Source organism: Liolophura sinensis, chromosome 4 (genome assembly GCF_032854445.1).
Source record: "Liolophura sinensis isolate JHLJ2023 chromosome 4, CUHK_Ljap_v2, whole genome shotgun sequence".
Taxonomy (NCBI): Eukaryota; Metazoa; Mollusca; class Polyplacophora; order Chitonida; family Chitonidae; genus Liolophura; species Liolophura sinensis.
The window spans coordinates 21507838-21629733 of NC_088298.1; the positions used below are offsets into that span (position 1 = coordinate 21507838).

A 121896-nucleotide genomic window follows, 5' to 3' on the forward strand; every position below is an offset into this window, starting at 1 on the left:
TTTTGGAAATGGATCTTGCGATTATCGACTTGGAACGCCCTTTACGGACTACGAATGGTATACGCATGTCGGACATGACGCTTTTATTCAATTAATTAAAGAACAACTGTGTTCAACAGAAATCAAGTGATAAATGTTGACGTATAAAGTGCTGAGGTGATGTGATCGCGATACGTGGCTTACAATACGGTGATAACTGTTCAATACTATCACCCTGGAAAAAGGAGGTTGTATTCCACTTTACAATTAATACTCGAGACAAAACATTCTCCCGCCAACGCAATTAAGACAAGCATGTTCTGATCCGTGTTCAACACACACCGCCAACGAACTAAACGAGTATATCCATACATCAAATAAGGAATTTGGAAGGATTCATGAAAAGGAAATGGCTCTTATCAGATAAGCATTCGTTATTCCAGGTCGTGTGACATAAATTATAAAGAGTCATAATAATAGTCAAGTGTTCCACAACAACAAATCTTCAAAGATTTATGACGCTGGAAAGCCTAAGCTATTATTAAAGATTCCAATGGCAGAGTTTAGGCAAGCACGCAGAGCTTTCTGATCCCACACCTAATAAAATTTGTGCCCAGAGCAACCTATTTATAAACTGACTATCGGATTATGTCTGTATATGATATTAATCTCGTGAATTCAGATACAAGAGCGCTTAAACAAGGTCTCGAAAGTTTATCAAGCTAAAAAGTGCAAGAAATGCCGATACATTTAAGGTCAACCTCCTAAATTAATAATACGAATGATAACAATGTAAAGAATTGACAACGAAATAGGTTCAGTAATCCTCAAAGTTCTGAGCCATTCCGATAAAAGCCTAATTTATTCGGAACAACACGTTCGGAACCGATTTTGCAAGCAGTCTTGTTGGTTTTGCTAAAGAGCCTGTCCACTCCGCAATATTATCTCGCCTATGTCGGCTTCATTTAGCTAAGTACATCACATATGTATTATTTACAAACCCGAGGAACAGGCAGCCGCGTGAATCTCATAATTTCTAAATCTCTCTGATCAGTCCACTAACATTTGTGACTGACTTATATTGTGTTCGGTGGGCCATTCGTCATGTTAGTATTATCTATAATCTAGAGCACAGTCAGCGCTGTAGTCTGGTCCAGGAAGGTAAGAAGCCAGGGAAGATTGCCAGTCTATACCCAATATATACTGTAAGCCTATTCTTTCAAGAATGCAAACTTGTTAACATTATCACGAGTTTGCATGGGTTGGTCATGAATGGATGGACAAGTCATCGTTGTCTTGAGGTAACGTGTGACCTTCCCGGAGGACCATCTACTGTTGGTGTTAAAAGAAAAACTGATATTCGCACAATATGTTGAAAAAAACGAATTCACGGAATAAGCTATTGCTTTCAAATGGATTATATCTTTCAGAAATAATGAAGTGAAAACAGAAGCAAGAAAAAGAAAGCAGCAATTGTTAGTCAAAAATTTATAAAAACTTTCTGTGCTAGTTTTTACCTTTCTCTAATATTATCCTTAGACTGGTCTAGCTGGTTTACAACAATGTGAAGGTCATTTTTATCTGTCTTGTTCATTGACTTGGGGGTTTGTTTTACACCATACTCAACACGCATACAGCTTATACAACAAGGATCTGGCTCAACAGTGTCATAAAAATAGCAGAGAGTGGCTGGTAGTGGTTTCTGTTTTGTCTCCTCCGTCACTTGGTAACAGCACCTGTCTTACAACGCTGCTGATCCTGAGGGAGCGGCACACGTTACCTCAAGACAACGATGACTTGTCCATCTGTATCTGACCAACGAATGCGAAATTCTTTTCATTCGTAAACGTCATTTTAGCATCCTGTTTAGAACAAGAGTAAATCTACAACAAGCTGTCTTTGTGCCTGAATCTGCGCCAATCCAGTGAAGGATCTTAGCTGACAATAAGTTGACAATGTCCAGGGCTGGTCTCGTCGTCCAAAAGACGCCAATATGTGGTCAGTCCTAATTTAGGATACTGGTACACAAATGTCTGTTGAGGCAGTAGTATTTATTTACTATTTTATTGTCGCTCGAGGTATTCTCAAGAATCATTCACTGATATACGACGGTAGTTAATTACAAGGGTAAAGGAAACCGGGATGGCCGGCGTAAACCAAGAACCTTTGGCAAGATACTGATAAACTTGTTCACAGGTGACGTTGAGATATAAACTCCATATTGGAGGAAGGCAAGTGGTCTTCAACGGAAGTTAGTCTGTGCAAATGGTCACACGACGGCTTATTGTTCTAAAGGCCACACACGCAGGTATTAAGGGGGAATCTACGAATCTGCCTTGCCAAGGCAAGATTTGAACAAGCACCTCGTGTAACCTTGAGAATGAACCAAGATTAATAATAAGTTAGTTAATTACACTTCTCACCTTTGTACACCTGACCGAATGCCCCTTCCCCCACGGCGTCTAAGAGCCTGACTTTCTCCAGAGGTATCTCGATGGCACAGTAGCGATCTGAACTCACGCCGTCTCCGATAGGACTGAAATACGTGGGGTTCTTGTTCACCATATTCATCCTGTCCAACAACTGAACATTGTCTCCGTTCTTGATGACAGATTCGGAATTTGTACGTCTCTTCAGTTTGGATTGTTTGTACTTCTTGTAGCTGAGATAAAGCAACATGGTGATCACGGCAATGACAGCGGCGACTGGTATTAAAATCTGAACCGAGAAAAGGACGGTCCCTCCAATGGCCGTCGTGTCTCCTTCTGGGACTGTTGTAACGTCTGGAGGAACAAAGGAGTTAGTTTTATAGGCAGGCGCCGTCATCTACGGCCGTTTTGAAAAAGCGGTATTCGACTTCCACAAAAATCTTTGTGAAAGCTTGCACGGCATCTTACGACCAGAAATAACTGATTTTGGTAGACCTGTCACTTCACCATGAATTTGCATCATCGGCAGTTCAACTATATAATTATTATTTGGTTTGGTACATTTCAACATATTAAAGCAGTGGGTAGTTTGTAGACTCAGGAATTAGGAGCCCAGATGATTTATCGTCAGATGTCAGTACATAACTGACAAATGCTCAAAAACCGCGAAATCCAGTGTAAAGTGACATGTCTTCCAGCATTCTGTTAAAACTGTTTTGAAAAATCCCGTGGCTCTCGCGAGATTTCTACGGAAGTCGAATACTGCCTTTAGTTTTTAGTAAAGCGAGGATTGAATAGTAGATGCGATCTTACAGAGAGAAAGGTGTCACCACTCTCGTTACTCATCAAGTCTTTTCTTTTTGAGAATCAAAATCTTCCTAAATTTATAGCCAATTCAAGTCTTTCTACAAAGTCAGTCCCAATGCTGACAAATTGACTGTGCTGCCTCACTGAAATCCTATGCTCCTACCCAGTCACAGTATAAATGACCTCACACGAGCAGTGCTTGAACTGCGCCCGTGTGACCAGGGCAGTTGACAATTACACATACTGTAGTTTCGATAACACTTAAAATCCAAGTTTGGGACAAAGTCCCCCGATGATAGGGCATGGTAAACCTCTGCAGTTCCACACAATTCAGCAACATTTGTGCATTTTATGTGAAAGTTTGTGTTATCTGAAACTTTATATGGTCTCGATCATAGCATAAAGTCCAAATCATCAAATGAGCTGCACTTTGAGATGCATCCTGAGACGGAGTCAAATCTTATAACAATGTTGCGGCATAAGAATAAATCACCATGTACCCGTTTTGCGCATGTCTAATGTGACCCACTCGAAGTTTTTTATATGAAACGACACGGGTTCGAACCGAGGAACTCTGCGGCCACCTTAAGGCAATTCAAATCGAAGAAAGATCGGCTGTATAACGCCTAGGTTTCCTTTGGCAGGTTGACACATTATTGAAATAATTGTTCTTGCAAGATTATTCCGTATAGATTAAATGGTAGGTACCTTGATACACAGATGAATTGGTTGTATTTGCGCATGCGTGTACATGTGTGTGTTTACACCATACACAAGCTTAATTTCACCGCCCTCTAGGCCAAGATGACCGCGCTAACATGATATCTGACACTGTCCCCATTACATCGAACATCCAGACGATCGTTATCCCGTCGTCATCAGGCCACTCTAATCGCTAAACCAACCATCAGCATCCGACGACTGAAATAATATCCGTTTTCTCAATTGATTAATGACCCAGCAGTCTAATTCATCACGATTCAGGTTATAAATCACGACTTGGCATTGAAATGTTTCGCTTAATCTGTGTTTACTCAACGCCATTACAGAAAGACATTTATAACAGAGACAAACCGTCACGTCATCAGAAAATGAAAACATGTCGGGTGACAATTAGAATCGATCTGCTTTTTTTTCTCTTCTTAGAATTCGGTGTTTCAGAACAGTGCGTTTGGGATTTGACATACAGAAGTGGTGCTTACATAATAAGCATGTTTAGGGTCAAAATAAACACGTTTTCGACATTATAATTCATTCTGTTCAAAATTATCTGTTGTATACGCATATGCCATGAAATGTCGTTAGAAAACCCATGACTCGCTTAAGAATGAAAACAAAGAAAAGGCCAAGCGTCTGCCTTCGATGCTTTAGTTTGTAATTCATTGCTTAAGACTTTTTTCTGTATTTCGTAAGTATAAAAGTAAGTATAAAAGAAAACAATCAGGCAAAAGTCTGTATCATGAAAAGTGTTAGATTTAAATGATGCAAAGTAGGCACGAGCTCTACGTATCGTAGATGATGAGTGCAGTCAAACTCTACACAGTCTCAGATCTTATAGAGATGTTTTCCTGGACCGTGCTTTTTTAAAAAGAATACCCTCTTTAACTTCAAAGAAATCGCGAAGAAAGATTGATACAGAATGCACTGCATGAGTAATTGGAGACGTATTTCGTCCATTCAGTTTTCTTTTCATTTGTAAATAAGGGAAGTTTCAACAGACTTCAAACGAAAGTAATAACGTGTCGGTATCCGGTCGGTTAAATGAATAAATGGTTCGTCCGACTGGTGCCTGGCCCCTCGTCGTGTTCAATAAGTCAGATAGACACGGTGCTCTCATTCAGGTCCGCGCTATATATTTTTTTTCGCGCCGTTATCGATCCGGCGCCTTTCACAAGGACGGCGGGGGATATTAGTAGGAATTAGGCATTTCTATGCGGCGCGAGTCATTCTGGGCAGGTTTATGAACAGGGAGCAATATTCCGTGAAAGGCGAGAGCAAGAAAGAAGAACATCACCGAGAAAAACGGCGGGCTTTATTAGACAAGTTGCTGACATGTGCAGAGCTAGCGAGTAAATATCCCCCGTATTGATAAAGCGAATAATGGAGCGAGTGTTTGTAAGGGACAGATCACATGACCCGTATGATTGATCACGTGACCCGGCGAACTGTGTGGCGGGACGGAATCTGGTGAAGGATGATTTACGCGCGACCTTGACACTGGCGGTATTAGTCAGCGTCAGAACGAGACCGGACGCTGTGGAATAGAAGTTTGACTGAATCAGTACCGCGAGATAAGTCGCTCCAGCCACCGCTCCGCAGACTCGCAAAATAGCGCAGGGAAATCAAATACAATTGCAGGATTTTATTTTAAGACTTAAGTCTTTAAGGCAAAGACCACTCTAAAATGTATTGAGAATCTGTTAGAGAATCAAAATCTTCATAAACGTATATACCAGATAAAAGACCATTAAAAACTGTCCAGGAAAATAGTGGATTTATTGTTTTAAGGATTGTTCGAATCCGAGTAAAACTGTGTTAAAATATCCGATTCTACGCAGGGCTGTTGTTTCCCAGAAGGCATCAATTACATGACATGTACACTTTTGGGCTTGAAATAATTTTCGAATGCATTTATAGATCTATATGCATTTTGAATGAGGTAATGTAGCTGTCTGGTGTGTGTTAAGTAACAAAAACCTTATGTGATGTCACTGGTAGCATTGTGGTCAGAAAAGGTCACCATAGAATAAAATATTCACATGCATTTTACTATTTTAAACTGTAAAAATATAAATCCAGCTATTTTCGTGGACAGTTTTTTAATGATTGATCTGATATATACTTCATCTTAGTGTTTTCTTTGCCTGTAAGTAGATGTTTCTCTCCATCTTTTTAGTCCATAGACGAAGTGTAATAAAGCTCCTGTATTATACACTTTCCACATTAGTGCCGCATGAGATTCGTATTGCACGCCGCTATTAGCAACGTGACATTACCGTGACGTTATTCAATAACACCACCCTCCGGATTACAAAGCGATCTTAGACTTAAGTCAAAATTTCATATCACTTTTAAATTGTTATTCCTTACGTAGCAAGATCACAATATTGCTTGATAACTTAAATTCTGGGAAAATTATTATAAAACAAATCTGGTGTTGTTGGGACAGATAATAATGGGTATTCAAACAAAAAATTACATAAGTAAAAAAAAATTTGAAAACTATAACTGGTGTAGAAACAATACGAGGGAAAAAAACTCTGTCATGAAAAGAGTTCGACAATTTATTTTTACGGTTTCAATATCATCTCCTCCGTCCATATTTCAGACTGTTATTGATTACGTAACGCATTTGAAGCTGCGAATATTACTTGCAGTCTGTGTTTGTGGACTGTATCAGCTTTCGGGTGATGGACTTTTGTTCAAAAGTCACTAAAGTTTGGAAAATTGCTACACTAAAAAAATAATCTGTTAAATTCAACAGAAATGTTATCTGAGTGGTGCAAGAATGTATTCTGTCAGTAAAGCAGATTATTTTGTTAAATATAACACACATATTCTATTCATTCATCATAACCAATCGATTAGATTAACAGGATAATGTGTTGAACATGACACAATATTGTGTTATAATAACAGAATACATTCTAGCATCACTCAGACAACAGACTTTCTGCTAAAATTAACAGATTAAGTTTTTGAGTGTACACTTGTTGGATGGTACACAAAATGTTTTCCAATGCTACATCATCATGGGTAGAGATTGGCCATCTTTCACAATCTCACACAATGTCACGTGATAGATCAGATCCGAAGCGCCATCTAAATGGGGATAAAGTATCAAAGTTGCATTTTGATTGAGCTCCTCTGCCGCTAAAGGTAAAAAAAAATGCTATACTGTACCATGTGAAAAATTTTAGATACTTTTATTGAAATTAATTTACCGATCATCTTGTCTGACCGTGTTCCACAGATACAATCACCTTATATTTCCTTCATAAATTTCACGAACTGTCATGTATCAGCTCCTCAATTGTCTCCATCGTTTGACTATTGCAAATAACTTTTCTTGAAACATTTTACGGACGCACCTGTTATAGTAAATGTAATCAAAAACAGGTCACATGATAAAGTAGGGCTTTTTTTTTCCCTTAAACGATAAAAGGAATCGAGCTCGAAACTACTGTATTAGATCAGGTAGTTACCGTATTAGTCGTATTCGTTCCAAAGATGTGGGACGGGGGATGAATGGCGTTGCCGCTTGTATGTAGCTCTTCGCCTGAAATAAGACAGAAAACGTTAAATGAATGCTCCGGTAAACATATCACTTGGTAGTGATACAGTTAATATTCTGAATACCACTGGACACAACAAGGCTTGCAAAAATATATCCATTTTATTAGAGTGGTGCATCGGCGGCCATTGAAGTAAATGCCTTTGGCTTCGTAACTGCAGCTTTGCTATGATTTTTGTTGTTGTTTATCAGTCTTTGCTTCGTTTCGGTTGGTGTTTTTGTCCAATAAATGAAAGGACAACTTTTCGGTAACACACTGCGTGAAACTAACAAAACAAGTTCAGTAATTGTAACAGTAGATCACTAATACAGATAGGTAAGCTGAAGCGTAAGAAAACCATTTTTCCATATTTTAGTAAAACTTCAAAAAGGACATTTTCACTGCAGGGGTAGCTGACTAAATATTGATTTTATTTTACTTGATTGGTATTTTACTCAGCACTGAAGAATGATTCACTTATACAACGGCGGCCAGCATTATGGTGGATGGTGGAAGGAGCCCAGTGGACACCCACGACCATCCGCAGGCTGCTGAAAGACCGTCCAACATACGGCTGGAAAGGAAGCAGAGCAATCAAATAAATAAAAAAATAAATGAATAGATAAGTAAATGTTGTGATTTGGTGGGAAAACGTTTACCCTGCTTACCTCCGCACGAGCCGTTCTCATTGGGGGGTTGTAGCGTGTGCACACAGACACACGTGTGCTTGGTGGTTTGATTGTGCCAGGTGGCACATTGGCCTTCTGGGCACAGCTTTTCGTTGCAAGAACTTGGATGGAATTCTTGGTCTGAAATGAGAAACAAATCACGTATTTGTAAATTTTGTGTTTGTCATTCAACGAAGAAACAGATATTCCAGAGTCAATAATCGCAAGACTAATTTACAAACATTCAGTGTTCAACACAAACCACCGAGAAACTAAAAAAATACACACATATATATAAAGTAATAAATACAACGGATTCATGCAAAAAAGGCAAAAAGTCAACAGTTTTTTTTAGGATGGCTGTATATATCCAATATATCCAATGTGGCGATCTTATTCAACACAATGAATATAAATTCTATAACCTCGTGAAATAAAACACAAATAAGAAGCGTATTGTCTAATTATGACGCGTATGTACATATATTGACGATTTCATCAAATTCCAATATTGATTTTCAGAACCGGCTTCTGTTTACTCCATACTTTACTAGGTTCTAAGGATATAGTGTTAAACGTTGTTTTGGAAATGGATCTTGCGATTATCGACTTGGAACGCCCTTTAAGGACTACGAATGGTATACGAATGTTGGACGTGACGCTTATATTTAATGCTGCCGTGAAGATGAAATTTTAGTCATTCTACACCAGTGACGTCAAATAAATTGAAATTAACACCGCTTTATTTTTATTATTATTATTATTATTATTATTTTGTCCAATTCTGCTTAAGACATGCTACTAGGGAACGTGTAATTTGTCAGTATTTATGCATTTACGTGAACAGTTAGAATAAAACCCTAGGGTACCTAAAAGGTAAATTGACAAGAGGCCGTATTTCATCGGCTTTGTGTGACCATTTGACAGCTATCACACTCCCGTCGGTGCTTTTTTCTCTCTATACTGAACGTCTTAATTATATTGTCAAGTAAAATCTGTTTATTCGCGCAGTCACATAAGCATTCAACCACGCTATGATCACGCTTGTTGGACTGCGTCTTTAAGTCAGGTGAGCTCTGGTTTCCCCTGGCCACTCTAGTTTCCTTCACTCATGTGTCTGACATTGCCTTACTGGTGAATATTTCTGACCACGGTTTTGTATACCAATCAGTGCAAAACATGAACCAACACAGGTCAAGAGTCCAGGGCCCGGGATCACGAAGCGATGTTAGACTTAAGTCAAAATTTCACTCATTAAACTCGGTATTTTTCTTTCCGTTATTTTAGCTGAAATTTGTTTTACAATAACCTACCCAGAATTTACGATGTGAAGAAATATTTTGACTTTGTAACATAAGAAATAACAATTTTAAAGTGATTTGAAGTTTTGACTTAAGTCCAAGATCGCTTCGACCCATTTTTATTAAGCAACTTAAGACTTGAGTCATAAATTGGAAGTTTAAACAAATTCAGAACATGACAGAACTCAAATCATTGTTAGTGCATTGTTCTGCATTAAAGAATGTGTGTAGAACTTTAAACTTTCCAGAGTAAAAGATTTTAAATGTAGATGTATTTGAATTTTGACTGAAGTCTTAAGACGTTTGATAAATACAGCCCCAGGTCCAACTGGAGGCCGTATTACCGACATGGTACATATACTATCATGGTACATAAATTCTGATACCGATTTAAATCATTCCGTTAAGCCTTATCTGGCATCTTTCCAACAGCACTAAAAATTGTTGACTGCTTCTTTTTGTGTGATTCCGGTCTTATTTTGTATATTATTCTTATACTAATTCTTTGATGTTTTTAGTTAGAAGTCGTCTTGGGAATTGGCATTGTGCTTATTGATCCAAAGCGCCCATTTTGGTTGACAGCTGGAATGTACGAATGTCTTTTTCCAAGGTCTTCTGTAGTAGAATTTTATACAGATAAATTTGACACTTGTTTTAATAGCAGAATTTTTTCTCTCTACAAGAACACAATGTGTGAGAACAGGCGATTTGTTAACAAGACCAGGAAAGGATTTCTTCGGCTCTATAAAGAAACGCACCTTGCTCTCTTATCTAAAACGCTATCACCAGTTTATTACCGTCATTAGTGTACTTGGTGGGTGTAACAGAGAGATAAATCTAGAAATTTAATGGTTTTGTTCACCTTTTTGGCTACAGTATGTTGAGTCAATACCCCAATCATTAAAACGCTGGAATTGTAGGCTTTTGGTTATGCTGATGGACACTAAACACGCTTAAACCATACCTTATCGTAAAAACACGGGTTCAAGCGTGATTAGAATTGCTTAAGGGTAGCTACAGTTTAATGACTGTGGCATACGGTTACATTTTTTTAAGGATTATATTGAACTTTTGGAACTTTAATTGCTCTTAATTTTTTTCCTTGCTTTGGTACATCTTCGCTCATCGGTCGAAATTCCCGCTGCATCACTTCGTCAGGTAAATTAAGCCTTATTTCTTTCATTATTTGTGGACTTTCTCATCCTATTTATATATCTACCAATTTATTTCGTTTATACACTTGGAAACAAAGAACATTTGGGTTATATAACTACTACTAAAGAAAAGTGTACAGTGAGGAGAGAAAAAAACCGGAGCAGCGGCGATAGTGTGATAGCTGGCAAATGGTCAAGGTAACCCGTGAAATACGACATCTTGTCAGTTTACATTGGATAGGAATTTACTCTAACCGTCTATTTAAATGATTAAATGATTAGCATCACTATAACCTCTCCCTAGAACCATTTCTTAAACAGAACAAGGCAAAAGAAGCAGTGATGTTAATTGCAATTTTTATTAGACGTTATTGGTCTAGAATTATTCAATATCCTGTGTGCCCAATTTCACTGGCTACGTGTGTCAATTTGCCAGCTATCACACCGTCGTCGCTGCTCAGGTTTTACTCTCTGTGCTCTAAAATCGTATTTTACCGGTTACATGTGTCTATTTGCTAACTATCAAACTAACGTCGCTGCTCTGGTTTTACTCTCTATGCTCTAGCCGTATTTCACCGGTTACATGTGTCTGTTTGCTAAGTATCACAATAACGTCGCTGCTCTGGTTTTACTCTCTATGCTCTTGCCGTGTTTCACCGGTTACAAGTGTCTGTTTGCTCACTATCAAACTAACGTCGCTGCTCTGGTTTTACTCATTATGTACTGCTAGTCATCTAGTATACCAGTATCCCGTGACCACATCAGGCGTATGCCAGACCTCTTCCAGTGAGGGAGAAGAATACACATATTGGTGTTTTGAAAAGTATGGAAGAGTAACATCGACGTAAAAAGGTTGAAATCTATGCGTCGAATCAGAAATTCGTATACCAGCCGTCAACAACCGCAAGGCCAATACTCAAAACGACGTTTAACACAAACTACTAAAGAACTACCAGATTAATTTTTTGAGTGTAGATACATTACCGGTATTTTGCACATGAGAAAGGTTAAGGCGTTGATGTGCGTTACTGGGACCCATTCTTTAAAGCAAGTCATAATCAGAAATGTGACTTAAACGTTTGGCCCCGTGAGTAAAAGTTGGTAACACGTAGAACGTTTCATGTTAAGACATATACAGTAAAATATGCACTGTATGGAACCAAACATCGTGTAATATACCGAGATTATAACTTTTGACTTAAGTCGAAATTGACTTGGTGGAATATGAACAAGTTCAGTTCTGATTTAATATTATAAATACAATTTTAATGGACAGGAAGGGGGAAGGGCCTAGGAATTCAAATCTTGACCATCTCATTGATATTAAGAAATTAGAAAAATGTGCAAAAATGTTATTTTCAATATGAAAAAAAGAGCTTTGTGACGCGGTTTGAAATTCTAACGGGCTGTAATTTTTTCCATTTTAGGAATATCTCGTCTGCTCGTCTAGCTATTTCAGACATAATTGTGACAGGGATAGACTGCTCCTCTTTACTCACAAGGTCTGTATCATGAACAACAAAAAAAGCTGAGAGAGAAGTATTATGCTTTCTGTGCTACAAATATCTGTCCTAAAAATTAGAAGAATTACGGTAACTCCAGAAATGGTTATGTGAAAATTGCTGTAAGTCACGTTCTCATGGGTTTACCTTGACCTTTTGCGAAATCTCTTGAGAAGTTAACGCAGAAAACGATTAGCTTTACTACAGCTCCTGAAGTTTGTCGTAGTCCAGGATATACATACACCTGATAATGAACTGGTATCTCTGTTGGTCATCGGAAGCGTAATGGCACACCGTTCCTAGTCCCTCAACATACTAATAATAATGGCGGTCGCCATGACCTATAGCGCAAGCAGTTCTCTGCCACTAGGGCCTAATTACATCGTCCCCTTGCTATACCCCCTAGAGACAGGCAGCTCCTCACTGACCGTCTGCTAAGGACTGGCTGATGGTGTGTGAAAAGCGAAGTGACTATTTGTCCTGCTAGCACCTAATTACTGGCTTACCTTCCAGGAGTGGCCAGAACTCGTTAGGCAGATTATGAATAAGGGATGTTGAGTAATTTAAGGTAAATTTGTCCTGCATGATTAGAATGGATGTTTATGGCTCTAGCACCACCAAGAGAATTAGAAAGCTGGTAACAGACTAGCACATTATTTATATCCATGGAAAAAATATAAGTTTTTTTTTCACTAGACAAAGCTAGTTATTATTAATAAACGATTTCCTATACGCCCAATTTATATTAATTTGCAATAGGCGATGATTTATTTCAGACTGATGCCTCTATATCAAAATGGTACTTCCTCTTGGGAAGTACTTTACTTCATATTCGATTCAAAAATACATATATTTAACAGTATCTTATTATATGAGTTTAATTCACGCATTTGGTTGAAGGCAGTCTCTGTATTAGTATCTACCAATGGTTGGTTTCAATTATTGAGCAATTATGCTGACAAGCCAAAAAATCTATATATGTAAAATTCGATTATACTTTACCATTTAAATATAATTTTTCCGAATAGTCATACAAAAGATTTTAGAAATGGTTGCTGTCTAGCTTGGTGCTCAACACCAAGATGTTAGAGCAAGAGAAACACGACTGTGTCAGTATAATATGACTGGATGGGGTGTCATGGCGGGCTTTGTTTTCTTCATGATACTTCAGTGGCACTCACCCTGCCACAAGAAGACACAATATATGTACACATACCTAATGACTCCTCATCGTCATATGACTGACAAACTGTTATGTACCACGTACAACACCAAGAATACATATATTTATTTATCCCATAAGTCCTCAATTAGCAAGCAAATAAAATCCATATCGCCGTAAACGTTAAATTAAACCGATATATAAATATAAACATATATAAATATTCCTATAAAAATGCTTGTCTGATTAGACAAACATTATCATGTTATTCAGAGCCCAGTATATTTCAAACCCAGGGAAATATAACTCAACTTGACACACACATATATATATATATATGAAAAGAAAGTATATATATATATATATATATATATATAGTTTCTTTTCCAACTCAGTTTATATTTTGTATTTTTTCACCGATATTACCTCTTAAAGCGAAGGAAAATAAAATAATTAATGATAAATTTACCCAAAGCTTTATTAGAAACTACATTTTACTTATTATTATAAGATTTTTTGAAGTTAGTTAAATCCAATCAATTCTATGGTTGACACCATTGAACATATTACCAATATTCGGTGCTAGTTTTCACCTTTGACAAATATTCTTGTTACGGTTACTAACTGAAAGTCTACTCATTCACATCAACGCCAAAAGGATGCATGAAAGATAAGGAATGAACTTCTTAACACGACGTTTAGGGTGTGTCTTAACAAACAAAAGTATCAAAAAATTCCCTTTGTTTTTGTTTGTAAAATTAGCGTTAAACCACAGCCTTTCTAAGCCTCATTAGTCAGTCCAGATTTCCGAATGAAAACATAACCCTCACTTTAAACTTTATATTTTCTGTGAATCCTTTAAATATGGTCAGCACGTTTCAATGACCCAGGAGCTTCTCACCAATGCGGCTGTAGTGAGTTCAAGTCCAGCTCATGCTATCTTCCTCTCCAGCCGTACGTGGGAAGGTCTGTCAGCAACCTGCTGATGGTTGTGGGTTTCCCCAAGACTCTGTCCCGTTTCCACCCACCATTATGCTAGCCACCGTCGTATAAGTGAAATATTCTTGAGTTACGCGTAAAACACCAATATAATAAATAATTAATGAATAAATTTAATAACAGTTATTCGGCATGTTTGTGACTTCAATAACCCGGTTAGGTTGACCATAAACACTTCCTTATTCCTTATTTTGCATTTTATTCGGGTAATACTCTACTATGAATGGCCAATGATTGCGTCTTGACCGAGAAACAAACACTCTTTATATAAATGACGGACATGAAACGGAGTTACGACAAGGTTACTGTTGGCAAATGGTAGCACAATATTGCGGTGAAGTCGGGTCTCTTGCCAAGTTACTTCAGTGTTATTTATGTTCAGGTGTATGTTTAAAGACTAGCTATAAACACGCTCTTTAGTACTAAGGCTTAAGTACAATGAGGTAAAAAATGTGCAGCGATGTTAGTAGCATTTAATTACAGGTCACTGATCTAGAACTACTCAAATTGTTGTGTTGTCATCACATGTAACATATAAAACACATCAAAACAATGCAAAGGGACAAGCCATGGGGTCGCTTAGTCCACCAGGGTAAAACGAGTTTAGTTTACAATGTACAATACAACGGTGAAATGTTCCTGAAAATGGGGTAAAAAGAAATGAAATATACATCTATACTGTTTTGAAGATTTAAAACAAACCCAAGGAGGAAGCGCATGGGATTTATTAATAAAGAATCGTCTAAGTATCGACAGAAATCAACCTAAATCAAACAATTAACTGTGCTACTCAGACATCAAAAGCAAACTCAGACTAGACGTTTTGACCGGGTAGACTTAGCATTCCGAACTGTCAATAGTTTCAGTCGATCAATTAAGTCTGCCTCAGATACTCAGAGATCAAATTGAATTCCACTTCCGGTTTTGGGTGATTACTGCGGTTTAGTCGGAAGTACATCTGCACGAGAAGGCAAGACTAATAGATAAGGAAAATCGGCCCCTCGCAAGTAATCCATATCAACCAAAATGCTCGGTGACCCTGACTGGCATTTACATGCCGTCATTGAGAATCAATCACCCTTGTCTGCACACACACCTTCGGCGGCTGGCGGCTTGCTGTAATTCTTCATGTGTTTTAATTACAATGTTCCGCATCTTCCTAGAATCATCCCTACCGAACACTAATACATAATCACTGGAAAGGCGGATATAATGTTCTGAGCTGTCGCAGCGGGAAAAGCGTTGATTAGGCGTGAAATAAGCATCAGTATTAGCCACACCTGCGGCAATCTGTGTTTAAAGCTAAGCCCGCGGGGATCAGAGAGGAGTGTGTTAATCCAACATGGAGTACAGATCTTTCGGTATATATACACTGGAATGCCGCGCTAATGGTAAGAGTCTAGACAATTGTATACAATGTTAACATTATACTACAGTGCCCCATCCTCAGTGTGTATTCCGTTTCACGGAATTATTGGCGAGTTTGCTGACTGGCTGACTGTGTGACTGGTTGGTTTACTGACTATTTTGACGGACTCATAGTCTGACTGATTGTTGTGTGATTGATGAATCAATTGTTGGTAAACTGATTCACTAACCGATTGACCTAATGGCTGACTCACAGACTCACTCACAAATTGACCTACTGGTTGACTGACCGGGTGACTGACCAATTGACTTACTGGTTGACTGACCGCGTGACTGGCCAATTCACTTACTGGATGACTGACCGGGTGACTGACTAATTGACTTACTGGTTGACTGACCGGGTGACTGACCAACTGACTTACCGGTTTACTGACCAGGTGACTGGTTGATGGACTGTTTGACTGACCGGTTGACTAATTAGTTGACTAACCGGCGGACTGAATGGTTTGACTGATTGGTTGTCTGACAAGACTGACAGACAAAACTGAAGACAGCTTTTAAAACTCTGCTGTTGGGCGTGTAATTTGCCAATATATAAGGCATTAAATGAACAATTAGAATAAAACCCTAGCTGAGGTAAATTGACAAAAGACCGTACTTCATCGGTCATAGGTAAACATCTGTCAATTAATTTGTTTAAAGGCTAGCGATCCAAACGTGAATATCAAGTGTAACTTTATTGAAAAAATGTCATATATTATATCAGCTATCAGTAAAACATATCTATCCTACCAGTTACATGCAACACGTGAGGTGAATGTGATCCCAGGTTGGCCACGTAAAATATTGGAGTCTCAACGCAGGCCGTTGGGTAGGTCTTTTATATAGGAAAACGTCCGCTGTATATTTTATTTATTTATTTGATTGGTGTTTGCGCCGTATTCAAGAATATTTCACTTATACGACGGTGGGCAGCATAATGGTGGGAGGAAACCGGGCAGAGCCCAGGGGAAACCCACGACCATCAGCAGGTTGCTGTCAAATCTTCCCACGTACGGCCGGAAAGGAAGCCAGCATGAGCTCCTCAGTCATTACAGTGCAGGAGCGCGCTAACCAAGTGAGCCACTGGCGGATTCGGCTCATCGTGTCTGGTCTTAAAATGCTACAGGTTATATCAAACATGTCTGGAAAATGCTCTTCATACCTGTCAACCTTACCGTTTTTGACGTAAGTCTTACGTTTTTAAATTAAAGCATCATGCTATCACTGTCGGTGTATTAAATCTAACCTTTTTCCAGCGTAAAAATGTTTCATAATATTTCTGTCAGATGTTGATGTTCTGTCAGATGCTTCATCCAGTGAAGCGACGAAATATGTGTAAATTTGCCAGCAAAAGCTTTCAAAATTCAGTTTAAAATAAACAAACCATTTTTCTTTCACTAGAACCCTCAGTCAAGAATTTGCCCTGGACCAGAACCGGGGCCAGGAGCTCCTGGACACCCCGCTGTTTGGGTTTCTTACTTCTTTGGTCCTTTCTCAACTGGCAACTCTTGTTCTTACATTTTAACCGGTGGTTTCCACATAATAATACCACTGGCCTGGTTTATATACGACATCTTCTTATTCAATTACTACCAAAGCCTAACTCAAGATGGCTTCCTCTTCGACCGTACGTGGGAAGGTCGCCCAGGAACCAGCGGATGGTCGTGGGTTTCCGCCGGGCTCTGCCCGGCGTCCTCCCACCATATTGCTGACCGCCGTCGTATAAGTGAAATATTCTTGAGTACGGCGGAAAACACCAATCAGATAAATAAATAAATCATTTAATTACTCGACCGTTAATCCAGTTCATCATTCAATTATTTGACCAGGCAGCACTGTGGATTGAAAAGCAGATTATTTAAGCTTTTTAAGTCAAAATTCGGCTTTGCTATATAGACCGTATATCGTGCTTTGAAAAAACAAAATAAAAAACAATACAATGATAACGGAGTGAATAAGTACATTAGCGCAAAACGAACAAGGATGAAGAAAATCTATCAAGGCGTCTAAAAAGTGAACTTATCTTTTTATGGTAATATGTCATCAATTTAGCAGATTGACAGGCAATATCAATATGCTAGAAGGACTGGGGGAGAGAAAAGGGTAGAGTGGGAAGGGGCCTAATACTTCATAAATCTGTCGTACCGAGGCTATAAACTTCACTGATCAAGGTACTTTGCGAAAATGTCATTTGAAATTCGGAACACGGCTCTGGCTAGAGAAAGCTTTATAACAAAATCTTGACTAACCAGACCCTTTTATTCGTGCGCCGAGAAAAAATGGCACTGCGCATGCGCGCTATCATGCGTATTGATCCCAGTGATGGCCAGTTGGGATGTGTCATTTAGAGAACATAAAAGACCGAGCCTTGAAAAAACACAACGCTTCTGCTCAGTCGGGCAGACGTTCCGAGCTCCTCTAGGACTAAGGGGAATCAGGGAACATTAGCCCGAGAAAACCCTTGCTAACATGTTTAGTGACCAGTAGAGCTAGATGTCTTCTTTATTTTCGATGTTGTCGAGAATTTAACCACCATGACAAAAATGGCGGCCCAAATTGCTAACAAGCCTCGCTAAATTGCTTTCGTGGCCTGTCAAAGATTCTTGCCAACACAATGGCCAATTTGGATTCGGTTTATACAACTCGTGTAAAAATCTGTGTATAAAAGGGTGCTGTTTTGAAATACTTTGACGCACGTTTACACTGGTTGATTCGGGTACATTTACAAGATTTCCAAAAACATTCAAAATTGTGATATACTTTAACTACAATTGTAAAAATAACATTACAAACGTATATAGTGTATCAACAACCTAAAATGTGTATGACAGTATTGTCCAAACAGTGTAGCATATGCGCTATTAGTTTTAGTACAATGTGCATCGTAACTGATTTGGTATCACGTTTATGGGCCTAGGAAGCAGGTGTACTTGGGTGAAGTAAAGCGCCTCCCTTCGCTAGATACCTGACAATTACCCTGACTTAGAGCATCCGTCCCAATAGCGAGGATTGGAATCGAACCTGCGATCGTACTTTTACACTGTACTCAGGAATATTATACGACGGCGGTCAGCATTCTAATTGTTCAAGTGCTTGATAGTCGCAGTGAGGTGCCGATTTTTGCATCATTTGCTAAAACCCCCCCACCCTCCCCGCTCCTCTTCCAACCCCACCCCATCCCGCACCGCCCTACAGTTAGAAGCCAGATTTCACCGATGGCCATTAGACCAACTACCAGCTGCCGTCATTACTCTGGTTTGACCCGACTTGATACTCTGTACACCGGCTTACCAACACGACTATACCCGATATATTAGCCTGTATTTTAATGCGGTATTTCTCAAAAGACATACACAGATATGATCAAAGCACCTGGTACCTAATTTATAGCATGATATATTAAACCCGTATACCTGCTACCCCATAGTGAAACTTGAAGATGATAAATGTTGATTCACGTATAAACAATACATTCTGTATCGCCGTTGTCATATCATCGGTAAGTCCCCTTCCAACAAGAGGACGTCACATTTTATATAGCGCTACTTCACTACAACATCATGCTCATGACACCAGATATGACACCAGACATGACACCTCAAGTTCACAACGCTAGATATGTTGGCTCTTGTATATATGTTGCTCTTTAAATGCGTATATTCTTGAGTACGGCGTAAAACACCAATAAAATAAATAACAAATAAATAACTTTACATGCGTAGTCTCGGTCATATCACCTTATAGCAAAATGGAACCATATTGACAGTGCTGCCTCAATGAAATATCATGTCCGTGACAACAAACATGACACAAGACAAGACACCAGGCACGTTCAAGTTGATTGTTGCGTAACGTCTTGATATTAGTATATATATATACTCGCTCTTTCCTGCCAATGTTGCAGCGTGCCAAGCCCAATTTCCTGTCATAACCCGGTCAAAAGCAAAAGGCGTTCATGGACTTAATTTTGTGTGATGTCCTAGCCTCATGGAAACATCATGGAAGACGATATCACGTTTTAGAGCTAGATTTACATGTTATCTGACAAAGTTCATGCTGAAAAGCCGGATTTCGCATTACAGAACCGCTTCCCAAGCATAACTTGTCTATGTCTTCTTGTGCGCGTAAACAAAGCAACGTTGGACAATTAACGTCCAAGTGGGTTAATAAATCTTTATTAAAAGCTTCTTTAATCCAACGATCTCACTTTATTTTCGGCATGCTTTTCATTATTTAGACATCACTTCTTGAACTAGCACGTTGTCGATTAATAAATCAAAAAGCATACTGCTCAATTTTAATCGTTCCAGAATATTTTTGAGCAGACTAAGCATTTTAACAGGCATAAATCTCTCATAACCGCAAACCTGGAGCAGGCATAACGGGGAAACGTCGATCGAATGGAGTCATTATGGATTGTTTAGCACCCATCGATTACTTTGTGGGAGCTAAAAAAAGAGTTAATGGAAAACCAACCCGCTAGGTTCGGCAGGAGTGAACTGAGTCTGTTTATGAATGACGTCACAAATTTTATGTTTTACAAATGCGCATGCGTAATGAATCACTGCTCCTGCGTCAAGGTGTAGTCATTTACTCGAATGGAATACACACTAGAACAGCCGAAACCAAAATTTCCTTTGTGAGACTGCTCTTGAGATTGAAAGACAAGAATCTTATTTGACTGCGCAATGAAAACCCTTTTTACAAACGAATACGGCTTATGGGAATGACATATTGCTCAGTATAAACGCCTCCATAGTAGCCGTGTGATCTGCTGGATATCTTCTATAGCGCAGGTGCTGTCAGATTACTTAATATTGCACATGCTCAGTTTTATGAGTATAATTTATCAAGTTTTATGTCTGGAGTGAGGCAGGTTTCTCACCGTATATACTGTATATTCATTAACATCTACTGTTATTTTCTCTGATACACCTGAGAGACCCGACAGATGAGCGAAAGGAATATTGATCAAGCTCGTTTTCAGCTGGATCTTATTTTCGAACAGTGATTTTAGACTGCATCAAGTTATCTGAGTTAACGTCTAGCTGACAAGGGATTGATACCTGGTCAGGAAACTTTGCCAGTAAATTACCTTGATATTTAAAGTGGACATCTTTACAAAAGCGTTATGTGTGGGGTTAAATAATTATAATAAACTGTACGCAGTGTGCGCCCAAGGTCAAAGGAGAGAAACGATTCTACAGATGGCCAGGAATGGGGAATTAGGTATCGGTTGCACAGCAAGGAAAGCTCTTTCCATTTTATATCAGCTAAGAAGTGTTTTCATTAAATAAGTATAGTAGTAGGGTGAAACTACACAGCCCTACAGTCTACATTTAAAACAATTTGAACCGAAGAAAAAGCTAATGATTCTTATGGTGAGTATGCAGTTATGTAGAACAGGTATTGAATCATCCCAAAATTTTACGAAATCGGTATTTATCTATCTGGCTTTCTGACTCACTATCAGCCAATGACAAATGGGCTTGCTTCCAGTCAACAGTGTTAAACAGGAAGATGCACGCAAACTCTCCACTGGTGGAACTATTTGATTTATGTATTTATTTATTTGATTGGTGTTTTACGCCGTACTCAAGAATATTTCACTTATACGACGGCGGTCAGCATTATGGTGGGAGGAAACCGGGCAGAGCCCGTGGAAAACCCACGACCATCCGCAGGTTGCTGACAGACCTTCCCACTTACGGCCGGAGAGGAAGCCAGCATGTGATGGACTTGAACTCACAGCGCCCGCTTTGGTGAGAGACTCCTGGGTCATGACGCTGCGCTAGGGCGCTAACCAACTGAATCACGGAGGCCCCTGGAACTATTTGACATCCCGTCATATAACTACTTAGCCCACCGACATAATCAGCCAACCAGTGGTTGAGTTGGATTCATCTCATCTCTCCAGCCATATTTAACTAAACACGTTTCACCAGTATTTTTTTTTTTTAGAAATCCATTTACAAAAATTCCCAGTTCCTGACATGTGGTTGAAGCAGGTTTGTAATGAGATACCAGTTTGTATTAAAAGATTGACAAAACCACGTAACTTACAAAAAACCTTTGTCGGAAAAAATGCATAAAACAGGGGATAATTTCGAGACATAAAATATGCACCAAAAACTTTTTAAAAATGTAACAAAAAAAGGGTAAATAAAAAAAATGTAAAAACATTTCACACAACAAACAAACAATTTACAAATAGTTTATATGAAATGTTTAAGATGAGCTCATGTATGTATATATGTATGTATGTATGTATGTATGTATGTATGTATGTATGTATGTATGTATGTATGTATGTATGTATGTATGTATGTATGTATGTATGCTTGTGGTTTAGCGGTATAATTTTTCAGCTATATGAATCATATGAGTTATTAGATGTGTGTGTATATATTGTGTGTTCTTGTGGCAGGACGTGCTGCCGCCACGGAAAAATCATGCCGATCGGTTTCTGTAGCATACTATATAACACGCTGAAGTACCGGAGAAAAAATATAAAAGCAAACTCACTTGCTACGTCCTCATGATCCGAACTCGACTCGTTGTTATTGGGTATAAGAAGAGCGTCCCAAAATATGCACTTAGCATTAGGACCCTCACCGTGGCAGGATCCCTCACAGGTCAAAGGGTCACATCCGGTATTGAGGTTCTCCATTACCTGGCTGTTTTCGGTAGACTTTGTGACACTCTCCTTAGTCAAATCCACCCATTCCAGGGTATATGCTTCTGTAAGAAACAAGATCAAAATAATTGTGTTGTTAAACAGGTGAATGATTTTTTCTGGCAAAAGTATGCCGGCAATGAAATAATATTGTACAAATATCAGAAGTGTGAATTTTTCGCTCAAGGACGTATCAAGGTTGCTATGACGGGATATACTCATCATACGGAACCCTGTGTGTTGGCCGTCATTGGTTCATTGTATGGTCAAGCTGTCTGGATAAAGGAGATTTCTCATCCGTAAAACAAAGTAAAATGATAATCCAACTCACTCTGAAACATGATTTTTTTGAACGTTTTTCGTGTTAATGTTAAATCTCCCTCTGTGTACAATCAAGAGCTTTTAATGCACGACTACAGCATGAAAGTCCATCTTGTGCATTCTTTGATGCCGGTCATTCTTTTGTCAAGTTTTTGAACTGCTGTTCGAAGTCTCCTGCCATCTGCACTAAGTTGAGCAAGTTGGATAGCAACTTCGCTTGTTTTCGTGTTACATCTACATGATAATCCTTGAAACATCTTTGTCTGCTTTACTGCTGGGAGAGAGTACGCGCAAAATTGAATCTCTAAAGAGGTAATATCTTGATATCTATCAAACAACGTTCTGGGTCGAACGTGGAAGTAGTTGGTGTATTCCTAGAAAATCTACAAGTGATAGTTTTACACGTTAATCGCAAGCACCTTTGGATAGTACAGTCAGGTCAGCTTACATTTATGAAATTTGTGCGTGTTCAAGTCCCATTGCCTGATGCCCACCGTTCGTTGTAGAATGCTCCATTTGTAAAGTAGTGCCTTCATCAAAGGAGGATATATCCATTAGGAAATAATTTGCTTTAGGGCCTATTCAGTTAATGGATTTATGGCTCTATACAAGTATGTCTGTTCATTTTAATGTAGTAGTTTAGTAGACTGCATTTTATCACGTGACAAAAAAAAAATGAAAAAAAAAGCATTTTATGACATACACTCCATAATAGGGGTTTTTTCTCTCTTTTTTGTAACATCAAAGTGGACATTTACACTCTGCCACTCTTTTTTTAGTTCTTTTTTTAGTGTTTGGTGGAACTTTCCATTACCAGTATTCTTAATGGAACGTCAATAAACTTGATCAAAGGTTTGCTCTGACACTGTAGTTTCAATCACAGGTAAGGAAATAACACGAACTTTCACTTACCTGAGCTGAACTACCTTAGATAACCGTAATAATGAGTAAATAAAATATCAACCCAGCTAAAAACCTTGTAAAAGATCTTACGAAACTTACATGTAAATGTACAGTGCAAGTGAATATTCAGCTAATAACGTACATGAAATAGACAAAATGTGGACTGCTAAATTTTCTTTGCTTCATAAAAAATACAAACCACTCTTTTAAATTGGTCTTTTTATAATATTAACCGAAAGTCTTCAATATGATGACGTTTCTCTTGCTTTTTGTAATTTCCCCATAATCTTATAATGTGAGTTTTCATTTTATCAAAATGTGTGATAAGGCTACCATTGCAGAAAGGCTCATCATGTCTTAATTTGCTTCCACTAAGCTTATAAACATGTTAGTACCAATTAGGTTTGGTCACCACAGGCGTTAACAATATTATTTCTGGCCCATGGACTATATGACCACAAGGTTAGTTCTGACAAAAAGTGCTCTGTTTGGTGAAAAAAGGGAACAGCCGATCTCATTGCTATTACAGGATAAATATATAAGGGATTACCCGAAAGACCACACGAACGCTTCCGGACAGTTGATACCACCAAGGCCTTGACAGCGTTGACTGTAATGGAATCCCTGAAAATACTTGTCCAAGGATGGGACTGATCTCATAGGCCTACCTCGTTTTTATATGCGCGATTGAAAAACGTGTGTTCTAACTATCTGTTGTTGTTCGAAAGCAAACTCAATAATGTTTCTTGCAGTGGCGTGCATCACCCCTTAGGGTGGAAAACGCCAATACAAATAATGTCATGTACATCAAGCCGTTAGAAAGGGATGCACCGTAATGGGAGTCAGTGTCTCTGTGTACCAAGGAAAGTTTTATGCTACATCAGGCTCATAAAAAATATCAAAGTACAACGCAGCTTATTTCAGATCAATCGTAAATGTAGTATCGTAATAATGACTAACGGTGTCAATTAAGAGATTAAAAGAATCAATTAAATTTGTATCACTGTTATCGGCTTGTATGCATGAAAGATGAAAACAGTACATTGACCTGCACTGTTGACTAATGAGATACAAGCAGGCGAAATCAAAAGATGAAACCAGATGACGATATGAAAGTATTATAACAGATAGCTAGTTAAAAATATGGTAAGAGAGGACAATACCAAAAGATGAAACCAGATGACGATACCAAAGTATGGAAGCAAAAATGGCTATTTGAGATATGGTAACAGACAGTGACATGAAAATGTGGTAAGATAATAAAAAAACACTACAAGATGATAATACCCACCACCACGATGAGAAATCCACCAACCGTGGGTATTATTCAGCTAACAACATTCCCATGCAGGGGCCTGTTTTACGAGTAGTCGCACATTACGCCTGGCGTAATGACAACATACAATGTAGAGATACGTCACCACGGTAGAATAAATGCGTTTTACGTTGTGTTGCGACAGCTTCGAGGAACGGCGCTTGAAGACTAAAATTACCTGCGGAATATGCTATCCACGATGCAGATACGTGTCGAGTTCACAGTGTAAAAGATATGTTACTTCTAGAGGGTAAAACCATCTGTGCGGAATAAGCCAGATGGAGGCTGTGAGTGCGCATGACACATGGTGTTCACCCGGGTCTTCGGCGGGATAAGCAACAGCACGTGCCCCAGCGTTGAATCATTGTAACCCTCACTGGATGTAGTTACAGACACAACTCAGCAAATTTCGTGCAATTATTATGACTCTTTGTGACTCTTGAAAACTTCACATGGACTTTAGCATAGTTCTAAGCCTGGACTAAAGAGAAATGACCTTTCCGAACTGTCAATCAAGAACACGCACTTGACCAATCATGAGCAGTATTGTTGCAAAACACTCAACGGGATGTCCACACATCTTCCTGCTACACCGTTTCGTCACAATCACCTTCAACGAGAATGGAATGAAAAGTCACGTTGTCACGAGAAGAGGCGGAAGGATATCTAATGTGTTAGATTGATCTATTCTGTGCAGAAAGCAGAATTCACCACGGCGTTTTGAATTTTCCCTCGAATGATCGGTTCAGTAAAATTAACAGTTTTTCCTAAACATCGTAAGACTACTAAACAGCTGTATAGCATATAACACGATTTTACCCCTAAGCTGATTTGTATCATTTGTAGCTACCGTCGCCACCTGTCACCCAATCATTAGGTGTTAACATACGCAACACGCTCCCTCTGCAGCCGGCTCTCGTGAGTTCGGGAGAAATCAAGAAAACCAAAGAAAAAAGGGAAATTATGACTTACCATTTATTTATTTATATGTTTGTTTACATATTAATTTAGATAGTTATTTATTTCATTGTTATTTAGCGCTGTTTTGTTGGCATGTTATTTAGCTTCAAATGAATAAGCATAAAATAGCTCAAAGGAATGGGTTGCTGAGACTGCCTTGACTTATAATCAGATCTGCAATCAGAATTACAGTCATATGTACACAAAGGAGCCCCTTGCACAAGGAAATCGTAGACTAAGTTGACACCATGGCTACACATGTTTGTAACATGTGTTGTCAAGGTAGTTACCTTCAATTTAGAAAATGATAGCTTTGTGAAAGCGGCCCCTGCCGAACTAGACCTACAAATATATAACCAGATCTAAAGTCAAGTCTACAACCAGAAGCACTGTGAGAACTACAGCCAAATCTACAGTCAAATCTACAATCAAATCTAAAGTCAAGTCTACAACAAGAGCCACAGTCAGAACTGCAACCAAAACTACACTAGATCTACAATCAAAGTTAATGTAAAATGTACAATCAGGTGTACGGTGAGATCTTACACATCCAAAATAAGAACTGCAGTCATGTCTAAAATCAGAACTTCAGTTTGATCTACAGGCAAAACCACAGTCTGATCTCCAGGCAAAGCTACAGTCTGATCTACAGGCAAAGCTACAGCCTGATCTACAGGCAAAACTACAGTCTGATCTCCAGGCAAAGCTACAGTCTGATCTACAGGCAAAACTAGTCTGATCTACAGGCAAAACCACAGTCTGATCTCCAGGCAAAGCTACAGTCTGATCTACAGGCAAAACTAGTCTGATCTACAGGCAAAACCACAGTCTGATCTCCAGGCAAAGCTACAGCCTGATCTACAGGCAAAGCTACAGTCTGATCTACAGGCAAAACCACAGTCTGATCTACAGGCAAAGCCACAGCCTGATCTTCAGGCAAAGCTACAGTCTGATCTACAGGCAAAACTACAGTCTGATCTACAGGCAAAGCCACAGTGTGATCTACAGGCAAAACTACAGTCACAACAGTGGTCAGGGGCTGCTTTAAAAGAAAAACTCTAAATATACTCGTTTTCTCCATTTTTTCTTCGAAAACGACGTCTTTTATGTTAAAATGGCACAAAACGGCTTAAATAACGAGAAAAGTTACGCGCAAGTGTACGTACTTACGAAATTCTTTGTACGAAGATTTTGTACGAAGTTCCCAAGAACTGCAGTCAAACATTTTAGTGGGAAATCGCTTCCCAAACTTCTGTCACAGCTGCACTAGTTGCCATGCATCCAGCTCTCCCAGGTGTGTTACCATCTATCAATTCTCTGTCTTCTCCAAAGGATTTAGTCTCTCGTGTTGCAGCGGGGAACTATGTCAATACATTCAGCTCTAGATTTCTCGCCCGGCGAACATATTACATTAGCTTTACCAGCAAGATATACGTTATAGCGGCGATAAGAGAAAATGGCGACGGGAATCCATTACGCAGTCTCTGCGGGCGTCTCGGCTTAATAGCCCTTTAGATGTACTCGTGCTATAGACACTCACAAAACTTATGCCTGGCGGAAAGAAAATTCAGCCATGTGTACAGGGAAACTGAATCGTCCATGTTGATTTAGGATGAAATATTTGTAAAACTGTTAGTCAAGGTAGCATAGGATCTTTCCGGTTTAAACTGACACTCTAAAAGTAATGTGTTAAATTTAGCCTAATGTTATGGTTACTGAGTGATGTTACGGCAAAATATTAGTATACATGTATTATGTGCGATACAATAGATCGTTACACTAACAAATGTACTCTGCTGCTGTAATACTGTAAGTCTATCAAATTGCATTTAACATCACCGCAGTTTTGTACCAAATTCTGCTGAAGTCAGTGTGCTAGGGGTTGTGTGAGTTGTTACGATGTAAGCAGTTAGAGTTGTAGACGAAACGTTTTTGTTAAATTATGTCTAATTTTGTAAGTGTATCAAATTACATTACATTTCACATCACCGCATTTTTGTATCAAATTCTACTTAAACCATGATGCTAAAGGCTGTGTAAGTCGCCACGATTTAAGCAGTTACGTGAACAGTTAGAATAAAAGCCTATCGGAGGTAAATTGACACAAGATCTTATTTCACCCCATTTACGTGTGACCATTTGCCAACTCTCACGCTCTCGTCTCTGCTCTGGTTCCATACTCTCTATGCTGTAGCCGTATTTCACCGGTTACGCGTGACCATTTGCCAGCTATCACACTGTCGTCGCCGCTGTAGTTTTATTCTCTATGCTGTAGCCGTATTTCACCGTTTACCTGTGACTTTTTGCAAGGTATCACGCTATCGTTGCTGGTCTGGCTATACTCTCTATGCTCACGCCATGTGTTTTGTCATATATAACATAATGGTATATAGGAATGACATAATCTGTTCTGCCCTGACGCAGAAAACATGTTATTCAATTTGTGAGAATAGCTTTAGAGCGAATCTATACCAATATATTTTCTGTTTTAGATATACTTACTATATGCACTTAACAAGTTGGACATTTACACGATACAAGTTTTTTTGCTTGTGTAACCGTATATTCTGCAACGAATAAGGGTTTAGTCTTCAAGGCAGGTTACAGTCAATAAAGCTACCCGCCAGTCATTTTGTAAGTTATTCAGTCAAAAGAATAAAGCAGGGAATGATACAAGACACGTTCATTTGTTTGACTACTAGGGAAAGACACGCTAACCTTGACAGAGGCTTAAGAAAAAGGAAAAAAGGTAAAAATGTCATACGGGAAGAATCACAATGTACACTATATATAATTTAAATATAACGACTGCAAGCATTCAAAAGGCGTGTTAGTTGTAGACGAGACTTTTGTGGTAAAGTTTAATCTAGAAAACAGCTTTAACAATTCAAATGATTTTTGGTTTACGTGTCCGTAGTTTTGAGCATTTTTTCTGTTCTTCACGATGGCTTAGTCCATTTTACAGAAATACCAGACAACTTTGACTAATATTAATTTATTTGATTGGTGTTTTATGCCGTTCTCAAGAATATTTCACTCATACGACAGCGGCCAGCATTATGGTATATGGAAACCAGCCATACCCAGGAGGAAACCCACGATCATCCGCAGGCTGCTGGGAGACCTTCCCATTTACAGTCGGAGAGGAAGTCAGCATGAATTGGACTTGAACTCACAGCGACAGCATTGCTGAGAGACCCCTGCGTCATTGTGCCACGCTGGATCGCAATCCACTTCAGCCACGGAGGCCGCGATTGATGGATAAAAAATCATTCATTATATAATGGAATTCAACAGAACCCGATTATTTCCGTTGAATTTTCTTATTTAGTTTATTTAGTTTACGATATTTAGTTTTACATGTGCATGATAGTGATATTCTAAAACGTGGTGTCAGCAATATGGACGTCATGTATCCACAATTTTGAATTCAGAGCGTTTCCTCTATATATTTAGAATAACTGCATGGAGCACTAAGTAAATAAAATGATTGTGGGTTCAACTTTCATATACAGGCTTTGGAACTTATGGTCCAACCAAGGAGCTTTGCTAATATCCGTTTCACTATGTTTTCTTTATTTTTAATCATTCTTTACTTGCTCTAGCTCTAACACATGTAAGCGCAAATGCAGCAGTAAAACCTTGTAATGCAAACTGTAGGCTACATCATAGAATGTTAATGTAATGACGACAGTGTGGTAGCTGGCCAGTGGTTACACGTAACCGGTGAAATACGGCTATAGCATTAAGAGAAAGTCCAGCGACCACAGTGTCATAGTCGACTTATATGCCCACACATTATTGGTGAAATTTTCATTCTAGCTTTTAAGACACTCAGGGTTTTGAAATTTCCAGTATGCTGGTTAATTTCAGAAATAGACTGAATGAATGATTGCTTGGCGTACTTGATCGTTTTTCAATCATTTGCTGACGAGGAGGTGCATGTGCATATACTGTGCTTGCAGCAGAGCGAATCCATGCCGCTAAAGTGCCGCCGCCACTGAAGTATCATTCCAAAGACACCAGACATGACACCCCACTCAGTCACATTATACTGACACCGTCCTTTTTCCTTGCTCTAAACTCTCAGCGCTGACCACCAAGCCAGGCAGCAACAAGTACCATTTTTAAAGTCTTTGGTATGACCCGACCTGGATTTGATCCCGAGGTCTCCCGAGCGATGACGGTCTGATGCTTGGCACAGATAACCTTTGAAATATGGGCTCTGGTCTGCTTGCATCAGTTATTGTTTTATTCTAACTAAATGTCTAAATGTCCTGTGGCCTGTTATTACATGATTAGCTGTTCATTTAATGCCAATTATCCACTGCGACCTGGAAGACCATCCGCAATTATCAACAGATATTCCATTATATCTTATGTTTGTGTTAATATACGTTAGTGTTCACCGCCCGAGAACATTTTACTTCCAACCGACGTTAAACCCAAGTACTCACTCCTGATGTGAACGATTTTGTTAGCTCTGAACAGCGATATTATAGGTAATACAGCATAACAACAATTAAAACATACGTTTAATAAACCTTGAGTGCAATACTTTATCGTTACGTCTATTAATCTTGCATTCTTTTAAACGTGAACAGTTGGACAGTCAGAGGTAAAAACCCTGAATGCGGCCAAAAAGTCCCCGCATATTATCGGATATACGAGACAGCAGATGAACAGTCAAAATAAAACCCCTAAATGCGGTCAATGTCAGTGTTGGGGAAATTTATCAGATCAACTTGTTACACTCAAAAATTAATCTGTTAAGTTTAACAGAAAACCTGATGTTTTAGTGACGATAGAATGCATTCTGTTATTATAACAAAATAATGTGTCAAATTCAGCCTAATACCCTGTCTAATAAAATACTTATGTTGAACAAATAGAATATGTATGTTATATTTAATGGAATAATCTTTTGCAGTCGCATAATACATTTTAGTATTACTCATACTGTCTGTTAAAATTAACAGATTAATTTTTGAGTGTACTAGACATTATTTACAACAAAGTGAGGGAAAGTATTGCTTGAGAAATGGGGGACTATGACCGATAGATATGGTCTGAGCTGTCACTTGATTCAAACTAATGATGAGTTATTACCTCATTAGGCAAACAATTATTTTTAAATACTGTAGGCCTATTTCATTATCACGTATTTTCATGTTGCTAACTTTACGAAATACCCCGTAGACGGTTCACTTCCACAACGGCTGTGTGGTTGCTGAGTGAAGGGAAGCAGGTGATTCCCAAAGAAAAAAAATCAGGTGAGAAAGCGCCAACAGTTTCATTCCGACATTATCAAGAATCGTTGGGTTAGAGTGTCTGCCTTACATTCGAGAGACCTGTGATCAAACCCGGGTCGGGTCATAACTAAGACTTTAACAATGGCACTTGTTTCTGCCTCGCTTGGCCTTCAGCACTGAGAAGTTAGAGCAAGGAAAGGGGAGTAGTTGGTGTCAGTATAATGTCACAGGGTGAGATCATATGATGTATTCGGCATGATACTTCAGTGGCGCACCACAACAAGACACTTTATATGTTCCGTACACACACCTAATGAATCATCGTCGTCATATGACTGAAAAAAATGATCAGTTCGACGTAAAAACCCAAGTCTGCATACATATATAAAATACATATTGTAATTACACCAGGACAAATGTTGATTAGAAGTTTTCAAAAATCATGTTTAAATAGGAAGGTTGTCTTTCCACTGCATGACGGAGGGACAGGTGAACTACTCGATTTATATATTTGAAAATACATGTTTCCATCGTTCAGTGTCGAGCATCATTTTAACTTTTCATTCAATATTGCGAGTCGAAAAAGGAACGCGCTATACTACTACGAGCCCGCAGTTACTTGTGTAGGTATGTCCAGCCTATTTCAACAACGGCTGATATCAGTCTTGTTGATCAGAGGCGGTGGATATGTTCTATGACTTCGCACACATACGTACACATTTACACAGAGAAATCCCTAATATCTAGTGTCAATTTCTGATCGATAAGACAGTTCTTCAAAGATGTGATAAAGAGCGAAATTGGCAGGTTTACAGAGAACTGAGGTTTTTGTTCGTTTGCGTTTATTACTATGAACGTATTCCAGCACTTTGTGGCTCACTCATACACACTCAGCCTTTCTCTTTCTCTCTCTCTCTCTCATCTTCCCATCGGCTGTCGCCAATATAAATGGCACCGAGCCAATATCGCTCGCCGCTCTTCTGAGTGGAGGGGGGAAAAAGCGATCGCCCTATTTCGACTCCCGTTCAGAAGACCTACAATAGCTATCCTTATCAGCTGACAGAAATCTGATCGTAATTTTAACGTCTAAAGGCCCTTATTAGCTCCAAGTCATTTGTCTTCGCACACCCTCTCCAAAACACTTGAAATGGCGTCTTCAATGCTATATTAGACAATTCACGGCAATTTTCCCAGAAATGATAGCTGTAAAGGTTACATGTATTAAGCCGAACAGCGTCATCACTTATCTATACACAGAGTTTAGTGTGGCAGCAGGTGAGCGTCGGTTACTGTTCACTGTCACTGAAATGAACTGAAAAGGAACTCACAGTTTAATGAGTGTTGCTGTACCGATCTTAGCCCTTCCAGAAGATATGTTAAACAATATATCGCCTGCATTCAAAAAACTAATCTTTTAATGGAATGTCTGTTCTCTGAATGATGCTAGAATGTATTCCGTTATTATAACACAGTATCGTGTCATATGTTACATAATACCCAGTTAGTCTAATACAATGGTAATTCTGATGCTTAGTCTGATGTCGCCGAACATAAGAGGAATAGACCCGGTGTCAGTATAATGTGTCTGGTCGGGTGAGGTGTCTTCGGATTTTGCAGCATTTATTTTATTTATCCGCTACTGATTCACCAAAGACTACGAAACACACAGTGTCCATGGGTAGTTAATTCTCACCAGGGTCCAGGTATATATGTCAAGTATACAAGTCTTCTCTATTTTCACTTATTTCTGTGGTACAAAATCTTATCAATGCCATTAGTGTGGTAAATAGCTTAATATTAGCGTCCATTCTCACGAGGCTACACGATACGTTCATAAGGCCCCATGCTAGTCCCGCGCCTGGGCCCGTGTTACCTCTCGTCTTCTGGCAACATATGATTCAGGGCCTAGTTTCATAAAGATTCCGGACATGTAGGATAATAGCACATATAATACAATGGTACGGTAATAGTGATGTACAAAATATCGTAGGCCACTTTGTGAAACTGGGCCCTAACTGGTTTTCTTCATTGCTCAACTTGCTGCTGTTTCATTGGATGAGATATTCCCAGGGCAGTGGCGCTGAATTTAAAAGTTTAACCTGCTAGGGAGGGCGCAATCACTTGAGAATTTTCTTATCAGAAACATAATTGTGCTCTGTTAGAATCTATGCTCGGAGAGTGCGTCTCGTTTACCCAGCGAGGGAATCTCTTCTAGATTTGACACAAGAATGTGAACAAAATGCACCTAGGTAAACATGACGGGCAACACAATCATGACAGCCTTGAGGAGTGTAATTGACGCAGATTTTCCTTCTTCGGGAGGGGAATAATTTCGAAAATAAGAGATTTTCCGTATCCCGTTGACCGATACAGCAATGTTATCCTGACACATGAACCTTCAAACAACCCAGCTGTTTGGGAATTGTTGGGATTAAATTCTACGTTTCTTACTTCGTTAATGCACGACAGACTTGTTTTCGTTTTCGTTTTTGGTTTCAAGAGTGGATGAATCTGATAACAATGATACCAACAACTGTACACGGTCCGCCCATGTGGGGGGATTCGCCCTAAAGCCTTGATCCATAAATTGGTTACCTGTTACGTAAACGAGGCTTTCATGATTTGAGGAGAGATTTGCCAATAGCTATGGCGAAAACTACCTCGGAAGGAATGGCGGTGATGTGTACTTGACCCTACATGTCAAGCGGGTCAAGCCTCAAACCCCATACAAGTTGTCTTGTGGAAATACATGATCTTTCGACATGCGCATGCGCAAGAACTGTTATCATATGGAAAGTCTACTTACTTATGTCCAGCTTGGTCAGAGGCTTCGCGGTGCTTGGTTCCTCGAGTTTCACGTCAGAAGAGGGTCTACACGAACCCGTATCGTCTGGTGGCTGGCGAGACAGGAAACATTTACAGACACTGGTACCATCCTTTAAGGCCTCACAGTAACCTTCCAGTTTAGCACATTCGGTTTCGTCGCATTTGTTCTTTGGCAGTGTATTTCCTGTAACAAAAAAAAACGAAACCTTACAAAAAACTTATTTATTCAAAATTATACTAACTACTCGAATTTGTAAGTTAGTATTGAAATCTATCGTGTCTTTTTCCAACACTAGTCAGAGTGTCACTCTGTGTGTCCAGTATTGCTATAACATCGATAGGAGAGGAATCTCGCGAGTTCACGAAGGTTTAGGCGAGATAAGTACATTCATTCTAGTAACTACCGTAAAATCATCCTATTCAGCTGAATTAGTTTGGATCTCGCCCAAACCTGCGTGAACGCGCGAGATTCCTGTTATGCCGATTGCAGTTGTTTAAACAGATTCTATATTCGGTTCAAACCTCATTTATGGGCCTTTGAGTAATGGAGTCCAACAGCCCTCTACAAAGGGAAGCAAATCTTATAATTCATAAAACAGCAGTACCCTCTACCTATTTGAATAAAAATGTCAGCTATGATTATTCATGATTACTGGCGTTGGTATTGAAATCAGTGGTATTGTTATTTACGTAAGTAGAGGGCATTGCTGTTTTATGAGTGACAAGATTTGCTTCCCTTTGTAGAGGGCTGGAAGGTCGTTTCTGTCTATTCGCAATAGGCCGTAACTGATACATTTTGTTATAAAGCTATTATGACAGCGCCTAGAAGCACAGCGATTTCCTGTTCCTGTCTTTGGCATTCACAAAGATGTTTTTTTTTTTCGAAAAGTTCATCTTGCAGACAGAATGTCTCTGTTACAGGTAAACCTGTATGTCCCTGCAGTTCTCAGAAACAATAACGTCAAATTTCTGCTATTTTATGTTAATCGGTCGACACTCTGCAGCCCTCTTAGTTATAAATAATAATGGCGGTATGCCTCCACTTCAACAAATGGAAATCTGTATTCTTTCGCCAAGGCCTTCGGGGCCGATTCCACAAAGGTATTTCTAACGTAAGTAAAAATTTGGAATACAATTTAAGATATTATTTTGGTGCCGTAGAAATTTAAATTTGAACCACATCATAAAGGCTGTCTTAAGACAAACGTTGTCTCAATACAAAACAGTAAAAAATCTCTTCATTTTACGTGCCTGTACCAAAAATGAAGCATTGTAGCAAGGTTTTCAATTTTCAAATTAGAAATGGCTATGGAATTGACCTTTGTTTCATACTAAACTGTTACGGCCTAACACTGATTATGTCAATGTTTGTGTACGGTATCAGAAAGCATAGATAGAACAGGTATGCAGGTTTAAAATGGTCTGTAATAAAGACGGAATAATAATGCTAGAGTCAACCCAATGTGCTCGTTGTGTTTATTACCAGCTGTCAGAGATAAGGGACAAGGCCTATTCGTGATTTAGTATCTATCGTTGTATATGACATACTGATACAGAAATGAATCATGTAAATCATCTTCCGTATCCTGTAACTCGGTATAATTTTATGACCTGTCGACTCTTGCACCTGTGTAACTTTATGGTGACATGGTAATACAGTCCGCGTTATATCAGGCCAGTTGGAATCCTTGACAATATCCTTCACCCTTTACGTCTGACAATTTGGCAAATATCACACCGTCCTCGAGCCCTCTAACCCTCTGGGTTTACTGCCTTTGCCGTAGGTCTTTTACGTTACTGACAATATATAGGGCTCTGCGGCCGCTTGTCCAAACGGATCGTAGGCCTACGTTGATTGTAAATCACTAAAATCTCGATCGCAACTATACTGAAAAACTAAATGTTAATCATTTAAACATATCTCTAGTCATAATCTATTTTGAACTGTAACACGCGCACACACTATAATGAATGCTTACTTTTAACATGTACAAGGTGTGTTTATTTTTCAAATACACGTGTATGTTTTATACATATGTTGATATATTTTAAAAATACATGCAGTATTTTATAAATACTGCCATTTATAGTATAAATGCAATAATTAATGTAGTAAATTGAATGGGTTTATTGCTTAAACGGAGTGATTTAAAGCTTTCAGTGTACATGATCAACATTATAAAGCGGTCTTATTTTCAGTTGTTGGATAAACATGTTTACGTGTTTAAGTATTAAACCTGCAACAATTAACATTAAACACGTTTATTATCTGTTCCAAAGAGATGTTTAAATGTTAAACATTTGTTTTTTCAGTGATATCGCTTACAACCGACACCCTCTTGCGCGATGATTGGGACTGTAAGCTACTATAGATGTAACGTACAATCAGAAAGCACAATTGGTTCAACGCTGTTGTAAGTATTCACAATCGCCCCTAAACGTAACGTTAAGTACAAATACTTGCCCTTAGATAGATTGTTAGTTAGTACTTTTCGACTCGGTTTACAAAAATATGAAATGTAATTGTCTTAAAAAGATGTTACGAACATTTGTTCACATGTTGTTGTTGTTAACCGCTGAATAATTATGATCTACAGCCCGTTTGAAAATGAAGACAAGAAAAGTTATTGACCGCTACATTGTCCATTTATCAAGGCCACCTTTATGTTGGAGTCAAATTTGGCCACCGATCGCGAAAAATTCAAAAAATTACAATCGCTTTACAATTCCTTTGTGTAAGCGGCGTAAATTATTTTGACAATTCTGTAAACTCAACTGTAGAATGTACAATAGATTGTAGCTACAATCTCTTTTTGCCAACGGGCCAAGGACTTATTTGCTTTTATTTGATTGTTGTTTATTGCAATATAATCAAGAACTTGTCACTTCATGAAACAAGATATTCTGAAATAAACCACCGACCTGTGGCAAGTTAATCTTAGTAACCGTTGACACATGTAAATACAGATATACACCCGATATCGGTGGAATAAGCCCAATCGGCGTTTTAGGAGTCTCGCGAGATCACGCAGACATCGGCGAGACAGGTGGGTGTTCTCGCAAAGTAGCGCAGCTAAAAGACGTTATTTTACATTAGGTGTAAACGGTGCCGTTGAGTAGACTGACAGATGTGTATTCAGTGTAAGAACTACTGTACCACTTCGTCACCATGGTTCCACAAATAACCCAAACAGGAGAATCTACAAACTCCGTGCCCAGTTCCGGATTTGAACCAGTTTCCTGTCGGTGTATTAGACAAAAAATCAATTAACTGGCTATCAACAGTCTAGAAAAGTGATGCTTTAACAATTCGTCAAAGGAGTGCAAAGCAGCAGCCTGTAAAGAACACAATGATTGGGCAGATGATATTTCACCATAATTATTAATTAATTTATTTATTTTATTGGCGTTTTACGTCTTTCTCAGGAATGTATTTACTAATACGACTCTAGCAAGCATGATGGTGAGTGGAAACCGGACAGAGACCGGAGCAAACCCACGACCATTTGCAGATTGCTGAGAGACCTTCCCACTTACGATAGCATGTTATGTTGTTACTTGTTTACATCACGTGAAAGAAGTCCACAAGCTCGGAGAATGTGTTACAGGCGCCTAGAAGGCTATATTAAACTGGACTTTCAGTATTTTCTGCAGTGAGATCTAAATATATATTTTTTTCTCGAACCCTTTCACCGTCCCGTTACAGGACAGTGCGCTGAAGTCTATTTCAACGGGGACCGTCGGTGATTCTGTGAGACTACTGACGAAATATAGGACGCGGCGAACAGATTGTGCGTCAACCACACATCTCTTTATTTTACAGTTAGGTAATCCAAACATTTGGATCCGTTTACCTTATTTCTTTGTATACATTTTATAAGACATCGAATAATGGAGGCATATGGACTTGTCGTCTTTTAATTTAGGACTTAGACCTAAATACCTTCCAGTATATCTTTTTGTTCCCCAGCCACAAATCAAGCTAAAGACAACTGAATTCGATCACATATCAAAACTTTTATTTGTTGATGTAGCTTCCATACGATTGTTTGCGATTACTTCGGTGGCCTAATTGTTAGAGCGTCTTTTTCGAAGTCGAGACACCCGGGATCAAACCCGGATCAGGTCATATCGATGATTTTTTACAAAAGTATTTTTTTACTGCCTCAAGCCTCAAACCTCAAGCATACATACATGCATACAACACACAAAAATCAACACATTGCATGCTGTACCGATTAAACCCCTTGTATATGACTCCACGAATGCATTAAGGGGGTGTTCTTATGCGTATTATATTTTGTAAGTAAGGAAATATCGACATAAATTAATTCACTACCTTTTTACCCGATTCCTGGTTCTTTTTGTTGTGGATGGCTGTATTTGCTTTTTCAGTGAAGTTTCATGTCACGTTTATGTACAGGGAAGGTGAAACAAGTAATTGCAACTCTATTAAAGTTTGCACAATATAAGAGATATCGATTCCACAGAAACACATTACCAGAGATAAAGATAATCTAACTGATGTGCCATGAAGCTTCGTTTCTGACAAATACAATCATCAATAACAACAAGAAGAAGGAATAAGATAAAAAGGCAGATTTATTTATTTATTTGATTGGTGTTTTACGCCGTGCTCAAGAATATTTCACTTATACGACGGCGACCAGCATTATGGTGGTAGGAAACCGGGCAGAGCGTGGGGGAAACCCACGCCCATCCGCCCAGACCCTCCCACGTACGGCTGGAGAGGAAACCAACATGACTCGCAGCGACAGCTGTGGTGAGAGGCTCCCGGGCCATTGTACCGTGGTGTCGTGTTTACCCCCTCGGCCACGGAGGCCCTCCCTCCCCCTAAAATGGTAAGGAAATACTTTACATCAATATTTCTTTACTAGCAAACTATTATCATAGCAGCATCTTCTCAATAACAGCATCCTATATCGGCTCTAGCGTTTGCGTGCAGATAGACAATTTCTCATTCTGATGGATTTAAATGGCGCCCAATTTCCTCTGCGCCATTTTTACGGAGACATACGAAGACGGTCCACAGAACGATAAGTACACATGACAAATGGCTTCGGAAATGTGCAAGGTAAAGCCTTAGAGTTATAGCGTCGAGTATTTGATATATTCCAGTGTAATTTTGGAACAGAAAAAAGCTTTATTGACTACGATACCTTAGTAACATGTCGTAAGTCTTCCTAATGCCAGTTATTTTGTGGTGAAAAAAGAAACATTAGAGACGAGTCAAATCTGTAAATTTTCTCTGAGATTGACAGTCCTACAAATGGTCGTGACTTAACAGAAAATAACGGGGAATTAAAAGACACGATCAGTAAACAAGTCACGCGAGTATCTCGTTTATAGACTGGGAGCAACGGAAAGTTTCTTATATTCAAGAGCGTTCTATTTTTGGTTATCACTCTTTTCTCTCTGTCTCTCTTTCATATATTTTTTTCTGTTGGAGTTCTTTTAATTCTTTCAGACAGTGCTAATTTTCCGTTCATTTTACAACTTCTTTGGCAAAGTTTTGTCGAAATCCATTGCTTTAAGAAATAAAAACGCTTATGGAAAGTATCTATTTTCCACCGCTTTGTTTATATACCGTACTGTACAATAAAGTCTCATTAAATATTTATTTATTTATATAATTGGTGTTTTATGCCTTACTCAAGAATATTAAGTAGCCTGCAGTCGTGACATCAGTGGTGATTGCTTCCAAAATGAACATGTCGGGAGAAGAGGTCCACATTTGGATGTTAGGCTTGCCAGCTAGGCCGTTTATTTCATCAGTGACGTCTTTTCCAAAAGATGCTGACATTTGGCGGGAAAATATGTATAAAATAGAGGGGTAACGAAGAGATATAACATATGCCTGCTAGGCCGTTTATTTCATCTGTGACGACTTTTCCAAAAGATATGTGTAAAAAAAATTTCCTAAAAATATGTATAAACTAGAGTTGTAATAAAGAGATATGACATATATCTCAAAAGTGAAAAATTGAAAAAAAATGTTGTCATAACTTTCTACATTTCCCATCAAAACAATAATCTTTGCTTTTGAGCTCCTTTCATGTACTCTTTAAAGAGATGCAGAATAGATGCTGATTGGTGAGGAGTAGGGATAGGATTTCCTGGGTTAGACTATGTATGTATGTTTGAGGTTTAAGGTCGTACTTCACATGACATTCCACCCAGTCACATTATACTAACACTTGGCCAACCAGTCCTATTTCCCCGCTCTAACCTCTCAGCGCTGAGCGCAGTTAGGCAGCAGCAAGAATTATTTCTATAACATCCGTGTTAAATCCCAGGATCTCCCGACTTCAAGGCGGACGCTCTAACCATTAGGCCACCGAAGGCATCTACTGGGCTAGATGAACCGTACGTAAATGTCAGCTTAACCTGAGTTTGCTAATCTCTCAAACCAGCAAATCAGCCACCACTCCATAGCTCTTTTAAACAAGAGTTCTGCATTTATACATAGTTAAGAAAAATCAGCTACGATTCTGTAACTTTTAAAGGCAAAATATCTGCATTTTACACAGACTGAAAAATCGCACCGACTCATCACCAGAGAAAAAAAAACAGCCCTACCATAATCAACGCCTTCACAAAAGCATTCCAAAAGTATTATTAACTTGATTTTAAGGTAAAGAAAAATCTCGGGAACGTGAATCTGCTTAGATTTTATTCACGTAAAAGACAAGAAAAAATAGTTATGGTATAATTTTCCATAATTTTGTACTAAATATTATGTTCGCTTCAGTCGACTCGTCTGTCAATGAGGTAAAAACAGCGTCGTGAACGTTGCTGTCCTCTTAGTGGATCAACCATGCAACACCTCTCGTTCCAGCCAATGGAATTTGCTAATATGGCGTCATTTTTTTTATTAGCATCTCCCTAAAGCAGGATTTCAAACATTGTGTGTACTGAAGTGCCACTTTGTGTGTACTGAAGTGCCACTTGCATCTCATCTTCGTCACGATAATAAAATAATTTCTTTAAAAACAAATTATTCCGTTTCCGTTTAGACAGTTATTTGATCATAATTATTGGAGGCTGAATTCGGCGTACAAAGAATCATTTGACATGATCTGGTCTATCATTTCCTTGAGATATTATAATAATTCCCAATTTATTTTTTAAAAATAAGTCTTCCATGAATTACTAAATCCGTGATTACATTAAGATCTAGTCTCCCCAATTTGACTGTTGTACCATAAATGATCACTCCTACCACCATATTATCTCATAGTATAATGACAAAGCCGCATGATATGATCGCACCGCCATATCGTATGGTCAGATGGCACCGTTCGTTTTATCGCACTACCACAACGTTTAATCGCACCGCCATATCGTATGGTCAGATGGCACCGTTCGTTTTATCGCACTACCACAACGTTTAATCGCGCCGCCATCGTATTGTCAATTCGTACGGTGTGGTACGTTTGTTGGGTTATTTTTTTATTTTTGTATTGCACCGCCTCCACATTCGATTTCACAGCCACATCGTTAGATCGCACCGCCAAAACGTATGGCCACACCAACTTATCGAACAATCGCACCGCCATACAGTATGGTCGCGCAACTAGATCGTTTGATCTCACCGCCACATCTCATGATAGCACCGTCGCATCGTATATGATACCACCACTTAACGCTGCATGCCAATCTATACCACTCCTTCAGCGAAAAGCTTCTGTCCAGCTCTGACATGAATTTCACCATGGTGAGCACAAAAAGACCTATATTCAATGTGTCTCTTAAAACTAGACTGCATCTGTTGGCAAGTCTTAAACTAAAGTATCGCTGAGGATAGAGAAAAGTTAATACATCCAACGGGGTTTCTATGCAGTGTTCTCCGGCTCCCACGATCGGATAACATAAAAAAAAACAACCAGCGCTTCATGAATTAATCATATGCTTAAAACCGCTTGAATGGAATCGCTCTTTAGGGAGCTGAACACGTACTTGAATAACTTCTCTGCAACCAGCAAAGCGTGCATGGGACACGGATCGGCTCTCCGGTAATTCCAACCCAGCAGTTTCGTGTGTCAAAAGGAATATACGCTCCACCAGCGTTGAATTTTATTTTAACATCTCATTTGATGAGCTAAGCATTCGAATACTGTGACGTAAAAAAATTCAATAACACTGTATTGCTGTTATTACCATAATTTATGATGCATTCTTTACATGCTGAATCTGGATAATGAAAAGTTGTCCAGTTTCAATATTCAAAATGTATGCCGCCAAACGCCCTTTGGGTTCTTCTCATGTAAGTGATCCGTTCTACGCTGCCCCTAACACAAAAACACCCACCACTAGGGACCCCACGACATGCGGTTTATGCGACAACCCATCGGAGTGAACAAACTGTCCACAGTGATTCAGAAAATGATAAATTCCGCGGGTATTCACACTGACAAAAATCTTTCAAATCACAGCGCCAAAAAACATCTTATTCAGAAAATGAATGACAGCAAAATTCCAGCCAATCACATCATGCAGATATCCGGCCATAAGAACATTCAATGCATCAATAATTACAGCCATATAAACACTGCTCAGCATAGAAGAGTTTCTCATATTTCATCTGAAACAACGCACCCTGCAACAACATCGCACTGTTCAGATCCGCAAATTGCCGCAACTTCAACAGTTTTCACTGAATCTAGAGCATCATTATGTTTACAAAACAACACATCTGTGAGTAACAATGAACAGTCATTTGTAATCAAAGTGTATGGTGTTCAAACACTCTTTCTTGCAAACATATCAAGTGGCCTGTTCCACATCCATGTTCACAGGGACGCTCAGATTACTGAAAATATTCCACCATCCCTGCCCGATCAACGTGATAGGCATGACATCGGTCACCCGATACAGACGACGTATTTCATCGTCTGTTGTGGACAGAGTTAACAATCTTTGACCTTTCTGTCTTAAATTTTCGTAATTTTATATCATTTTTATTTGCCAACTTGCTTTTACAAATTGGCTATTTACATTATATATATACGTTATTAAAGCAGGAATCTATATGCATTCAAGAGTGCTATGCGTGTAGAGATTATAAAAGACCACGCGTAAATGTGTAATATGCACCATTCTGTTATGTGCTGCCGCGGTCTGCACTGAGACTCGCCTTTCCGGTTACCGTTACAACATGGCGGCTGCTTCTGCATGGACGCTAGGTGGTGACCAACATGGCCAATTATCGGGCGGCATGGAATCGTTGGAAGTTGCTAATGAGCGCCTAATAAGGTACACATTTGTTGCTGGATAGTGGGACATTCAGAACAGCAACATCTCACACGAGCTCGCTTGGTATGAGAGGATATTAGGTACAGGGCTTTAGTACGAAATAAGCCTGGCTTCGTTAGGCGCAGTGTGGACGACACTGGACGTAACAGATAAGTTACTGTACATTCAGAAATATCAGTATAGGTATTATATGTCAAAGTAATAAACACGATTTCGGTAAACAACGAACAGCCTTGTTTCGGGTTGACAAGAGAATTTTATACGTGTTTGACATGTGGAACTTAGCTGACACTAAATCAACATCATGGCATTGCATACAATATTATACATGTTTGACATGTGGAACTTAGCTGACACTAAATCAACATCATGGCATTGCATACAATATTGTACATGTTTGACATGTGGAACTTAGCTGACACTAAATCAACATCATGGCATTGCATACAATATTGTACATGTTTGACATGTGGAACTTAGCTGACACTAAATCAACATCATGGCATTGCATACAATATTATACGTGTTTGACATGTGGAACCTAGCTGACACCAAATCAACATCATGGCATTGCATACAATATTATACGTGTTTGACATGTGGAACCTAGCTGACACCAAATCAACATCATGGCATTGCACACAATATTATACATGTTTGACCTGTCCAACTTAGCTGATACTAAAACAATATCATAAAATTGCATTTTTTAGTAACCTCCATTTTAGATAATATTTTCGTCAATGGTCGGAAATGTTCGGAAATGACGTCACCGATAAGCATTCTGGGAACGCGAGACCAGCTTAGCGACCCAAATTCGGCCTCTCCCAGCAACAAAGTTGTTTTGACAGCTATCACCGCTGACGTTACTTCAGCGGGTAAACTTTAGTTTAAAACCATGTTTACGCCCCAATAAAAAGGCCGATAACACTTTATACACATTAAATATTGCGTACTAAGAAATAAACGCAAGCGTTATATGTATCGTTTTAGTTGAGGAGTTTGTCAGGGATTACGAAACCTTGGATTATTTGCCACAAGCTCCTGTCAGGACCTGGTTGACAAAGACCTTGTTCTATTGGCCTCGTCCATACACAAACAAAATTGCCGACCAGCGCGTGTCTTCGCAAAATTTCGCTACAGAGCATTGTCCTGAAGGCTTTTTGTTTTCTTATACAAGATTACACGAACAAAAGAAGTGTTCATGGCGAAGCGTGTTGAGAGACAATTGTACACTCCACTTTATATTCCAGATTGCCGGAGGAGATAACTGATGTTTCAGTTGCCTTGAAAGAACAAATGGTCTTTCAGTGCGAAATGTTCATCGTGACAGTCTTTATAGAACATAATCTCCAATCATGTACACTACATCAAACGAGATCCCTCGCTGGATGAAGGTCACCGGTTTTCCAACACTGTTTTTTTCTCGATGTTAGCGTGACAATGGCTTTACAATTACTTCGCTTAATAAAATCTGACACATATATGTATAACAAAGAGAAACAAAATACATCGTACGGTTTCCATTAACTTCGTGTTTACGGTGGCAGTACTTGAGTACTGTCCTCTAGAACTGATGAAATGTATAGCCACATATTTCAGTTATAAATGAATGAATGGTTAAGGCCTAACATCACATCGGCAATTTTCCAGTCATATTCTGGCGACATTTCAGTTGTGAATGAATGAATGATTATGGCTTAACGCCACATCGGCAATTTCCCAGCCATATCGTGGCGATATTTCAGTTATGAATGGATGAATGAATGATTATGGCTTAACGCCATGTCGGCAATTTCCCAGCCATATTTTGGCGACTTTTCAGTTATGCAAAGTATATAAAATTTACTCACAGAGTCTGGTTGATTTGAACTACTTTAAATTATTTAAAACTTAAATCTTAAATTTACTTATTTGTGTATTTATATGAATGGTGTTCAATGCTGTATATTCAAGACTGTCTCACTAATAATTTGAGAGTCGGGTGAAATCAGCCAAGATTAACGTGCAGAAGACTGAACCAGGCTATTTCGAACGTGGTCTGCGTACAGAACGCTTGAAATCACTCGGCCAGAAAATTACGAACAAACGCAACAGATGCAGTTCATGATACAGCCAAGGTGTGAATTTCAACACATTTCTGTGTTGAATGAAAACAGCACAAGTTGTTGTCATAGGCTTCAACACAAGCGTTTTTGTGTGCAGTGTTTGTTTTAGTCGGTATTTCAGACTGCTTGTTCGCTTGATTATATGAACTATTGACAGTCTTCTGGAAATATCAGACAAACCCGTTATATAAGATTTACGAGGCAATGCATTACTCTCAAGGCCTGTCGGCAATCTGAACATGTTTCCCCTGTGTTCTTCCTGGTTTCCTCCCACCATAATGCTGGCCGTCGTCGTGTAAGTGAAACATTCTTGAGTACGGCGTAAAACACCAACCAAATAAATAAATAAATCAGTCAATCATTACTTTTACAGATAACGTTTATCGGTATTATCAGCCTATGATGTAAAAGTACTCTTAACATTGCTCAAGGGAAAAGACACTGACTTGTTATATTCCGTTGGGTTAAACCGTCGGAAAAAAGTACGGTCGAAAGACAAAAACGAACTAAGACAAAAACAAAGCAAAGTTTGAGAGTCTCCAGAAAAACGTTTGCAAGTTGCTCGTTTGTGTTATATATGTTATTTGCTATCTCCTTGCAACAAAACTGTACAATAAAATGTGATGAGTTTGTTATAGAGCGCGACAGCGGGTTAGGTTCTGAAATGACGTTCGTGCCGACGAATGGAATGCCTCGATTTAAAGCAGAATTCTTTTCGTGGTCTTAGACATCAGACTGGCTAAAGTAAGCTTTTGTGTAAGCAGCTCTCTTAATTAATTCGCCTACAGTCCGAGAGACGCCTTGTCCGACTTTGAAGGGCCAGGAAAAATCAGATTCATGCTTCGCCCGAGCTGTTCCACAAGCACAAACAAGTAGACACAGCTAAAAAACCTTCGAAAATCAGTGGTCAGTTGTACGATAAAAGTTTCCCGATAAACCAAGAACTTGCTCTTACCTGTAAGACTCGACTTTCTCAAAGCGGTCCTTCTTTTGAACCAGCCGTGCCGTAATTTCTTACCGTCATCTCGAAATCTGAGCCTGCACCGACCCCATCTTCCGCATCCCAGACGCAACGCGAAAAAGAATGGGTTGTCTTTAAACCGGTCTGTATGATTCATTTCCCGTTCAAAGCGTGTTGGAGGTTTTGGAATCGATCACCAGAGGGGCGTGGAGCATGTCTTGGACAATCTCAGTTTTGAGCGTCCCTAAGACAAGGGTAAAGTTTGGGGGTCCCCGTAGTCCAATCATCTGAGAAAAGAGGGAATATGAAGGCACATACGTCAAGTCCAGACCAAAATCAATGCCTGATCTGGAACGATCATTTCGTACATTGTCTCTGAGACATAAACGGTTCCTGGACTATTAATGTAATCAGACGATCGAGTCGCTGTCTGCTCCGTGATCAAAAACCTGCCACAGGGTCATAAGGGAGATTTGAACTTCCCTCTGATACGGTCTGATACGATGAGATAACGCATGAGCAATATGTCTCAGCCAAACGAATGTCCCTGCTCTTATAGGCGGAAGGGCACTGCGTCAGGGATGCACCAGTATGGGAACTGATCGAGTCTGCCGTCGAATAAACACAGCAAGCGACGTGTCCAAGGCCAGAGGAAACCTCCGTTGGAAAATTAAGCATTGATACTGGGAGTTCCAACAAAGATAAACAAATCACACCTTAAATAAATGAGCTACACCAGAAAGTATAATGTGTATTAGACTGGAATGACGTTTTATATTGGATCCAGAGTATAAATGTCCCTTATATAAGTGAAAATTCTATCTGAGCGCGGACGAATTGATAAATGACCAGAATACATTCGCTCCAGATGTCCTTAAATTGTACAGCCAATCGATAGCTTGACTTAGTACACGTTGGATTTTCCTGGAGGTCAGCAATTTAAAGCCATACTGGAGGCATCAGAGAATAATGCTCGCAACAAAACAACAAACAGGTTGTCAGATTATTACGTGGGGATATTGATTCAGTGAAAAAAACATACTGTCGCGTAAGGGCTTTCGTGTAATATGAAACAGGGATTTAAACTTGAACAATGTAGTAGGAATTTAAGTTTGAACATTTGGCCAGTTTAAAAAACGCTTGCGCCTTCTGTGCCTTTGATGTAGCATCTCACTAGTATCGGCGAGAGTTCCAGTATGCCTCTGGGCCAGTGACTTGTCTTCGTCGCCAGGCAAATGTTTAGGTGGCTGGAACATTCACACACACACACACACACACACACACACACACACACACACACACATACACACATACACACACACACACACACACACACACACACACACACACACACACACACACACACACACATATATATATATATATATATATATACATACATACATACATACATACATACATACATACATACATACATACATATCGCTGAGTATTAATATTTAACGGAATTGTTCACTTACACGATGGCGGTGCCGCTGTTTCATAAAATTCAAAAAACTCTTTGTCGGTCTAGACGGGTAACCATGTTTGACACTTGTGTCGTATGAACACAAACTTGTGTTCTTTCCAACAAAAGTGTCGTGTTATATTTGAAGAACGCTATCTTGTGTGGAATAAACACCAGGTTTTGTGTTGAAATGAAATGAACACAAGATGTGTTTGATGTTACACAATACTGCACAGTTGTTGTTGTGCCAACATAAGTTAGGTTGATATGCATAATTACCTCGTTTTGGTTCAACACAAGTTTGTTATACAAACCTGTGTGATTTAAAATGTTCCTTTTGGTGTAACACTTCTCTGTGTTAAATGAAAACAACAGTTGTTGTGTTAGATTTCAACACAAGTGCCTTTCTGATGTGTACATGCGCAACTGCTACAACCCTATACCTACATAAACCTTGCTCCTACAAATATAAGAGGATTAGACAGGGCCTACTAGATACTGAGTTCACCACTCACCGCATAAGTGCACCGATATTTGCATTGAATATCAGATCCATCACTTTGAGAGTCTCTATAGCTCTATTTGGCTAGAACGAAATTAATGACTTTGTTGACCTGAGATGTTTTTTTTTCTCATGCAAATGCTAAAAACTTACCTAAAGAGATATTAGTGCTATTTAGTATGCAAACATGGGCATCTTAGTATAATTTTGTCGCACAAATTAAGCCAAATTAATTCCGAATACTTCCGTTCTGGAGGAAAAAAGCACTTTTTCTCGGCATATTTTTTATTCGTTGCTTTTTTTTATTCCAATAACAAGTGATCGATCGACACTTTTTGACATTTTAGGGTAATGTGATATTTCACGTTAGCGTCGTTCAACATATTGTGCCCGACGTGGGACAGAAAACACATTGGCACATTGGAAATGTACCCGCCAGTGAAGAACCGGAAGAGACCAGTACATAGAGCAGATAGAGATGCTGTGAAAACACCTCATGTATGAATGCATTATTGGCCGCCGAAAATTACCGCCTTCTTCCAAAGAAATGAAAATACTTGTTGACACATGGAAGACAAAGAGAGAGAAATTATTCAAAATATTAAGAACTTGTTTTAAAGGCATTAAATACGTGCATTTCCATAGTGGGACCACATTTATATCACAGAGCTTCGTTGATACTACAGAAACTTTTTCTGACTAAATATGTTGTTCTTTTGACATACTTCTTGTCAAAATGAACATGGAAGGTGTACTAAAGTTTGTGTTATAACACATTAACGCAATATAGGATTCATATAACATATAACACTTTAACTCAAAATAAGAGCCATACATTATAACACATTAACGCATTTTTGGGGCCATATATTATAACACCTTAACGCAATATAGCAGCCATACATTATAACACATTAACGCATTTTTGGGGCCATACATTATAACACCTTAACGCAATATAGCAGCCATACATTATAACACATTAACGCATTTTTGGAGCCATACATTATAATACATTAATGTATTAGAGGAGCCATACATTATAACGCATTAAGGGGCCTCCGTGGCTCAGTTGGTTAGCACACTAGCGCAGCGTAATGACCCAGGAGCCTGTCACCAATACGGTCGCTGTGAGCTTATGCTGACTTCCTCTCCGGCCGTATGTGGGAAGGTCTACCAGCAACCTGCGGATGGTCGTGGGTTTCCCCCGGGCTCTGCCCGGTTCCTTCCACCATGATGTTTGCCGCAGTCGTATGAGGGAAATATTCTTGAGTACGGCGTAAAACAAAAATGAAATAAATAAGTAAATTATAACACATTATCGCATTGTAGGAGCCATATATTATAGCACTAAGTTCATGGTTTCGGGTACAAAAGAAAATCATTTCAAAGACTATACCACCACAATTCATAAAGACCGCTTTTAAAATTGAAATATTTGAATGTTTTATATTCTGTTTAATGATATTAATGAAATTGTAAGGTTATGTTGCATATAATTTTGTGTGATTTGTCCCTCCTATGTGCTCATTATATAAAGCATTTTCCTCAGACTGGTAAACACTCGTCAATAAATGAAGCTGGATGTTGGCTTGTGCATCTGTTTACTTCGGATTAAACTTCGTTGCATATTAGCAATACTACATTGTTTTTGGTAGGAAACTGCAAAAGCGTATTTGGTGTTTTGGTGGGAAAGTGTATTTGTACATGTCTTTGTATGAAAGTGTATTTGCTATTGTCATGGAAAAATGTATTTGTATGAAAGTGTATTTGATGTTTTCATGGGAAAATGTATTTGTATTTGCATGAAAGTGTATTTGGTGTTTTGGGAAAAAGTGTATTAGTTTGGTCAGTATACTGTCCAAATTAATGCCATGCTCCAGTCCAGTTGCCTTACGGCCGAGTCACGATAAAGCGCGCACAACAACTGTTAATTTTACTTGTTCGAGGGGTACAATGGCTTTCGTTTTCATTTTCAAAGATTAAAACCAGAGCACTCACGACAATGTGACAAATGCCAAATGGTCACACGTAGCCGGTGAAATCCGGCCCCTTGTTAATTTACCTCAGACAGGGTTTTATTCTAACTGTTCATGTAAATGTTTAAATGATAGAAACTTATAAATACGCCACCTATCAAATATTACAATTCATTTTGAACAAAGTGGTAGAAAGTTTTCAAAGCATTGAATCGGTCGACCAAAATACAACAACAATGATGCATAAATTATAAAAAAAATAATTTATTTACGTGATTGACGTTTAGCACCGTCATGGTGCTCCTTGTGGTTTCTTATATAAAGTACGATGAAGACCACTATATGACATATGTCACATCTGACACAGTTTGCCAATAACTAGCCAAAGCTTTGTGGTTTATTCCAGGCACCACTCTTACGACTGTCCGCCATCGTGTAAGTGAAAACTTATTAAATACTGCACTAAGCAATGATCAAGTAAATAAATAAATCCTTAAATGTAAAGTAAGTCACATATAAGATTTTTTAAAGTGTTTGTTTTAACCATGACGGAAATTCATCTCAGTATGCTGAGGTAGAAGTGTGACCAATATACTATCACATCGGTCACTGGAATCACGTGTTCAGACACCTGAGCCCCACTGTATCGTCCAAATCAGTTGATCCAGATGTAAACACGGCAAAAAAGGAAGGAAAAAGGTTACTTATTTTTGCAACACTTAACCCTGTTAACTGCTGACGCACGCTTTTATGCAGCTGTCAGCTTAGATCTCCCGCCGAAAAAGGCACGAGACATAACGTCATTATGACGTCACGTTCTCTCTCTTCCACCTGTTCGCCACTCAAAACGCTCTCAGCAAATTACGAAGAATTTAATCCTTTCACAGGATTAACGGTACGCTTACGCATGAAAACTTACCCAAAAAAGGAAGAAAAGAGAAAATCTTGAGATTATAATCCGACGCCATTTTATTGGGTGTGATTATCATAGCCGTTATGGATTACTAGTATAATCCAATATTCAGAGAATTAAATAATTAATTTCTCAAAGTATCAGTGAGCTTACAATTCAGCCATTTCAATAATCAAAACGGGGTCCTTGATTTCCAAAACCATGAGAAGGAATCGTAAGAAACGCACGGGGTTTCGGTTAACAAATGCCATATGTTGACATAAAAAGTGTTTAAAAGTATTTGTTTACCAAGATCTCGAGAATTTCTTCCCATCCACAGGCCTTATCTTCCCTTTAGTTCCAGCTATAGAACAACAGTCATAATCCCCGAATGGGCGCTTTTCGTCCGTCGCAATCTTCACTAATGGGTGTCACGCGGAGCCATGGAGCCAAACCATGTGACTTCAACAAGCTTTTACGTTTGATATCATTTTTTTCTGATTTTTTTTTTCTTGGCCTGACATAAAATGTGTGTCCCGATCAAATTAGTCCTTAATGGTTTCCAAAGAGGTTCTCAAATATGAAATTATGGTTTGTAGCCCGAGGCTATCTCCCTCTATAACCAACCCTCAAAATGACGTACATGTATTTTTTTCTTTAGCGCCATCATTTCTTGTCGGATGGTTTTTTTTTCTTTTCTTGCCGCTCGTTCGCTATAAGTGAGCTGTTTACGGTACTGCAAGATGATTCCGAAAGGCCAACAACGTATGAAAATAGGATCCAATCAACTGCCTTCGCTAATACGGAAAGCCTGACATTTACCGTCTTCATCTTAATTACCTCAGACTTGTGGACCGCAAAAAGAGCGACGCCAACACAATCCGTAATTTCAAATGCCCAATCGCATGATCCCACTTTTGATTTGCCAAATCAAACATGACGACAGTGCCCACTTTTCTCTCAAGCTTTCATGTTGGTTGTTTTTCTTGATAACTTTTGCAGCACTCTACCGCGGTATTTTTATGAATGTGTGATAAATCCGTAGAAATTTACCTGCGGTAAATTAGGGTAATTAGGGTAATTTTAATTACCCTTATTAAAATTCGTACAACCTGATGATAATTCCTGCAATCTAATGAAAATTTATACAACGTAATGGCAATTTCTTCAACCTAATGAAAATTCTTACATCCAAATGAAAGTTCTACAAATGAAAATTTCTACAACCTAAGAAAATTCCTACAATCTAATGAAAATTTCTACAACCTAATCAAAATTCCTACAACCCAATGGCAATTTCTACAACCTAGTGAAAATTACTACAACCTAATCAAAATTCCTACAACCTAATGGCAATTTCTACAACCTGATGAAAATTTCTACAATATAATAACAATTATTACAACTTAATACAAATCCCCACAGCCTAATCAAAATTCTTACAACCTAATGAAAATTTCTACAACATAATGACAATTCCTAAAACCTAATGAAAATTTTTACAACCTAATGGAATTTTTTACAACCTAATCTTAATTCCAACAGCCAAATGAAATTTCTGCAACCAAAACCATGCGAAAAATATTATCAAATTTAACCACAAAAGCACTTTTAAGCCAAGCTAAAACTTGATATGCCACTGAAAGTTAGGCAAAATGACAGGGCGCTTCTATTTTGTAGGCCCCTGGCCAGGACATAGGACACTAGCCGGCGTATAGGGCCCTAACTGGCTATATAGGGCCATAGCTTGCTCATTGGATCTTAGCTGGCTATATAGGGCCCTAACTTGTTTGTAGGGCCCTAGCTGGCTCTTGGGCTCTAGTGGGAGCCTTATACTGGTATGAGGGACTACTACTGCCTCGCGGGACCATTAGACCAGCTTGTGGGAACCTTATGCTGGCTTGTGGGACTCTTACTGGCTAGTTCGTATAAAGAGTCAGTCCTCGAATCCTTCCTAATTTATTACTTTACATGCTATTTTAGTTCTTCGATGGTTTGTGTTGAACGTTGTTTTGGAAATTGATCTTGCGACTATTGACACAGAACGTCCATTGTGGTAAACAGCCTTGAATGAAACCAGTCGGATGCAACAGATTTATAGTGCTGCCTCACTGTCGAACACCTTGCCGAAGACATTTAGAAACTGATAAATAACATAAAATACACAAATAAGAGAGAGAGAAAACAACGTCGGTCACGTAATTTGAAACAGAAAACTACATGTGACGAACTGAAAAAGAATCAAAGAACACACAATACCGTTGATGCTTAGCGCTCTCCCATCGCAGCTTTTTCTGTAATTATGTTATTGAATTTTAGGCTTGTCTTATGATTAGTTATTGATGGTTTAGTTTACCTTGTTATTGGCGTTTCAACTGATCTCATGATTATGTTATTGGCGTTTCAACTGATCTTATGATTATGTTATTGGCGTTTCAACTGATCTCATGATTATGTTATTGGCGTTTCAACTGATCTCATGATTATGTTATTGGCGTTTCAACTGATCTCATGATTATGTTATTGGCGTTTTAGCATGTTTTTAGCCTTATCTAATAATTATGTTATTGGGCGTTTCAACTGATCTCATGATTATGTTATTGGCGTTTTAGCATGTTTTAGCTTATTTAATAATTATGTTATTGGCGTTTCAACTGATCTCATGATTATGTTATTGGCGTTTCAACTGATCTCATGATTATGTTATTGGCCTTTAGCATGTGTTTAGCTTATCTAATAATTATGTTATTGGCGTTTCAACTGATCTCATGATTATGTTATTGGCGTTTTAGCATGTTTTAGCTTATCTAATAATTATGTTATTGGCGTTTCAACTGATCTCATGATTATGTTATTGGCGTTTTAGCATGTTTTAGCTTATCTAATAATTATGTTATTGGCGTTTCAACTGATCTCATGATTATGTTATTGGCGTTTTAGCATGTTTTAGCTTATCTAATAATTATGTTATTGGCGTTTCAACTGATCTCATGATTATGTTATTGGCGTTTTAGCATGTTTTAGCTTATCTAATAATTATGTTATTGGCGTTTCAACTTATCTCATGATTATGTTATTGGCATTTTAGCTTGTCTTAGGATCATTTTATTGGCGTTTTAGCTTATCTTTAGCTTATCTAATAATTATGTTATTGGCGGTTTAGCTTTTCTTAACCATTCTCTCCAGAGCATATAACGCCACATGAAAACAATGCTAATCGCAGCTTATTGTAAAATACTTGAGATTCCATCAAATGAACAGTGTATTGGTTGCAATATTTTCAGACTAGATTGCTTCACGGTGTTTATATGTAAAGCCACTAAATTTTTCCCTCTTCCTGACTAGTCAAAGAAAATCTTGTGAAGATGAATCTAGGCGTTAAGTCCAACATTCGCACATAACTCATGTCACTCTTAGTGTTGTAATTTTTATACAACACCAAATTATTCATAATCAGATGAATTTACTTACATTTTACAACAAATTGTGGTTTTGCTAGGTGAAACCAAAGCTTTTTTTCACATCACCAAATATTACATTTTTAGGTAAAGCTAATTTCAAATAAAAACAATTTTATTTCACACAAAAATGACTGTAGCGCACGGTGAAGCCAAATCTCTTTAGCAACACCAAACTGTTGTGTTGTTAAATGAAGCAAATACTTTTTAACAGCACCAAAATATTGCACTCTTGTAGTTATGTGAAGCCAATGGTTCTTTACGACGTCAAAATTTTGCTCCGTTCGGCGAAACAAAACTTTCAAACCCAACAAAAATGTTTAGTCGTTCGGTGAAACATCAAAATGTTTCTTCGTCCGTTTAGACTAAAACGTTTTAACCACATGAACAATTTAAAGTATATAGTAAATGGACTGTTTAGCTATAGGCTTACATTTTGTAATCAGGTCTTGACTTGACCAAAGACACAGAATGTTAGCATCTAGAGTCAGTTTAATAGCCTGCGGAGCGATGATACCCTTAGTCTCGTAATGCGTTTCAATTATCCGCTTTAGCGTCAGCCTATTACACGCCTATGGCGTTTTTAACATCAAGCGATTTCTACCACATGACATATTATTGTATTAGCGGCATACATCTGGACTAACATCGATGAACCTGTTCGCACTAAAGATCAGGCAATGACCTCACACCTCGTGCACCAGATAGAGGCCTACACTTGTTGCACCTGCCGAACCTTGGAGTGGTTTTGTCAGTAAAGAAAGGATGCACGCTTACATGTTCCAAGCAGTGGTTTTTGCCCTTTGAAATTAGCAAGTTAAGCGGTGGGCTTGAACAAACCTTGAGGCGAGGACTGAGTGTAGAGCTCTTGAGACCCATACACGACGCCTTCATATTCGACTAGTAAAGAGCCCTGTCTGCTGTAGACAATATATCGTTGCATCCGATGGAAATGCGTTAGAGATTTTTTGAGTGGGATGTTATTTTCATGTTATCAATTTTTTCCAGTGTATATCTCTATTACAAGAGAACTTGGCTGTTCCCGCTTATATTACCATAAACCCTGTTTTATCTTTTGGGTATATATACGTGATTTATTTATTTATTTGATTGGTGTTTTACGCCGTACTCAAGAATATTTCACTTATACGACGGCGGCCAGCATTATGATGAGAGGAAACTGGGCAGAGCCCGGGGGAAACCCACGACGATCCGCAGGTTGCTGGAGGACCTTCCCGTATACGGACGGAGAGGATATGTACATGAGGTACAAGGGACGCGACATCTTGTTTCCGTTTTCTCGTAATAATTCCTTATGACACGGTAATGTACTGGGTTACCAGACACGTCAGAAAAAACCGTCTGTATCCGTGGAGGTCTGTGTTCAAACGTCTTAATAAATTATACTATTTGTTGTCTTTTCTGATAATAATTCATGAGTACTTCTGAAACAAATGTTTATCGGAAGTATATAAATAAGGCAAAAATCAGCCGTGTTTCTTCTGAATCTTTCACAACCAGCTCATTTCTGCTCTTAAATTTCCAACAAAGGTATGAAAGAAATAATCCGGAAGACGACCGCATAAAGTATTTATTAGCTAAGGCGAAATCTCACAAGAAATTCTAGACACGTCTGGAGTCGAAGGTAGCCTATTCATTATTAACTATTTCTGCAAATTTCAGTCGGTATGTAAAGGCAGGTGTTTGATTGAAACACAAGCCGCTTCACCACACCGCTACGGCCCGCTCCCCTGACAAATCAATTATAGAATCGTGCCATTCAAATTTGAAATCCATGAGCTTACCATGTGACACAGGGATTCCTCATACCAAGAAAATGGATTGTCACGTAAAATGTTACTGTCACATTCACACAGGTTTGATTCTGGTGTAGTATGTCAGCTATACGGTGCCCCGCTACAGACAAACAGAGCTGCCTCCTGACGGTCGAAGCCACGCTCTTCTTCACGTCGACCACCCACGTGTGTATTCGTGATTAACAGAAGCTTGTAAGCCAGCACGATGCAGTAGGCTTAACAGATACCAACACCTTATATAGAAACGTGTTGACGTCCACGTGTTGACGTCTTCGTCAACACCCGTTACAGGTGTATAACAGGGACCCTTCCCAGTGCTTACATACCCAGCAACCAGATATGATTTCTCTTTAGTTCAGTAGGTAGAGCGGTTGATTTCGCACTTGGAGATACGAGTTCAAACCCCGTCCATGCAGATCCACAGCGTAAACCCTTAACCAGTTGCTCTAACAGGCTCAAAGAAGCGTGGTTTTCCGGGCCTGTGAAAATAGATATGTCTTGGGAGAGGGGAAGGAATGAAGTGGGTAGGAGTGTAACGGAAGCATCACACCAGCACTTATACTAACAGTAGAATTAGAGCTGGGATTTTCAAATGACGTTGAGACCTACAGAGTAAATCCTTCAGCCATAGTAACAGATGGATACTATATTTTATATACACTTGTTGAAGTGGATGCTTGGCGCTTAACACCTGGCAAGTTTGTGTATGAAAAACATATTTGTAAAATGCCGATGTCTTGCCCTCCTAGTGTGTGAAGTGACATTAATATTTTTTGGAGCCAAGAAAAGTACATATTACAGTATATCTTAAATGTCATATAAATGTATAACGAATACTTCTTAATTTCAACATTTAGGCAGTGGTGTATTGAGGAAGGAAATGGTGTGTACTGATAACTTAACTCTTTCTAAAGTGTTAGAAATTTAACACTTCGCAAAATGCGCAAATAATATTGTATTCTAACACTATCTGAATGTGAAATTTTCCCCAGGCTTTCCCCTTTTTACCTCCCACCTTAATGCTGGCTGCCGTCGTATAAGTGAAACGTTCTTGAGTGCAAACTAAAACACCTGTCAAATAAATGAATAATTTGAAATTAACATGTTTAGGTGTTGTATTCTGCACATACATGTTTTTTACATAAAAAATGTTTTACAGTGTCTTGAAATTTAACTTGCAAACGGTTGTTACACGGCTAATCATTTTAATAAGATACTCACATTTTGCAGCACCTAACGTGTATCATTTTGACATTAATTGTTCATAAATCTTTATGAACAATTAACAACACCGTTCAGCGATGAATATATATAGCAATGTAGCCGTCGTACAAGATATTCCTGTACTACTCGAACTTCAACCTTAATGGACTTTCCAGGTAAATTATCTCAATATAATAAAAGACATACCATATAGAGAGCAGAATCAGTTCCATGGAAGATCAGCTTTACTGGCTGAAAGAAGGGCTGAGTCGAAATAAACTTTGTTATTATTAAACAGCAAAGACAGCGTGCTAATTGGCAAATGGTTACACGTAACCGGGGAAATACAGCCTCTTGTCGTTTTAAATCAGTCGAGGTTTTATTCTAACTGTTCATGCATATACTAAAAAGTAGTAAATTAGACGCCCCCTAGAACCAAAGCTAAAGCAGAATTAGGTAAAAACATTTCACTGCTGTTCACTGCATTGTAATAAAAGTCAGTTTTCGAGGACTACTCAAATGTGTGTCATCACATTTAACGTATAATACCATTAAATCAATGCCATGGGACCGGGCATCGAGAGTGCTTTGCATGTCTGCACAGTTCTGGTTTGTGTAAGACCGTTGACCTTTACCTTAATTGGGTTAATGAGGTGTACAAGAATCATACTTAACAAGCTTCTATCAAATGAAGATGGATTTTTCTTTCCTCTTCTCTTTTGCTTCAGATGGCGAGTATAAATAAAAGAAATCACGGTTGGCATTGTGTCATTTCGACAAATTATCGACATTTGAAGGAAATTTCTCGTCCGATAGATCACCATGACATTGAACATCAGTCAACGTGCGTTGCAAAAAAAAAAAATGAGAAGGTCAAAGCTAATCGTTATCATTAGGAAGAGAAGGAAAAACCCTTACTCCCTGCAGATCTATGTTTTTTGCTCTATTGATCTGAACAGCGTTGTTGTAGTAGAGACTTGGAGCTCACCTCGATGTGACAGCGGAAAAACAGCGGGAGACGAGGAAATCAATTCTGTTATAGACGCAAATGGTATCGGTGCCAGCTCCCAACGCTCGCTGGTCTGTGAGACGCGCTTGTCTATAACTGGGAAGCAAAAAGGATATCAATGAACTGTGCAAGTCAGGCTTAAAGTCCGTCAGTGCCAGAAGCATCAGGAAAAAAACATTCGACGCTGCATGTGTGCTTCCAGATGCCGTTAAAAGCATGTAATCACATCAAACCACCACCCCAAATCCTCACACTTCCCTTACAGCGCCACTTTTCCAAGTCATAGCCCTGCAATAGAGCGGGCAATTATTAATAATAAAAAGGATAAGTGTGCCATTGACAATTCAAGTGTTTAAGCCGCTATGTTTTTTCCCTCTGAAGTACCGTTATATGTTTTTTGAGACAAACGATTTTGAACACATGATTATCAGAGACGGCGTTTATTACTGAGACACTTTGGTTTATGTCCAATCGATGAAATTCTGGGAAATTAACCTAATTCAATAGCAAGAAAAAAATACAATTAGCTTGATATTAGACATAGATGCAAGAAGGTAATACCTTCTGTTACCTTCTCTTACAGACGTAATACGTAATAATTACCGCGAGTGTTTCATTTACACCCGTTTCATGAAGATCTTTCAAATTTGCTCGATTCGGTCAATGACAAGAAATAACATGAAATTCGCTTGATGCTATATGAACAAAGATAAAAGCAAACCGAATTCTTCAGGGCATTCCTAAGAGACTGGTTTGAATGACAGGCCGTTATAACACTAATGAATTTGTCACTAAAGTCATGAAAGTTGGAGACAGCTTCCGTGGCCTCATAGATAGAGCGTCCGCCTCAAATTCGGGAGAATCCCGGGTCTCTTCAAAGACTTTAAAAATGTTACTTGATGCTTCATCGCTTGACGCTTAGCACTGAAAGGTTAGAGCAAGAAAACAGGACTGTTTGGTCCGATGTCATTGTAATGTTTTTGAATGGGGATGTAATGCCTGGTGTCTTCGGCATGATACTTCAGTGACGGCAAAACTTTGGTGGCATGGATTCTCTCTGCCACAAGTACATATGTACACACAAATAATGACTCCTCGTCGTCACAGAAACAATAGAATTGTTAAGCACGACGAAAAACACAAAGCATACATACTCTAAAGCTGGAGACACACAACACGCTTTTACGAGCTCGTCGACGACGACCTCTGTTAGATTGATCTGGCGACTGCTGTAGGCACGATAATCAATTTGCACGACAGGCAACCAGCAAAATGTCACGTCACAGAAATTTGTTTTCAAAATTTGCCGCGGATAAGATCTTTTTAATGACAACATTAGATAGTTGGTACCTTGATCTTCTCAAAAATTTTCTTATAGGCAACTCATTTTACCTTCATGTTAGAATATTGTGGGCACTCAGTATCGAACAAATACGCCTTTTTCAGAGTATAAATCAACCGGAATATCCCCGCTTTCAAATAAACATTTTGATACACACTTGATACTATATGTGGCCAAATAATTTCCCACGACCAATCAATAGTGAAAATCGCTGTCGCCGTCCAGGGGGCAGTACATGACGAGAGAACAATCACTGGGGATTTTGATTCCGAAAATCAAACACGTTCTTAAACCGGCAATCGATGTGTCAAGTGTCTCCGGTACTCAAAATGGCCGTCGCGTACGCGAGCACGCTGCATGACTGTCAGTTTGCTGTGACGAGCGTCCAAAAGCGTTTAAACCAGGAAAGCACTACACGATTTTAGTCGGTCCGACTGATTGCTGCCATCGATGATCTTCGTAGATCAAAACCGCGACTGTTGCAGGCACACTATATTCACAACTGACCACGACCAAAAACGCCGAGGCGAGAGCGGTCACAGCAGACGCGACTTTCGGCTGGTCGGTCCGACGAGCGTCCAAAATCGCCAAGCCCCGCTGTACCGTTGGCTATCGGTTTTCTGCGTGACACGTGCGTCATCGACGGTCACCACGTATTGTCACCCAGGCAATATGAAAACTGCGAGGAATCACTGATATATAGGATAATTTGAAAACAAAGACACAATCTGCTGAATGGTTGGCTAACACTATGTCAGATAATGCAAATTTTACCTGCGTATTTTCCCGTTTTTTATTATCAGTGTCAAGATTCCAATTGTTGCACTGTGGACCCATGAACCAAGTGAAAAAACCTTTTATAGCGACTTTTATATTTCTTTGAGTGTACTGAATTACTTCTGCCTACAACCAACTCTATACTATATACGCGAATTGTGATTGCGAATGGTAATATTTTTTGAACATTTGACACCTTTTGACATTTTGATAATTTTTTTCCAAAATTAGAAATAAACATATATCCCCAGGTAGTTTTGATGTCTCTAATATAGATCATAATGGGCGAATTCGACATGAGGGAAGCACATTAAAGATAAGCCAGGAATACAATAATATAAAACCCTTAGTTACCTTGGGACAATGTTTTCATTGACCTATCAGGTGATGTTACATCATAAAAAGTGTATATTCTTCTGTTTTAACGTAATTATTGGTAGGCCTGTATACCTGTGACACAACGGAGCTATATGATGGTCAGTGGATCTGTAATGTACAGGATTAAGAAGTAGACCGAAATTATATTGTTATATAAAGGTGCTTTCACGACATCGTTCATTAAATGTCAGTATAGGATCGATTCTCTTTTAGGATGAGTGATCATGTGTCAGTATAGGATAGATTCTATTTTAGGTTGAGTGGTGAGGTGTCAGTATAGGGTGGATCCTATTTTACGATAATTAGCCTAATCAGGTGCCAGAATAGGGTAGATCTTATTTTACGTTGCGTGATCAGGTGTCCGTATGGGGCGAGTCCTTTTTTAGGCGAAGTGATTTGGTTTCAGTGTAGGTAGACCCTATTTTAGGATATATATTTAGAATGAGTGAGTAGATGCCAGAACAGGGTCGTTTCTGTTTTAGGATGGATGATTACGTGTGACCATTTGCCAGACATCACGCTGTCGTCGCTGCCATGGTTTAACTCTTTACCCTGTACGTCTTCAATTATATTGCGTGTCAAGCAACTGTTTTCGAGGAACATCTCCCTCTCGCCCACATGACTGAAGGCTTTCTACTCATCCGTCAATACTGTATTTTAAACACTACGCTTAAGTTGAACAGCTTGTCAATTTTCTCGCTCGTTGCTCGGAATTAAGTAGACAAGCAAACTGCGGTTGTCAACAGACTGGGTAAAACTGGTTGTGACAAGAACACAGTGGCGTAACAGGACCGAAACTCACCAGCCCTGCCCGGCACGTCGTTCTATAAACACACGTATATTTCTGGCGAAAGACATTAGTCAGTCTAAACTCACTAACTGATCAAACACGGTATCATCTGGATTCTTACCACGTACAAAGGTAAAAACTTTTCACAAAGCATTACCTAGTATACTATTACGTTTGAAAATCGTGTTCTGAGCAATGGTAGAAGCTGCCATAGCACTTAACAGTTTGCAAAATTTAAAACAACATTCACAGAGAAGTATTTACACGTATATTTACCTATTGACCACCGATTTATGCGTGAAATTTTCCTGAATACGGAGTAAAACACAGTATATACTTATTAAGTTTTTATTGATAAATTGATCTAGTTATTTATTTATTTATTTATTTATTTATTTATTTGATGTTTTAAGCCTTACCCAAGAATATTTCACGACGGAGGAAAGTATTATAGTGGTAAGTAGAACTACTTGAAAGAATAATTTAACCATGATTTTTTCGTAACTTTTTGCGGGATGAAACTTTACCTAAACGCCCACGGCCATTTTGCTGGCATGTGCTTGATAACTCTTTAATTCAACTTTTTAGGTGGAATTCTCGCGAGGCCATGGGGTGCGCGATGTTAGAGCAAACACGATGTCGCGTCACTCCATGCTGATATGGTTAAAAGGCAATAAAGGAGTGCGTGACGTCAGCGGAAACAGCTGCCGTTGATAAGAACTAAATCAAGTCAGATCGGTTAAATTAATAGGATGGTGGTCCTTTCGATTTTCTCAATGTGCGTGATTTTGCTTACTTTGAACCGCACCATATTTTTTTTATGCAAAATTCACAGAAATAAAAGCCTATGTTTTTCAAACTCCATGTGGAATACTTTGTTGATGTTCATAATATATTTGGCCTGGTGTTGTCTTTTAATAAAGCTGGGGGGCCTCAAGTATTTAGTGAGTCTGCGCGGCGCAATGACCTAAAGCCGTCTCACCAATGCGGTCGCTGTGAGTTCAAGTCCAGTTCATGCTGGTTTCCTCCCCGGCTGTGGGAAGGTCTTCCATCAACTTGCGGATGGTCGTGCCCCCCCCCCCCCCCCTTCCCCACGGGGTTCTGCCTGATTTCCTCCCACCACAATGCTGGCCGCCGTCGTGAAATATTCTTCAGTACTGCGTCAATTAGCAATCAAATAAATAAATAAATAGAGCAGTAATCTATACTTTAACTATAATAAAATAATCAGATACCAATCAGTTGCCCATATGTACTGATTCTCCCCTATTATATATAAGAGGCTACAATATATAAGAGGTTGCTGTACCCTGTCTCCCTGGAAACGATGGTGATGTGAATAAAACATTTGACCTTATCTAATGAAAACATATATAATCTTCGTTCATGTCAATCTCCTTGTCGACAGTGTGGAACTTGAAGAACAGGATGTTCTAAAACTATACGCGAATAATTTTCACGCACTTGAGCTTAGAAACGCTGTGACTCATCAGCAGTGAACGCTTCCTGCTATACCTAGGTTAAGATACACTGTAATTAACAAATTTGTATTTTTTGTATTACAGTAAACTGTACGTGCAGTTTTGAGATATTCGCATTTTTATTTAGATAAACAACTGTATTCTGATTGTAAATTTACCGCCAATAGCATATAGATACATTGGGTAAAGTGTTGGCAAAGTCGTCTTCTGGTACTGTTTCCTTGTTCTAACCTCTCAGTGCTGAGCATCAAACAAGGCAGCAACAAGTAACATTTTTAAAGATTTTGGTATGACCCGAGCTGAGATGAATCCCGACGCAGAGGCGGACGTTCTAACCGTAAGGCCACGGAAGTAGTCAACAAAAGTGTAAAAGCCTCTCAAATATACAGGAACATGATGTAAAGATATAGGTAAAATGAGAGTATGTAAATCGATGGTAAGTGAATACCGAGTTGGGTTTGAACTCGCGATGGACGCCTTCCCATGACCAAAGACTTGACAGTTGCAGCGAGCCAGCGCTTTAACAATCTTGGCTAACGTTGGGTACAAAGTTCAAATTGGAAGCCGGTGAGTTCTTTCTAGGCAGAACCAACGCGAGAAATAGAAGCACCAGATTTATACATAAGCACTGATTACATCATGCACCAATTTCTAAATTTTTCGACTGTATGTCTAGGCTAATTATCTACCTTGTACAGGAGAGGAGGTGGTGGGGGGGGGGGTGTTGTACCGTGTTCTGTAATAAAAAAAATGTCCGTGTAATGTAATAACAAAAATTGCCGTGTAATGTAATATCACTGCATAACGTAATAAGCTTACCGATTGATGTAATAAAGCCAATCCTTAACTTTTGTAATAAAAATTTCTGTGTAAAGTAGTTGAGATTTTTCAGACTGGTACTAAATACCCCGAGAGCACAGCTGGCAGAGCGTCCGTTTCGGGAGACGGTAGATCTGTGGTCAATCCTGGGTATGGTCACACCTAACACCTTCACTTCTCAGTGAAACCCAAGCACGCACTCACTCACTCAGTTCTCTACATAAAGGATCTACATATGTGCCTGTTAAAGATATAACAGTGCTTAGGGGAAACTCTGTGGCTTTAGGGCACGATTTGAATACTGATGTTACTTAGTTGCCAAAACTTACCATGCGTGTTTCCAACATCATTGAAAACTTGACTGCTTCTCTTTGCATGATCCAATCCTATTTATATATTTTATATATATAATATACTTTACTTTATATACTTTCTTACTTCTTTGTGTTAAACGTCATTTTTTTGGAACTGGCCTTGCGATTATTGACCTGGAACGTCCTTACTGCATGACGGTTGATATACAGATGTCTGTTTCGACGCATATATTGAACGGTACAGCTGGAATTTTCATACACGGGTAGACGCTTTGAAAATTACCTTGCAGTTTTACCACTGACACCTTATGGTTACAAGATAATCAGACGGCTGACATACTGTACATGTGGATGTAGTTATTTCTGCGTTTATTAGTATGTCAACGGCTTCCGCGGCTTAATGGTTAAAGAGATCCTGAGATCAAACCCGTGTCCGGTCATACCAAAGGCTACAAAAATGGTATTTGCTGCTGCCTCGCTTGGCGCTCAACACTGAGAGGTTAGAGCAAGGAAACAGGGCTGGTTGGCCCGGTTTCAGCATAATGTGGCTGGGTTGGGCGGCAGGACTTTGGCGGCAGACTCGCCCTGCCACAAGAGGAAATACGACATGTACACACACCTATTGACTGTCTTTGTGTACACCCCACGGTGATTACGTTACACGAAAATCGTATTACTCTGCAGGGTGAGTATCCCATAACACTGTGTAACACACACGTGGGGAGTAGCTGGAACAGCCAGCACCGCTTGTGACAGTAATGTGACTTCTGTACTTAAAATAAAAGTTTGATTCAACAGCGGCAAAATTCGTCGAGAAAAAAAATGTGCTTAGAAATGGAAGTGGGACAACTGAAATTGAAGTAACTTTTCTAATTAATTACAGGCAGGCACTTCTAGACGATTTCAGTCAAAAAATATAGAAAATATAGATTTTTTGACGTCATATGAAATAGGACACCCACAGACATTGTTCTGATTAGGATCTGAACACAGACTATTGTGAATATCGTATCGTATTTCAGAATGATGTCAAAAACAATAAAGCATGGCAGTGAAATAAATAGTGTCGTCTTGAGCCATAATGTAGTGATATCTTACCTGTGCGTTGATTGATGAGCCGTCCTCTCAGCACACCTGAACTGTTATCTGAGCCCGATGTAAACATTCCACGTTACCAATCCACAGAAAATCTCCCGGAAAGGTGTACTAAGTCACTGAAAACCTGACAGATCTGTGCTTAACACTGGTTTATCGTCATACTTAATCCATAATCACATGTAATCCACATGGAATGCTACGTTCCAAAATATGGGTTAAAAGCCACCTTCAGTGGAAACAACTTTGAAAACAATCTGTCACGGCGACTCAAAATCAGTCACAGAATGCAACAGGCACTCACCGAAATACAAACATGCAACTCACTATCCACCGTTTCGCGAGAAACTCACTGAAATTCAGTGCATGGAACTCTTTGCATCAATATCTTTGCCATAAATGAAGATAAAGTAGATGAAACAATGTTTCACTTTTTCTGTGAAATGCAAAAAAACAAAACCAGAAAAAAGGTTACAATGAAATGCCAGTCGTTATGATTTTCCACGAACTCCCTGTCGAGATGAAATGTACGGGGTATGTTAGCATAAGTTGACACCTGATTCTGCAGTATCTGCGATCAGCTTCAAACTAGGCTGCTCTAGCACGGTAAGTCAACCAACGCTTCGTTCTAACAGGTGCCACTTAATAACGACCTTGACACTATGCAGTCGAATATATAAAACTTCGCCGACAGGTTTCCCAAGATGCATCAGCTATGACATCCAAACTCCCCTTGTTCCCTGTAAACCTATGTACAGCGTCCTTATGTTCGGAACCTTCCTCATATCACGACAATTATTTCCCTCAGCTCCAAGGTTCTCCGGGTGGGTCAGGAGAAGTTAACATCCGGTATTATACTCCAATCTTCTGGTCACTGTGATATTTAGGAAGGAGGGGGCGGATTAAGGAGACGACATGACTACATGGAAAAATCACTTATGTTCTTCTTTGGCCTATTATAAACAGTAAATTCTGTGACAGGTCAAATACTGATATCAGCGAGTTTGACAATATTGCAGGAGACGTTGCGAAAAAAAATATGACGTGCTTCATCACCAACGATGATTACATCGTTTCCAGGAACTACTTGAGTTTTTTTTCTCTCTTTCTATAGCTGTGCAGTAAATTGTTCCTCGAAAAAAGAAACATAATAGATTTCAAGTCGCCCACCAGTGTTGTGAAGGTCATGACATTATGTTTTATTAGTTAGTCCAACACAGCAGCTAAAATTATTACTGCCGGCAACGTCTAAGTTCACGCGAAGCTTATTTAGCCTTACTGTTTTGTATTTTAGCACAGGTTAGTGCTAAATTTGTCCCGTTTTCCTAGAAGCGTTGTCGTTGTCATTAACGAGCGACAACGTAACTAAGACAAAGCCACTTCCGGTCTGCAGGACCTTATACAAGAATATGTTTTTTGCATCATTTAGCTGAATGTTTAAATAATCCAACGTTCAGAGTTGATAAGAATGATGACATTTTCAGTGTCCAGAAGAACATAAACATATAGAGAGGTAAATCTTCTCCTTGCTCTCCGTCCTTCTTGACGATTTTGGTTTTCGGCCAGGCTTTATCCGTTTTGTGCGCTTGACGTTAAGATCAAAGATCTCGGGTTTCCCTACTATACACAAAACACAAACAAGAGTCCACAATGTACATGAGCATAGAGAAAAGACAACGTTTTCCCATTACTGTGCGATTCACATATGCACATGCATTTTTCAAGGAATTTAGTTTTAGCACGCAATCGACGACAAAGAAGTCGTTTACGATCTTCAACAGATTCTTGGATTTCCGGACAGTTACCACAGTTCGCAATCCCGAATCGCCACTATTGCGCTATTTCCATTCATCATTATTGTGGCAAAGTCTCGACGTATAACGTATCACTGGAACTCGCAGAATCACCGATTCGCAGAATAGGTTTAATTGAAAATGACAATACAAAAAACATTCAACACAAAAAGCTCTTCTCTCTGTGGATTGCCTTTCCTTAGTGACAGATGTGAATTCAGTTAGCACACAAAGACTTCTGTTTGAATTGACTGGCCAAAGAAGTCAGTAAGACAGCAAAATAATGAGAACTGGCAGTATGTCAACACATAGGCGCTGTGTACGGTAGATTACTACGCCAGTACCGCCTCTTGACCGCAGTACTCACATTTATTGCGTGCTTCTACGGAGGTGTACAAAAGCTGCTTTTTACAATCCTGACGTATGCGTGGGCGTTCCAGCGTTGAAAAACTCTTACGTAATAATATCCCCCGCTGCTTCAACAGGTCAATACCTTCTGGTATATCCGAATACATGCACCATACTTATCCTCGTCTACAGTACACTCCGCTCGACCAGCCACTTAACACACAAGTTGCCTTCTTCACCACCAACCTTTTGACTTGGCGCTGCTCGCACACGGTTTCCTTCGCTAGTGGCTAACGGTAAACTTGTCCAGTGAGGAAAACTTGCGACCCGTGTCCGTCAAGACCCGGGCTGTGACTGAGTTAAACATCGGCGGTGACGCGGTATTATACGCCAGCTAGAGGGGTAGCAGCGGCTGTGAGTAACATTTGAATTATTGACTTATCGGGCTGTGAGCTGTGTCTATATGTCACCACCAGGCTCGTCTATCTAACAGTGCATTAATCTGATCAGTGGCTAGATACAATGTAAAATCTACGGTCTGTTCAATTTAACATATGAATGTTATGTTTTCTGTGTGAAGCAACGACGGATTATGAATGAATGAATGTTTGAATGAATGACTATGGCTTACGGCCACACAGGCAATATGATCACGTGGTTTACACATAATAGCACATTGTGTTAGTGCAACGTAATACCATGTCTGATAGCACAACACTAATTTGTACCAAAATAACACATGATGGTGAAACAGCCTTAAAATATAGAATAATACTGTGTATACCCATCATATACTCCGTTTTGCTATCACTCAGGAAAATCCATTCTACCTTCACTAAGGAAACACAATGCTCTGTTAATTTGACAGAATATTGTATGGAGTGTGATGACAACCGTGGACTGTCTAGGAGGTTTGGGTACAAGACGTAAGTACTGCTTTGTATAGTGAAGGCGGTATAAGATGAAAGTGTGACGGAGTAGAGGTGGGTGGAGGGTAGGGGGAATGGTTTTAGACACAGTTCTGTCCACCCACGCCACACGATTCACCAAAGCTGTGCGCTGCCCACGAAAACCACCAAAATGCGGGTAGCCCCCGAAGGCCACCAAACTTGATCGAAGATTGCCTAATAATAATCAGCACGTTAAATGCCGCGTGGGGAAAACTGACTGTTATACGAAGGAATATAGATTGGTCTACCGGCTATGGCGATTCACCGACGGGCTGCCAAATGCCATACGTCATTTCACCCCAGCGTTCTTGCTGATCTTGGCCGCCTACATTCTACAGGACATTTAGTTCTGCTATGTTAGCAGTGATCGGCTGAATCGTCGCATAACAGCCGTCTTGTCCGGCTCCAGCCAGCGGCACTTTAAGACAAGAATATTGCGTTAGCCTATCTTTGTTGACCCGTACGCCGTTTCGTTTCTCTTCCGTCCCCTCTCTTTACCGCGTTATACCCATCAGCAAAGCTCGTGCCTTCAGGGTAAGCTGACAATTGAAAGCTAATCGAAAGTGCAAGGTAATTCCAGCCAAGTTGGGGCACTTGGTGCTTTCAGGATGAGCGACCAATACCGCTGTCGCTAAATATACAAGAAGTTTGAAAAGTTTACCCTCGTCTGAAGAAGAAGAAACGCCAGAAGCGAAACCTACGCCAGCATGGCTAAGAAGTTTGGTGTTTATTTGTCAATGAGAATTTAGTGCCACGTGGAGCATGTCAGTGACAAGTGCATTTAACGTCACTAGTATATAGTACCGATGTTTCGAATGTCGACGATACGACAACAGAGTGGCGTCCCTTTATCGCTGTAATACGGCAATACAGCACCAAAGGTTATACGTGCGAAATTTGTTCAGTTGGGTCCAAGATTTGTATCCGGAAGAGTGCTGGCACACTGATTTGATAATACTGCCAAACAGGCATTAAAGGCTGTTAACACAGTATAAATGGTCGTGCTAGGTATATTTTTTGATATGTTGTGTAGAAAAGTGCAAGCTAAAGCTGGTGGTATGGCATGTCACCGCGGAAAAATGTAGGGATGTATATTTTTCAGGTTAAGTTGACAATTTTACTACATCTACGCAAGAAAAACTAATCCGCTTGTGAAACGAAAGAAATGTAGTAAGGTACCAAAACTATTCTAAGGTCTGATAAAACTGGTTTTACTATAATTGTATTGGTAACGTTTTTGGGAAAATCTATAAAAAACATATCTCCTTAATATTGCCTTGCTGAAAGTTAATATTTTCAAATGCAAGATTTCCACCTGTGATGCCCACCATATTTCTCGGGGATCCGTTCCCTAGTGGTTAGTGTACTTACGCAGGAGAAGGAACCAGGAGATTCTTACCAGTGCGGTCGATGTGAGTTCAAGTCCAGCTCATGCTGGCTTCCTTTCCAGTCGTATGTGGGCAGATCTGCCAACAGCCTGTGGATGGTCATGGGTTCCCCTGGGCTCTGTCTAATTTCCTCCCACCATAAATCTGACCGCCGTCGCACAAGTGAACTAGTCTTGAGTACGACGTAAACAGTAATCAGATAAAAGCAAAATAATAAACATTTTCTCCAGATAAATCGGCAGGATTCCAAGCATAGGCATTCGATCACGTACTTTTTATGAAATGACCAATGCATGTCGAATCTTCATTTCCTCCTGACTATTTTAAAATATAATGTGCCTTTTTATCTATAGCTTATTCAGGAGCGTAACAGTTGCTTGCTTTTGGGGAAAATGATGTTTGTATTTCTATCATTACCATCCTTGCATAATTTCAGTTATTGTGTATACCAGTTTAGATCTGAGATCTGTTTCATTCTTCCCAGCTTAGCTTTCAGAAATGTGGAAGCTATAAGCTGGGAGCATGGCCAGCGGATCTCACAGTTAGTACTAGCTAAACTTTGTTCTTCCACACATTGACCTTCTCACTGTCATAAATCAAAGGAAACAAGTGATCTGCAGATGAATCACTTTGAACTGTCCTTAAAACCGCCCTCTCTTACTTTGACGAATTTGTCGACTAAAAATTATTTCATTTAATTCTCTCATTTCTTCTTTTTTTATTGTATAGTTCTTTCCTTTCATCTATTCAAAATCAGTTACTTGAGCACCAGTGTCATTTATACAGTAGCTGCAATTGTTTTATTTTATTTATTTATTTGAGTGATGTGCTATGCCGTACTCAAGCATATTTCACTTATTCGACGGCGACCAGCATTATGGTGGGAGGAAACCTAACAGAGCCGGGGGGCGGGAGGGGGGGGGGACCCACGACAATTTGCAGGTTACCGGCAGACCTTCTCACATACGGCCGGAGAGGAAGTCAGGATGAGCTGGACTTGAACTCAAAACGACCGCATTGGTAAACTCTTTTCAGTGGACTATATATGCGCACTCGAATTCATTCCACATACTTGTTTTAAATTTTGTAAGTGTTCTTATTTACTAAATTTTATTTTGTTGGGCTTTTTTTGATCAATTCACCTGTGATACCATGATGTCTCATGCGCCAGTCCGTGACGTTGTTTCCTCTCGCCACTCCGCTTCCGGTCCTCGGATCATTCTTCTATTTCGGCACCCAAACCCCTTCCTTGTTATATAGCCTACCAATGCTCCCTTAAAAGTGTTTATTTTCATCGCCTTTCTCTCAGAGGTATCAGAAATAGCAGACATCGCCTGGGGTTTTACATGGAAGACAAACCCAATCCAGTGACCACGTCGTGACATGGGCGAAGCATAATAACCTCATTTCCTAATACCAAATTCTCTAGTCATTCGCAGTAGCCTACCTATGTTCTATTTGACTTCCGATTAAATAACGTCTGAACAACAATCTCAAGCCCCTTGAGACGTTATCCAAATATATTCTAATCTAAACATCAATTCATGACACGTCCGTTAAAGCTTTAGGGCAACATGTGTAAAAGTCGATATTAGCTGAGTATCTGTTTTTTCATGAGCAACTTTTCCCACCTAAAGTAATTGGGCCTAAAGCTGTGGAGTCTATCGCTCATTCCCGCCTTTGGGCCTCAGTGGTGGCCTAATAGCTATAGCGGCCCCTAAGAGGTCAGTAGAACTGGCATCAAACCCAGGTCGGATCTTACCAAAGAAAAATACTACTTGTTGCTGCGTCGTTTGGCGCTCAACACTCACAGGTTAGAGCAAGGAAGCAGGACTGGTTGACTCGGTGTCAGTATAATGTGACTGAGGTGTTATGCCGGGTGTCTTAGGCATGATATTTCATCGGCAAAACTTTGGCGGCATGGACGCGACATGGTACAAGAAGACACAATATATATGCACACACCGACTCCTCGTCGACACATGGCCGAATAATTGTACGATGTCAAATCCCAAGCATACATACATATATACAAACATGCTTACCTTTATGATGACAATTTGTAGCAAACTAGTAACACATAGCAAGGCCTACATTACTGTATAGCAAGAGACCATAGCTTAATCTGACTTGTACACGAGTCACCATTGCGCAGGAACATATGCAACCTTTACTTCATGTACACTTTACTTTCTGGATCATATGAAGCTTGAGGAAAATCATACTGTCTGCACATATAATCTTATAATTTATACTTGAAGAACGGAGGAACTGTACAAATTAAAAGGTCAATCACCATGCTGGCTTCCTCTCCGGCCGTACGTGGGAAGGCCTGCAGCAACCTGCGGATGGTCGTGGGTTTCCCCCGGACTGTGCCCGGTTTCCTCCCAGCATAATGCTGGCCGCCGTTGTATAGGTGAAATATTCTTGAGTACGGCGTAAAACACCAATCAAATAAATAAATAAATTTCCATTTCAACATAATAATTATTCACATTCAAAAAATAGATAAAGTTCACCTACCACTGTTTCATGCACACACAACGTGATAGTTTACATTAGAACCAAATAGCTACACAAGCCGATAATCGTTCACGATGATTATTCCTTTTCACAAAATGAAAAAGGCTGATTCTCTACCCAGTGAGATGACTGACTTTCGTGCGTTGTTTACATACATCACTTCAGGGCCCAGTTGTTCGAAAGTGAATTTTATAATTCTGGTATTAAGTCATATTTTATATATCACTCAGCAGCCCTTGTAGTTCTCCAAAATCAAAGTATAACAACTGCAGTTTTAGTTCACTGGTACACAATTTATTTTAGTTCCACTACAAACCTGACGACTTGGCTAAAAGTTACATCTGGTATTAAGTATAAAAACCACTTCTGAATAACCGGTCCGAGTATATTAATGCTTTCTATTGACTTTTGTGCCTCTAGATTGCGTTCTCAAGTTTGACCAGTGCACCAGGGTCCTTTCGGCGTTTAAACTGTACTGTTGTAAGTCAATACAATCTTTCATCCAATAGGCAGTATAAGTCCAATGTGTCATCACACCTGATCGCAATATATCAACCAGCAAAAAGTGATTCTGTCACCTCAGTCTAACATAAAGCAAGTAACCGAATACAAACCTGCAGGTATAAACCTTGGCAAGCTAAGCTCAACGAATAAAAATACACGCTGAAATAACTCATCAGTAACATACGGTGGTGACACCAGTCTCAGTTATTCAGTTATTCGTATTAAGTCATAATTTTATATTTAAAATTTGAGCCAAGCTCAGTAGCCAGGGCAGTTCTCTAAAGTATAACAGCAGCAGATTTAGTTCATATTTGTGGTACACAATATTTTTAGCCCAAGTACAAAATTGAAGACTTAGCTTAAAATAAAAGACTGCTGAAATATGAAGTAAGGTTCTTCATACAGACAACTGAAAGCTATGCGTAAAAATACTTTCATTTTGTTTTTCAGATTTTTTCAGAGCGTTGAAAGGCACTCAAATATTTAAATACTACAGTGGGTTTTATAAGCCATACATATCAATGGTATCTACAGGAACTCTAATCTTGTAATCGTAGGTAGTAGTTATTCAAACATTCAAGCTGGATAAACTTCCTGCGACGTCATAAAGCCTAATCTCTGATAGTATGGTTCATAAAGCCTACCTTAGAATTCAAATTTTTTAGCGCCTCTAACGCTTTTCACAAATATCTGAAAAATAAATGAAAGTATATTTATGCATAGTTTTTTAAGGACAATACAACACCGGGCTAAAACATATTTCAGGCCAAAGCAGGATACTCAAGCTTCTGAAAAGTATCGCACTTTACCATTTTAATGAGATTTCACCTAATAACGTGTAGAACAGAATGACAATACTACACAAATGGCTAGTGTGAGTCGAGGCAGCCTTGTTGAGAATTTTATCCAATCTAACACATTGGTATCAGATTGCGCGGGCCTAAGCTGTGACGAAACCTTTACCCATTCACTCCATGAAACGACATATGATAACACAGAACTACTGCAGAAGACATCATTTTGAGATTGTTTACCCGGATTTAGTTACGTGTAGCCGAAGGGCAATTTCACAAAGTGTTGTGGGGTAGGTCTGTATCATTTACGGACCACCAAGAACCTAAAATCAGTTGATTAATATTCAACGACGGTATCACAAATTATATCAGACAGTAGCATTCTGTAAGACGGATCGGAAGCTAGAGACCACGTGATCTCCTTAGTAACAAACGGCGTGTGTGAAGAAAACGGTTCTCCCAACATTATTGCATAGGAAAAGGCCTATGTTTGAAACGCTGTCAGCGATCTTGTATCCGTTGGATTTGTATAATTGTCAGTTTCCCAGATAGTCTGAGTATTTCTGCAGAGCTTTCGTGTCGTTAATTTGTACAACTAGGCCCTACTGGTCGCTAGCGAAGTGGCAAACAATGACCTTTTCCGCAATGCTTTTGGACGGCCATTTTGGTTTAGACATGGAAGGGTGGTCATTTCAGAGTCAGTGCATAATTCATCAGGGGTGCCGAAGGTTTATGGGAATGAGAAAACGGCATCTCACGCGACAACGCTTAAAATTAATTAGATCGTATGATATAATATTTTTTCTCTGAATTTATTACCACTGAAGAATTTAAATTTTCCTCCTTCGTCTTTCTCGCATACAAGGGATAATTTTTTTCTTTCCTAAAATACAATAAAATTAAATCTCAACGTTCGCGATGACTAGGTCAGCACTACTTTCATTTTAGAAGCCATCACTACAAAACCGAAACATAAATCTAGCGACAGTCGAATGTCAGGCTCAGTAGTGCTTAGATTTATTTATTACAGTATTTATTTGATTGGTGTTTTACGCCGTACTCAAGAATGCTTTGATTTACATGTGTTTTTATTTGTTCCAGAATTGAGCATGAATCTAGTTGTACAACAATCCTGTTGTAATTTTGCTAACATTTAATAGGAGTCAAAATCACCAGCACATCCCCTCGGAGGCTACAACCCGGACCAGAAATACCCGGGCCGTGCATTTGTAACTAGGCTATTTAAACAGGATCGCTGGAGTTCCTTCCAAATCATATAGTAGACGTGCTGAATCAACAGTTCAAGCAGTGGAAGAAATATTCTTCCAATTTTTAATTTCCGAGAAAATTATATTCATCACTTAGGCCTTCATCGCCGAAGTTTGCAACTTTTATCTGCCCCAGGCTCCTGCTTAGACCATTGTACGGAAAATACCTTCTACGTTAGAGAGCTGGACTAAACGCGACGTCTCCTTCTCTTGATAATGGAGACGTGTTGAAGCTGTGTCAAGACGAAGTTTCACTAAACGGGGTTGAGAAAAAATGTAAGAAAATATCTTATGACAGTTTAAGATACTTTGAATGGAAGTCTTCAGTGGACACGTATATTAGTAAGGTGTTGTCTTCTCTTTAAGTGGTCTATTTAGTGATGCCTATTTCGTTTTTTAGATTTCTTTTCCTTCAAATTTAAATCTGGTATTAAAGTTTCAAGCAGTGTTGAATTACATGGGGGAAGGCCGTATTAAGATTTTATGCCATCGCTGAATGAGCTTCTGTTGTTTGTTTTATGATTACACTAAAAAAATTTATCTATTAATTTTATCAGAAAGTTTCTTGCCTGAGTGATGCTAGAATGTATTCTTTTATTTCAGCAGATTGTTCTGTTAAATATAACGCCCATTTTCTATTAATTCAACATAAAGATTCTTTCAGATTAACAGAATATTGTGTTGAATATATCAGAATATTGTGTTCTAATAACAGAATATATTCTAGCATCACTCAGACAACAGACTTTCTGTTAAAATTAACACATTAATTTTTTCAGTGTCCTCTAAGGTTCCTCGCATTGTAACTTTGCCTGACGATGACGGTGTAATAAAATAGTTATCTTAAATCTCATCACGAGCAGATTTCCTCCCATCATTATTCTGTCCGCCGTCGTATAAGTGTGTTGCAAAACCAAAGATGAGCAACAAACGAACGAAGACACAAACAGATTCGTCATTAGGTCCAAAATAAACATATTCCAGCTTTTACAACACATTTTCACCAGACCTCAGCTTTCTCGTATTTCATGCAACAACAGAGTCCCCTACAAAAGCGTCGGAGGGAAAAAAGCTGACAGAAGAACTGGCTACGTTCATTATTTTATGTGGTGTTTTGAAACCACATTGAGAATGAAGATCGCCTTGAGGCAGACGACAACAGGCGATTCATGCATGTGACCTCTCGCGTGGTCATAGCCGTGTTCAGGCTGACGACAAAACTGATACGCGCCGGGAAATCATGTGTTACCGAAAAACATAATGAACGGCAGAAAATGGAATTCGAAATCTCGCAAATTGTAGGTTATTGTAAGGTGTTGCATGGAACGCATCTTTTACTGCCTTTATGACGAGATATGGGTAGGGTATGTAGACAATAAGTACATGTATATAGGAGAAAATGATATTCAGTGAATGTGGGAAGTTGATTTTCTCCTAAGTTAAAACGTTTTGGTAAGTATCCAAGAGTTACAATTCCTTAAGATGAAATAATATTCTACAGTTTAATTGGTAACCATGTAATTTGGAACCCATTGGACGAATTCATTTTCTCCTCTTGTATTTTAGTAAATAAATATATATATATTAAAATGTCGAGGGGGGGGGGAGGGCATTTAGGTCAGTTTTTTTTTTAAATGAGTGTGTGAGATATATAGAATATTTCACTCATACGACGACGGCCAGCATTATGGTGGGTGGAAACCGGGCAGAGCCCGGGGGAAACCCACGACCATCCGCAGGTTTTTGACGGACCTTCCCACGTACGGGCCAAACGTGTATAATATTAATATTCAGTCATATATCATAAGGAATTAGAGCTCTTCTCAGGAATGAAGTTAATCTTCTCACGGCAAACATTAGAGTGTCATTAAAAGGTGCAGTAAATCGTGGATTTGTTTTCGTGAGTAAGAGCATTTTGACATGCTTTTGATTCATGAGTCTATCCTCATGATCACGGTAGTGTGCTCTGATTGGCTGTTGAGTGCGCTGCACTAACCTGGAGATAATGTATTGATGTTGTAAACAAACACACAGTGAAGTCAGGCGTGGGAGGAACATCTGCGCAAACTTAACACTGTACAAAAAGCCAGGTCATCTAAATACCTCCAAAACAGCATGGATTCTCGTGAAAAACAAGTGTGTATCGTGTTATGCACATGTGTTTGTGTAGCTATGCATGTAAACAAGTTGAGTTTTACGCGTACACAATATGGTACACAATAAAAGTGTGGGTATACGTAAAGATGACACACATTAAAGTTCCTGTGCAGATTTGTTTACAATTAATGTGTAGTACAGGTACACATTTTTTATACTTTATGTACACAATTGCTTTCAGAGAGTATACCTCGTTTTCCTACAGCCATAAAATTGGCCTCTATTGATCTTATAGTTGTTGTCTTTACACAAGCAAACAAACAAGCAAACAAATAAATAATTACCAAAACTTAATACAGAATAAAGTAAGGCGAGTAAGTGAATAGATTTTACATGTGCTCTGCACAAGAAGATGAGGTCAGCTATATACCTAAAATATTTTACAGCGAAAATTTCGCCAGCATGTCAACTACTAAAACTGAATACAGAATTAAGTATAGGTCGAGGAGTCCAAAATAACGAACTTTAAACTAACGAACTAAACGTGTGACCAATGACCCCTAGGAAGATTTGTACTATAATTAATTTTTGATTCTAAAAAACAATCGCCCTTTCTTGTCAACGTACGAGTCACCCATTTGTGCTGTGACATTGACTTCGCAGAAATTAAAGTCAGTCGTTTATTCGAGTCGTAATCGACATACAAATTACCGATTTTATCAGCCGATACAATTCACGCCATGTTTACCGGTTCCTCTGCGCGTTGCTTTCCTCAAAAAGACAGCGGAATCCACAGCCATTTCCTATTTGCTTCACTAAGGTTTGTCTCCGGGACGCGAACGTGGAGAAGTTGTGTGCCGAACTTGCGAGAGGGGCCCGATTAATCATTGTTCTTACAGGCAAAGAAAACTCTAAAAACGAAGTATATATCAGATGAAAGTCCACTAAAACTGTAAAAGAGAATAGTTTCATTTATTCTTAAAGAATTTTTCCAACCGAATAAAATGGTTTATAAACGTCAGATTATATGGTGGTCTGTAGTGAACCGGTGGGTATCAGTGACGTCACGTCCATATTTTTGCCTGAAATAGCTCGTTTCAATGTGCATTCAAGCTCAAGGTTTCAAGGCTTTTGTTCAGTGGCAAAAACCTGATGTGACGTCACTGGCGTCAATATTGCTAGAAAAGGTCACTTTAGAATACAAACTTTCATTTTGCCTTTAAAAATATGGAAATAAATTTGAAATCAGGAAAAAAAAAAGCAAAGTATAAAAATGAAAAAAGACGCGCAGTGCGATGATTAATAAATGCGGCTAGGGCCTCCGTGGCTCAGTTGATTAGCGCGCTAGCGCAGCGTAGTGGCCCAGGAGTCTATCACCAATGCAGTGAGTTCAAGTCCAGCTCATGCTGGTTTCCTCTCCGGCCGTACGTGGGAAGTCTGCAACCTGCGGATGGTCGTGGGTTTTCCCCGGGCTCTGCCCGGTTTCCACCCACCATAATGCTGACCGCCGTTGTATAAGTGAAATGTTAAGTTTCAGTTAATTAAGTGAGTTCGGCGTAAAACACCAATCAAATAAATAAATAAATAAATGCGGCAAGATTTATGAAACATCAGCTCACTGAATACCGCGATATTGCTAGGAAAACTGCTAGATCTTTGAAAACACCGATACCGCTAAAACAACCAGATTTTAAGTATCAGTAAGATTAGTCTCGCAAGGCATGGTTATCTTATGATCTCCTGCCATTCCTCAAGTTTATCGACGACTTGCCACAAACACCATATTCGTCTGTTTTGTGTTATTCCGTGGAGTTTGACATCGCTTTCAACATCACTTTGGTCACATCATGACGGCGTCTCCTTGTTGCAAGCCGGGCTCAATGCCGACATATTTACATTGTTGCCTCACTGAAATGCCATGGTGAAGAGACCAAGACACGACGCCCCATCAAGTCACATCGTACTGACACTGGGCCAACGGGTATTTGGTGTCTGGCGTCCGATTATGCTGGCGTCTTCTTCTGGCAGGCCGGGTCCAATGCCGGCATATCCTGCAATTCCGGAAGCAATCACACAGTTGAATCACAGCATTCCTTTTTCTCAGTTATCAACGATTTTGACTTGATTAACGTTTTAACGCTGTGCTCACGAATCATACTCTAACAGTAGCAGAAATATTCTTGACAAAATTCTCATCTCACTTTCCGCTGGAAACCAACTGACAGCAAGTTTACTCTCTTGTAAGTTGATAAGGCTGATTAGCAGAGATATTATACCCAACTGGATGATCTGTTGTTGTTTTGAAGCACTGCCAGTTGGCAAAAACACGCTTAAACACACGCAAGTGACATATGATAACACAGAACTACTGCCTCAGACATCATTTTGAGATTGTTTACAACGATTTAGTTACGTTTCACAAACTGAGATGTTTCTTTTCTGCTTTTTTTTCTTCTAAAATACAGTAAAATTATTGAAAGGCTGTGTTCAAGCCGAGGTGCTTTCTGTGAAGTCCGCGATAACTACATCAGCTCTTCTTTCATCTTAGAAGCCACTACCACAGAACTGAAGCATAAAGCCCAGCGACAATCGAATGCCAAGATCAGTCTCAGCGGCGCTTAGATTTATTTCCATTTGTTTAAGAATTGAGCATGGATCTAGTTCAAGAACAATCCTATCGTAATTTTGTTAAAATTTAATAGGGACCAAAATCACCAGCACAACCCCTCCAGAGGCTACGACCTGACCCAGGAATACCCGGCGATACACCTGCAGCTTGGCTATTTACAGTGTTCCTTGTAAGTAATGTAGTAGACCTATTGTATCAACAATTCAAGCAGTGGGAGAAATATTCTTCCAGTGTGTGCAGTTTCCGAGAAAAACTATATGTATCACTTGGCCCTTCATCGCCGAAGTCCACAACTTTAACTGCGATAGGTAGGCTTCTGCTTAGACTATTATACGGAAAATGCCTTCGACATTAAAAAAACTAGCCTAAACGTGACGTCACCTTACCCTCGATAGTGGAGACGTGCTGAAGCTGTGTCAAGACGAAGTTTCACCAGACTTTTACTGGGTTGAAAAAATCTTTAATACCTTTTAAGATACTTTGAATGGTAGTCTTTCAGTGCACATTAAAATTTGTTAAAATTTCTGTTTTTAATCTCCTTCACAATTCTCTTGTCCAGGCGTACACATGGAGTCAGTATTATTGTTAGGGCTTTAAACAACACGACGTAAACCAACCAGTAAAAGCTTGGGTATGAATTTTCCTTGTCTCCGAATCATTTCAGCCATTCGATTGGCTCTCTGATAACTGGGTCACCAAGCCGTCTTAATAGAGAGACATTTTATGCTTACCAGTGGGAATGAAGAAAAACGTGGTGATGTATTTCTGGTAATGAGTACATGAAAAGAATAGGAACATGAGAATTTAGAAAATTTCTTGTGCGACACTTTTGGCATGACATTCATATCTCCCTTGGTAGTTCTAATCAATGCGTAGGCGGAAAATCTCTTAAGGATAATGGAATGAAAGAGTCTATAAGTGGAAAACATTTATCCAAATTAGGTCACAGCGATACCAGCCACTGCAGTTCCCTGAGAGATCGGGCAGATGTACATTCCAGTGTCGCTATTTATCAATCAACTTTAAACTTAAATTCCAAGTCCTTAAAAAGCCAATCCCACAACAGGAAAGAACACAAATTGTGGACAGTGCATTGTGCTGCTGTAAATAATCAGTGTACACATTTTAATCTTATAGAGCAAAGCATTTTATTTGCAGCTGCGCTTGAATTTTGACTTTAGTCTGAAGACGTTGGATAAATTGTTCCGACGGTTTGTCAGAGTAGACGCAACGTGCCACTCTTGACTGAGTGGACATTATGATTTCAGATGGCGGTCCTTATCCTTACAAACAGCTATGGCTCATCGTCACACATTTACGCTAGCTGAGGTCGCATGTTGGTGATTTATATGTCCAAGACAGCCTCTTCCTTTATTTTCCCCCTGATGAATGTTTCACTTGTACGATACCAGTTTTATTGTGGAGGAAATCCGAGTCTCAGGAATAATAAAACATCCGGCTTTTGGTAAGAAACTGACTAATGTAATTCATTTACTTTGTAAACATTATGTAGTAGGTAATATTTCACTCGTAATGTTTATACCTACGAGTGAAATACCATTACCTATTCTATTGCCTATATACCTATGCTATTATCTGCTATTGGAATGGCAATAGTTAACGCTATTCCAATATTAAAAACTGCGTTCAGAATGGGGAAAAAAGGTGTTTGTAGTAGTAGTACCTAAACACGAGATAACTATAGTCCATAACTACACCATTGACTTCGTATATTCATATAGCTCTCTTCAAACAAAATCTAAGAAAGATTAATGGAAATATTTTTACATAGTTTTCAACTGTCCATCTGACAAACCTTATACGTCATATTTTAGCTCTCTTTCCCTTTAAACTGCCAATGCATAGGCCTATTTTTTTGAGAGAACGTGTTCCGGAAATGGGTTGTGGGAAAGATACTCAAGCTGTCGAAGACTGTGTGGTATGATTGCGACAAAAAGACATTGATGCAAGAATGAAAATGAAGAGATATTGATATACAGAAGATAACGTTTGTTCTGAAAACCCGGAAGACCGCGCGCGAATGGTATTTTTAACAGGTTAAAATTGAAATGTATTCACGGAAAAACTGACAAAGACGCCTACAAGCATGGATCAACATCAAAGCATAACAAATTGCAGCAGTCGATACCTCCATAGATAACTGAAAGAATAATATTAGCCACTTGAAATGTTATAATGAAAAAGTCTATTGGAGGGTCTTATACCACCTGACCTGCATCCTATCGGTCGTCTGCTCGAGGCTGTTTAGTCGGTACGTAACCCAATCTTTCTCGCAATGACACATTGATTTTTCTCAGCCCACATTCAATCTGCTTTTCTTTGGGGGGGGGGGGGGCTTCCTTGAATGGATCTCGCGGCGTTCGATGAAATATCAGTCTAAACTGTGTTACATCTAGAGCGAGGCTTTATAGCGGCAGAGAAAGGAAGTCATTTGACAAAGCAATGAGTCCACACGCCACAGATCCGAGTCGATTAATTCCGTGTAGCCAGATGCAAGTTTTTTGTTTCGTTTTTAAAATAGCCTCAAAGAAAGTTTTAAAAAAGAGGGATAACTATTCAGGTCTTCGAAGCCAGGAGTTATTTTTTCACGAAGTTTCCACAAGTATTTATTGCGCAATCCATTCATTTCAGTTTCTTGCAATTTCTTTCTCGATATACCTTACCCTGTCTATTTCCTGTTTACACGCTCTTCATTCATCAATGGTTGACTCATTTATTTATCAATCAATCATCTATTCATTTATTATTCATTAGGATATATCCATTCTTTGTACTTTTTCATTTTCCAATAATGTCATTCTATTTACTTTTATATTTGTTTATCTATTTATGGGAGGAAATCGAGCTGAGCCGGGGGAAAACCCACGACCATCCGCTGGCAGACCTGGCCGAACATGAAGCCGAATGCATGAGCTAGAATTGAACTCACAGCGACTGAATTGGTGAGAGGCTGCTGGGTTATTGCGCTGCTCTAGCATGCTAACCACTATTCATTTATTCAAGGCTTATTAAAAAAACAATCGTCTACTCCTTCAGTGTTTCTTTGTATCCGGGCACTTCGGTTTCCTCAACCCACAAAACTGACCGCCATGGCAAAAAGTGTAAAATTCTTGAGTATGGCCTTACTGGAGCAACCATTTAAGAAAATAAATCATAACAGATACATATGCAGATCGTCGTCTTAATTGTAGCATTCTCTTAAAACGATCGTATTTGTGTTTATACTACTTACAGCGTCGCTCTTTACGCTGGCTTTACATCATTGCAACAACCAGACAAGCTCGACCTTTGGATCCCGTGAGACGCACGAACGCTTGTTTAGGCTTAGCCTCACCACTTGTGTCCTCGCACGGAACTATTTAATCAGCCAGCATCAATAAAATTGCTCCAAGTTTTGGTCAGAACTATACTGTAGACCTATATGTTTTAGATAAAGATAATACATGTGTATGAAGGATGTGACGGATTGTTTGTGTTTTCTGGCATCACTTCCTGCCTCATCAATGTGACCCCAGTGACCTCGGAATTGTTAAAGATTTCTGTAAAAAGTTTGCTATTGGTGGCAGTGATGTAAATCGAACGTAGAGTGCGACGCATGCGCTGTAAGGAGTATGATTTGTGTTGCCTGGGGAATGACCTACGACCTTGTTCAATCCCACATTTAGATCACTGCCACTACGAGATTTCCCATGAGTGTTCTAAATCAAGACAAATATACCCTGAGTTCAATCTTACGAATAGATAATGACCAGAGATACCGTAGACTGTGTTTACGTGGTGAATCCGGCGTAATTAGGAAATAGAAAAATCCTCTTAGAAGGGAAGGCGTCCATGTTTATGATTTCCTTTTCTTTATAAATATTTACATTGTGAATAAGTCTTAACTATGATGCTTTGACTGCAGAGACTTGAGAGGAATAATGACTGCATGAAAATACAGCTGTTGACATCACAGCCAAGTTTTATACACGAGCTGTACATATATAACCAGTTTTCAGACATTTGTATCTAATATTATGTCGTCTTAGAAATGCGAGCTCAAAAAAGTACATGTACTCTTTTAATCAACGTAAAGTTTAATAAGTTGTATATTCACCAAGAATTGTATATTTTTTTGGATGCGACCCCTTGGCAGTAGTATAAATGGGTCGCTCTGTCTGTCGACCAGTAACGCGGGGATTTGGCCCATCTCTTGAACGCTGTATGTTGTACTAAAAGCGGTTGGCGACATGTCTACCTCAGCTGTCAATCACTGGCTCACTGTAAACTGAAAACTGGGTCATTAGACAATCCTATGGAAGCCGGAAGCTGGTAACGAAGTAGAGAGGTAGCGATGCGAGGCAGCGAGGTAGCGACGCGAGGCAGCGAAGTAGCAATGCAAGACAGCGAGGACGTTTAGCGCGCTAGTGCGGCGTAATGACCCAAGGGCCTCTCTCCAATGGGGTTCCTGTGAGTTCAAGATCACTCTGTCTGGTTTCCATTCCGGTCGCACACAGGAAGGTCTGACAGCAATTTACGGGTGGTAGCATGACTGAAATATTATTGACTACGGCGTAAAGCAACAACTGAGTAAATAAAAAAATGAATAAATTTATCTAAATAAAGAATAAATCAAATTTTGGATTTGTACCACTAAACAGTCCTGAAATATGGCGTAGTCAAGATTAATAGGACGGACAATGACGGTATAAAAGCAATCACTATTCAGAAATCCTGCCCCTGTGCACCACAGTTCCTCGTTTAGCTCCCCAGTACGAAGAAGAAAGATGTACTCTCCATCGCCCGGTGATGGCACGATGGCACGAAGCTATGGCACCATGGCAAGAAGCTAACATCGTACCATCGCTTCCTGCCATAGTGCCTTCGCTTCCTGCCATCGTGTCATCACTTCGTGTCATCGTACCACAATAATCGTGCCATCCCTTCCTGCCATCGTGCCATAGCCATTAAGACAGGTGACTTGATACATTATGTTAACTTGCGCACATTTTGTTACTATAGCCTTTTTATGTTGCCAGAAGCCTATTTTCAGCTATCTAAAAAATCAGTCATTTTACGCTAATCAAACTCGCTACCAAACTGACCTTTCGTTCGTGACATGTAACATCACAAGATTTACACGTTCATACGTCGTACGTTTATATTATTGCAAGGAAAATCCAGTTAGAATACTTTTTCTAATTCATAATGTTAAACTCCATAGGCCTATTCTCAACACCAATTACCTTGGGTGACGTCATAATTATTCAAGAACATGTTGCATGCTGGACAATGGGCGTGGAGTGCAATATGTTTTGCAATAGGTGCACCAACTCCACGCAGTAACACAGCCCACTCTACTGTCTCAGCGAATAGACTACATTCTTTTTTATAACAAAATTTCCTAACACTTAGCTCTAAAACCATACTGGGGTGAAATCATATAATACTAGAGATAAAATAAAATTCATTTATGAAGGTTATATTATACTTAATCGTGAAAACAATGTCAAATATGGAACTATGTCGCTTCCTCCCAAACGGTTTCCTCCCACCATAATGCTGATTCCCGTCATATATATTATAAAATGAAATATTCTTGAGAATGGCGTAAAACACAAATCACGTATATAAACAAATTAAATATGGAAATGTCAGATACTGGGTAATTGGATTAAAGACCATAGTAGTTTAGGGAAGAGGTGTCACCCTCCGTTAAATCATATTCAACTGCGCCCAATATCCAGCATGAAACTGTTTTTTTTTTTTTTTGTTGTTTTTTTGAATAATTATGAGGCACTGAGGCAATTGCCGTCAACATCCATCTTATGCAGTTTAACTGTGTGTATACACGCTTAAGGTTATACGCTTGATGCTAAACAAACCCATATGGATATGTATTTAAAAATGGGAAAAAAGTGCCAGTGGCGGAAAAGGAAAATAAAGACCACAATGCCCTTCTCTGGTCACGAGAGTATTATCTGGATGGCAATGCCACGAAACGATGACACGATGGCACGAAGTGATGGTACGATTGCACGAAGTGATGGTACGATGGCACGAAGCGATGATATATACATGTATGCTACCATGGCTTTGTGCCCTCGGCGGGCGATGAAACGATGGTACGGTGCTAAGATGGTGGCCTTATCCGGCTTCCATAGGTTTTCCCTCATACTAGTGACATTAGACGCTATATTACATTTCTTCATTTTCTTTACCATGCTGTTTAAAATACTCACGAATTATCTTCTCACTTATATAACGGCTACCGGGTTTATTGGTGGAGGAACCCCGAGGGCTCGGAGTAAACCACTGTCCCTTTGGCACGTATCTGACAAACTTTCTGACTTAAACCGCAGCAGAACTAGCCAGAGCTGAATTCGAACACGCGACCTGATGTGGTTAATCGCGGGAGAGAGGCAGAGAGCCAGAGCTTTAACCGTCAGAGCCAGCGATATCAGAAGTGAGATATCCCTGAATACGGCGTTAAACACCATTGATTTACAATTAGTCTGTCTCATAGAGCTTGCAATGAGTATGGGAAGCTATATATACACGTAAAACTGGCAGGCAGTTAATGTTTTAGCTATGTAAATTAAGGAATGGTGTCAGTAATGACAGATAATAGATGTTATCTCCCTTTCAGTTGCAGTAACTCTTCGGCGGAAGAGGTGAGGAAATCACACGTCAGGAACAGTGGCACCGTACAAACGAGGAACGTTAGCGATCGGAATGGGTGCGCAATAGCTGTAATCAAGCTGACAAAGTAAAGGACGGTATCTGACAACATCCCACAACATGGAGAGTGAGACTGATTGCTGTTGAAACAATCCGTATTATTTGTCAGACATAACAAGCAAAGAAACTATAAATGTTGTGTTCTGGAATAGTCAGCGCATTTGTGGCCCCGACTTGATGGCTTTTACTAAACGTCTACAACAGCGTAAAATAAATGCAGAGTTACATACCACATATACTATATACGAGGGCGTATTTGTTGCCAACTCCAGGAACAGTCAGTGTTGTTTTCATATTGTTACCGGTGAGGTTATTTTCATCGTTGCTGTCAGGACCCCAAGGACAGTCAGTGTTGTTTTTGTTTTGCTATCGATGAGCTTCTATTTATTGTTGCCATCAAGACCCCAAGGACCATTGGTTTGTGTTTTTATAGTTGTCATCAAGACCCTATGAATAATAGGTGCTGTATTTTATTGCTGCCATCAAGACACTAAGAACAATAGGTGCTGTTTTTTTATGGTTCTTATCCAAGACCCAAAGAACAATCGGTGCTGTTTTTTATTGTTACCATCAAGGCTTCAAAAACAATTGGTGCTGTTGTTTTTACTGTTCTTTTCACCAAGGCAACACTGACATTCTTTCAGTGGGACAGCATGATGAATATGGCCGACTTGGTTTCGATTTGATACAAGGTAACACTGTCGTGACAAGTTGAAGTAATGTTAGAATCTTAAAATCCAAGCTACCGGATAAGCAACAGAATGCTTTTCTTTTCTTTCCTTTCCTTCATATCTAGTGTTCAACGACATGGATAGCTGGAGGATCTATTGAATCGATTTACAGATCTGTTCACCATGCAAACCGCAATGTACTCACTCACTCTTCACCATACATAATCTGTACAGGATAATAACTAACGGGTTCCTCACCTGATATTCTCTGAAATATTAATGGAATTGTTTTTACGTCCTCGGGGTAAGGTTTAAGAAGAGAAATTGCATGTTCAGAAAGAATGATCTTTAACGTTTCGATTTATTATATTTTCAAGAAATGGGGATGTTAGTAATGTGTAATGTTTGAGTTTAAGAATCACGGTGAAGCAGAACAAAATCTTGACTTGAATTTTGAGCGTTCATATTTCACTGGTTAACTTTGGCCCGATATTGTCGCTGCAGTAGTTTTACTCCATTTTTCTAATGTTCTTTAATGCAATACACACAATGACATTTCCGCTGCCGAGAAAGATAATATTTATGAACTCACGTTCCTGTTACTATGGTATGACATATGGTACGTGTTCTCGCCTATACTCCTCACAGCGCATGTCCCGCTGGATCTCAACTCTCGCGTTACATTATGTAGTGCCAATACTACTGACGCCCTCACGTGGACCTGTGATCAGCATTCATAGATCACCATGCATAGATAATTGCACATCATTGGCGCATGCGTTGTAAGGAATATGACGTCGGTGAAGACGTAGCCCTTTAATACAAGACCAAGATGACCTTTTCAATCCTTGAAACTGTTCAAGAAGAAAATCCACTAGGTTTGCTAAAAAAATAGATGTTGCCATGACTGGTTCGGATGCATCATCGGAAAACGTCATCACGAAGACGATCTCGCTTAGGCCAAGTCTCCAAAGTGGGTTACAGAAAGTGGGCGCCAGAACCTATACTCCCCCTACTACTCCGTGCTTCGATGACGTTGAGTCGTCTCGATCTCTCTCCTCCGCGTTTTCAATTGGAAAGAGAAAGGAAAAAACAATGATGGCAACCGGAAGTGATCTATCACGTAACAAACTGATTCTCTTCGAAGCCATTGAAAGGGAAGTTTACTGTGAATGTGATCTGGAGACATAAAAGTTGGATGAACTCAGTGTATATCACGATGAGCGAGGGGTTAGAGCCTTTCCCTCGTGACAGGACATGTGGCAGTACATGTAACAGTACATGTGAAGTACATGTGGCAGTACATGCGACATTACACGTGACAGGACATGTGACAGTATATGTGACATTATACGTGACATTACACGTGACAGAACATGCGGCAGTACATATGACTGTACATGCGACTACATGTGACAGCACATATAACAGGACATGTGACAGGACATGTGACAGTACACATGACAGGACATGCGACAAGTACATGTGACAGCACGTGACAGTACATGTGACAGCACATGCGACAATACGTGTGACAGGGGAGTAAGACTTAGAAGTATCTGTTACCTTTATCTGTCGTCATAATGCATTGCCCAGTGCTGCCTTTTGGAAGCTTAAGTGAACCAGATTACACAGAAAACGATCTCTCGGGCCTTTCGATGGTAATGATCCGAATTTTGTTGCATATGTATTACAAAGGCCGTTAGTTATTAATCGTTAGTGGCTGTCAGTCACGGCGATTATCGCAAGAATACCGGGAAACACAGTTCTATAGAAAGACATAACAGTATTATCGTTAATAGGGATTACACTTTCTGAATATAGCACAGATTCTAGTGCTGAAAATTAGCAGAGACCACTGTGGGTTTCGAACCAACGTCCTCAGAGTTAAGCACCAAGCCGTCAGCAATACATCTTAAACTTCTAAACCACTCTGGCCTTCCGCAAATATGGAGGGGGTTAAACATTTCCAATGTTATTCTTTCTTTACAGCCACATGTAGCTTCAAAAAGGCTAATTATTGGTCTGAACTTGAGCGTGCCATTCAGCAAACGCCTGATTCGACCTCATCAGGGTAATTGAATGGCAAAGCCTTCTGTGGCTTTAGTGACCAAAGTATCACTGAATACCGTTAGGCAGTTCAACGCAATGGAGACCCAAGCCGGAAATAATACGTCTCGACGCTACTTCCGGCCCGCCGTCGGGGGCCTGGATCTCAAGTCCTGTTCGAGATAACGACAAGAGAGGTTACTCCCTCCATTCATCACCTGGCGCTGGATTCGACCGGTAATTTGGCTTTCGGGGAGTCAAGTGTGTTTTTTTGATCAACAACACCGTGGCAAAACGGCCAGCCGCCTTACCAAGTAGGTCCAGTGGAGAATAAATAAAAAAAATTTTCGTGAAGCCAAACATCCAAGGTCTTCTTAGCCGCAGCTCATGGCCTCTTTGTATTGTTTTAATGCGATTGTATATTAAATATGATGACAACACAGCATTTTGAGTAATTCTAGACCTAGACTCGTGACGTCTAATAAATTACAATTTACATATATGCAATTTTTCTACCTAATTCTGCATAAGTTACGGTGGTAAGGGGCGTGTAGCCTGCTATCATTTAAGAATTTATAAGAACAATTGTAGTGTAGAATATAACCCTAAGGAAAATTGACAAGAGGCCGTATTTCACCGGTTACGTGTGACTATACACCAACTATCACAGTGTCGTGGCTGCTCTGGCTATACTCTCTAAGCTGTGGTCTTTTATTATAATGTACATTTAACATTTATTGTGTCATGTTAACTAGACCTGCTGCGGCGCAAAATGACCCAGGAGCTAACCACATTAGTGGTGGCGTTGAGTTTAAATCCTGCTCACGCTGGCTTCATCTCCAGCCGTACGTGGTCTGCTGATAATCGATGGTTCCCCCCGAGCTCTGCTCGGTTTCCATCCAGCACAATGCTGGCCGCCGTCGTATAAATGAAATATTCTTGAGTATGGCGTAAAACACCAATCAAATGCATGTAAATAAACAAATAGCTGGACCTGTGGAAGGCTCATTGGATGTTATTTTCAAAATCTACAGGAGGTCCCACATGCTCAGCTTTTGTAGATTTCATACATGTTTAAGTACCTTTTTCGCTAATCAAGTTTTCTGTATTTATCAAGGATAGCTGAAATTATGAATTTTCAGTAAATATCAGACTCGTAGCTGTACTGTTTATAATGCTCAAAAGATTCGTAAGTTTGGAAAGTCATAATGCCACACGGTTTATAAAGGTTAGGAAATTTGTTACCGATTATGAGGACAGGGCTGATATTTTCTGAAAGGTAATTCTTTCGACTACCCTAAAGTAATTGCAAAAATTCGACTTGATTTGCGCAGAACGATTTTTTGCCCGTAATCTTGGGTATACCCTCTTTACCCATTCCGCCAAAGGTTAGTCTATACACATAGCAAGGGCGCTAGAAATGTCTCGTAACCAATATACGCCGCCATTTTTGAGGTCTTTGGCTCAGTAGAGCGATGATCCTGTACAACGGCGTCATCAGTATTATTATTTTTTAATAATACTTTTTTTTCCTCGCTTGGTGTTCAGCACTAAAAGACATCATCGTTGTAATCATCATTATCATACACTGCCGTCGTCATCATCGTCATCATCATCGTCTTCATCATCACCAACATCGTCATTATTACCATCATCATTTTTATCATCTTTGTCACCATCAAGCGTTTTGTCGCTAGTTCGCAAAATACCGATTGTCCGTAAGCAGATTTGCTTAAACTCCGTCTTCATATAGGCCAAAAACCCAACCGGAAGATTGTACGATTTGTATGTCACAGAACAAAAAAAAAGAAGTATGGTACTGTATAGGCCTATGAACACACCATATGGTTTCGTTGATTAATCCATCGCAATTTCTAAAAAAAATAAAGATTGAAGAATTGTGATGTAGCTGAGATGAATCTTTATTATTTTTTTTATTTGATTGATGTTTCACGCCGTACTCAAAAATATTTCACTTATACTACGGCGTCCAGCATTATGGTGGGAGAAAACCCATCAGAGCCCGGGGCAAACTCACGATCATCCGCAGGTTAATGCAGAACCTTTCCAAGTTCAGCCAGAGAAGACTCCAGCATGAGCTGGATTTGGTGACTTGGTGGGACTTTGAAGCTGCTGCCTTCGGCATGGCATTGCAGTGAGGCAGCATTATCAACATGTCCGTGTTGGGTTCGGCTTGCCACAAGCTGATACCGTGTTACCTGACCGAAACAATGTGGAAACTGAAACGGACTTTAATTCTCAATCAAACATACAAAGCTAAATGTATAATGCGCACTTTCTTATAATTTGCCGTCTGTGTTTCCATAGCAACTATGTCGCGGTTTGTTCGGTTGAAATATTGACGATGTGACGTTAAGCCGCAACTAGGGAAAGCTAAAGCAGCCACCACTTCACAAGCATATCGTCAAGTAGACTATAAAAAGATCGACTACACGCCATTAGTCAAAATGGCTTTTAGGATGTCAAGTCGTCGGAAATAAATCGTCTAATTATGTATGTATAGAAGAAAGAAGTCGAGACGAGAAAAGAAGTCGACAAGTCGAGGTGAAAAGTCGATATAAGTTCAGGTGAAAAGTCGACAAGTAGTTTTATTATACAATTTTTTTCAGGTTTGCTATTCTTGATGTACATGTCAATGATGACATGTCATCGACGTTGGTCTCTTGTGTAGCTTTGCACGAAGCTCCCCGAAGTTATAGCCCTAACTAAAGATGTGTTGTTTCTTTGCCCATTTTTGCTTCTGTGATGGCGATTTGTAGGTAAACTGTCAATGTAACATCCATGGTCAATATGGCTTGCAACCGAATAGACCTTTTCGAACTGTCAATCAAGAACACGAAACTGACCCCTCGTAAGCAACATTGTTGCAAATAGGTCAACCGGATGTCCCCACACATTGGCTACAAATGTTCAATCTTCCCGTGACATGATGACGCCACTATTGCTTTCACCGAGAATGGAATGAAAAGTAACCTTGTCACGAGAAGTTGTGATCGGACATCGGATGTGTTGGATCCATCCATACATACTGCACTAGAAAAAGTACGCAACTTGATCACGTATATAACGTGTCCATGGTGACTCACTTACTCCGGCCTCTCCATACTCCTTAAAGCGCACGTGTCGCTCTCTGCCTTATTAGAGACACATGAAGAGACGGAGTGTTTGTGTTTTCTGATCACCGTGACCCCAGTGACCTCGTTGTTCAAGATATCTGCTAAATTTGCTAGTGGTAGCAGTGATGTAAAGCGAAAGGTAGAGAGCGACGCATGCGCTGTAAGGAGTAAAGACCACTCCCCAACCAATAATATACTGCGTATGGCGACAGTTAAGAATCCAAAAAGAAACAACTATATGCGAACAAATTACAGACATTTACAACGACAAACCGATAATCCAATGCAATGCAACACAGCAATTACAGGCCTTAAAGGGATGGAGAATCAATTTTGACTGGCTAATGTGAGAGATAGGCATGTCACGATTATGTCTTGCCTAAGCTGAATTCTAAGTACGGTACATTTATTCAAGAGTGACCAAGACTGCAAGTTTTAACCCAGGAAACCCGATCTTCATTATCAGCCAGTCAGCGTCAGGGTGACGTTTTATATTGATTTCTTAAGATAAGATAATGAATGACTTTGATGTGTACCGACATGCCTGTAACATTAGAATATCGAGGTACTGTCACTTCAAAGATTAACTGCGAGAGAGTTTGCGGCTTGTCCTTTTCCAAGGCCTCAATGAGCATCTGATCTGCCTTTTATCAAATACAGCTGTTGCGTTACCTGGGACTATATATTTATATATGTCATCGATACCCTTTCATGTAAGCCTATTTTTGATTATTGATTACCGTGATGTCAGACTTATAGATATTTGTCTTTACATTGTATCAGGCAAAGAAAACTCTTGTTTATGTCTAAGGCACGTGTCAATGACATTTAATCAAACACGGCGTATTTCAATGATGCAACGTAACGAGAACGGCTCCCTTTGATAAACAGCTAATAGGTAACTTTGCAATTAAAACGAATATAATTGTCCATGTAGCTACTCTCCATAGGGTAAATAAACGGATTGAAAATTTTATTTATTTTAAGATGGAGTCAATTCTTTTAAAAACTTTTAGCGGGAAAACTATTAATTGTAGCTCAAATATATTCAAATAGTTCGGAAAATGCATATTTTTGCATGTACCTCGGGCTGTAGTTTGGTGCAAAATTGCAAATCTCTAGCTCTCATAATTTTCCATTTACAGGCTTTTGAAATTACGTAAATTCAAAACTCTAAAACCGCTTTTTTTTTTCAGTTTTAAATTCTATGTAACTAGACCAGTATTTCTCTGCATGAATATCTTATTTCAGAAGGAGGTGGATGTGTCGAAGAACGTTTGCTTTACATGTTACAGAATCTGTGGTTATGAACAAAACTTGATTATTTTATAATAACATCAGTTTGGGCATATTTGGGCACATTTTGGGCCCAATAATCAGTATATGCATAAATCACATTAGTTCATTAGTAAAAAACTTTTTTGTTTTTGAGACTTTTTGACAAGAGCCTTTTAACCAATCATCCCAGATTCTGTCAGGGTGGAAAGTGTATGTAATGAGGTGGAACACCTAAGCTATTCTCCCCACGTTGGCAAATAGATTGAAGCTGTTGCAAATTGCAAATTATCTCTCGCAACATGCACCAGTCTCTCTTACAGGCCAGCTTATTTATTCATCAACTGGCTAAATTCGCCGAGGCCGGGTTAAATTACCATGAAGCACATTTCCAACATTCCTACTCCGAGCCTGGGATTGAACCAGCACTCCTTGTGTCACAGCTACTGAAAGATAATCATCTAAACTGTGCACATGCGCCCACAACTTTCCCCTACTCCACACTCGGAGACTAGACGCTATAATGTGAAGGCACAACTGTGCAAATAAGACTATTACGGTGAAAATTGTTTCTGTCGCTGAGAGAAATGTCAATTTAGTTGTTCCCCAGCTGTAGGTTAATGCGGATTTGACGGTCAATCAGGAACGTTCTCGGTCGTTCTGTTTATCCAATAGGTACATGTGACCTAGTTATTATGGTGTGTCATCGCTTGGAGGCTACACATGCGCAGTTCAGGCAGCAATGTTACACATGCGCATTTCATGGAATTGGGTTAAAAATTTACCTCAGAATTGAAGAGAGCGGGGGCGTTGATTGGATAAAACTGTCACGTAGACATTACAGGTTGTTGATACAGTATAACTTCATGTTCTGTTATTTTGCATGTTGTTGAAATACATCAGTTTTTTTTTTTTTTTGAATATGGTGTTATGTTGAATATGACAGAATATTGTGATATGATAACATAATACGTTCTTGCATTTTTGTGATGTTGGTGTCTGGCAAATTTATAGTTTACCCCAGTCTTTATGGTTTCCTCCACCATTAAACCTAACGACCGTTATATATATATTAAGTTAGCCAGCGTCGAGAACGTAGCTAAACGACCTCTTCGTTTGGCCTGTTATGAACCGAGCGTCTGCCTCGAAGTGTGAAGACAAAACCTGGGTCGGGTCGCGTCATACCAAAGACTTCAGAAATGGTTGTTGTTGCTGCCTCGCTTGGCGCTCAGCACTGAGATGTTAGAGCATTAAGGAAAGAGGACGGGTTGGTCAGGTGTCTCAATATTTTTCAAGCCTTGAAAACTTTGACATCAGACTGACTGGTGGTCGTTGACATGGGAGAAATAATGTGTTCAGTAAATTTTACAGAAAGTCCTTTATCTAGGTGATACTGGAACGTATTCTGTTACTATAGCAAATTATTGTGTCATATTCAATGTAATATCCTGTTAGTCTAATACAATCTTTATGCCTTTGCCCTTTCTTTGAATCGTCCTTGGGGAGTATTTGGTATCTAGACTCCAGATGTAAGCTGTATTGACTAGACTGAGGTGTCGAAATGAAACACAAGATCACAGCAGTGCATGGGAGATCACTCGAGTAGAGTATGTTACGTATAAACTCGTTAATATAACATAATATTTGCCTTTATGCTTGATTGTATCCCCCTGAACTTTCCCTTTTATGTATATAAGGCTGTGATAGTTTAAAAAAAAAACACACTGTCTAAATCTGACACCGAAAATTAAACGTTGTGTACACATCCACAAATATACTCGTAATATATAAGTTGTTAATGACGTCCTAATAACGTTTACTTATGCAGCACAAAAAATAAATCAAACAGAATAACGATTTTGATTTTATGGGCACTTGTCACTTTTATAGATATTGATCTGCATAGTCATATAGACGACATTAGACAAAAACGTGTTTTGCGATCTGCATGACTTGACTGGCTCACATCCTCCTAAAGTAGAAGAATAGACACCGGACGCAGGGGAACAGTTAGAAATTTGTGGACAGAAACAGACGTTAGTGACACATCATTCTGTTTTTACAGTATGTGACCAGAAAAATAAATTCTGGTCACATATCTTTTTAAATTTTTTTTTTAATTTTTTTTGTTACTAAGAGAGAAAAGAAAAGGAAACTATCTTATTATAGGCCTATACGTGACATTACCGCGCTTTACACATTCCATATTTCGATGGAGGGACGGAAACAGAACAGCTTGTGACTTTGACACGAGTGTCAGAGACTCCCGATATGTAAGCTTCCACGGAAGCTCGTTAAACCTCTTCCGCTTTTGGCTAGCTCAGATACAACTTACAAGGGCATGTAATATTAAACAACTGTATACAGACTTTTAACTAAATACTTCTGACATGCAGGTAGAAAGTATTAATAAGTGGAATGATTAGGCCATTTACAAATTGGTAGTATTGATCAACTACTGTACATTTATCGCCTGCAAGGTAAAACTGATTTTTGCTGAATAAAGATGTTTCTACCCAGTACATAAAACACAGAATTTCATATTTATACTTATAGTACATGGCCGGGCGTGTTGGATCGATACGAGGGCCTGTGGTTATCGACACACACATTCGGGCATTCTCTTGCAGTCTCTTCGCTTATTATATTTTATAATAATATGACTCCTGTGAATGTACGTAGCAAAGAAACAAAGAAACAAAGAGACAGTTTTAAAGCAAGAGTAAAGATTTCCGTATATATTTTGAGTTTATATTTTGTATATAATCACGTTCCCCGCTTGTATTTGGACCCGGCTTAATGGAAGGCTGTGGTAAACATCAATAACACAAATCATGGGTCTGGTGAATCTACTTCCGGTCTCCTTGCAAACGTCTGCAGGCCAGAGTTTTGATGGTACATGTAATTTGACGGCCGAACTTCATCCTTTATGATGATTTTATCGGCAATGGTGAGAAATCCTGGCCCTGTTTTGTCTTGTAGACGACGTGTCTTTTGTGTGAAGCCTTTGTCGGCGATTGCTTGAGCGTGATAAAGTGATGAACTGAATGAGTAGGCTAGGAGCTGAAAGTGAACGTGTGCTTGTTCCAGTTACTGATGTTGTTGCACATGTCAGCTCGGCTGTTTGGGAGCCGTCAAATTCACTTTCTGACAGTCTGCTGGCCGGAATGACGGCACAGATACTTGTCTTTTGAACAGCCTGATGTTGCGGCGTATCTCTCTACCGACTTGCTGTTATGTGGAACCACAGTTAGATTTTGCACACCCTTTACATTAGTTAAAGATACGATAGCTCCGAAAGACCCCCAATTCCTTTTAATATACTGGCCTAGCGTCGTTGCAGTCTCGATGTTTGCAGTGTTTATTTCATACTCAACGAAGGTCCAGGCCGATTGTCTTTGTTATCGAACAAGTCTTGCACAAATAAAAGACACCAACACAAAGACTTGCTTTCCGCACCCACCGCACCGACGCCATACGTCTCTACTCGATTGAGAACAGATTTATTACAGCCTTGAAGGCTTCCACAGTATACGCTCCTCGGCGAATATCGCCATCTTCCCACTACTCCACTGTGAAGTAGGACATGCGCGTAGCTGTTCAACATGGTGGCAGTGGCCGAGAGGCGTATACCGTGGAAGCTGTTTTGGCTGTAATAAATCTGTTCTAAAACATGTAGGGACGTATGTTGGTGGTGTGGTGGTTGCAGGAAGTAAGTCTTTAGGTTGGTGTCTTTTATTTGTGCGAGACTTGTTCGATGACAAAGACAATCGGCCTGGACCTTTGTTGAGTACGAAATTAACGTTGTAAGTGTCGAAACTCTAAAGACGCTAGGCCAGCATAACAAAAGGAGTTGGAGTCTTTTGGGGCTAAAGATAAATATGAGACCCCTTGATTTCAGGGTATTAAATCTATGATTCACACCATCTGTACTGCAGAATAGAGCTGTAAAACCGACATTGTTGCCCTAGCTGTCGTTGACCGGATTCTGCAGATATTCTTTGTGAAATGCTGATCATTGAAGTCCTGCCAAATGATCAAATCAGACTGTCAACTTTATCATCTCAAATCCATTATGAATTAATGTCATTGAACTTTTGTCAGTGAAATATCTTTATATATTTGACATTAAACAGCGACAATCAGTCTTGAGATTTTGAATTCAGAGTAGTTTGAAACTGATGAACTGTTTTCACATCACCTAACCAAAGCGCCAACCATTGACTATTTGGGTGAAAATGTTGTATATTGTAAATTTCTTTGTCAAGGTTGATGTTTCTCCATGTTAACTTGATTTGTCTGACTATTCTTCTTTCAGACTCGCCAGCATTGTGGTCAATACATTAAATGCTTTTATCAAAAGGTGAAAATTACCGGAAGCTTAATTTTTGTGTAGAAATTATGAAGTGTATTATAAATAAAACTTGTTCAACTTTATGTGAACAAGAAAAATCCCTTTCTCTGTCAATGGACCACACTAAGCATTTTTGTTATGTTAAGCAGAAAATGGCTACATTTAATTATTGCCCTACTTTTGTAATTTTTCACAGGATGTGGATGGTTGCCATGGGTACATCGATGATTTGTTTTCTAATGAATCTGACAAATGGTTAGATGCCACAACGTAAGTGAACAACAAGAATTCTACGAGTAATGGTGTGCCAGACTACAGTATAGTTACATATATTTCTTCATCACATGCATGGAGATACTAAACATTTCTTGTCATTGTGCCTAGTACCTGTGACCCTCGCAGCAATGCAAAGGATGTTAGTTCAAGTCCAGCACCTGCATGTCTTGTCCACAGATTTCCTCTCTCATTTTATGTGGGAAAATTAATGGTGGTGAGTTTCCGTGGGTTCTGCCTGGTTTCCTCCCACTATGATGCTGGCCCCCGGCGTGTATTTAACTGAAATATTCTTGAGTATAGTGTAAACTCCAATCAAATAAATAAATCTGGTCATATGTGGGAAGGTCTGCAAGCAACCTGCAGATGGTTCATGGTTTCCCCCTGCTTTGCTCGGTTTCCTGGCATCATAATGCTGGCTGCATTGAACACCATGCAGTCTGCATTGAACACCATGCAGTCAAATAAATAAATAAATCACCTTGTAAATTGATCAGTGTTTTTTTTTTAGATTTTGTGTTTATACATATTCGTGTAGCCCAGCAAAGATATACATGTATATTTTAGTCTTGAAATGAAATAGGTGAAATTGTATAATATACGTGTGTATTTGCTTTCCCCTTTGTAACATGGTGTACATGGTGAAAGTAATGTAGCAGAGTACTTGTCAACATGCATGTATTAAATATGATGAAAGTAAAGCAGTTCTCAGTATGCCACAGTGACAAAAGCACTTCTCAGTAAGCCACAGTGACAAAAGCCGTTCTCAGTATGCCATAGTGACAAAAGCAGTTCTCAGTATGCCAGAGTGACAAAAGCAGTTCTCAGTATGCCAGAGTGACAAAAGCAGTTTTTGGTATGCCAGAGTGACAAAAGCAGTTCTCAGTATGCCACAGTGACAAAAGCAGTTCTCAGTGTGCCACAGTGACAAAAGCAGTTCTCAGTGTGCCACAGTGACAAAGCAGTTCTCAGTATGCCACAGTAACAGAAGCAGTTCTCAGTGTGCCATAGTGACAAAAGCAGTTCTCAGTATGCCACAGTGACAAAAGCAGTTCTCAGTGTGCCACCGTGACAAAAGCAGTTCTCAGTATGCCATAGTGACAAAAGCAGTTCTCAGTGTGCCACAGTGACAAAAGCAGTTCTCAGTATGCCACAGTGACAAAAGCAGTTCTCAGTATGCCAGAGTGACAAAAGCAGTTCTCAGTATGCCATAGTGACGAAAGCAGTTCTCAGTATGCCACAGTGACAGAAGCAGTTCTCAGTATGCCACAGTGACAGAAGCAGTTCTCAGTATGCCATAGTGACGAAAGTAGTTCTCAGTATGCCACAGTGACAAAAGCAGTTCTCAGTAAGCCACCGTGACAAAAGCAGTTCTCAGTATGCCACAGTGACAAAAGCAGTTCTCAGTATGCCACAGTGACAAAAGCAGTTCTCAGTATGCCAGAGTGACAAAAGCCGTTCTCAGTATGCCACAGTGACAAAAGTAGTTCTCAGTATGCCACAGTGACAAAAGCAGTTCTCAGTATGCCAGAGTGACAAAAGCAGTTCTCAGTATGCCAGAGTGACAAAAGCAGTTCTCAGTAAGCCACAGTGACAAAAGCCGTTCTCAGTATGCCAGAGTGACAAAAGCAGTTCTCAGTATGCCACAGTGACAAAAGCAGTTCTCAGTAAGCCACAGTGACAAAAGCAGTTCTCAGTGTGCCACAGTGACAAAAGCAACTCCCAGTATGCCACAGTGACAAAGGCAATCAAATAATTAATATGAGGAAATACAGAAAAGTACTGTAACATTTATGCTTCTGGAGATGATGATGTCATCGTGTGTATTAACTGTGTTATAGTATGAAATAATCGTACATGTTTCTTTTCCATTTTACACAGAAAAATAAAGTATATAGTTATTGGGAACAACAAGCAGAAATCGTGCATCATCAATTATGGTGTCATTCCAAGGTAGGTTTACCTATATCAAGAATTAGATCACAATCAAGAAAAAATAAAACAATAGATATATCAACATATTCTATACAAAATTAATCTCTAGCCCATCTGTGTTTGAAAAATTAGTTTTCAAACAGTCTTCAGTTTTCATATTTACTGTTCAGCAAACTGGTCAGCGCTTGTACATGTATTTTGTAAACAGGAGAAGTGGATTCAATCCCAACCCCAGCCAGGCATAAGAGTTTACACAACAATTGTCTTGGTCCTTCGGAGTTTCTGCCAGCTTAAGGGCCAGGCCGTGTACTTGGGGTACTGCGAGAAAAGGACACTGTTGTGATATGACAAATGCCCAGTGGACAGTTTGAGACCTTTCTGACTAATATATTCATGTACATATATATGCATGTCCAGGGTTAGGCCTCACCTTTTTATATTTTTGTTTTATAGATTGTGGTGCAGAATGAATCCTTTGTCAATGTTGGAGGAGGGTTTAAAAATCGAATTTAAGGGAAATGTGGACTTTATCATCTTCTCAATGTCATGTTTACTTGATTACTTGAAAACCTTAAAAAACTGGAAAATAATATTAAAAAAAATGTCTGTGTTGGACCCAAAAAGGATAGATTTACAGTTTTATTTTGTTTTCCAGATTGTTGTTTTTTTAGTGTCGGCTCACCTGTAAAACAAGTAATAAATGTCAGGTAATCGATGTTGTTGATTGCAAGGATTCTGTGCTGATCCAAGTTTAGTAAATGATATACACATTGACCACTCAAAGGTCTTTTGATCAATATGGTTGTGGGTTTCCCCTGGGCTCTGCCTGGTTTCCTCACACCATAATGCTGGCCGCCATCATATAAGTAAAATATTCTTAAATATGGTGTAAAACACCAGCCAAATAAATAAGTAAATGTTTCTTCTGTTTATGTTGCAGGCTGCTCCAGTGGATGATAGACGATGTGACCCCCATAGAGCTACGAACAGAGGCTGCCGTGGTGCTGGGGAGTCTGGCTAAGGGGGTAGAGGAGAACATTGACTGTCTGGTGGAGGCTGGAACTGTGTCTGTCTTACTCAAGGGTTGGTCAAATCTCATGGAGTTGGGGAGTTGCTTGGGGGGGGGGGGAGGGGGGAGGCAAAGGCTTTACTCAATGATATTTCACTTCACTTAAATTGTGTGTGTCAGTTGTTAGGGTTTTGGGTGGAGGAAACCAGCCTGAGCCTGGAGAAAATCACTGGCCTTTAGAAAAAACGATAAATGTCATGAATTTTGTCAGAGAGAGGTCATGAATTTCGAGAAAGTCATGAAAAGAATTATGAATTTTCTTTACTCTGAGCATGTTAGTATATACCTGTACTAATGTGAAATGTCCTGTATGTCTACGGTCTCTGTTTTCTGTTATTTCCTAATTAGGTAGAAGTCATGAATTTTCATATTTGGGTAATCAGAAGTTAAATAAATATAACAACCCTGGTTCTTTACAAGGTACCAAACAATCCTGGTTTTTCACCAGGTACCAAACAATCCTGGTTTTTCACCAGGTACCAAACAATCCTGGTTTTTGACAAGGTACCAAACAATCCTGGTTTTTCACCAGGTACCAAACAATCCTGGTTTTTTACAAGGTACCAAACAATTCTGGTTTTTCACCAGGTACCAAACAATCCTGGTTTTTCACCAAACAATCCTGGTTTTTCACCAGGTACCAAACAATCCTGGTTTTTCACCAAACAATCCTGGTTTTTCACCAGGTACCAAACAATCCTGGTTTTTCACCAGGTACCAAACAATCCTGCTTTTTCACCAGGCACCAAACAATCCTGGTTTTTCACCAGGTTCCAAACAATCCTGAATTTATCAGATGGAACAGCAGGACTGTCTTACATCGTTGGTTGTAGTTCAATACCTGCTGCGTGAAAGAGAGAATCTTTCACTTTTTGTCATGTCCATTTCCAGTGTATCTGTACATGTTTATTATAATAGTGTGCAAAAAGGTCTGTCAGCAACCTACGGACCTACATGATTATTGTCTACCGTATTATGGTTTCAGGCCTGTCTAACAACAATCTGAAGTATGTTGAAGCCTGTTTGAGATGTCTGAGAATCATCTTCTCCAGCTCACTTACAGCTGTCGACTTTATTTATCAGGTAATCAAAATTAAAAGGTAATGCAAGTGAGAAGCTCTGGCAGCAACCTGTGGATGGTCGTGGGTATCCCCCGAGCCCTGCTCAGTTGACTCCCATGGTAATGCTGGGTGCTGTCGTATAAGTGACATGATGTGGAGTCGAACGTAAAACACCAATCAAAAAAATAAATTAAAAAATAAAATTTTCATCAATATCTGGTAAATAAAAAATCAGCAGCCAATTTTAGGCTAGGAAACCGTTGCCAACGTCTGGTTAGAAAAATCAATCCAGTCAGTGACCGATTGAAAACGTGTGGCCAGTATGTGGTAGAAAAAAAACATGCTTCAGGTAGCTGATTAAATAGGACTATCGCCATTGTGGGAGAATACACATAGTTTAGTCTGTCAGAGTTAAAAAGGAAAGGTGAAAATTTAACTACAAAAAAGGGTGATAGTGAAGCACACTAGATGTAAACTTTGCATATGTCATAAGGATTTTCAAGAAGAGCTTTTTTCAGTGGACAGAATTATTCATGCAACATTAGTGAGTTGTAAACTTTAGGAATTTGTTGTTGTAATGAGTTCAGTAGTTCTGTCTAACATTTGTTTTTCTTGTTTTTTTACATTACCCAGGATGCCACAGTGATACCTCACCTCATTAACATAATCTCCAAGTCCGTCTGCACTCAGGAATGTATCACAACTATTTTTGCTGATTGCTGCAAGGTGAGAGTCCAGTGCAGGCTTCTGTGCATGCATCAGCCAAAATTACGTTATGTTCTGATGTTAGATGCTGATACGGGGGCTTCCATGGCTGCAGGGGTTAGCACGCCAGCACGGCGCAATGACCCATGTGCCTGTCATCAGTGCCGTGGCTGTAAGTTCAGTTCTGGCTTCCTCTCTGGAGGTACGTGGGAAGATCTGTCTGCAACTTGTGGATGATCGTGTTTTACCCAGGGTTGTGCAGGCTTTCCTCCCACCATAATGCTGGCCGCCATAATATAAGTGAAATTTTCTTGAGTACTGTGTAAAATGCCAATCAAAGGTGCAGTGCTCCAAACTTCCCCACCCATAGGTTATGCAGTTGACATATAGGTCAAATATCCTTGAGTATGGCGTAAAGCACCAGTTTTCAATCACTGGTACATACGATGTGGGTTCATTGTCTTGCACAGAGAATTTGTAGGTTGACCTGCTTGCACTATTTTGGGGGGCCATGGTAATAGTCAGTTGATGGCACTAGAGGGACCGTTTCCACTGTCTAACGTTACGTAGAAGCTTGTCTGTCACTAATGGCCTGTATCTCTGTACATCACATGTAGGAAAGTAGTATACTTCAAGCCTCTGGTTTCCTCCATGCACACTGGTTTCCTCCATACGCACGGGTTTCCTCAATGCACTCTCGTTTTTCCTCCATGCTCTCTGGTTTCCTCCATGCACACTGTTTTTTTCTATGCACTCTGGCTTTCTCCATGTACACTGGTTTCCTCCATGCACTCTTGTTTCCTCCACTCATAAAACTAACGGCCATCGCATAAGTGAAAAATAAAGGTATGGCATGAAAAATTAAAAGTTAAATAAAACACTAGTGAAGTAAATCCCTAAATACAGAATATGGATATAAAACTTTAATTTGCCTTTGCTTTGCGCTTACAGACGGAGACTCACCAGTCCTTACTGTGTAGCAATGGTGCCATTGCTGCCCTGGCCCCTCTACTGTGTTCCAACATTTATAAGGTAAGCGTCGTGTTTATGAACATACTTTAACAGTCACAGCCGTTTCTTTCTGATGCCTTGGTACATGTATCTTTATAAGTCAATTTTTAATCTGGAATTCTTGCGCAGCTATGGAATCAGCCATATCAGAAAAACCGGGAAACATGATGTTGTGTCACTTGTACTTAACACTTGTATTTGAGTTTCTAAATTTGCGTGATTTTACTTTGAGTGATAGAGGTTGGTGATGTCATGAATGAAGTGTTCACTTGAAACTAACAGTTACAGGGATAGCACACACTGGGTTGAAGCAGTCTACATAGATATTCACATACTATGGTAAATAACATAAAAGTTTGCTTGAAAAACGTGCCTTTTGGAGGCAAATACATGTAAATGTCACAAAATTAAGAAATAATGATTCTTTATTTGAGCATTTTTTAGTTTAGTACAGTAAATGTGGAAGGGTTGAAATTTTAGAAAGACGCGTTGCAGGCATATTAGTGCTAAAATTTTAACTCTTCCATATGTAATGTATTGAAATGAACAACAATGGCTAGATACAGTGTCATTATTACCGTTGTATGATGTCTTCTCACTCAAACCCATCAACAGAACTCCCAGAATCAGGCAAACTTAACAACTTACCCATGGATGGAAGTTTAGGCCATTACAGTATTTATTTATTTGATTGATGTTTTACGCCTTACTCAAGAATATTTCACTTATACGACGGTGGCCAGCATCATGGTGGGTGGAAACTGGACAGAGCCCGGGGGAAACCCACTACCATCCGCTGGTTGCTGCGGACCCTCCCACATACGGCCTGAGAGGAAGCCAGCGTGAGCTGAACTGACAGTGACCACATTGGTGAGGGGCTCCTGGGTCATTACGCTGCGCTAGCGCGGTAAACAAGTGAGCCTCGGAGGCCCGTCATAGATAAACCAATAGATATTTTTCTCTGCCATCACAGGTTCAGATGCCCACACTGTCATGCTTTGCCATGATGTGTTACCAGAATGAGCAAGTGTCCATGGCTGTGGCCACAGGTATTTCTAAGTTTCGTCATTTTTTAAAATGTCCTTGAGATCATGTGAGTTTTTGTAAACAGATTTGTAAACACGATATTTCTCAAATTCATTAACATTGTTTAATTAGTTTTCAATGAACCGTATTGTTTTTCATTTACCTTGACATATTTTTCAAGGTCATGCGCCTCCATTTCCATCCGCTGAAAACACATTATCTCTTGTAACTTTGGTGGGTGGATATGTATTGGATTGCACTGTATTTTTGTGTTATTCCAGCCACTTACAATGCAGAACCGATTCCAAACCTTTTTGTCAAACTTCTGGCAAGGGACAAGACTCATGAAATGCAGATGGCTGCTGCCCAGTGTTTGACATATCTGTGTAGAGGAGGTGCCATTAGTCCAGACAACCCCATCATAGTGCTTAAGGTACGGACATTCTGATTTGTCAGTTCATTTATGTCCTCTAATTGGCAACAGCCCTCTCTATTGGTCTGTCATTTTCATGTGATATTGCCATTATTGTTGTGTTGGGATGAAAAGACAGCTGATGATACAGTTCACATATCTTTAATTATAAGCTTTTGTGTAAAGTCTCAGATAAGTGAATAATTTTAAAGTAATTAACACTGAGCAAAGAAAGAGACAAAAAAATAAACAAAGAAGTCTAAGAAAAATCCCAATAAAAGCTTCCGAATAGGTCCATATCTGGAAGTTTCCAGGGGTACGCCTAGCAAACATAGTTTTAACAATGTCTCTGTTGTGATGTGTGACATGCAGACTCTTCCCACTCTGGTGAGGATGTGTAAGCGGGAAAGGAGCATTGAGGAGCGAGTGGAGGGGGCAGAGGCTCTGGCATACCTCATAGAGGTGAACTCTGACCTCCAGAAGACAGCAGCCATCACCGATCATTGTATACGAACACTGGCGGAGTACCTCAAGTTTACAGAGGTGCATCAGTTCATTGTCAAGAATCATCAGCGTAAGGTAAGTACAACTGTACTTGTGCACTTACAGAAGATTTTTGTTTCATTATTAACCATGTAGATATAACAGGACTATACAGACTCATATTTGCGAGCTTTTGCAAGAGTAGTCTTGCATTGTCTTTAATCACCGCAATAAGTACAGCTGTGAACGATTTTTTCGCCTTCTCTGAAATATGTACCATGTTCTTTTGCCTTTGACTGAATCCATTTATGACATGTTGTCTTATGCTGTCATGATGGTTATCTTGAACAGATTTGAATCTATTTATAGCCAGACCCATTTAACAAAAGACCCATTTAACAAAAATGTATTTTCATTTATTTATTTATTTGTTTGATTGGTGTTTTACGCCGGGGGAAACCCACAACCATCCGCAGGTTGCTGACAGACCTTCCCACTTACAGCCGGAGAAAAATGTATTTTTTCTTCAATGAATAGATATTTGCTTTTTTAAATGGTATATGTTAATAATTATATCATTTTTTTTATTTCATTTATTTGGTGGTTGTTGTTGCCTCTGTGATGTGCATCTTTCTCTTCACCCATCCACACAGGATGTCAGTTCCATGGATGAACTCAAGCAAGCTGCGTTCAAAGCATTCGCCGCACTGGCTGCCAATGACGAGGATATTCGAAAACGGGTGAGATATTAAGCTATTTTTGACGCAGAATCTACCAAAACTGCATACTTTAGTTGTGTTGTAAGTCTTGGTAATTCTTGCAGCCAGTTACATTTTGTGTTAAAGCCTGTCAATTTAGAACAGTTGTACACGTAGGGGTGAGGCAGGCGTGAATTTCATCCGGTTGTGTCGACACGATATGGCTGCATTATGTTGCAATGCATGTATCCAATTCTAAAACGTGCATGGAAAATAACTTAACTTAATAAATAGCTCGGGAAAAGTATGGGCAAAACTTCTGTGGAAAAGAAGCTGACTTTGTTTATAAACAGCAGCGTGTTTTGTTGTGCTTTGTTGTTGTTGTTGTCTCGTCTCATAAGTGATGTAGTTATAAACATTTAGTGTTCTGTGTTGTACAAGAATGGGAAAATGTGCACAAAAGCATTAAAATTTAAGGATAAAGAATTGTACTGGTTGATATTTCTGGGCTATTTTGGTGAGTACACACACTGTAAAGATTCGGCCTGACTTACAACACTGAATTGGATGCCTCAACATGCAAAACCGTAAATGACCTAAAATTTCGCTCAGAAAGGTGCATACTTAGAAACAAATAAATGTCATAAAATAGTATTTTTGGTGCTGAAGATTTTCTATTAGAATATCATCCCATGTTCAGGCAAACCTCAAAACACCTTTTTAAATCAATAAGACTCTCAGAATCAAGAAAAATGGGTCAGATAGTCATGGACAAAATTTATGGTCACTTAGGGTAGCAATACGGATGGAAGTGAGCACTGTACACAACACTGGTGGAGAAAACTCCCTGGAGATTGAGCGTGACCACCCACTTGTTTGTGGATGCAGTGTTCTGGATCGGTTTTTGTGATGTATTTATGTGTCACATGTGGAAAAGTTTATCAGTTGGTTGCCAAACAGGCAGTGGTTTTATACTTCAGGGACAGATTTTCCTTCACCTTGTGAAGCTAGCAACCATCATATGAGTGAAACAGTCTTAAATATGCATTAAATTTCAACAAATCAAATCAATCATTGTCAGTCAAACTTATTTCACTGACTGGAAATGAGTGGGCTGATGGAGCAGGGTTTAGACAGGATAAACACTATGGTGAATGACCTTAAGATTCTCCCTTAGACATGGACAGAGTATCCCATAATTCATTGTGTTGATTGTGGCTCTTACTGACTGGGTGCTGTGGGAGAGCATTGGGATGGTCGGGATTATATGGATGGTTTCTGAATGTACTAAACAAGCTCATGCTACACTGGGCAGTCTGTATGCGCTCCTGCCACCAACACTTCACGTTTTCCTCAGTTTTAATCATAATGAATTTAGTACATAAAGGCTTACTTCATAAAAGGTGCACCTTGATTGTTTTATGATTGCCATTTAATGATGAATGGGTATTTGGGAGAAAACTCCCAGGATATTGAGTGTCACCAATCTGTACCTTAAAACACATGTTTAGTGGCATGTCAAATATTTGTTAAAATGCAGAGCTCTTCATGTTCAGAACTTAGCACCCCGTGAATCCTTACTTGCAAACTACCAACAGATGATGTCAAACTACATTTACAGCAACAACTTACAATCAGCAGGTCTCGAAATCTCCACATACATAGGAAATAAACAGCCGTTCACAAGATAGTGCTGCCAAGTGACGTCCACGTTACCCTAACAATTGTATGTTGCCGTTTCGACGTCTGCAGTGCCACTCAGTGTAGCATTTGTACACAGCTTGTTTGGCATGTCCATGGAGAGAGATAGTGTTTGCATTTAATTTATAGGTTTGTAATAGTCATTGTCTGACTTGATACTTACTTCAGCTTAATTCATGAGTATAATTATAAATGCATGTGGACTGGCCGGGAGACCTGTACTCGCTGTAAGTGACTTGACCCCATGTGGCGGGGATAAGAGACCATAGCTGCCATGCAGGGTAATGGAACAGACGGGGGGCTAATCACCCATTTCTCTCATCTTATCGCCAACTCAGCCCGTGCGAAACTTTACGTCATTTACTGTAATTTCCCATTTGCTGTAATTTCCCATTTACTGTAATTTCCCATTTACTCATCCATTTAGTCAGTCACTGTGTTCTTTCAGATACTGGAAATGGATGGGTTAATGGAGCAAGTTGTAGACGGGATGAACAGTAACTCTGTAAAGGTCCAGGTCGCCTCTGTCCGATGTCTTCACAGTTTGTCGCGTTCTGTACAACAACTCAGGACGACCTTCCACGATTACAACGTCTGGAAACCACTAATGAAGGTCAGGAGTGTTTTATACAGTTTTGTGGGGTTTTTTTGTTATGTGTGGGTTTTTCGGGGGAAGGGGCGGGTTTATGATGACATGGGTGTAGTTGAAAGAATCATATTACAACAACTGGAAGTGTGAAGCTTATTTAACTTTGTATTGAAAGAAAGCGTTAAATTTTGTGATATGGATACTTCAAAGACACTAAATATATACACAAACGGAATGACTCCTTGTCTTTATGCAAAAACCAAAGGAAATATACATTCTCTCTGGCAATAGCTGGTCCCTATCATGAATATGTCAGGAGGATTGTCAGGTACCTGGCAAAGCAGCAATGTTTTCTCCTGGACTCTGCCAAGTTTCCTTCACTCATAAACCTAACTGCTGACAAAGAAGTGAACTTTCTTAAATGGGGGCTGAAACACCAATGAGATGAATAAAAAATCAACATTGAATGGCCTTTCCCTTTAAGTCTCTGTTCTGTTCTGTTCATTCTCTGTCCTGTTCTATTAATTCTCTTCTATGTTCTGTTCTGTTTCCATGACTCTCTTTTCTGTTCTGTTAATTCGCTGCTGTGTTTTGTGCTGTTTCTTTAACACTCCTTTCTGTTCTATTAATTGGCTGCTGTGTTTTGTTCTGTCCCTTCAACACAGCTCTGTTCCTTTAATTCTCCATTCTGTTATGTTCCTTTAATTCTCTGTTTTGTTCTGCTCTGTTCCTTGAACTCTCTGTTAGGTTTTTCCTTTAACTCTCTCTCCTGTTCCTTTAATTCTCTGCTCTGCTCTCTTCCTTTAACTCTCTGTTCTGTTCCTTTAATTCTCTGCTCTGCTCCTTTACCTCTCTGTTAGGTTCTGTTCCTTTAACTCTCTCTTCTGTTGTGTTCAGTCTCTGTTCTGTTCTGCCATTACATGTAGATAATCCAGAATGGCCCCCACGAAGCCCTGGCTGTCACCTCCTCTGTGCTGTGTAATTTACTGCTGGAGTTCTCACCCAGTAAAGAGGTAAGCTTCCAGATTTCTGTATACCAGTGGTGAGCACAACAATCATCACCTTGTATAAACTAGAAGGTCTCAATGTTTGCTCTTGTGATTACATGGCGGTATGTGTGGGAAAGTTAGTCAGGTTTGCCAAGTGTCAGTGGTTTCCTCCTTACAGTGTGGTTTCCTCCTTACAGTGTGGTTTCCTCCTTACAGTGTGGTTTCCTCCTCACACTGCAGTTCCCTCCATCCACAAAACGGATCACCTTTGTATACTGTAAATCATTGACCTTTTCGACCTCTAAATATGTTTTTTTAGTGAAATCTGTGTATATAATTATTGTGATAATGACGATAAAACAATTTCATTTGTGTCACTAAAGATACAAGCTTCCTAAAACTGTGCTGATTATTTCTCTACAACCCCATCGTTCTATCCGAATGTGTCTAAATATTGGTTGCAGAGGCGGATCAAAAAGGTTGAAGAATTAGGGTAACTGGGTGTGGCATTAAGTAAAAGTCAGATAAATAAATAAAAAACATATCTGGCTGAGGGAGCTGCGTATTATGTGAAGGTTTGTCCGCTGACAATCTGTAAACCACCACCATGTAAAGAAAGTATTCTTCAAAAGAAGATATAAATACATAAGTTATTTACATTACTAAATATGCATTGTACAGTAGATGTGATAATTCTCTGTCTCAGCCTTTGGCTTATATTCCTGGCCACCTGTAATTTATACCCCAAATACATCCATCAGGTTCGACACTGCATGGTGTCTCTATTATTTTAATGAATAGGTTAAAATTCTCAAAACGTCAATACTTAAGCTCTTCAAGAAAACTGAAGAAGCTTGTGTTAAACGGCGGTTTTATGAATGCATGGGATTCTCAGCATTGCAGCTATGTTGCTATGGAGTAGTTTTATGTGTTGATTGATTGATTGATTGATTGATTGGTTGGTGGTATTTGTACATGCACTTACAGTAGTAGTATGTCATGTCATGCTGTTTCAGCCCATACTGGAGGAGGGAGCTGTGGAGATTTTGGTGAGGCTGACATCACATGAGGACCCGTCCCTTAGACTGAACGGCATCTGGGGACTGATGGTAAGAGGCACTGAAAATCTGGGGGACATTAATACTACAAAACGGCCTGCTTAGGGTTTGAACCATTGGCCTATTAAGACAGAAGTTGGTGCTTTTACCACGAGGGGCCACAGTTACTCATGTTGGTGTATAAAGCCAGTATAATCTCTAAACTCCATTAAAGTCCGTAAAAATTAAAAAAAAAAAAAAAGTATCAAACAACATACAGTTTTGTGACATTTCATGACTCTCTTTTTCTTCTTGTTTTCGAGCACTCTTGTCAAAATAGGGTGAGATTTCTACCCCGGTCTTTTCTATATCTCTCCGGAGAGAACAGTATTCCTTGACTGGGTGGGGACGCTGGCATGACATTTCAGTGAGGCAGCAGCATGTTAACATGGGGACATTGAGCCCAGTCTGTAACAAGGGGACACCAGTCTGATATGACTGAAATAAAGTTAAAAGTGATGTGTAACAATGTACAGGGGTTGATTCTGCAAAGCCATTTCTGACTTTAGTCATAATTTAAAAGATGATTTCAAAGCTTGTTTTTGAGTTTTAGAAATTAAGGTTTTGTACCCCTCATCAATCTTATCTTGAGACATATTTGTGAAAATTTCAGTCCAGTACCAAAAACTAAACGTTGTACAGAGTTTTTAAAATTTTGACATAAGTCAGAAAGGGCTTTGTGGAATCGGTCCCAGGTGTAGAGTAGAGGGTCTGCTTTGGAAGCGGTAGATTCAGGGTCAATCCTGGCTCAATCCACACCTAAGACCTTAAAAGAGGAAGTTGTAGCTTCCTCGCTTGGTGTTCAGCGTGAAGGGGATAGTGCAACGACTGGTATCATTATAATGGCTCAGGCAAGGCACCTTACTTGCCTTCAGTAAGGCATCTCAGTGAAGCAGCACTAGATAAAAGAGCAGTGGAAATCTGTCCTACAACAAGGAGGCACATTACATGTACTCTAAGGATTCTTTCGTCATCATTTGACTGAAAAATTGTTAAGTACGACGTTAAACCCCAAGCACGAACTCACTCGCTCAATTCCAGGTGTAGAGCTAGATCAGTTGCGATCTGTGGTATGTTAAAAAAAAGAAAAACACTGCGCTCCTGTTTTATGATAAGAAGTTTTCTGGTGGAATCATAGGTGGTGAAAAAGAAAGCTGCAATGTTGGACCATTTTCATTTTTAGATTTCGATAAACACCATGTTTTTTCGTTTGAATTTTTTTTTCCAGAACATGGCATTCCAGGCCGAACAGAAGCTAAAGACCCACATCATAACGTCAGTAGGACCAGACAGGTTGTTGAAGCTTTTGTCTGACCCCATACCCTCCATTCTCATCAAGACACTGGGGCTACTGAGAAACCTACTGTCTGGCAAACCGGTGAGTCTGTAGGTCCTTAAAATCTCTCATGCAAAGATAAACCACACAGGAGCCTTTCACCAATGCAGCCGCTGTGAGTTACAGTCCAGTTCATGCTGTCTTCCTCTCCGATCAGACGGAAGGTCTGCCAGCAGGCTGGGGATAATTTCTGCCCCCATAACGCTGGGTGCTGTAGTCATATAAGTGAAATATTCTCGAGTACAGTGTAAAATATCAATCATAAGGATAAATAAATGACATTGTCGCTGATGTGCAGGGACAGTTTTCACAAAAGATATTAAGTTTAAGTTTATTGTAAATCACTAAGATCACAACCGTGGCACTAACTTACAATTGATTCACACTTGCAAGAAGGGATTGTTAGCTGTGACAGTCGTAACTAACAGTCCAAAGTTATTATCGGGTCAACCCTGGATGTTTGGTAAGGTTGAACATCGATGGTTCTTGTGGAATTGAGTCGTCCACAACCCACTAATCGTATTGAACATGAATAAATGAAAAATTATGAGTATTGCGTTCAGCCCTTGGCAAACCCATGAGTGATTGATTTGATTGATTGATTTTGATTGGTATTTTTACGCCGTCCTCAAGAATATTTCACTTATATGACGATGACCAGCATTATTATGGGAGGAAACCAAGCAGAGCCCGATGGAAACCCAGGACCATCCGCATGTTGTTGCAGATGGTCGTGGGTTGCACATTCCTACGCACGTCCAGAGAGGAAAATCCGTAAGTAAATAAATGTGTAATCATACTTTTGTTTATGAGTGGGAAATTCTTGAGATTAGCAATAAAAAAAAACAATCCAATATTAAAATCGCTAATACTTCTGTTTCTGCTGTTTCAGCATATTGATCTGCTTATGAATATGTATGGCAAACAGATGATCCAAGCTGTCATTCTCATCCTAGAGGGAGATCACTCTCTGGACATCAAAGAACAGGTGAACTTCAGTTATCTCCCTTTCTGTCTGAAAGTGAAGTTAATTTTCCCCAGAAGCATGTACCTTTGTGGAAGTGTACATGTAATATCATAGACCAGATATGTCTGTTTACTGCAGAATGTCTACTCATACTTAAATGGACATACCATCAATGTTGACAAAATTGTGCTGACATTTTAGAAGACGTCTACATAAATTTGAGACTTCTAGATGTCTACTTATGCGTATCTGACTTTGAGTGAAGAATGGAATGTTCAGTTTTATCCGGAGGTTTCCCTTCGACGATCAACTCACTCAGCTCACTGTGTTTAGAAGGCTGATTTTTTGGGTCAGTTACCTCCCCTTTGTTGTGTAGCCGACGGGAGATGTTCTATGAACTTGAAATGTCAGATACGGTATTGTGTTGTATTTATGTGGTCTACCATGTAACTTCAGTCCCACTGCACAGATCGTTGGGAATTACGAATACTTCATTAAACATTATCGATAGAGAGGAAGATCTTTTTTGGTATGCTCTAGCGGTATAATTCAGTTTCAATCCATCTGTACGATCCACGAGCAAGCGTTGCATTGTGGGAATTTTTGAGCTGCCTCATATGCATGTTATCTCATCAGGCGGTCAGTTTAGACCAGTGACAGATTTCCCCTTATAAATCTATTAATTGACATATTTTGGAAAATATAGGCCCAGGAGGTTTAGTTAGGAGTCAAATGCAACTCATTTTTTTATTTAGCAGAACCAGCTCAAAAGTTCTGAATATGTCTCTTTTAAATGTTGTACATGTGTGTTTTTTGTATTCTGTAAAAAGGTCCAGAAGGTACATATCACGTTATCCCCTATGTAACAGACGTTGTGGACGAGTAAAGATGTCCCCCTAATGTAGCATAGCAAAATGCCTTCATTTATTTTTATTTTTTTTGTATATTTGATTGGTGTTTTAAGCCGTACTCAAGAATATTTCACTTATGCGATGGCGGCCATCATTAGGATGGGAGAAAAACGGGGTTGCATTGGTGAGAGGCTCCTGGACCATTATGCTGTACTAGTGCTCTTACCAACTGAGCCACAAAAGCCCCCTCTTTTATTCTTAGGAAAATGCCTATTTTTGAGTAACTGTTAGCATCAGCATATTCACTGGGTGTGTATGATTTCGGATTTCCAGATATAGTATTTCTGCAAAGCTTATTTGGTGATTTTTTTTGTGTCACTGATGGAGAGGCAAACATTGGGCTTTTCAGTATCTTCTTCATGGGGTGACCCATTTTGTTTTCACCCAGGCTAGGGCAGTTGGGTAATCTTTAACTTCACGGCTGTCTTACAGAGTAGTACGTTTGTCAGGCTGTTCCTGACCGCCTATACTCACCAGCCTGAGTAATGATACAAGTGAAATATTCTTCAGAACAGCACATAACCCATCAGGGGCCTCAGTGGCTCAGTTGGTGAGAGCGCTAGCGCAGCGTATTGACCCATGAGTCTCTCACCAGTGCCGTTGCTGTGAGTTCAAGTCCAGCTCATGCTGGCTTCCTCTCTGGCCGTACGTGGGAAGGTCTTCTAGCAACCTGCGGATGGTCATGGGTTTTCCCCGGGCTCCGCCCGGTTTCCTCCCACCATAATGCTGGCCGCCGTCGTATAAATGAAATGTTCTTGAGTAAGGCGTAAAACATTGATCAAATAAATAATCAAAACCCATCAAAAGTAAATAAATTGAATGTAAAGACACACCATTTTCTGTGTCATCCCACTGTGATGCTGCCCGCTGTTGTATAAGTGAAATGTTCTTGAGTACGGTGTAAAACATTGATCAAATAACTAACTAACTAAATTTTGTGTTGACAGACACTGTGCATCCTGACAAATATAGCTGACGGAAACTCTGCCAAAGATTATATCATGACAAATGAAGATGTGCTGAAGAAATTGATGAGTTATATGGTGGGTAAATGAACAGGGTTGATTTTGTAAAACTGCCTCTGCCTTCGTTTGGGATCTACCCTAATTTTTAAACCTTTTTTAACACCTCTGCAAAAAATATTTTGAAACATTCTGAGAGAACTACAGTATATGATGGGTAGAGAAATAATTTGCACAGTTTTATGAAGCTTGCATCTTACGTGACGCAAACAAATAATTTATAAAGTCATTTTCATAATAATTTTATGCATAATTTACATTTAAAGGGATACAGAATAGATGTTGATTGGATGACAATGAATATAGGGTTTCCCAGGTTAAATCTTGCAGTCTTGGTCACACTTGAATAAATGCACCGTGCCTAAAGTTCAGCTTATGGTAGGCATAGCCTGGGTTTGCCTATCTCTCACACCAGCCAATCAGAATGGATTCTGTATTTTTTTTAAAAAAAAAAAGTGTCTTTAAAAGGTTGAAAAGGTTAAAGTGTTAGGAAACGCTACACTGAAATAGATCAGATGTATGTTCAAAAGAATGCAGGGAACAGGCCAAAGTCTACTGGTTAAATGCACTATTTCTTGTAATAGCTATTAAGATGCACGAGTTGAGGGTTCAAACCCGACCTTGGACAGGAAATTTCAGCTTTCAATGTTTGTAGGGCCTTGAAGAGATGAAGTCAGTGACATTTGATTCGTAAAGCTAAACTTTTACAAAGACTGTTGTCATCTATATTTAAGAACTTTTGCTACATCATAGAAAGCATTTAAAATAGGATATGATATGGTGACCATATTTCAGACCAGATTTCACATCACTTTCAAACCCGTATTTGTTTCCCGAAAATTGTTAAAATTCATTTGTATTCATCCCTGATGAATAAGCTGAAAAGCAATTTAGTGAGTCCCTTAGTCTATCAAACAGCCCCTGATGGTCAGTTATTGTGTCTCCATCTCCATAACTACGTGTATTTATATATTATTTCTTGTATATTCCTTTGGGACCTAGTATTTTAGGTTGTTTTAGATAAGGATCTGTCGATTAACAGCTTAGAAATCCCCTTTGTGGTGTAAGTGATATATGAATGTTTGACTTGACGCTTTGATTGTGTGGTTAGCCATGTGTTCCCCTCTGGCTCTGCCCGGCTTGCTCCCACCTTAATACCGGACTTTGTTGGATAAGTGTGATATTCTTCAGTTCGCCGCAAAACAACATTTATTTATCAAATAAATAAATAAAAATATAAATAAATAACACACATTTTTGTGGTTCATTTTTTTCCTCTGTGTCGTGTGTTTCAGATGTGCACGAGTGTAAACCTCCAACTGACGGCCACTCTCTGCATCACAAACCTCATCTGGAATGATGAAGAAGGTATTTTGTTATATATTTTAGTTTAAAGAAATTAGACAGATTTTGTAGTCTTGGGAATTACAAAACTTGTATTGAAACGGAGAAATAGGTATGAAGAATGGAAAAAATGCATTTGACTTGGTAACATTTTGAAAGTTTGATTCAAAACTGAGTAGTGTGTGAATATGTGTAATTTTCTGCTTAATGTTAGATTTGTCGTATTAAAACTTGAGGCCTAAATGGAACATCTGTTGACATGCACAAAGAAATGAAAACAATCAAAAGTGTATGTCTTTCAGGTGCTCACAGTAGACAAGCCAAACTACGAGACATGGGTGTGCAGAAAATCTTACATCAGTTACAGACGCAGACTCATCAAGACCTTATACTGAACGAAAAGTAAGTGATGATACTGGCAATGAAAAATTGAAGTAAGGCTCATTAGGTGGACACCTGAAAACTGAATAAAAATGTATTTTTCTGTTTGCTGTAGACTTTTTTATAGGCATTCAAATGATTGAATTCTATAGTGGGGTTTAGGAACCGTATACAGTGTACATGATATAACTGGATTTATAGGAATATCAAAGAGAAAGAAAAGGTGACCCAGGGCCTTAAAATACAAACATTTGACAGCGTTTGATTCAGTTTTTTTTTTAAACATTCTTTCCTTTAAATCTAATTAAAGGGATGTTGGGGATGGTGAAAGTTCTCTGATAAAGGTGTGGTCAGCTAAAGTTTATATTGTGAACGACTTTCTCTCGTCTGAATGAAAAGGCATCTAATATTAATTATTGTGTACAACGCGCTAATTTGAAGAGACAAGAATGTTACAAATGAAACACTGTATCTGCTCAACGGGATGTATGTTTAACAATTTTTAACGTCTTGAGGTTCACCAAAGTGTTGTTAACAAGGAGTGTGCTGAAAGTCACATAGTTACACAGTATAGATGTGTAGTAACCACGCTAACAGTCGGGTGGGTAAAAATCATAACATAGGCTGAAGAATACACAACTTTTGAATGATAAGCACTGGTGTAACGTTGGGAATATTCTGTTAGCACAAAGAAACAGTCCATTACATAAACTGTACACCTCCGGCTCATTGTAGGCATTGCAAGGTGATGAATATGAACTTTAATAACATGAGAAAAACTGTAATGTTGAATTGTTTCAGAGTGAAAGCTGCTCTTGAGCAGTTTGGAGGATGAAATAAGCTCTGCCACGGACTTATAGGGCCAATCTGTACCATCCTGTGAGGTGTTGAGCACTACACTGATAGCAAGACTAGCAGGGTTATCTCCCCTGATCCTAATGTGCTCCAAAGCTGTCTCCCTTTATTGTGCATGCCTGGAATGAGGGTATTGCTAAAATAGATGTGCGGATTTTAATAGAAGGACAGGCGAACAGTGAAAACCAGTTAATGGAATGAATGCAAAGTGACAGAAGAAAGTATCTGCTACCAAACTTTGGGTGAACTGCACATGTATCGACAGAGGTACGGGTAACTGTAAGAAGAGAGAGAGAGGAAATATGATGTCAAGCCACAGTCATGATCTGTTAGTTATATTGTTTTTGAAAACAGTATGAATAAATTCATGTATGCACACTTTATTTAATAATATGCAGTTTTGTCGCAGTTCATATGTTCCTAAGTGAACAATACATTTTAATCTTCAAAATGTTTTGAATTATTTCCTCCCATTCTAATTGTGGCAGCCATAGAGTAAGTGAAATATTCTGAAGTACGGCGTAAAACAAACAAACAAGATAAATAAATAAATCTTTTGAATTATGTTTGCAGATTGAAGTTTGTGGCTCACATTTTTGAGGATCTAGAGTACTTAATCTATGACATTTTTTTTCTACATTTAGTCATGGTTGGTATGCACTAATGCTGGTATTGCTCAGCCAGAAGTTCAAATCCCATTATTGTCACTTTTCCTGGTCAGTTTAGATTTACACATCTACATATACACATTTACACAATGTAAGCCAGCCTAGTAGTTTGCCAGTGGAGAGCTTGGTTTGCCAGTGGGGAGTCACAAGCCTGCCAGTGGCTTGCATGTAGTGAGAATGTGACTTGCCTGTGGTTAGTCACAAGCCTGCCAGTGGCTTGCCTGTAGTGAGAATGTGACTTGCCTGTAGTAGGCACAAGTCTGCCAGTGGTTTGCCTGTAGTGAGAATGTGACTTGCCTGTAGTAGGCACAAGTCTGCCAGTGGTTTGCCTGTAGTGAGAATGTGACTTGCCTGTAGTTAGTCACAAGTCTGCCAGTGGCTTGCCTGTAGTGAGAATGTGACTTGCCTGTAGTTAATCACAAGTCTGCCAGTGGTTTGCCTGTAGTGAGAATGTGACTTGCCTGTAGTTAGTCACAAGTCTGCCAGTGGCTTGCCTGTTGTGAGAATGTGACTTGCCTGTAGTTAGTCACAAGTCTGCCAGTGGCTTGCCTGTGGTGAGAATGTGACTTGCCTGTAGTTAGTCACAAGTCTTCCAGTGGCTTGCCAGTGGTGAGAATGTGACTTGCCTGTAATTAGTCACAAGTCTGCCAGTGGCTTGCCTGTAGTGAGACTGTGACTTGCCTGTAGTTAGTCACAAGTCTGCCAGTGGTTTGCCTGTAGTGAGAATGTGACTTGCCTGTAGTTAGTCACAAGTCTTCCAGTGGCTTGCCTGTAGTGAGAATGTGACTTGCCTGTAGTTAATCACAAGTCTGCCAGTGGTTTGCCTGTAGTGAGAATGTGACTTGCCTGTAGTTAGTCACAAGTCTGCCAGTGGCTTGCCTGTTGTGAGAATGTGACTTGCCTGTAGTTAGTCACAAGTCTGCCAGTGGCTTGCCTGTGGTGAGAATGTGACTTGCCTGTAGTTAGTCACAAGTCTTCCAGTGGCTTGCCAGTGGTGAGAATGTGACTTGCCTGTAATTAGTCACAAGTCTGCCAGTGGCTTGCCTCTAGTGAGAATGTCACTTACCTGTAGCTAGTCACAAGTCTGCCAGTAGTTTGCCTGTAAGTGAGAATGTCACTTACCTGTAGTGAGCTATAAGGTTGCCTGCAGAGAGTCACTAATCAAATGTAGTGAGTCACAAGTCTGCCAGTTGTTTGCCTGTAATGAGAATATCACTTAGGTGTAGTGAGCTATAAGCTTTGGTGCAGTGGGCCACTAGTCAACCAATGGTTTACCAGTAGTGAATCACAAGTCTACCAGTGGTTTGCCTGTCCTGAGTCTGTGACTTGCCTGTAGTGAGCTACAAGTTTGCCTGCAGTGGGCCACTAGTCAACCAATGGTTTACCAGAAGGAGGTCAAAAGTCTACCAGTGGTTTGCCTGTCCTGAATCTGTGACTTGCCTGTAGTGAGCTACAAGTTTGCCTGCGGTGGACCACTAGTCAACCAATGGTTTACCAGAAGGGGGTCAAAAGTCTGCCAGTGATTTGCCTGTCCTGAGACTGTGACTTGCCTGTTGTGAGCTACAAGTTTGCCTGCGGTGGACCACTAGTCAACCAATGGTTTACCAGAAGGGGGTCAAAAGTCTGCCAGTGATTTGCCTGTCCTGAGACTGTGACTTGCCTGTTGTGAGCTACAAGTTTGCCTGCGGTGGACCACTAGTCAACCAATGGTTTACCAGAAGGGGGTCAAAAGTCTGCCATTGATTTGCCTGTCCTGAGACTGTGACTTGCCCGTTGTGAGCTACAAGTTTGCATGTGGCAAGTTGGGTTTGCCTGTGGTGGTTCAAATAGTCAACCAATGGTTTTGCCTGTAGTGAGTCACTACTGTGCTAGTGGGTTGCTTGTATTGAGTCTGTAGTTTGCCTGCAATGAGTCCACAGAATGGCAAATTGACTGCTTATAGAACTGTACAATTGGCTGGAGAACCTTACCAACAAGTTTTAAAAACTGTGCAGTCTAGATTACAGTGATGTAAACAGAGTGAGTAGAAAAAAATGGAAATGATAGTTGGTCTCCCTACAACTTGTTTTTGCATAAGTAAATGGATTGTGGAAGAAAACCTGAAATTTCCTTTGAAACAAAAAAAAAAAAAAAAAAAAAAAACGTGAAAACTGACATTATTGCTTAACTAGTTGAATGATAGAAAGCTGCTGAGAGTGAGACTGTTAGGTGTGCTAGTGAGGTACTAGTTGTGTGCAAGTGGCTTTGACAAATTTATCATGGTTGTTACTAAGTTCATACGTACCAGTACTTTAATTTAGACAATATTATAGTGGACATGTATATAATTTACTGTACCTTATATTCCCAGTTCTCCATGTACAGTTATATTATCTATGTTACATGTAACATTTGAAACAAATGTGAATAATATCAAAGTGAACTACATGTAATTCCATTGTCGTTTTTTATCTTTCATTTATTTATTTGTTTATTTATTTGATCGGTGTTTCATGCTGTACTCAAGAATAATTCAGTTATGTGACGGCAGCCAACATTATGCTGGGAGGAAACCGGGCAGAACCCAGGACCATCCGCAGGTTGCTGACAGACCTTCCCACATGCGACCAGAGAGGAAGCCATCATGAGCTGGAATTGTTTTATCTTTAAAGATTAGATTTGGATAACAAGGTTGGCCATCGTTTCTAACCATTTGCGCAGTTAAAAGTTTGTTGACATTCTTCCATCAGCATGGTCAGCATTCTGTGTACATAGCTCTGTGGGAAAGTTTGTCAGTGACTTACCAAGGGAATGTGGTTTATCCCAGTCACTCTGATGTCCTCCATCCATAATACAAGCCACCATCATGTGTTAAGTTACCAATGCAGTGCTCAAGAATATTTCACTTATACGATGGCTACCAGCATTTTTGTGGAGGAATACGGGCAGGGTCCTGGGGGAAACTCGCTCCATCCTCAGGTTGTTGGCTAACCTCCCCACTTATATCATATAAGTGAAAATTTTATGAGTATGGCATTAAACAACAGTTGATTAATAAATAAGTAGATTCCACCTGTTGGGAAGAATGAAGATCTATACCTAGTTTAAATTCCAAACCATGAACCGAAGATTTTTGGTGCGAAAAATTGATCAGTGCAGATTCAATAGAAGTTTTTGATATTATTTTATTGTAACCCAAATAATTAACTTTCACAAAATATTTTGTCTGTGCACTTATTACCATTAAATATTTGTT

At 39.5% G+C, this 121896-nt stretch overlaps 3 protein-coding genes across 3 annotated transcripts in view; 1 reads left to right on the forward strand and 2 right to left on the reverse strand.

The window, feature by feature from the left end:
• Window positions 1–2805, reverse strand: part of LOC135464517 (BDNF/NT-3 growth factors receptor-like) — a 21527-nt gene extending 18722 nt beyond the window's left edge. Inside the window, exon 1 of the mRNA XM_064741941.1 lies at window positions 2403–2805. Within this exon, the coding sequence (XP_064598011.1) occupies window positions 2403–2805 (403 nt within the window). The remainder of the gene's footprint in view (window positions 1–2402) is intronic.
• Window positions 2806–7408: 4603 nt separating this feature from the next.
• LOC135464518 (uncharacterized) lies at window positions 7409–91111 on the reverse strand. Its single transcript, XM_064741942.1, has 6 exons — window positions 90950–91111; window positions 34544–34550; window positions 33919–34122; window positions 22211–22426; window positions 8158–8298; window positions 7409–7494 (listed from the first exon to the last, which is right to left on the reverse strand). Exons 1-6 carry the CDS (start codon window positions 91109–91111, stop codon window positions 7409–7411), a joined length of 816 nt encoding a protein of 271 aa, XP_064598012.1.
• Window positions 91112–96660: 5549 nt separating this feature from the next.
• On the forward strand, window positions 96661–120774 carry LOC135464728 (armadillo repeat-containing protein 8-like). The gene is made up of 20 exons (XM_064742248.1): window positions 96661–96724; window positions 98325–98398; window positions 100283–100354; window positions 101277–101419; window positions 102391–102488; window positions 103100–103192; window positions 104123–104203; window positions 105156–105231; window positions 105490–105641; window positions 105993–106199; window positions 106757–106843; window positions 108951–109115; window positions 110018–110104; window positions 111097–111189; window positions 112406–112555; window positions 113406–113501; window positions 115339–115434; window positions 116709–116781; window positions 117060–117159; window positions 117940–120774. The coding sequence occupies exons 1-20, from the start codon at window positions 96704–96706 to the stop codon at window positions 117971–117973; spliced, it is 1998 nt and encodes a 665-aa protein (XP_064598318.1). The 5' UTR covers window positions 96661–96703; the 3' UTR covers window positions 117974–120774.
• The last annotated feature ends 1122 nt before the right edge of the window (window positions 120775–121896 follow it).

Coding starts and splice junctions, on each gene's coding strand:
- LOC135464518 (XM_064741942.1), bottom strand. CDS start 91,111: ATGAAGACGGAGTTTAAGCAAATCTGCTTACGGACAATCGGTATTTTG. Junction 22,427..33,918: donor TCTGACCAAGCTGGACATAA/GTAAGTAGACTT, acceptor TGTTTCTTACAG/AAGCATATACCCTGGAATGG. Junction 8,299..22,210: donor GGATCATGAGGACGTAGCAA/GTGAGTTTGCTT, acceptor TTCTCATTTCAG/ACCAAGAATTCCATCCAAGT.
- LOC135464728 (XM_064742248.1), top strand. CDS start 96,704: ATGATGATTTTATCGGCAATG. Junction 109,116..110,017: donor TCTGGAAACCACTAATGAAG/GTCAGGAGTGTT, acceptor CATTACATGTAG/ATAATCCAGAATGGCCCCCA. Junction 113,502..115,338: donor CTCTGGACATCAAAGAACAG/GTGAACTTCAGT, acceptor TTGTGTTGACAG/ACACTGTGCATCCTGACAAA.